This window comes from Choristoneura fumiferana, chromosome 17 (assembly GCF_025370935.1).
Source record: "Choristoneura fumiferana chromosome 17, NRCan_CFum_1, whole genome shotgun sequence".
Taxonomy (NCBI): Eukaryota; Metazoa; Arthropoda; class Insecta; order Lepidoptera; family Tortricidae; genus Choristoneura; species Choristoneura fumiferana.
The window spans coordinates 9,129,508-9,273,686 of NC_133488.1; the positions used below are offsets into that span (position 1 = coordinate 9,129,508).

The following is a 144,179-nucleotide window of genomic DNA, read 5'->3' on the forward strand; positions in this document are numbered from 1 at the left end:
GAGCCCGCGTGGAAACTACGACCCAAACCCTCTCATTCTGAGAGGAGGCCTGTGCCCAGCAGTAGGACGTATAGGCTGGGATGATGAGGATGATGAATTCAACTATTTTTCTTACTCTGCAATAGCCAACACGTATGCGCTGTATAATACATATATGTAGATTTATTTACGACAATAAGGGGCTGTTTCCCCATCTATGGATTATCTGTTCTATGGATTAGTGTTAGCTGACTGGTGATGCCGTCTCTATTTGTTTTGTTCGAATAGACGAAGACGGCATCACATCTAACCGTCAGTTAACACTAATCCATAGATGGTGAAACAGCCCCTAAGACTACGAATACAACAGGTAGATTTTACGTATGTATTTAATACGGAACCATTAGTCATTGACAAATCTATCACAAGTACCTAACGCAGGCAGAGGTACTACAAATACGGGACGTCGGAACAATAGAAGCAAAAACCCTAACGAGAAAAACAACAGTAACAGATGAGGAGAAAACATGTAGAAATATTTGAAATACGTCTGTGTATTTGAAATAAAGCTCATGTAGGCAAGCGGAATGGCAACCCGTTGTTCTAAACCATACTTATACACACTCTCGGTCTTACTGGTAGAGTTTAACATCGTTTGGAGCAACACAAGAACAATCGTTTCTTTTCAGTCTACCATAACTTCATTTACACAATGCGTGAACTTGATAAAGTTTTCTGTTTGAGCAATAGGAAGCTTAGGAATTTCATGATGATAGAGAAAAGGCTTCTTAATTAAGGGATTATTCCGTATGGCATTATTCGTACCTTCCTACTACAACACAAGGACATTATTCAAGGGTATTTTGTCTATAAATCTAAACATGAGTTAATTATGCCGAATGCCGAATTATGCCGAAGGTACGTCATGTCGCTAGGTATATAATGTAATAAAAGCATACGTTTTATTTAAAGTGAGTAAATCCTTACTATTGGTCACTTACCAATGGTCATTGATAATATTATAAATGCGAAAGTAACTCTGTTTGATTTAGATAAAATTAAGTATGAAGTTAGTTCCAGGCCCGCATAAGGACATAGCATAGTCTCTACGCAGGAACATAGCAAAGTCACCGCGGGATAAACGACAAACGCGAGCGATAAACGAGAATTCTTCACAACCGGAGTCTCGTGCAAAAAAGCTATATGAAAGTACGATCGAGATTCGTTTATTGGATGAGGCGTCTACTTCTCGAAGCATTTAAAAAGTTTGATAGCTTCGTGACAGGTAATTTGATGGTAGCAGTGACAGCTACTAAGTTATATATGATAGCTTAGCTGTACCTAACCCATTTATCGGAAATTTTATCCTTCACTTGCACTAACGAAAACATAAAGTAACTTGAGTACATATCAAAAGTTTATTACGAAAATTATTATAAAAATAAACGTAGATGGTTTAAGACCTTCCACCATTTACGTAATAAGTTGTGTTACGCTGATGGAATTTTTTTTTGTTTGAGTAATGTTGACTGCATCGAAACTTTTTGAATTATTGGCGTGAGTTTATTTTTTAACCTAATATGATTATGAACTTATAATATAGGGCCACGAACTTTCTAATAAGTGTTCTCGGCTCTTAAGTCAGCAGCGAAACAAAGATTGATAGCTTGGGGTCCAGCTTGAAGGTTGGGATCACTTTGGCCTCCGATGCATATCAAATAGCTGCTGCCGCAAGAAAAATGTCAACCTCAGAACAAATTATAGATGTAGGTGAATTATACATTAGGTAATCTTGGAAAACAACAACTACAAACGAATTGTCAATGCATGGTATAATTATAATGGTATTTTACGTATTCCAAATTTGCCATTTCCTACCTTTAAATTATAAATAGCTTTTTAATTATTATAGTTATTAAATTATTTAGTAATGTAATGTGCAGCGAAGAAAAAAATATTCGATTGAAAATTACAACCTCAGTCATTTTTTTGTGTTTTTTTATCTATCTCTTATAAAACACTTTGCTCTATGCAGTCAGTAGGAATGGCGCTACTTACGTGTGGCGTCAGACTCGAGTATTTCTTTCTCCGTCTAATCTTGAATTTCAAATATTTATAACTCTGTAATAATTATTTTGCCGTTCGATGACACGCATTATCCCTTAATAGGTAGAGGCGATTTAGTGACCACTTGCATTGAGTTGGAAACTGAACCTTATTAGTTTCAAAATACGTCACAATTTCCATTGTAATTATTAAAAATACGACTAGCTTTAAAAATATTCTTTGTCAGGTATGTATTCGATAGCTGCTTTTGATTCTGTGGTAGTTATGCTCCAATAAATGGGGCCTTATTAAGGGTTATCAGGATTCGATTTATAAAATACTAACCTTTGTCCGCGACTCCATCTACGATGTATTCGTTTATCGCACGACAACGCCATTTTCCGGTATAAGAAAAATACTGTCCTATATCCTTTTCGACCTACTGCATAAGTTAATGTAATAAATTATTGACATCTTTGTATCCATTAGGTAATAAGAAACGTTATTAATCAATACCAAATTTTAAAGCTCACAAATAAACGAGTGTTTTTAAATAGATAGGCACCTAGTCAACTAAAAGTTACCTTTTAGATAAATTTGTAAAATGTAAGTTTGCATCCCATTCTCTTGGCTTCCTTGGTGTTCTTGGAGAAGCTGAAACTATAGCTATTTATAGCACAGGATAATTTAATTGCATTCCGTAACGTATGGCTGAAATGATGGCCATGTCTCGTAATCCGTATACGAAATCCCCACTTAAAAAGGTCCAAGAAAATGAACAAAATAGTCCGTAGGGCAGTACTGAGTATGGTACTATTCAATGGAAAAAATCAATTGTGTAAACAAATGTGGTGACTGACATTGACACTTGACTGACGACTGGCTGACTGACTGACTGACGTTGGCTATAGTGATGTGAAAGCTCTTTAAGATACTTCAATCAGCAGTAAATAATTATTTTGAATTTACTCATATTTCATTATTTAATGTAATCCCTAAGTTTAATTTTTAAAAATGCCGAATCATCTCTTAGTCCTGTTCAAGAGTCATTCACAATGTTTCCATGTCCCTTTTAACTTAAAATGTTTAATAGCATTTTCAAGAAGTTTTTAGAATTATATCTTCAAATATGTATACCTAAACTTTCTTCCATACAAACTTACACTTCATGTTCAAAACTTACACTCCCCTTTATACCCCTTTAAGGGTAGAATTTTTAAAATGGTGAAACATGTATATCCACTTATATTTTTGACGTATATTTTCCCCAAGGTTTATGATGGAGTATTTTTAGAATTGAAAGGGTCAGTTAAATATGGATTAATTAAGAATTTTTTGCTGCTTAAGTAGCGTAGTAGAAAAAGGCAACTGAGATGTGTGCATAGGAGAAATTTGTATCTGACTCCGTCCAACGGTGGTGTAGGGGTTATAGTACGCAGTACGGATTGCTGAGGACCTAGGTTCGATTCCCAGCGCTGGTCTCTTTTTCTGGTTTTTCTGTGCATCCATGTCTCAGTTTGTATTTTCGATATAATTTAGAAAGAGGCATTTTTAATTTACATAAGACAGGGAAATAAGAGTAGACACGGGAATGATTCAAAATGATTTTTGGTCCAACAAATGGATCCACAGTAAATATGATACTAGTAAATAGAAATCTACATAATTTCTACTAAAATACTATTTGTGTTTACCCGCGGCTTCGCACACGTAAATCATTAGGTCCAGCAGCTGAAATACCGGGATTTTTAAAAATTGCCGTGGAATTCCCGAAAATTAAATCGTTGTTTTCATTGACATTACATAAAACGATCATGGTCAAATTTCATGATTCTAAGCCCAGCGGTTATTAGTTCGAAATTTTATCCCTATCTCGTGGGAATATCGAAATAAAATACTTTTTATTTCATTCCAGAGGCTATGTTTTATTCCAGATGTCAAACTATCTACATACCAATTTTCATGACTCTAAGCTGAGCGGTTGTTATTTCAAGACTTTATCCTATCCCATGGAATATCGGGATAAAAAGTATCCTATGTTGTAATCCAGGTTATCTTCTTTTCGCCAAAATTTCATCCAAATCCGTCCAGCCGTTTCAGCGTGAAGAAGTAACAAACATATTCACTCACTCACTCACAAACTTTCACATTTATAATATTAGTAGGATTAGTAGGATATAGTAGGAAGTAGGATAGGATTGGAAACCTTTATAAACCTTCATTAAATAGTGTACCTAACTAACACAAATAATTATTATCTACGAATAAATTAATTTGCAGAGCCAGCCATAATTATCGATAGGTAAGGTTGGTTCAGTCAAATAATTAATTTTGTTGGTACAGCACTAAATTTCCAGAGACTAGACCGACCATAGACCAACTTCGGTGAGGAAAAATTATCATGTAATTGACAAATATAACGGATTTTCGTCTTCCAATAATTTCTATAAAATAAACATATTTACAGATTATTTAATGATAAAATGATTTTGTTAAAAACAGTGGTGAGCTCATTGAGATGTGAATATGATCGGGATTGGCGTTCAAATGTAAGTAACTAGGTACGGAGTAATCGTGAAAAATTGCTTTGTTTACACAATTGATTTTTTCCATTGAATAGTACTTAGGGTTGACCGCTGAAGGAACGCATTTTATTAACTTTCACGGTGTGTTAACACGAATTTATTTAAACTAATTTGTCTAATGTTGCCTACATCAACGTTAATTTTATTATACTTATGTACTTACTTCAGAGTCGAGGCTGTTGAATAAGTACCTAATTATTATACTTCTTACATATTTCTTAACATTTTTAATGAAGTTTTAATTAACATAATGTGCCATTAGCACTTGATATTTTGCCGTGCATATTAAAATGGGATAAGTCCGCCTTTGTACAAGTATCTCAAAGTTTGTCAATTGTGTTTTGTTTATTTTCTTTTGTACAATAAAGAGTTTACATACATACATACATACATATTAATTCACTTAAAGCTTCGTCTTTTCGGTCCCTTCAGTATTCGTTTCGTTTAGTATAGTCTGCGTGGGAACTTCTTCCCAAGTCTTCTCATTCTGAGAGGAGGCCTGTGCTCAGCAGTGAAACGATGGGTATAATTCAAGTTGGTCTCGAGCAGAGAATCATGAGTTCAAATCCGCGGAATCACATCTGCATGAATTTTTCAAAAAACATGTGAGAAATTGCATTTGAAATTTACCATGAGCTTTACGGTGAAGGAAAACATCATGAGGAAACCTGCCAGTAATTCAATAGTGTGTGTAAATTTCCTATTCCGCACCGGGCCCGCGTGGGAACTACGGCTCAAGCCGTCTCATTCAGAGAGGTGGCCTGTGCCCTGCAGTGGGACAGATTGTGGTGGTTTGAATTCTATATAGGGAAATCTTGACTTATCGGTGATAGGTACTGTTCAGCAGATGTACTTAATGGGTAGGTACCGTCTGCCCACTAGTCGGAGTCGGCTGACATATGACAGGTTAGGCACAGTTGAGTCTGGATAACTGCAGATTAGGGTCGCAGATCTCTAAAGCCTGCCTGTCGATCTGTTGCGGGCAGCAAGTTTTATGACGCAACTCGCAATCGGCTATCTTTCCACCCTTACTTACCACCTTAACCTTTGACAGTGTGTGTGTACATAAGTTTTTCCAGGGGCGAACAGTGAGTTTGTGGTGCCCCCTGTGCTAATATTACTTGGCGGGGTCTACCTAACTAATCAACAAATTGCGATTTTGTAAAAAAACTCTGTTCTATAATGATAATAACAGGTCTCCAGTAGGGGGTGGGGCCCTTTACATCCAAGGGGCCCTGGACTGCAGCCCAAAAAGTCTTTATGTAGATCCGCCCCTGAGCAGCTCGGTTTCGTAAATTTTGTGTCATGCGTGGTAAAACTTTGTAATTATCTTGCAGCGCCAATATATCCGGACCGATACTACTTGGAACATTTAATTTCTATAGATCAGATGACACGCCTGCTATGTCGTTTTCGGGCGAATATGCTTTCCTGGTATTTATAAAAAAACAGAGAAGCCAACTGGATCAGTACCTAGTTGATCGCTATCAATTATAAGTTTCCGCCTTGATTTACCCATAAAACTTACCTACACTAAGGGGCTGTTTCACCATCCATTGATTAGTGTTAACTGGCGGTTAGGTGTGATGCCGTCTCTATTTGTTTTGTTCGAGTAGACGGAGACGGCATCACATTTAACCGTCGGTTAACGCTAATCAATGGATGGTGAAACCGCCCCTAAGAGGTAAGTTTTATGCCACAATTAACGTATTGAATACACTCGCGTTAAATGATACTTTGTGAGAACAGTTTGTGGCCGTTATTACGTAAAACGAATAGAAGGTATATTTGAAACAAAAAAACTAAAAGAGAAACCTGTCTCTTAAAGATAAGGGTTTTAGTGGTATACTCGCATTCCACTTTTCCGCAAAAAGTAGTTGTAGTGACATAACTTCAATAGTTGGACATATGGTAACGCAAAGTTTTTTGTAGATATTGATATATTCTTTAATATTGTACAACATATTTTTGTTCTATCATCAATATTTTCCGCAGCGCATGCGATGAAAGATGTTTTATGGCAACTTTTTTTACACTTTGTGTTACATTATTGAAGTTTTAGTACGGAACCCTAACTTTTTCTGGTAATAAATATAGCCTATGGCAATTCGGAATAATTTAGCATTCTAATAATGAAAGAATTTGTAAAATCGGTCTAGTAGTTTTTGACTTAATTCGTTACAAACATCCAAATCTTTCCTGTTATAATATTAGTACTTACTAGTACTTACCTATAGAAGTATAGATGGATAATTTTTATGAATCTTAAATGCCATGCCGTGTCATTTTAACTTGTCACATAATTTGATCGCTTCTTTTTCACGACTGAAATGAAATGTAAATAAAGTTAATTAAATTAAAACAAGCTTTGAGGTGCGATGTCCGTGGAAATAATCCGAGTATATGAGAACATAAAAGTATAAATTAAATATGCGTTCCATTTAAAACTGATAATAAAAAAGCCAACATGACGTTGTTACTTTGCTTATTCACATTGATGCTTTATGCTACGTAAATAAATTATAAATATAAACAATTATAAAAATATGTGTACCCTGCTGACTTACTTAAGTAAGTACCTAATTAGTAATAGACTAATAGTTACGTAAAATGAAATCAATTTAATATGGTCATTAAGTTTTCGGGATGTGAGCCACTATGCCACAATGGATTGTTCCTCTATAATTTGAATTTTCTAAGCAATCTTACGAGTATGTCTTGTTTTTATTTTTAGAAGCTTTTATTTAGTTTCACCTGTACCGATGTTTATTATCCACTTCCCGGTTACCGTTTGAGCTGAAATTTTGCATACATGTGTAAATCGCTTTACAATACAATACAATAATCTGGCAGTGACATCCTGGTAGTCCGGGCAGGATCGTCTCCGTAGGACGGAACTCCTCAGCGGTTAATGGCATCGACTTGAAATTTGGTATGCAAATGTAGTTTGGGTGACAGTGCCAGTACAGACAACAAAAATTACAGTCAGCAAAAAAGTTTGTATTAAAAATGAAATTTTTACCAAAAACTTATTTTGCTTTCATCTCAGAAAACCATGTGAAAGTTAAAGTAAGATGTAATTAAATCGAAATAATACAATTTAAGAGTTATGTTTACAAGTCACTAAACTAAGTGCTTTGGTTTCTCCAATAACATTAACTTCGGAGGCTATTGGTCTTACATTTTTATATTCATCCACACCCTAAAAAAGTATACAAAAAAATCCATATTATTATGTAATTTCTCCACAAAATTTCATGAAAATCGCTTTAAAAATGCGACCTGAAACAAATTCAATAGTAGAGTTCACTGCGCCTCTGTGCATGTCGTACACAGGTTATACATACACATACCTTAATTTTAAACAATCCAATTTTTTTTGATTTAATACAGATTAAAGCTAAAATTTTACAAGTTTTGGTACAGTCAAGGGCAAAGATATCGACACAGCCAAAGTTGCAATAATATGTATACACGACTATATGCACTTAACATTAAGGCCGTGTATACATATTTTTGCAACTTTGGCCGTGTCGATATCTTTGCCCTTGACTGTACAAACCCTCTTACAACAGCAGATGTCTATCGAAATCAATTGATGTCATTTACTCCGAAGAAAATTTTATTTTGATTTCGACCCGGGCCTTTTATTTGGAGAGCTCTTAGGGTAGTAAGTAACTGAAAGTAAATCAATTTAGAAAAAAGGAAACTTATTTACCATTTACAAATTGAATAAAGTTTCCGGGAAAAATTAAAGTGAGAGGACTAGGTGTAGTAAGTTACCCATCTTAGAATTGTTGTGATATTCAAACTACGTTACAGTTGGTGGGTACCGTAAAACCGTAAAACATTGCACTTTGCACATAGCTTTGCCCTGACCGTCACTTTTGAACATAATCAAAATAAAACGAAAACGGGTAAACGCACACTTTTGTTAAAATTTGTAGTGGAAATTTAAATATATTGCTGGCAACACCGGGTAACAACAGGCCAGTGTTGCCAGACACCCAGCTTTTCTGCTTTTTACCCCGCGTTTTTGCCACTGGCCCCGCTATCCGCGTTAAGCTAACGCGGATCCGCTTTTTTTAAATATACACGAACAACTTTTAAATGTTACCACTTGCTCGTGGAAAAAGGTGATAAATTCAAAACATCGAACGAACGAAACAGCCGAACGCTTACGGCGCAGCGGAAGCACTAGTTGTACTATGATTTTTCTTCGGCTTTTCAACGTGCCAAAAAAATCTAAGTATAATCGTATTCCACAAATCCGCATTTTCATTTAAAAAACCGCGTTTTGAAAGCGCAGCTCCCGCTTTTTGTATGATCTGACAACACTGCGACAGGCCCGTATCATTCAGGCGTCTTCAAAGACGGGTTTATTTTTCAGTGGGCGAAAAAGGTCGCCAAAACTTCAGACGTAAATTGTACCTATGTGTTTTTAACTGTTATAACTTTTTAGCTAGAAACCGTGAATTACAAATGCTTATCTCAATATCTCAATTCAATTCAGATATCTTTGGGTCCATAATAATAATATCGGCATGGGGGATACTTTTTCAATTTTTTTTTAGTTATAGTTTAGTTGTTAGTTTGTTTTACTTTTATTAATATTTTTAAATTAGTCCAATTTTATTTTATTATTGTGTTCTATTATTTCATTAATAAAATTAAACAAATTATTCAGATTTATGACGATAGACAATGTCATATCCCAAGTTGGGAAGCATTGTTCACGACTTTGCCCAGCATAATATTACCTTTAGGGTTGTCACTCCAGACATGTTAACAGAGAAGCATGCATGTCTGATTTGCAGCGTCTGCGTTAAATCTTTTTACCTCTGTCTAGGGTTATACAAGGTGTTAATGAAATAACTTAAAACCTTTTTCAAGATTTTTTAATTTTTTATCGTAAAAGAACAGTATTGTTGACTATATAAGTAAATCATTATTTCCGAATTCTAGAAAACAAAAACTTATTTTTCAATCTCCTTACCAACAGTTTGCACGATTGTATAACTCTAAGATAACTAGATTTTATGATTTCACAATTAATGAATAAAAAGTAATTATGAATTAGCCTATTATTCACAAAAAATAAAAAATACCTTTATCGTATTGCTACATTTTTCTGAATTTTTCAAATGCGATTTTTGCAATTTTTTTTTGTCCCTTTTGTTTATAAGTAGCGATATGATACGTTCATTTTCTAAAGGTTTTAAAAACATTAAGTATTTTCCTTTAGGCCTCGTCAAAGTTAGACATAAACCAAAATTGACAACCCTAGCTAAATATAGTTTTTGTGAATTCTTTGTATAGACGACTCAAAAAAAATTGGTCACTTTGCCCACTAGTGTTTGGTAAGAAATGCTAAGTCAAAAACGACTAAAAGTTGTATCCGATGAGATCATAGGTACTTATTCTATATTAAGTTACATAATAATGAAGTCAAAAATGCCAAAGTTATTAGGGTTTTTACAAAACTGGGCAATGTCGCGAAAAAAACTTTTTATGGCCAGCCATTACGACAGACATTTTCACCAACAAATAAACGTATTTTGGCTGTAGTTCCTTAACACACCAAGAACAGTAGGGAAAGCTGTAAACGTGAAAAATCATGCAATGCTTGCAAAAAGCGGGCAAAGTGGCCTGGTTTTACGATAGGTAAGTAAGTAAGTGATCCGAAACCGGTTACATTTTCTTTCTTTCGTTTAGAAAGTCGACGAATATATATGAGATTAAATAATAACAATTTTAATTAAAGCATACCGACCTTACGTATTTAGTTTATTTAATACCATCATTATGTAAAAATTTCTTCCATGAAATTCGGAGGTATCCAATACGTATTTATTTCAAACAAATAATATCAAAAGCTAAGCCGAAGCCCTTCGAGAAAATGTATGATAATGTGCTAGTTATTTTTGTCTCTTAACGCCAAGAATGGAATATATTACGTTACATATAGATATCTAATAAATCAATTTGAAAATCCCAAATACTTTGGTAAGTTAACTATATTAAGTAGGGTCATGTGTACAACAATGAAACTCAGGTACACAGTGAAACATTGCGATATTTCTAAAGTGCCACCCTGCCAGATCGTGCACTATATCGCGTAAGGATACCCTTGAGAACCCCCCACTGTACCCCAGTTTGCACTGGCGTCACGTGGATGAACACGTGTTCTGGGAGCTTTTTAAGTATTATTGACACAAAAGTAAGTAATAAATTCAATATATTTGATACTTTTTTATATTAAACGTATTTCGTAGATTATTGTGGACCAGATCGCGTGTTAAAATGGCACAATTTAGTAGGCTAAAATTTGAGGTTGATAAAAAATACCTTAGGTAATCAACAATGAAACATTTACGCATGGGACACACCTAATAAGATTGATTAAAGTTAAAGTAATTAAAACTGTTTGACCATATTCGTGCGTTTCTTTATTAACCTGTTACATAAATACGTCCCAAAATTATGAAATAGATTGTATTTGTTTTCACGTTTGATTGTTAAATATGTAGTGTTTCATTCTGTACACCACTGTGGACACAGTGAAAATTTTCCCATTTTTACTTTTTATTTTTTTCATGACCAACTACACATTCTTAAAGAATACTGTATATGTCACGTGATACCCAATAAAATTACCTAAGTTCAGTAAAAAAATCAGACTTCTATCTGTCAAAACAAAAGATTTATGAATTTTATGTTTCATTGCTGGACACTTGGCCCTACACAGTGCATTTAATCTTTAGGTAGATACAATACATGTGTCTTGCTGCACATTGAATGGCGCCGCTCTCACTGGCATTGGTAACAAAAAGATGCATTTTTTAAATCTGTCATTCGCAAACTATGCTGACCAAGGAATTAAGAAAATTGACAGATTTTGAATCAGTAGATATAACGAAGTGTAACTAAGAATAAGTAACTATAATGTACAGAGAACTATGACTAGTTCGATTTAATTTTATACAGTGTGGACTCCGCTCAGGGTGAAAATATAATATCGTCACTACTTTTAAAAAAGCTCGTATCTCAAAATCGAAAAATTTTCTGAGTGAAGTTTATTAACGTTATTTCAAGGGCCACTTTTGTTAACGTATGGATTTGAGAAACGAGATTTTTTCAAATTAGTGACGATATTGTTCTAAAAATACCAGTAGCTACTCCCTCCTACTCTCGTAAACACTACTTTTTCCGCCGAATCCAAGTTTTGTTTTCCAAAACCGAAAACGAATACAAACATCAGTATATTCAGTATAATGTGCGCGTGTGCATGTTTGCGTGTGTAAATACGTGTGCGTGCGTGTGTATGTTTGTTACTTCTTCACGCCGAAACGACGGATTTGCATGAAATTCTGCCATTGGTGATCCTGATCGTCCCACCATGTGTGCACTCATGTTTGTGGGTGCTGACATCCGGGCCCTATCCCATTTAAAGCTGTTTGTCGCTTTGCATGTATAAATTAAAACAAAACCTAACTATGTTTTATGCTAGGCGGCAATCCTTTAACAAAACACACGTCAAAAGTTATAATATTATTGTGCGTTGTGCTTACGCCAGCGTTTACCTTTTAAATGTCCGTTCCAGTCTCTCTAAGGAACTTTTAGGGCTCAACCACTCATTCTACCGTTGCATCGGACAAGTGCACAGAGGTACATGCACTACCAGTTCGCTCTGCTGCACACAGTTTTCCCTGACAACTATTATAAAGGTCTGAACTAACCCAGAGACTTAACTAGCAATGCAAGTAATGCAACTCGATGCAACTAATTTTTATGAAAGTTTTACTCGTTAAGTTCTGCTTTGCAAATATAAAAATATTCACGTGGTGAATATTCAATACCTACCAAACTTTTTTCTGACGGTACTTTCTGTTGGCTGTACGTACTAACATTATTGACATCCACCAATATTATAATAATACATACCCATTCATCAATGCATACCCACCAAATTTAAAGTCAATCCGACCAGTATAGACTTCATCTAAAGTACAATACAACTTTGCTAAAACTGGACTAGGTATTGTGGTAAACAGACTATTTAGTCTGCCAGATGTAGTAAATAGTATATTCACCTAGACGCACCTCAATAAATATGTCAGCTAAGATCGCATTGAAAAAAAAAAGAAAAAAAACGGCAGATGCTTAGACGAGAACACTTTCGACACTCCGCTACCTTCTAATAAGGCTCGCGGCTCCCTTAAAATTTATTTGTGCAACACTTTAATTTGTCTGTGACGATGGTATGAAGATCATTAGACTACAAAACTGCGACAAAACTATAAGGTAGCGCTAGTCCAATATATAAAATAATTGTACTTCGCACTACTTGCGTATGCAAAACAGGTCATCAAAAGAGCCCCACAGGGACATGTGATGTTTCAGTGTGAAGGATAATTCAATTGGTTACCGTTTGACTCGCTTACTGGCCGATCCTTTCTTCTCACGTGACGGGATCGTTCGCGGAACGTACGGAATACGTAAGCAGAATTTGGCGCGCTAAATTAAAATAACCTAACCAACTTACAAAAGTTGAAACCTCCATGCTCCATTGTCATTTCAAACTTCAATATCCTAAAAACGGCTAAACCTGTTTTTTATCAAACATAGTTGAAAACCACCGCAAAGAAACTGGCTTTTCACGTAAAGAAAACTGCATTGAAATCAATCCATCCGTTTGAGAACTACAATGCCAGAGATAGACAGACAGACTTGAGACAGACAAAGAATCTCAGTAGAAATAACGACAAACTCTGTCAGTCAGTCAGTGACATAAAGTGTCAAACTTAAACAGTTATTCACTGCAGGGCTACTACGAAACTCGAAATTCGAAGTTCGTGTCGTGCGGTTCCTCTCGCTCTCGTATTAAATAGTGTAAGTGTCAGAGGGACAGCACGACACGAACTTCGAGTTTCGAGTTTCGTAGTAGCCCAGCTGGCTATTCAATGAGGGTCTTCTTTCACAGAGGCACAGAATACATATACAGAGGCGAAATATCGCTAGATGGTGTTAGTATCGTGAGATCCGTTTAACGTTTGCTCTTGATTCGTTAAATAACTAACTGAGCCAATCGCAAGCAAACTTTTCCAACTGAATTCAAAGAAGGAGCCGTAATGTAAATGTAGCGTAATTTTACGGTTACCTAATGATTTGCCGACAATTTTTACGCAGATTATTGATTGGCAGACCACGTTTCGCCGAGTAACGGTAGATTAGATTAGATTAGATGCATTTACTACCTTTTGAAAAATACATTATAAACACATGTCAGTTAATTACAAGAAATTCACAAAAGGATCGTCAAATGTATACGAAAAAATAAATCTTATTACAACAAATTGTCAGCCAGAATAAAAAATAAAAAATTAAATATAGAATGTCAAATTAGAATTCAATTCAATAATAATAATTAAAAGCAAAACAAGAATATACTTAAATCCGCCGATGAATTTGTACGCACATGTATTGTTTCGCAGACTAACGTTTCGTAACTCAACCTTTAGTAGACTATTCAGTTGGCTTGCAAGTCAATAAGCCGAACAACTATTAACAGAAATTCGTTTAGCTGAATAATCACTACACATTTTCAACGTTTGCTCGAACAACTTTTCGCTTTTGAATTTGTGTTTATTTTTATTGAAGTCAAAACAAACTAAGTCGCGACGCCAGCAGTTCGGTTCTAGTTGTTGGCCACAATTCTATCTACTTAACAATCCTCCTCGCTAGCGCTCGTCGTCGCACCTAACCACACATTTTGACGTCATGCGATAACTCTGCTTATCGTGTTTCGGCGAACAGTTGTTCGATCAACTGAAACAATTACGAAACAAACAATCGACTAAAAGTAATCTGCATATCGCTATTCATCCTACCAACTACTCGGCTAAACGAATAATAGGCGTAACGAAATTATACCAAACGTTGCTCGGCCAAAAGAAAAATCTGCCAATAGTTGTCTGCGAAACGAAAATCTGCGTAATTAAACTCGGCGAAACGACAGGTCACCTAATTTTACTCAACCTTGGACTACGTTAGCACTATTGCTAATTAAGTAGGCCACAAAGTTTAAATGACCACCACCTGGGGCGAAAGAATTTAAGGGCTGCTATGGAGGCACCAAACTCGTGGTTTTGTTTAGGCAACATTTATAATCGTATTATGTTATCGTATCGTATTACGTTATAATCCCACTGGGGCACAATACACATTCAAATAATTTGCATCATCAGCCTTTCTTTTATACATAAAAGTCAACGGCGGTATCTAGGTACATCTACTATCTACATTATATACCAATACTGGAACAAAATGATACTTACATTTATTGAATCAGACGTTAGTTGCAGAGGTCCATATCAAGAAGTCAATGCTGAGCTGAAACAATTGGGAGCTACTACGTCTTAAGAACACACTACTTACACTCTACACTGACGCGTTGCGAACTCAATCAGAGCTCATCTTCAGAGCAACACAACCGTTCACCATGCTGCCAGAATGTTAGACTCAAAGTAAAAAAAAAGGACTTAATAACGTATAGCGCTTTGGTCTAATCCAAAGTTTTCATATATGGGGCAAGAACTTAGAGCAACACGGGCTTCCTACTCCCAAGTAAGGCTACTCCCAGGGCAAGAAAGACCGCATCCATCGAGGTGGTGTTAATTAATGATGTTACTACCTATGTAAAAAAATCATGGAATGGAATGGTTAGTAAGGTTTGTAAGGTTAGTAATGTTTAAAGTTTACTTTATGTATAAACTAAACTTATAAAAACACAGGACTCCGAATCTATGTACTTATGTAGTCACAATATTTACGCTGTTGCAAGGACCATTAAATGCAACATTGAGAGACTGAGTTTTTGTGAAGAAACAAATTTTTACCGTTGAATCGTATCTGCCATCGATAAAAACGTCAAATAAATAATTTATTTGGTAGACTAATAGACTGAAATAAAGCTCAGTTGGACAAAAACGAGTATTTCACGACATATAAAATCCGTGAATTGAATTTCTAACGACCGCGGTCGTTCCGTCGCGCGTTCCGCCGCCCAAATATCCTATAAAGTCATTTATAACAAGGCGTCCATAGACTCGTAATAATAATGAAATGGGTGAAGAACGATTCAATATACATCATTTAAATACTTGATTAGTACCAACCAATAGAACAAACTGTATGACTGCAACTCGCTTTTAGCAGGTATACGTGTGTGTGTGTGTGTGTGTGTGTGTGTGTGTGCATAGGCTACACGCACAACACATATTATAGTAGGTATTTTAGCACGTATACGTGTGTGTGTGTGTGTGTGTGTAGGCTACACGCACAACACACACTATAGTAGGTACCTACCTACTTCAATATGTCTCTTCAAATACCTACTTAACATACCTTGATGATATCTAATAATAGGTTATGCACGCCAGAAATGCTGGGCTGACATCTCATCATCTTCGGTGTAGACAATTTTAAATCCTTTCAGTATTAGCATACCTACCTACATACGACTACATTAAATACCTCCTACCTACTATTAAGGCTTAGCGGAGCGGAGCGGAGACGAGACCTAATGGACCATTAACATCATGTGATTAGCCGATTCTGCACGTCTGCTCCATTCCATGATCCATCCCGCTCCGCCCACAGGCGCGACCATATTAAAGGTCACAGCTTATTACAGCTACCCGGCACCCGACCAGCACCGCCTCGCCTCGAGCGATTAGTATTCTTCATACGGATTTGTATGGTACCTATGCGCTCACTACATCATCTCCGTAGCGTGCGTCACCGGATCGCCTCACTTATGAGGCGAGGTGTCCACGCGTTTACGGCGAGTGGACCACTCGGTGACAGGACAGCCTGCTGCTCGTCGCCATAGTGACTACTACGAAATTGGTGGACCACGCGAGTTCACACGTTGTCAATGCGGCGTCCACTCGTGGACCACCTGTCGACAACGAGTGGACGCCGAAAGTCGAGGCGGTGCTGGTCGGGTGCCGAGTGGCTCTAATGAGCTGTGACCTTTATGGTACAAAATTTGAGTCGCCGACGGCTTATCATTAAACTCAGGTCATGGGGTCACCATAGCTGAACTAAAGCCAACGCACCACCTGACTTCCTTTGCCAATTTACAAGACGCTCGACAGGAAAAGTGGACACATGTAGGTAAGTAGGCACTTAACGAATTAGTGAACGTACAGTCACCATCAAAAGTAGCAGCACACTTTCGTACTTTGTCGTTTTACAGCCACGTCCTAACACCATGTAAGATTGCCAATGCGTCAATGCGACAGAGTAAAAAATTGATCCGCTACTCTTGATGCTGACTGTACCGACGTAGTTATAGTTCCTAAGTTCCGACAGAGGTGAACTCCGTATTGGGCTCTCACGACATCTCTGCTGACATAGTCGCAGGCAAGACGATAAAATTAAATTAAATTAATTTAATAAATAGGAATGAATTTAATAATTAATTAAATAGGAACTTACTACTTGCATTTTTGAAATGATCGATTATATTGCAATCTCTACCTCACTAAGGGGCTGTTTCACCATCCATTGATTAGCGTTAACCGACGGTTAAATGTGATGCCGTCTCCGTCTATTCAAACAAAACAAATAGAGACGGTATCACATCTAACCGCCAGTTAACACTAATCAATGAAACAGCCCTTAAAAGTCGAAACAAACCTCAACAAGCTTGCTTGCTAGTTAACCAAACTTGAAAAACTCCATAGCTCATAACCCTAAATTATGTAAATGTCATAGGACATAGCGTGACTCATATATCGCTATCTCTTTCTTTCTTATGTAATCTGCGTACCTCACTAGCGCTATATCAACGTCAACGTTTTTAAACAACACTTTTTAAATTTTACGGCTTATAGCAAATGGCATCGCGTGAAAATGACAGACGAGTTGCTCAAAGTGAAACCTTTTTTTAATTTTAATTAAGTAAATTCTCTAATTATAAGCTTAGTCCGTGTGCTTTTTAATGGTATAAGGGTCTACAAACGTTTGTCAAGTGTAATTTTCATAAAGTTTGTACAAAATAATAACCAAAACATCCAAGTATCAGATGTTCCATTGTATATCAAGAGTTGTTATCAATAGCAGTTTTATGTATTTTTGTTAGATTGCGTGATAAAGTTTGTTAATAAAAAATGACGGACATCAAAGCCCAAATAATGGCACCTGGAAATGGTCTAGTAGACAAGTCCAAAGAGCTTCAGAAGGAAATTCTTATGGAAAAACTAAGATCTAAAACATCACAGTACAAAAACTTATCTGAGACGTCGAAAGCCGTTCGCATGGCCCTTCTGGTAAGTGCTTAAAAAAAATCTTAAACCTTATTTATGTTGCTTGTGTGTAGTTTTAATGCAAAACTTTTTTATAGGACAAGCGATGGGCAGTGGACAGTCAAGACCGAATGATCCTTCAGAAGTGCTTGGATAGTCTGCAACATTGCATCAAAATCAGCTCTTTACAGAGTCTCATTGAAAGGCTAGAATGTCTTTCAAGACAACTCGGGTCAGTAAAAACACATTAACATAAAAATTATGTACTTGGATACTACCAATCCACTTGTAGTAATTTAATTTTTAATTTTCAGGCTCAAGTTTGTTGTGGGCACTTCAGGGGTAAACCTATTTATATCTTCAGACATGTTCTATCTAGAAATACTTGTAGAATCCTCAGGTTCCGTCAAAGATGTCAAAATTCATCATGAAGGAAAGGTATGGATATTTGTAAGAAAAGTTGTAATATTTTTTTTTATTTGACTGGATGGTAAACAAGCAAGTGGGTCTCCTGTTGGTTAGAGATCACCACCTCCCATAAAGATCTGCAACACCAGGGGTATTGCAGATGCATTGCCAACCTAGAGGCCTAAGATGGGATACCTCAAGTGCCAGTAATTTTGCCGGCTGTCTTACTCTCCACGCCGAAACACAACAGTGCCAACACTTCTGCTTGGGGCTGGATTAGTGAGCAAAATGGTGGTAGCAATCCGGGCGGACCTTGCACAAGGTCCTACCACCTGCAATATGCCATATAATTTTTCCATGATCATTTATTTATGATAAATAGACCCCAGGTTTTTTGTCACAATGACATCACATAAGGGTAGATTGGGGAGTAAATGGAATGGTTTTAATTATTATGGCTATGTAAATGATGATGATGATGATGTGTTTGTGAGAATGGTCCCAAAGACCATCTCACCGTCAAAAAACATCTACGTTCAAAAAAACACCAACAACAAGCGAGTGGACACTAAAACCAAAACTGGTTTAACTTAAACCTAAAGAAATTTTTAATTTGTTATAATTACTAAACTTGTAATATATTTTTTATATAGGTATTAAATTTTAATTTAAAGAAAGAAAATCATTTATTCATTACAACATGGGAAGATGGGTAAAATACTAATAAAAACAAAATACAATAAACATCACATGGTCCCAAATCAACAATCTGCCGGTCTTTCTTTAGGACCATCTTCACACGCATCATCACCATCATCATCATTTACATAGCCGTATTAACGAAAACCGTTCCATTTACTCCCCAAACTACCCTATTGTGACGTCATTGCGACAAAAATCCGGGGTCTAATGATAAATTTATTAGTTTGATCTTAAAATAACCTGAGGTCAAAGTACACAAACAATATCTTGGGAGACAAAGAAACTGCAATAATATTTACTTTGAAATAGGTATTACTAAACTATGTAGTGTGGCCCAGTTATTTTTTTATTTCAATCAAATTTCAGTCACAAGCTAAAAGTATCTGAAAAATGTTTCTGTTGTGGATTGCCTTTGTTGCAAAGAGGAAATTAATGTCTTCACTTCAAGATACTAGATAGTGCTGCGTGTATTAACCATTAAAATTATAAAAAGTCTTAAACACCAGGTAGGGCATATATGTCACTGCTATGACTATGACACATTAATTAAGTGTACAAAAAAGTATGCCTGTGTGTAAGTGTGCCTCTATCATTAACTGACTCACCTAATACATATAAAATTACTATAGAAATTACAGTAAATGAGCATATTAGTTAGTATGGCATGTAATTAAGAATTTGAAGTATAGCTCCTAAAGGTATAGGTATCATTAATTTACTTCTGAATCATTGTTTTATACTGTACATTTTCTTGTAGTGACAAGACAGCAAAACCCCTTTGTTATAGAAGAAAACCTAGGACTTTGAACTATATTGTTTGATGTACATGATATCTCATTCATGATATAACATTTGACAGTAAAAAAATGATAACAGCAAATGTAATTCCAAGTGTTTTAAACTATATTGGCTTCAGGTCAGAGACATTATTACACTAGAAATGACTCTTACCATTGTGAGTGCTCTCATCCATACTACTATTGTAAATGCCAAAGTAACTGTCTGTTCTGTTACCATTTCATGCCTAACCTGCTTAACCGATTTAGATAGCTTGATATTGTGGAAAGGAAAGATTTAGCCCTCATTAATATCATGAATTTTTTTACATCCTCACAGACTAAGGCTCAGGCAACAATTAGTACTTTATCAAGAACAATTTCTACAATAACAAAACTGGTGACTTCTAGGATTTAAGTACTGAATCTGTAAAAAAAAGTTATTATTGAGGTCAAGAAGTTAAAATAACATATTAAAGCTTTGTATTTTATTGTTTTAGATTGAGCAACAAAGCTGTGAAGAGCTTGTAGCATGTATATCCCGAGGAGACTTTGCAGACTTCACAGCTCAATTGGAAGGCCTTACTGCTGTATACCAACTGAATGCAGAGAAAAAAGTAAGCCTTTGTTTACGTAGCAAACAACATTTTCTCAAAAATGTCCATAAAAGTTGCCATTATTCTTTACATATCAGAAAGTTAAGTGCATAGTTTATGGCCAGCGAAAAATTAAATAGTTAAAAAGATTGCAGGCGCGCTAGCCCGACAATAATAAATTAGCGCGCCTGTAATCAGTCACAACTTTTTTTAAAAGTTAAAAAGGCCATGGAAATGTTGGCACAAGTTGTATACAGCCAAATCTAATGGGCGGTATCAGATATTTTGTTGGAACTTCGGACTTTTTTTATTGGGTCTGAAACAGCTTGTGGTGTTTTCGGTGGAAAAATACAGCTGCAGTTTATTTTTAATGAAAAAAGGCGGGAAAGCATAAGAAAAATAATTGGAATAAAATTAAATGTTATGATATATTTTGAGAAAAAGTTTAGTCTATTTCAGAATTATTCATCACTTTTGAGAAAAGCTTTATATTAGTCTCGGCTGGAACAGCAATTGCTCAAAAATTCTCTGTAATCGGCCCCAACTATTGAACATTAAGTTATTAAATAGTTCTAGACTTGCTTTTTCTTTTTAGTTTTCATTAAGTTTTATGAAGGCAGTGAGGTTTTGGTTTTCTAAGTTCATTTTGTACTATTATTATTTTTAAAATTTTGTAAAATCCAATATTTTCAAATTAATTACATACAGTCGCCTTATAATATATATTTTTTACTGTTTATAGGTAAAGTGTAAAGCCTTCAGCGCACTTCAGAGCTTAGAAGAGGACATGTGTACTCTTCGGCAACTACAGAGCTTCATCAAAGATCCATGGGCGCAGGTGCATAAGAGCCCTATTGGCTTCCTACAGAAACGCCGGGGAGGTCAGTTCCAACATATCTCTTTATATTTCAACAGAATATAACCTCTATACCTTAGCATTTAGCATTTACAGTTCTGTAGCACAGTGCACTAGCTAGCTACATTTCCTGATTACAGTCAAAGAAACTGAATCGCGTAGCAGGATGGAACCTTTGTGCCACTGATGCCATACTGGCTGACCTTCCATGCATCTGCCAAAGATATCATACCGAAATTGATTATGCAAAAGTCCCACCCTGGTATGCCATTCAGTTTCCTGGACTGTACCATTTTGACTTAGTGTTCTTAAGGATCCTTTTTTTACAAGTTTTTTTTTTCATATTTGTTAATTTAATTATCTTGCTATTGGTTTGCTTGCTATTAATTCCTTATTACTTAACTTACTTGCTTGTTGCTTAGTGGTCACGAAGTAGGGAGATTTTAGTTCATAATCTTCTCAATTCGAAATCAGTTGATGGCTGGGTGGTTCTGGCCAAGATCCTTTTATAATTTTATCTCTCATATTTTCAGGACACGCAATGCGCCTCACCTACTTCGTATCACCTTACGAACTCCTGGACAAAGACAAAGGACTTCAACCACTGACAGTTGAGCTGCTTACTCTAGGGAAGCCGTCGGGCTCAAGCGGCCTCGCTTCACTGGTTGCTCCGTCCCATACACTGATAGGCCATTCAGCTACTGTCCTTCTGGAAAGTTCTTCAGCTAACAAATTGCAGTTGGCACCAATTATTTCGAATGGCCAGAGATCAGGGAAAGGGTAAGCCATAATAATTTTATTTAATCTATTTTTATGTAATTTTCAATTTTTATTTAAGATTAATGAAGCAACATGTCAATTTTGGTATTGCAAATTATTTCTAATTTTTGCGAGAAAATAAAAGATAGCTTTTACGACAGTAATCTATATGATATAACATGAATGAAGAAAAAACCTACTTATACTATATGGTGTACATTGTTTTGAACGTTAAAGAGACCAAAAACATAACTTTTGCGTTAAAACATTCTGTAAATCTGCCCCATTTCGCACATAAATTAATAAAACTGAAATCAGTGTGAGCCTGGATTCATCTATCTACTTAGTGACAGGCCGTAGGTCAAACCCACGTAAATCCAAATAAATAAGAATGCGTACATACTATGTCTGGAAAAGGGCTAACCCAGTGGTCGGCAACGCCCGCGTGCGGACCGAGACCTATCTCCTTGCGGCCCGCGAATGTTTTGTATTATAACTTATAGTAAGTACCTAACTACAATAGATAGGATAGGATACCTGCCAAGAGCGCAGCACAAGGTATCGCCAATATTTGGAAGAATTATATTTTTTCTTTTTGAAATAAAACTTTTACTCGCAAATGTGATGAAAAACATTGTATGTCGCACGGGCGGTACTAGAATTACGAACATCGACTCATTAAAGCTCTCATTCTTCGACTTCGGGCTTCTAATAGACTTTCGTTCGTAATTCCTTATTACACAAAGTACTATTCAGGTCAAGCGGCCCCGTGTACGCACAGTTGGTACCCCAGAACAGTGCGATGCTGCCCGCGAGCTTCACTCTCAAGCTCTCACAGCCGATGCCACTCTGCACCGGTCTGGCCAAACAGATCCATGCCACTACTGAGGTATACATAGACTTACCATTCTGATTGTGAATTCACTAACTACGCGCAAACTTTAACAACCCTGTTCCCGGCCACCGGGAATTTAGATACACTACAACAAAATGAATCATAGTTTTATATTGTTTGCCTATGGGGGATTCATTTTATAACTAATAATATTTGTAACTATTTCAATTGATTTTGTCCCATATTATAAATTTAGCAAGGTCGCTCATTTATGTATACATATATGTAGCCGCTCTAATGCAATATGAAACACCTCACTCGAATGTTACAAGTTGACTAGATTAGCATTCAGATTTTATAGTATTGATTCAAATATGAAATTCAAATTAATTAGCTAGCCGGAAGTGCTTGACTCGATTGTAAATACAATTAACCTAAAACTGAGATCGTCTTTTGTATGTGTGACTTTAGCATTTTTCGAAGCAACTTCAACTGTACTTCCAATCTTCTTTCAGTACCAGATAGCTAGGTGTAGGTTAAAAAGTTACTAAATGGTGGTTTTTCAGGTGGAAATCGCTGGTGACTGGACGGACACAAAGCCTTTGCTGGGGCTAGTGGCTCAGCAAGCTTACGGTTATATAAGCTTCTACTAGCACATGTGTGTTTTTATTTTCAGACTTTTTTTGCGTATTCTGGAAGATCGCTTATTGGTGGCTATGACGGATCCATGGTTCTCCAAGATTTAATTTTTATTTATTTATTTTTTGGACTGCCTCACCTACTTTATCACTAGGTTCATTTTGTCATAGTTGTCTCTTACTCAGTGAAGCCGTCTGGCTCAAAGGCCTCGCTTCAGTAGCTCCTACACGGCCATTCAGCTACTGTCCTTCTGGATCCTTCAAAGCAAACACCATTTATTGCGTAGGGAAAAATTGCGTTATAATTTGGACTTTTCTTCTGGATTTAACAAATGTCCAATTTCTGAGGGTCTATTTTTTCAAGTTTGGTTTTTATTTAGAATGAAGCACATGACTTGTTTGTCATGGTATAGCATTAATCTAATTGCATATGTAGTGTGACATGTTTCACATTAGGAGACCAAAAATAACACGTGTTAAAACATTCTAATGTGACATATTATGTCTGGAAGTAGGGACCATCTATCTCTTCCCCGCGAATGTTTTGTATTATCCTTATATTAGGATAGGATAAGACCCACAATAGCAATATCGGAAGAATTCTATTTTTTTTTGAAATGAAAATTTTATCGTAGGCTAGGTACGACTCATTAAAGCCCTCATTTGGCGCTTCATATTTCGTTTGTAATTCCTTATTACACAAAGTACTATTCAGGCAGCGGCCCGTGTACGAACAGTTGGTACCCCAAAATGCTTTAAAGCTTAGAGATGTTCAGTCAAGGTTACACATTTACCAAAACTGCTGAGCTTAGGCGCATTCGGTGCCACTACTGAGTTACATTTTTGCCTTTCTGTTTGCATATATATTATATTAATAATATTGTTCCATTTTGAATTTTATAAATTTGAATACCTTATACTAATGCAAATGCATTATAACATAATATTTACAACTATTTAAATTGATTTTATAGTATATTATTTATCAAATTCAAATTAATTAGCTAGCCGGAAGTGCTTACTGATTGAAACAATTCCTCTGAAGATCGTCTTTTGTATGTTGACTTTAGCATTTTTCGTTACCTGATCTTTGAAAAGTTACTAAATGTGTTTTTTGGTCGCGACTGGACGGACTTTCAGGTTTTCACGCGGGTAAATATAGAGCTGAATCTGAGCAAAGGACTGTTTGTGGTAAGCACTTGCTGTGTGTTTTTATTTTAAAAACAGACTTGTTTTTGCGTGTTCTGATTATTGAAGACTGGCTCTTGCCCGCGTCTTCGCTCGCGTTAAATTTGGGGTAACAATAAATTTAGAACCTTTAACATTAAGAGTTAGGCCATTGGTGTCTTGGAGAAATTAACTTCATTTGACCTATTGAAAGTTGAATGTTCTCTTAAGATTAACGGAAAGCAATGTATGGGTAGTTCTACGAGCATTTCAACCGCCATCAGTTTCCTGTCGCATACATTGAAGAAATGAGAGACTGTAAAGCTCCGTTCCTACCAATAATGTGCGAGGATGTGTTGCGAGGAATGTCTTTCATGAAATCTGTTTCCCCCTGAGCTAGCGATCTGAGCTGTGCGGGGCAAGGTAAATGAAGCGTTTGATGAAAAACACATTCCTCGCAACACATTATTGGTAGAAACGCAGCATAAGCAAGAAATTTTAATGAATTTCGTACCGCATGCACTTCCATTCTACCCGACTCGTTTCTTCACTATAAGCGATAGGCAACTGATAGCGGTTGAGACGCATGTAGAACTACCCATATATAGATTTGGTAACTGTCCACAGAGCCTGCCGGAGCAGACGCAGTGCTACTTCATATGCGAGTCGGGAGCGCTGGCGGGGCGGGTCGTGAAGAGCGTGCCGTTCACCCACCCGTCGCACGTGCCGGCCCTGTTGGCGGCGCTGCGACAACAGGCGCTGTTCAATGCGCTGCTGGCGAGCTGCGTGCGCCCGCAGCCGCGACACGGTGAGAGATGACGTCACTACGTACAGACAAACATTTGGGTCAATCCACTTTTTAGTCTAACTTGTTACCATGGTAACGAGCCTTGAATTACTTTTTTAAAATATGAGTTTATCCTCCTGCCTACCAAAGGTACTTTTTTGGAATAATTTTTTGAAACTTACAAATTATATTGCTTAGAGCTTATGATGTTCAGGAAAAATAGAGGAAAAGAACTAGTTTTTCACTATGTACTTTACAAAGGCCATCAGTGTCCAATTATAAGTATTTCTTATGTCATTCCCAGAGGAAGGATGTAGGTACGACGATAAGGGGTAGAAATCAAGTAAAAGTTAGTTGTGACATTTTTAAGGCAATTCCTTAATGGTTCATCTCCTAATCATACTAATGGTATGAATTTAAACATTTTTCTAACAAAGTGTATCACTGATGTCTTCTGACTCAGGAGTCCTGACTGTCCTGAGTGACGGGACAGAATAACGTACACTAAATAGTTGATTGACCCGCGTCTGTCTGTCTATTTGTGACATCGTAGGTCTCAAACTGATGGACCGATTTCGATGCAGTTTTTTTTTCATGTGAAAACGTGTTCCCTTGCGGTGGTTCTTAGCTATGTTTCATTAAAATCGGTTTAGCCGTTTTTGAGATATGGAACTTTAAAATGACAATGTCGGGGTTTTTTAATTTTATTAAGTTAGGTTAATCTAACTGTAACTGACTTGCCTTGTTATTCCCAGCACTGGACCTAGAGAACGTAATAATGTTCGAAGTGAGCGCCCTGACGTGGCAGCACATCTCCATATCCCTGGAGCACCCGATTGAGGAGAGCCTGGCGACGGTGGAACTGGAGTTGTCCGACGCGGCCGCGCCCCGCGCCTCAGTCTATACCCTGGGCGTGCCGGCTAGGGAACACGTCGATGATTACATCAGCAGGGTGCTGCAGAAGACTCACTCTATACCTATCACGCTTAGGTGAGTTGCGTTGTCAAAAACCATATAATTATGTCATGTCATCTTAGTCGATATCTTCGCTTACTATCAGGCGTGATTGTGGTCAAACGCAAGCCTATTTTTGTGTAAAAAAAAATGTCCGGCCTATGCACAAGTGTAGTGCGTCTTATAGTGCGTAATGGTTTTCCATCGATTTTTTATCGGAATAGTTCGTATTTACTCATATCATGCCGTCTCAATGAGGGCTATCGCGTGTGAATTCGCCGCTAGAGGCGCTAGTGTAGCGTGAGGTCACCGAAATGTCAAATCTCATAGTTTTTGGGTTGAGCTACGCGGGTTTATTTATAATTAGAATAATTTTGAGAATATTTTGCATTACCTTAAATTAATGATGGCAATTATGCGTTACGGAGCAATGAATGTCTGTGTTTTGAGACAGTTTTGTCTTTCGGAAACTTTTGTCCTCCCTTTTTTTCCGAACAAAACGGGACTACGCAACACTGTGGTTGCTCGATATTTTTATGGTACGGTTTTAAGGTGTATTAAATATGATTTTAATCTAAACTTTGTTTTTACGCCCGTAATAACAGACTTTGAATGCCACACTTAAAAACCTCACGCAACAGTGGCGCCATCTAGAAAGACAAAAAACGATAGCCCTCATTAGGTTCAGTATCTAGGATAAGTACTATCCGTACATTTTTCATTTTGAGATTAGACACTAAATGATCCATGTTAATTTAATACTTCGGGCGTCGTCGTATTCCGAAGAGACACCAGCTCCAATATCTGACACAACAACGTGTGCATGAATATCTGATAACTCTGATAAGACTCTATTTCTAGGGCCGGTACGTAGGAGGTGTCAAATATTTTTGCACGCTCCACTGTGGCAAATATCAATGCAGACGACTGTACAGTCAACTACAAAGCTGATCGATGCGGCCAAAATTACAAACATATGTATACGCGACTTTATCGTCTAAACATTAAGGTCGTATATACATATTTTAACTTTGGACCTGTCAATATCTTTGTAGATAACTCTATAAACCGGGACCTATGAGATTTCCTTTTTTTCTATTCAGTGCTTTAAGTGGACCACCAGACCTTGACAAGACGCCCAAGTTTCCATGCCGAAGTCAGGCGAAGAAGACACGCTACGTGAACCAAAACGTCAGTTTTGTCTTTCTGGCCTGAGGTCTTATTGTTTAACGCACTTGGCATCACAATCGTTTCCACCATTTCTTTCCGTCACATGGTGTAGGATGAAAGCAGAAAGAGATGGTGAATGCGATCGCGAACATCAGCACGTTAAATAATACGGCCTCTGGATTGCCTTGAAACTAACCTGTTTCAATCTTAACAGGTCACTGACGAAGATCTGGGAGCGGGAAGCTGCGACGAAGCATATGAACGGCGGTTACTCTGCGTTGGACTCAAATTTTAGCTGCGGCCTGGGGGGCCTCGATCCCGGGGGCGACCATGTCAAGCGCGAGCCCGGCTCGCGGGCGCTCTACCCCACCAGTGTCAACCATCCGCACCAGGGAGGTCAGTCTTCAGGCACCTTACAATTAGCCACGGGGGCGGGACTCAAACTATCTGTATTCCGAATTTTATCTAAATCGGTTCAGCGGTTTCGACGTAATGAAGTAACAAACAAACCAACAAACAAACAGACTTACAAACTTTCGCATTTATAATATTAGTAGGATAGTGGGATGTTGACTTTAGAAAAAATATGAATATTTCGGAAGGTGATTGAGTTAGTTTGACTGAACACAACTGTAAATGTTTATCAGGACTTTTAATTATGGTTCACAAAATGTGTCTATACATTGGTCCATATTCATAGTGTACGGCGTCAAAAGCGTGACAGTTGTTTAAAGAGTTCAGTAAAACTAGCCCAGCCGTCGTCTTTATGAAATAAAAGATGAATTACACGAATAACTTGCATCTCCCTTCCAGGTGCATACCTTTCGGACCAACAGCAGCACCATCTCTCCATGATGTGTCAGGATGACAAAAGCCAAGCGGACGATCGGAAGTCAAAGAAACGGAAATCAGACTCCGACCCCTGGCACACGGGGCCCAAGAAAGGCAAGCCTGGCAACATGGGGGAAATGCAGGACTCAGATAGCGAAAGCGAGAATTCCGAATACGTGAACGAGGATGATAATACTATGAATAGTAATTCCACTAACGACGAGGAAGAGCAGTCGTCGGTGTCCCAGACTGGGTTCGCGTCGGATGTGGAGATGTCGGGCATTGATGCAACTGACGCGTTGGGCGCGGCGGATCTTAGGCCGTCGTCTGATCAGGACAACTCGAATGATGGCGACGTTGAGGATATTATCAGGTTTGTTCTATTGGTTAATAGTCGGATGTTATGATATTGTGTCGTGAACTTTGAACATGGTATTAATTTATAGTACTTAGTAGTTGTCTTTTCAAAAACTGACTCTCAGTTGTAGAAAATAGTGCCTGAAAAAATATTGAGCTGTAAAATTGTTGTAACACTTCGGTTTTTATTTTCAGGAATTCTTTTCACAAGTCTGAGCACAAACGGCAAAAGTTGAAAAGCAAAGAGGAGAATCGGAGCCGGAGTGCGTCGTCTCTCCTCCTCGATCTGACGGAAGGCAAGTCCTACATGCCGTCCTCCGTTAGTATCACCCCTATAGGTGCCGCCCCCGCGCCCGCCGCGCCCGCTAGCCTGTCGTCCATGCTGTGCCTCGACCGCCGCCCGGGCATAGAGATCATACCCATCACCGCCGCGCCGCCTGCCGCTCTACCCAGCTCTATAACAATCACACCCATCACCTCCTCACAACTCAAGACTCTCGACATACGATCTGACAAGAAATCCAGTAGATCTGAGGAACGCAGCAAGGATAAGAAGAAGAAACGCCGACGCGATGACTCTATGGGACCGCCGGAGAAAGTTCCACCCAAGCAGGATCCACTCACCAAACCGGTGTCGGTCAGTATCAAGCCGACAGACGGATCCCCCATGCGCCCTACTTCCCCAAACTCGCTGCTCCGAAAATTTAGCCCGAGTCCCACCCACGGTAGGTCAGTCTCTATAACTAAGTCGCCCAGCCCCAGCACCGTGAAAAGCATGGGTAAACCATCGGGAACTTCGAGCCATCACAGCAGCCCGAGGCACTCGCCCGTCCAGAATAGCCCAAAACACTTGTCTGGATATTCGAGTCCAAAAAACCACAGCATCTCCTCCCCTAAGCACAGCTCATCGGGGTCGGGAAAACCGAGCATGTCAGCGCTCAAGTCTGCTACGAGTGGTTCCCCTTCGGGAAAATCTGGGACTACGGGTTACGATCTGTCCAAGAAAATCTCAAAAGACAACTACGGCTCCGGATCGTCGACTTCTAGGGACAAGGAGAAGAAACATTCCGGTCTGTCTTTTTCTAGCTCCGGTAGAAGTAGTCCTAAGTTAAAAAACCCTATGAAACTCAAAGCACTTGAGATAACCCCAATTACCTGTGATACTCCCTTGAATGAGCCTCTGATATCCCCACCGAACATCGAAGTGAATAAGTCAAACGCTCCTAGCCAAGCTCGCAATAGAAAAGGCTCCCTCAGTGCCGTGATAGACAAACTAAAATCCGCTCAGCATTGCGGCACGGAATCCGAATTAGGTGGTAGCAAATCTAGCTCCTCTAGTAGTTCTAGTAAATTCTCAGAATCTAAAAGCAGTTCAAGTAGCAGTAGTAAAACCAGCGAAAATAAAAATCAGGAGTACATGGTCAAACCTAGTCTAGACGGAATGAAAATCACCATAAACAAAACGCGTACGAAAGACTCTTCGAGCAGTAGCTCCAAGTTGAGCTACAGCAGCTCTAGCTCGACCAAACAGTCGTCCCCGCAACTCACACCTCCGAGTCAAGGTTCCCCTAAAACTCACACCGGACTTAAACCCGGAGTCTTGAGCGGCCCAGCATCCAAGAAAACACAAGTGATGCAATCATCCAAGTCTGGCAACGTGACGCCAGGCTCGACCCCGCCCAAAGCCAGCACAAGCCCTTCCGAATCCTCGAACAGCGCCGGCGGCGTGCCCAAAGTGCCTTATTCTAAGTCTTCCAGCTCTAGTGCTGGCATGAATTTATCAAAATCAGCTTCTAAAACTAGTTCAGGTTCCCCTAAAAGCGGCAACACTGATATCGCCAAGATTATCAGAGACCGCGAGCGGGAGAAAGCTCGAACGAAACTCGTGAGCAACTCCGACAAGTCGATTTTTTCAGCCAAATCTGAACGTCACTCTAGCCCGAGCAGTTCTAGAGACGATGTCGACGGAGATAGGTTTAAAGCTTCCGCTAAAGATACTAACTTTTTAGTGGAAGGTTTGATAAAACCTCTCGACACCAGTAAATTCCAAATACCAAAACTAAAAAACCAGAGCACCCCAGATAAGAACAGTCCGGTTTCACAATATGACAATCGCTCCTTAGTTAACGATTTCGCTCGTACTTTAGACCAAAATAAGTATCCATTTCCCCACTACGACAATCCTAACGCCAGGACCCCTGAGGCTATGCAAAAGTCGGCTTATCCACTAAATGTTCCCAAGCCACTACTAAACATGGGCTCTTTAAGTCCCAAAACTGTTACCCCCGGTAAAATGGACCAATCCGAAAGACCTATAGAATATTCTAAAGCTGTATCCGATAGTATATCAAAAGGAGAGAGCCCGCAGCGCATTAAAGACGAATCGAAAGATTACGCGGGGTCCTTTCCGTTGTTGCCGTTGGATTTTAAAACTGATATTGCTAAGGGGTTTGCAGCCCCGAAAGGTAGTTTAGAAGATAGGAAGGGGGCGGATTCTTGTATGAAGCCGCCGGCAAGCGGGGCCATAGCGAGAAGTGGAGCGACGACGCCGCAGGAAGCTGCAGAAATGTTATTAGATTTCTCGTCGTCATCTGGTAGTAAAGTGTCGGGAATGGTGGCGGTCCGGCCCGTTTACCCCGCTTCACCTGCTCTGGCACTTCAACTGGCCAAAAGCCCAGCTCCGTCTCCTCTTGTGGCTCCTTCACCCCACTCTAATTCCCCTTGTATCACCGACGATGAACTAATGGACGAAGCGCTCGTCGGTCCCGGAAAATGAACGCTTTCAATGTAAAGTCGAAGCCTCCATGCGAATTTTATCTTATGACTGTTGATTTTGAGGTATGACTGAATACTTGCAGCAGTTTAGCAAAAATGATACAGTGCCCATTTTAACAAAAAAAAATAGAGAATTCAGTAAACAACCAAGTCTATGTTGCCATAAGTTAACTAAATATACCTTAATAAATTTCACAAATATAACCATTTTGCTAAACTGCTTTTACTCAGCAAAAATGTTACTTTTAAGATTTTAATAAATCAATTATTGTTTTTCTTTGTAATTTATGATAAAATGAGGTTATATTTATTTAATAAAAAAATTCATGAAATGAGATTGTATGCTTCTCTTGATGAAAGTTAGGTTTATTATGTGTTTTAATGTCGTAGGAACCATACCAAGACATTTTTTGTGATTCGCGTATGTAGATTAAGTACATATTTTTTATTCATAAATTAACTTAATTTGCTGTTTCATGCATTTTTATCAATGAATTTGTGACTGTCCCATGTGAATGTCAATACAAAAGAACCACTTAATGATACTGAAACACAACTAGTGTAGGTTCATCATTTTCTAAAGTAAGGGTCGTTATAGCGAGCAAATTAAGTTAGCGTTCTGTGTACATACTTTATAAACCAATTATAATATATTACGATGTAATAATTAATAATTATACGGTATTGGATGCTTATAAAATGGAAAAGATTTTTAGAAATAAAACTCAATAATTTACTGTTTTTCGTTTTTGTGCACGCCTCATCCAGAAAATAAGGACTATTCCCAGTTTTTCGTACCCCTTTGCTGTCGCTACGAACTACAGGAATGTTTTTCCAACTTGTTCGCACTACGGACAAGTGGAAAAAAGTCCTAGTTGTTCGCTGTGCGACAACCCGAATGCAATGGAAAATGGAAATTTTCTATTGGGTACATAGCACAATCAAAAGTATTCTTTATTAAAGTAAATCTTCATGGCATTGACTTCATTTTGGTATTTGCCATTAGGGATTGGTTAACTTTTATCGATAAAACGTGTTAAAATCGTGTTCGTTTTGAAACAAATATTTACTTACATGTTTTAGGTACGAGTATGAGTTTAGTTGGTAATAAAACCAATATAACGGTAAAAATATTTTTATTTCTCATAATTTACATAATATTTAATAAATTAATGAATAAGAATCATTTATTTTCTATTCACAAAAACACATGACATTATTATGGCAAGAATAAACTTATAAAAAATAACTAATAAAATATCGGTCTGGGGTAATAGTAGGTATGGTACGGGTAGAAATAGAATCGCCTATACGGGTTTCTTATAAAATGGCGCGGAGTCGAAAACCGCCTTCGCGCCTTTTGCCTGTGTCTCTTAAAGAGAGGAACGGGAGCAAAACTTGCTGCCATGGCCATCATTTCATCTCTATAGCTGGCTGGCACGTTACTCCTGAAGAAGTCATCTTTTTCTGGCACTGAATAAGCGAAATCTGTGTTATAAATTTTCGAAGGTCCAAAAAATTTCGTACTCACTGGATTATCTGCTAAATCCTCAGAGTTTTCTTCAATCGCAATACTGACTTCGCTCACTTTGTCATCGTCAAACAGTTCTTTATCAACAATTGAATCAGCGTCCACACCCTTTTGTTCCGATACATTGTTTAACGTTTTTTCAGTTTCTTCATTATGTTTGGTTTCTGAATCACTATGCGATGTTTTGTTATTGCTGTCTGTTTGTTTTGGAATGGCATTTGCGTACGCACCGACGAGCCCCAGTGATAACAGTAAAATTACTAGGTTTCTCATTTTTTCTGTAAAAATAAAAATTACTTGATGATTGCTGCGATTGTAAAATGAATGTGAAAACGTTTTGTGCCTGATAGTTCTTTTATTGCCTAGGATTTGGGTCGAAGAAAGGCGACCGTTACTACCGACACAGATTTAATGTTTGGGAAAATTATCAAGTCCTTGAATTTAGTAGAAAGTGATGCTTTTGTAGGAAACTAGTAAATATGACTAATCTCACTGTTAACAGTAGACCGGCTGCGAGTGATAGTCGTGACACAAGTTAACAATAGGATAATCTATAGATAATAATTATTATAGGGACTAGAAAATTTTTTATATACTTTCGAAATTAATCTACTATTTAGCTACTGTCGCTGGATTTAGGGTGACGGCACCAATCATGGACATGTTAAGCACAGTAGTGGATACTAAGGATTTAATGCCTTATAGCTCACCATTCATGAACTTAACCAGTTATGATAATCAGTTATCTTCACAAAAGTGTTATTAGTTTTAGAAAAAGTAGCGTCCGTTTCTTAATATTGATAGCGGAAAAAATATTCCATTATTGGTTCCTGTCCATGACTGGTGCCCTCTAGGATTTTTAGATTTCGCTGAATATTCACGTGTACTTATAGATAAGTAGCTACTGCATCTATTTGACTCGAATCAACGAAATTGATATGTGTCTAAAAACTAAGATAAGAAAACAGAAATCGTGAATTTGATACCTATTTAAAGATTAGAAAAATGAAAACTATGTGTTACCTACATATACCAAACGTACTTTAACTTACCCCATAGTATCTATACTGCGGGCAGGGTCTCCGCTGCAATTCTCGAGCCTGGGCATTCCTCCTTTGCGCCCGCGCCTGTTGACGCCGTTCTTTCAGCAACTTCATCGTAAACCGCGGCAGGAACGGGTTCTGAGCAGCGGCGGTTTCCATCATTTCCTCCTCTGGTTTCACTTGTACTCCCTTCGACTCATCAGTAGGCTTTGCTTGAGCAAATGCGATAAAAACAGCGATTAGGATGAAGAGGAATACTTTGTAAGCCATTTTTAAATCGTAGTCTTTGAGCTCGGGTTCTATTGGTGGCGACGGCTAATCCCGATGTAACCCGGCCGGAGGCCGTGACCATGTTTTATAGGGAGCGTGTGTTTGCGTGTTCGGGTGACACACATTGGATGCATCTGTTCACCGTAAAGTTGTAGGAAGCGTAACGGGTCATACGGTGGTCATTCGGCCATTTCCAATTAACACGTCCACGAAACGGTATGTATAGGCCAGACTTCAGTTTTTACAAAACTTTTTTACTTATTTATTTCTAAAGCTCCTTTACTACATCTTTCTTATTCATTAACTAAATTATTAATTAAATTGTTCAGTACATATTATGTACATACATGTTAAACTCTGGCCAGCGAAAGCTGTCCACTCATTTTTTACGAAACTTTAATCTGGGCCCACAAATTACAAGCTAATAGTATTAGCGATATTGTATTGAAATTCACTAATACTATTTATTTGCTTGTAATTTGTTATGCAATTGGGCCCTGGTATCATTTTCAAAATTGTCACATTGTCATTCTAGCCCGGCTTAGATAATGACAAATCAAATATGATGGGGTGACATAAAAATGAGCGAGTGCGGGTAAGTGTACTTAGTTCGTAATACGAGTACCGGGTACTATTTGTGATCAAGTGCGGGTAGTTCGAAGGACTCGCGCTGCTAGGCAGACTTGACACCCCACACTTCAGTCTACTCGTGACCACGGCCACTGTAATGTTGCCGAAACGTCGAGGTAAATATTACTCGTGTGTGTTAGCGTGATAAGTCCCGTTCGTGGTATTTTGACTACGGCTTAGATAATTGTGATACTTCTGCTATAAGAAATAAATAAATTATTTTTTATTTTAATTCAACCTCCTTATTTACCATCCTCAAAATGCAAATGTTATAAGATTATGTTAGAATTAAAATGTTAGAAGATATTCCTTATCAATGCCAATCTGCTCAAAATGGTCCATAAATTGATGCGTCTGGACGATACGTAAATGGGCACTGACAAAGGTCTTACCAAGGGACTCCTAAAGTGCATTTTATTTAATGATATAATTACACAGCATAACAGACAAGCCAAAGCACTGTGAAATTCATAAAATTTTAACAAGCACAACACATGACACATGGCACAAAAGATAACAGAATTAACATTTACAAACAATTTAGTGAAGACGGACGGTCATCCTTCGCCTCACAGAACCTCATACACTCGCTACATAAATTCTTCCAGCTACTAGCAAAGATATCACAATCTGGCGCCGATGCGAGAAGCGTATTAAGATTCGATAGAGCTCGAATAAGAGGTGAGTTCTTGTGTGACACTGTGCGAGCTTTGGGAACTGCCAGCAGGTCACGGTTGCGAGGGCGAAAATTGAACCGGGATTGGGACACTGGGGGCGCGAGTAGGCGCACTAGTTGCGTTACCAACTCGGGGCAGTCAGAATCTCCACGCAATATTCGACACGCGCTGGTCATGAGCCCGTAATTACGTCTCACCTCCAGAGAACTAAGACCTAAGGTGCCAAGAAGGAACTTTGTACATGAATTTAGATGCAGCTTGATTGAAGAGACCCGAGTATAATTAATATCTGGAAAATTTAAATAATATCTAAGTATCAACATCGTTTAATCAGTGTACAGCTAGACAAGTGTTGTCAGCCTCATTTTTTAGGGTTCCGTAGTCAACTAGGAACCCTTATAGTTTCACCATGTCTGTCCGTCTGTCTGTGTCTGTCCGCTGCTATGCTCAGAGACCGTTAGTACTAGAAAGCTGTAATTTGGCATGAATATACATATCAGTCACGCCGACAAAGTGGTAAAACAAAAAAACTTAAAAAACATTTTTTAAGGTACCTCCCATAGACGTAAAGTGGGGATGATTTTTCTTCTCGACTAACACTTTAGTGTTGTGTATCGTTGGATAGGTCTTTTTAAAACCATTACGGGGTGGCTAAGACGATTTTTGTATTCAGTGATCTGTTTGCGAAATATTCAACTTTAAAGTGCAAATTTTCATAAAAATCGAGCGTCCCCCCCCCTCCGCACCTCTAAAATCTTAACTGTGGGTGGAAAAAATTCGGATTGGTTGTAAATATATCAAATTTACAAGGAAAGTTATAGCAGCTAAGATTGCTTGAGAATTATTAGTAGTTTAAGAGTAAATTGCAGCCTAAGGTATAAAACATACCTATGTTTTTTTTTCTCGTGGGCAGCTTTCGCTGGCCGGAGTCGACCTACTATTAAGGCAGAATTACTTATGTCACATTTTTTAAGGGACAAGAAATGTAAAGAAAAGAGAAGCAAAGTGATCACCGCTCCTTGTTCAAGGAGTAAGACGGTGGGTGACGGTGGTTAGAAATTCGGATAGTCCTTGCACATAGTGCAAAATTATAGGCGAATTGTTCTCGTCGCTTCACTTTGTTTCGGTAAGTTTATTTAACATTTTCATGAAATAATAACTTAATAACTCTCCTTTACAGCGGTACGCTTTCAAATATCTGTTTGCAGAATATTCACAAAGAAGTTGTAAAATAAATGCCTCTTAAACGTACTACTAAAATTATAATATTGTGTTCGGGTTGATTAAGTAAATAAACTAATATATTCCAGATCTTGCAATTGACTTGAGTATATTTTAAAGTCCATAGTTACAGACCTAGTTGTGTAAGTATCTCTTTACTGTGTCTCCCAGTCCCAATACTGTTACTCGTACCAAAAAATATAGTACCTACCTACTAACATGAAAAGCAAGACTGGACTATGAAACAATCCCCGTGACAATAAATATAGCTCGCATATTTACAGTGTCAAGGCTCTGATAAACATGATTCATTTCAGTTTCTTAATGTCAATAATTACCTATTATAAACAGTAATAAACTGGTACCTAAACAAAGACAGACTTCCTCGAATAACTGAGTAAAAATTTCAGAGTGACTCTATGTAATAAAAAGATTTACTTAACTATTAAATCATACGTTAATTATTCTATGGCTGGTATGGAATTTGTATCTTAACTAAAATGAGGTTGAAATTGACCTCTGTACTGTACGGAGGAAGTGGAGTTGTATGGAGAGTAGCTTCTGCCCGCGACTTCGTCCGTGTTGAATTAATTTTCTTGTGAAACTATAATTTCCAACATAAACATAGCGTCTGTCCTTTTTATCGAAATCAGAAATAGGTACCTACTTAGACAGATAAATAGTAATATTTTATTTCGAAAAATCTCTTCTTATTCTTCTTTGTGCATGAATCTCTATGACCCTCAAGAAATATGTCTGCTGTTTATCAAATCTCTTTATAAGATGTGCAAAGCGGAGAAAATAGTAGGTACAGTCGAGTGCAAAAATATGGAATTGATTACCATTTAATACACACCATAAATTTATTCTGAAGTGTAAAATAACTCTGTCGGTTCATAGATAAATGCTCTTTTCATCCACTCAAAGGTTGACTGGTACAGATTCCTTAAAGGGATAATTTCGCCTTTATGTATATATTAACGCTTGTAAATTTTGTTTCTCTCTTTTTTTTGCAGTTTATTACTAAAGAGTTTACATGCAAATGCATACATAAACAGAATTCATATACATAGATCAATATGAAAAACTAACCTATATTTGTTTGTTGGGTTGCATTTAAAATATTATTTACTTATTATATATTTACGAACACTTTCGAATTTTCTTTTGCTTCCGATTAGTGGAATTTATTGATTCTGTTATCATGTTTTGACATATCAAAAATAAATGCGTGAGCAAGATTCATAAAGGTAATTAAAGGTACGCATTTTTTGTGTCCGACGAATACTTTTTACAATAATGATTTGAATCGTAGCTCTCATCATCAATCAGTACCTGGGCGACCGAGCTTTGCTCGGACTATAACTCGTTAATAAGCGTTTTCACAGAGATAAGTCCAAGCTAGACCGATTTTTCATCCCCGGAAACCCCTACATACCAAATTTCATCGAAATCGTTGGAGCCGTTTTCGAGATCCCCGAAATATATACATATATACCAGAATTGCTCGTTTAAAGGTTTAGATTTCACGATTTAGTGTTTGACAGGTTACCGTTAGGTTACCGTTAGTCAGGTTCCGTAGTCAACTACGAACCCTTATAGTTTCGCCATGTCTGTCCGTCTGTCTGTCCGCGTCTACACTCAGAGACCGTTAGTACTAGAAAGCTGTAATTTGGCATGAATATACATGTGTTTGCGAAATATTCAACTTTAATTTCATTAAAATCGATTTGATTATTTGATGGTAAAGCCGTAAACCAAACACTGGAACTCCAAGACAGAACAACGTAGCCTGGCCGTTTTTGAGCTTGTTAGAATAGTCTTAGGTGCACTTTGACCAATGTATCCAGGGTCGGATAATGGAGTAGTCATTCAGATTTACCATCAGAGCGTGTTAATAGTTTTTTAAGTAAGTATTATAATTTTTCGTATAGTTTCTCTATGACCGTCCGTTCGTACGCACACGGCTTAGATAATAGAAATTATTACAGAGAAGGAAACTTCATATTTGCTAACTACGTGAACGAAGTTGTCGGAAAAAACTAGTTCGTTCATACGTAAATCATAAAATCTATACGCTGTGCGAACACGCCTATTTATTACGTAACGTAGGTACAGTCAGTAGCCGAAGTAGGTAGATGAGCGGTTATGGTGCTCAATATGATCTAAACACTATTATTACCTTGGCAGTAGAGTCGTAGATCATTTTCCGCACCGAAACCGCTCATCCACTTCTGCTGCTGACTGTACCTTTAAGTTAAGATAATGTACTAAAAGATGAGCAAAAATAGCGTCATGCCTGACTGCTTTCATTAAAGATAACACACGAATTCTGTTGGACGCCAATCAAGCGTATCACTTCATTGTATTATTGTGCCTTTAAGTTAGAGCATGAACCTTGATGACAATTTAAATAAAATGTCCTTGTACCAAAGAGTTATTTGCCTAACTGATCTTTTGCAATTTATGTCAAGATTAGCTCAAACGTCCATACCCTAGTTTTACATGTTGTGCAAATATATTTCAGTTAAAATCATCTCGCCTCGTGTTGATAGTCGTGTTAGTGTATAAAGCATTACATAGATTACAGCTATTTTATTTTGTATAAATTTAGATAGCTGATACGTCTATGGATACCTGTGAAACATTATTTAATTAAAGGTCAAAATCAGTATGACTTTTCATAATAAATCTAATAACTTTAAACGAGCAATTCTTATATAGGTACCTAATTCGTATACGAGTATTTCGGAGATCTCGAAAATTTAATACGAGGGATCTCTTATTCCAGAATACCGTCATACAAGCAAACAAGTTTTTTCGAGCTGTTACAAAGAAAGTCCTAACAAGGAATGAACCTGAAACCTTGAATTAAGTTGCTTATCTGACTATAAGTAATAACAAATTAATGCAACGCAGATGGAGTGGCGAGCAACAGCTACTTGGCAATAATAACCCTCCTTCGGGCAGTTGGGTTAAAAATAAATAAATGCCCGAAATTCGTATAATAAAATAGCGTGTTTATTTTTTTAACTTTTAGTTGGTTTGATTCCCGGGTGATGCAAGCGAATTTTAGAAGATCTTAATGCAGTTTTGTTTCATTTAAAAATAAAGGAATTTAAAAGTTTAATTAGCTAACTAAAGGATTTGTGGTAGTTGCCCTTCATGGCCGATAGATTTTTTCCTTCCTTTTTTTGAAAATAAGGTGAAGCGCGCAGTGAAAATTAAAATATAATTATTTTCATAAAATATGTATTCGTTTGAATGTTTGGCCAACTATTAATAAACTTTGCTCGGACGTTCGATACAGCACACTATTTTTACGACTGCAAAATAATCTTTGCAAATGTCTCAGTGCTCCACTTGCGTTTGAAGGTGAATTAGGTCGTTAGGAGAAAGAAAAATAGCATTTATTGCTTTGTGTCTGCTTTGTGTACTTTGAGTTCATGCACCTTTGCTCACGGAGCTGGAGGTAAAAATTGTTTAAAAAAAAATAGAGTCAAGAGCATACCACAGAATCAAAAGCAGCTATCGGAATACATACCTGACTGAGGATATTTTTCAAGCTAGCAGTATTTTCAATAATTACAATGGATACTGTAACTTATAAATAAAACAATAAGGTTTAATTTCCAAGTCAATGCATGTGGTCGCTAAATCGCCTCTACCTTTTTATGGGTTAATTAACACCTACAACCTTTTTTTAGGCACCTACAGTAGTTGCTTGAATTGTCATCCAAACTTAATATCCGTTCCAAATGTCAAGCCAATCAAATCACTAAAATTGAATGAAATTTGACTTACAATCCAATTTATATACAAACATACATATTGCAAGATAAAAGCTTGTAATAGGATAGTTACGCAAAATGTTAATAAGCATGACTAGCAATAGCAAGCAACTAATCAAAATGCAGAAAATTATACATATAAGTAGTGATAGATAATTATAACTTGAGAAAACAGGGCCACTTTAAAAAAAAACATTTATAAACCTACACATATTCGTAGCCTAAACAGCAGAGCGTGCAAAAACATCTCACAGGTTCCGCCGGCCCTAGAAATAAAATTGTAGGTATCGTAGGTATCACATATTGATGCACGCTTTGTTGGTCAGACATTGATGCTGGTGACTTGTACAACTAGAATGTTTTCATCACACTTGCTGGTCAATAATGTTATTACATGCCTGTATACCTACTAAAGGACAATGGCCTAAATTGTTCCCACGGGAATAATGGATTTACGTATAGTTTTCCTACCCAAGGAAGAAAAGCTTAGTTTTAAAACAAGTTAGTACGTAAAAAGTAAAAGCGGTTCCAAGTCAGCCAACTTTTTACTTATATCTTTAAAACTTTAGCTATGACACACGATTATTTACACGATGGATGGCCTGATCAATTTGGTCACTTTGATTGGGTCACTGTTAATGGCTATTTTGATGTTTCCCTATATTTAGTGATCTTGACTGCTACGTACTATATGACATTGACTGTACCTACCAAGATCTTAATACGTGCGCATAGTCCAAACCTATTGAAAGCATGTTCCTCGGGAGATGCAAAATAATATATCTGTCTCTTCTCGTTATCTATCGATAAAACACGGCAGTTTTAGTCGTATAACAATGTGCGATATTCAATGACTAATCAAATCAATGAAATCAATCAGTGTGTTAGATAATTAACTAGAACGTGTGTACCTACTGGACAAGTGGTATATTCCGGACTCCGGAATAACTTAGGTTGCCTAGGTTTTTACATTTTGCTGCTTATTAAGTAGTTAGCCAGTGTCATAGTCCGTAAAAGGACACTTCTAAAGCGTTTCTCCTAATTTTTTTTTTTTTAGTTTTGATAGGTACTATTTAACTAAGGCGGCGATTTGCTTAGCCATACTTGCTCACACTTAAAAACATCATGGACACTGCAGGTAATCGTATTTTTTAACAATAATATTTTTGTACCTACATATGAGTACGTAAATGATTTATCCAGACGATACTTTGCGGAGGTCCATAAGTCCATATCAATAAACTAGGTACTAATTTACAAAAGCGCGGAGGTTTTTGTAGCGAAGTAAAAAGGTAGATTAGTGTAGTTCATTGTACCTAGGAGTGTCACGGTAATTTGTAGCTAAAGTTGTTTGATGAATTTCGAGCTGAAAAAAAGAAAATTGCTATTTTAAACTAATCGACCAAGTACTTCGGTGTACTATACATATGCAGAAACATCCTAGCAGCTTGTTTCCCCATTGACATCTATGTGTCGGCGGCCGATCGTAAAATCCGCCAGATCACGAAATTCCTAGGCATATCGTGAAACGCCGCCATTTCATGATATGCCTAAACGTTGGCCAGGCATATCACGATGTGCCTGAGAAATAATACGGCAGATCGATTAGAGCAACGCATTCGACGATATTCCTAGCTCTATACCGGGCACATCGTAAAATAGTTTCTTTTTTGGCCACTGGTGGCGCTGTGTATGTGTCGGCGGCCGATCGTAAAATCCGCCAGATCACGAAATTCCTAGGTATCGTGAAATGCCGCCATTTCATGAATTGGCTCATCCGTCATATCGTTCATAACTCACCGTTTAGCGATTTGCCTAGTGACGTTTAGCAGATCATGATTCCTGGCATATCATGAAGCGCCGCCATTTCATGATTTCAGTTTAGGCAGATCATGAAATTCCTAGGCATATCATGAAATATCGGTTCTGGCACTTCGCCGGCCGCTGCCGCGGCACGCTCGCTTCGCTCGCTCGGCTTGTGCGTCGTGAATACTAACCACTCCTCGCTTCGCTCGTCGTACCATTTTCTATATAAATAAATAACAACTAGTGAATACTTTATTTACCAACAAAATTCTAACCTTAAATACGGGCAGACGTCCATGGTTTTTTCACATTGTGCACAGAATCCGTTGATTCACATAAAAGAACGGAGCTGATGTTCAAAGCTTCTTTGCACTTCTATTTTGAATTCAATCACTATTTTCAGTTTAAAGATCATTTTGTTGCGACGCCGACATTTTTCACGCGCTAAACAAACACGGGCGGTCAGCTGTCACGGCCGCCATTGCATACGTAGCGCCACCAGTGGCCAAATAAGAAACTATTTTACGATGTGCCCTATAGAGCTAGAATATCGACGAATGCGTTGCTCTAATCGATCTGCCGTATTATTTCTCAGGCACATCGTGATATGCCTAAACGTTAGGCATATCATGAAATGGCGGCGTTTCACGATATGCCTAGGAATTTCGTGATCTGGCGGATTTTACGGCCGCCGACATATGCAATGGCGGCCGTGACCAGCCGACCGGTTGTGTTTGTTTAGCGCGTGAAAAATGTCGGCGTCGCAACAAAATGATCCTTAAACCGAAACTAGTGATTGAATTCAAAATAGAAGTGCAAAAGAAGCTTTTGAACATCAGCTCCGTTCTTTTTATGTGAATCAAACGGATTCTGTGCACAATATGAAAAAACCATGGACGTCTGCCCGTATTTTAGAGGTTAGTATTTTGTTGATAAATAAAGTATTCACTAGTTGTTATTTATTTATATAGAAAAATTTAGGTACGACGAGCGAAGCGAGGAGTGGTCAGTATTAATTGTGATCACGACGCACGAGCCGAGCGAGCGAAGCGAGCGTGCCGCGGCAGCGGCCGGCGAAGTGCCAGAACCGATATGGCGGCGTTTCATGATATGCCTAGGAATTTCATGATCTGCCTAAACTGGCCAAATCATGAAATGGCGGCGCTTCATGATATGCCTAGGAATTTCATGATCTGCCTAAACGTCACTAGGCAAATCGCTAAACGGTGAGTTTTGAACGATATGGCGGATGTCCCTTAGCCAATTCATGAAATGGCGGCATTTCACGATATGCCTAGGAATTTCGTGACCTGGCGGATTTTACGATCGGCCGCCGACATATAGAAAAATTTAGGTACGACGAGCGAAGCGAGGAGTGGTTAGTATTAATTGTGATCACGACGCACGAGCCGAGCGAGCTAAGCGAGCGTGCCGCGGCAGCGGCCGGCGAAGTTCCAGAACCGATATGGCGGCGTTTCATGATATGCCTAGAAATTTCATGATCTGCCTAAACTGGCCAAATCATGAAATGGCGGCGCTTCATGATATGCCTAGGAATTTCATGATCTGCCTAAACGTCACTAGGCAAATCGCTAAACGGTGAGTTTTGAACGATATGGCGGATGTCCCTTAGCCAATTCATGAAATGGCGGCATTTCACGATATGCCTAGGAATTTCGTGATCTGGCGGATTTTACGATCGGCCGCCGACATATGTACTGGCGACGTCATAAATACATATAATAAGTGAGCACTTTTGTCCCTTGTCATTTTAACGTCATGTTTGAAAAGCCATATGAAATTACCGACTGAAAGCGACAAGGTACAAAAGTGATCACTTATTTATAACGTTGTTGTTTGGAACAAAACGCGCGGCGCGTCAATCATCAATAGGTATTGCCTACTTATTGAGACATCCCCGTCACGGACTTCAACAAACTAATTGCACAAGAATTGCACTAAGGGCACTCATTTTGTGCGCCGTTTTAATGTAAGAAACATGCAATCAGTACATAGTGATGTCGATCTGTTTCCTTATATGACAAGGAAGTCTTATAAAGTATGTACAGTCCAGTTCATAAACTTGTGAGCATGCCGTTAACAATAGAGTCGTGTTCAAATATTTTTGATAAAATTTTTGCTCATAAGTTTATGAACTCGACTGTACCTACAGTCAAGGAAACTGAATCACGTGCCAGGGTGGAACCTTTGAACCTACCTACTACTAATGTCATGTTGACATCGCATATACATCTGCCAAAGAAATCATAGCTAAATTGGTTATGAAAAGGTTCCACCCTGGTACGTGATTCAGTTTCCTTAACTGTACCTAATAAAAATTGATACTGTTTTAATGTAACAGGATGATAGACAAAGGTAGGTATAGTCGGTATACCGAGTGATTTATCATTATCGTTTTTTTTCAACATAGTTATATTATTATTTATGTCAACCAAGTGCTTTACTATTTTTAAAAGCTTTTATTTAATTTTAACAGTTCCTACATTCAAATAAAACAATAATTTCCCTAAAGATAAAGCAGATTGACTTTATACGTGAAAATAGTCTTTTCATCTCTCCTGTTCGAAAAGTTTAATTTTAATGGGTAAATAGTCGGGTGGAAAATTGCGTTTTCATCTCTAGGGTGGAAAGTATTTTCTTTTAGCCACGGAGTCGGAGATAATTCCATTTCTTTCTTTAGTTACGTTAAGAAAGAGATGGAAGTCATTCGTGAAATGTGAAAGAAAAAGATGGAATATATAAATAAGTAATAAATGTCAAACTTCTTCGTTCGGCGTTCAACTTCCAGTTTTGTATATACTCGTAAGCTCCTTGGTCGTGACCAACTCTATTTTCTTTATAGTCGGCCGTGGCAAGTGGCCAGGTCAGCCACACACAAACAAAGAAGTTCCTACATATTTTTTAAAATAATTTATATTTTGTTTGAAACTAAAACTCAATCAAAATAGATCAATAAAACTACAAATGTATAATTAGGTATAATAGTAATGCGTGAACAATAAAAAGTGAACAATTGTTTTGCCTGTTGCTATTTCATTTCTTTGCCATCGAAGTATAAAACTCGAGCATTAAACTCATTTTCCCCTCGACGTTCTATCCACACTCGCCGTACCGGGTCGGGTGGCTATATGAACGTCTTGGGTAAAATGGCTCGTTTTATGCTCTTGTTGTACAATCTACTATTTTTAACGATAAATTATTTATGAGATGAGAACTAACCAATAAAGGACAACATTGATGATGAAACAATACTACGCTGTGTCATGAGGAACCCGTGGAACCATATCAAACGTTAATCTAGCCAAATATAAATTTACAGTTCAAGGTCATGTTTCGCTGATTGAATGGCATGATGCGTGTGACGTCACACGCGGTACAGCCGGCAGCCGCGACGCTCAATCGCACTCGCACGGCGCTGGGGTGTCCAACCGGCCAACTACAATCTAAGCTCGCTCAGTCGACTTTCTTCAGCTGGTGCCACGGACGTGCCGGCACGGCGCCCTATCGATCGCCAGGCAGTGTTTCTAAACCGCGATGTCAGTTCTACACACGCATGAATTATAAAATCTCAGAACTACGTAAATAGTGAAAGTTTTGTTGTTTCTAGAACAGTTCTCAGTTAAAACTTTTACGGTTAACATTCCGCGGATATGAAGGATAAAAAGCTGGGGTAAGTGGTCTTGGAATTTTAGTCGGACGTTGCCATTGATTGATTGTCAGAAATGGAAGTCGACGATACGCTTCATACCTACTATTGCTGGTAATTCTGGGAATACGAAGGTAGCGATTTTTTTTAAAGTAAAAGGCTCCACTAAATTAACGATTAAAGTGTCAAGTAACTTCAGTACTGTGGGAAAAGACAAACGAACGATAGAATACTACATGTTACCCGAGTAGTGGAACCGGCACTGTGCCAACCAATAGAATACACAATGCACATGCGTGTTGATAATGTCACATTGCAATTGTTATCAATGAACGCGAATCTGTTTACAATTTGATCTTGACACACTGCACGACACGCATTATACGTCAACGACAGTATTGGTGAAAAAATTTGTGGAGAATTATTAATACCAACCAGTTAAATATTCAGACTTATCTAATTTGCTATAAATAGCTGGGTTTCGTTGATAAGCAACCTTTAAGCCGAATTAGTATAAAGTAGCTCCCGTGTACAACATATGCCTATATTATACCTAATCCATAATTGTTCCGCGTAAGTAGGTATATCTTTTTGGATAAAAGCAATCTATCAATGACCCGCTTGCTCGTTTTCCTCCCTCTTACAATAAAAAAAATCTAATAATTTTTACTTGACCTACCTACTAGGTACATTAAATAATTGTACCTATATATATATAAAAGCAAACTAGGTAGGTAGGTACATACTATGGTACATATCTTCTCAAAACATAGTGATCAGTTTACATTATTTTTAATTTCATTACAAACAACTAGTATAGATAACTAGTATTGTCACATTCACATCGTATTTATCATTTGTAAACGGGCCCACCATATTGACTCATAAATTTCTTATTTCTATTTTTTATTTTACTACCGATCTGTGTTCAATAATCACTCTTCATAATTTTTTCCCTCATACTTTTTTTGTTCATACATTTTTATTACTAACATCGGAACTCATAACAGACACTGTTCATTTTTTTTAAGTACTCATATCATAATATCATTACTAAGAAAATAACATATCTCAACTCATAATGTTGTTTTTAAAAAAAAACCCTCATAACAGACAATTATCTTGATTTTCTTTTTAATAATGGCATTCATCATCATCATCATCAGCCGGAAGACGTCCACTGCTGGACAAAGGCCTCCCCCTTAGAACGCCACAATGAACGACAACTCGCCACTTGCATCCACCGGTTTCCCGCTACTCTCACGATGTCGTCAGTCCACCTGTTGTGAGGCCTGCCAACGCTTCGTCTTCCGGTTCGCGGTCGCCACTCGAGGATTATTCTCCCCCAACGGTTTTCTGTTCTTCGAGCGATGTGGCCTGCCCATTGCCACTTCAATTTGCATAGTTTTCGAGCTATGTCAGTGACTTTAGTTCTTCGATGAATTTCCGTATTCCGGATTCTATCGCGCAAAGAAACTCCAAGCATAGCTCTCTCCATAGCTCGTTGCGTGACAATAATGGCAGTAATAAGTAAATATTTGAACTCATAATATTGTTTTTCATAACGGTAACTACCTATTCAAAATAAGATTTACTCAGCTCGCGCGCTGTAGGGTCGCAATTCTACCTAACACCTCCTCGCATCGCTCGTCGTCGTACCAAATGGAATCCTTCCTTAATTATATACATCGCTTGCCTAAAGCTGTATTCTACTCTTGAGTTGGCGGAAGGCAAACGGAAGCATGGCGGACAGCACCTGCGCTTTAAGGATGTGCTCAAACGGCATCTGAATGCCTGCGCTATCGATCCTGAGTGTTGGGAGGAACTTGCAGCAGGGCGGTCGTCTTGGCGATCTACCATCTCGAAGGGCATCGAATTGTTTCAGGAGGGGCGTCTTACGGCGTTAGACGTAAAACGCCAATTACGTAAAGAAAGACCCAAGTCCTCCTACACGTATACATACAACTCAGCTGGGCAACTGTACTGTCACACGTGTAAGAGAGTATTTAAAAGTAAATTCAGCCTAGCCAGCCATATTAGATCCCACAATAGGCGTCTTAATTCATAGAGGATAGTTTTGTGGAGTCGCCGTCATCGAAACCGATGAGGAGGACTATATATATGTATATCAGTAATGATTAAGAAATTATATGAAAACAAATATTAGTATTAAAATATTTATGAATATTGGCGTTATGAATAAGAATGATTAGGAGTTTCGATCGTTAGTACTTATTTAAAAAAAATATGAAGTGATCATTATGATGTAAAATGGTATGAGAAAAAAATTCGGACTTCCGATAATAGAACTTAAAAAGTTATGTGAAAAAATGCGCACTCTTTGTAAACTAACACGCTATTGCCCGTGACTCCGTGTAAGAAGAATTTGTTTATCGCTGTCCCGCACCCGCAGGAACTACAATACAATGAGGGTTTTCACTTCACAGAGGCGAAATAATCGCTAGATAGCTTTAGTATCGTGACGTGAGGTCCGTTTGACATTTGCTTGCGATTGGCTCATTTAATTATTTAACCAATCACGAGCAAACGTCAAACGGACCTCTCGATACTAACGCCATCTAGCGATATTTAGCCTCTGTGAAAACCCTCATTGAACACCAAAACATAGTACCTAAGCAGGGTATTATTCAGCGTTTTTGCGGCGGTTTTTTCTTCATTACCGTTTCAGCAAGTATTAAAAGAAAATATGATGCTCAGGGTTACCTTTTTATGAAAAGTAAACACAATTAAATATCGATACTAAGGGGCTGTTTCACCATCCATTGATTTGTGTTAACCGACGGTTAAATGTGATGCCGTCTCCGTCTATTCGAACAAACAAATAGAGACGGCATCACACCTGACCGCCAGTTAACGCGTATGGATGATGAAACAGCCCCTAAGATTTGCTCTCACAACGATTCCATGAAGCCCAAACACGGCTTAGTTCCGTTGTTTTATAACAGAGTTCCGTTGCCTACCTTCCGGCTTCAGCATCAGATCAGTTCGAAAAAATCATTAACTTAAAGCTCCTTCTTACTTCGACTACGCTATAACGTATATTAATAATGATCGTTTATAGACGAGCGAGCATTACTTAGCTTTGATGAGTTCCATTGGTCATCTACGGTCTTCTTCATCAGGTCCAGGTTATTAAATGATACTTTCTGAATGTAAATGCTCATCTTAATGCTAAAAATGCCAAAATCGCCATAGGTGTGCCTATAAAATTTGAGGTTTGCCCTCGATTTCCCTAGGATCCCATCATCAGATCTTGAATTGGTGATGGGACCACCTCAGAAGAGTACCCTTTCGAACAAAAAAGGAATTTTGAAAATCGGTCCACAATTGACTGAGTAATCGGCGAACATACATTAAAAAAAAAAAAAAAATACAAACATTGGAACATAGAACCTCCTCCTTTTTTGAAGTCGGTTAAAAATAGTTTACATCCTATTCTCAGACTACCGAACATACACAAAAAAATTCATAAAAATCGAAGGAGTTTCGAAGGCGTTTGGTCACAAACATTTTTAACCCCCAACGCAAAGAGGGGTGTTATAAGTTTGACCGCTGTGTGTCTGTCTGTCTGTCTGTGTGTGTGTCTGTCTGTCTGTGGCACCGTAGCTCTTAAACGGGTACTTAGACCGATGTAAATGCGGTTTTTTTTATTTGTAAGCAGGTTTTTATTTGTAATTACTGCCACTTGATCTTAGGCCTCTAGGTTGGCAACGCATCTGCAATACCCCTGGTGATGCAGATGTTTATGGGCGGTAGTGATATCTTACCATCAGGCGACCCACTTGCTCGTTTGCCATCCAGTCGAATAAAAAAAATAAAAAAAAAAGTTTTATAGCGATGGTTCTTAGACATGTTTTTTTTTTCAAAATCGGTTCAGCCGTGTTTGAGTTATTGATCTTTGAAGTGAAAAGTTTGGGGGTTTTCCAACTTTTTGTTGGTTATTGACCCGTGAATTTTATATATTAGGATAAATATTAACTAGTATGGATGGGACACATTTTATTTTTAACCGACTTCAAAAAAAAATTTTTTTTTTTCAATATGTGTGTGTATGTGTATTCCGTCATATGAACCGATTTGAAAATTTGCGTTCGTCTAGGAATGTCTTTAATTAGGTCCCATAAGCACCAAATCAGGATCTGATGATTGGATCTTAAGGAAAGCGAGGGAACTCTTCAAATGTTTTGAAATGAAATGAAATGAAATTGTTTATTGCATGACCACAGGTATATAAATAAGATCCTCGTGTTTTGGTGTGTCCCTTTATGATCTACCATTTTCTTGGTGTACAATATAAAAAAAAAAAAAAATTGAACAAAATTAAAAATCAAATCAATGAAATTAAATTAAATAGTAATACATTAAATGAAGTTAAAAATAAAAATAAACAAAACATAATCAATTAAAATACATTAGCTAGTCAAAAAAATAATAAAAATACAATAAAGTTAAATCACAATCACTCAACAAAAAATAAAAAAAATAAAAAAAATCATATACGCTACAATGTCAAAATTTCAAAACCATACATTAATAACCATAAATGTCAGTACTCAACTGATTAGTTAATTTATATTCCAGATATTCTTTAACTGTATAAAAACAGTTAGTCAAAAGCCATTTCTTCAATTTGGTTTTGAACACTTGTCCATTCAAAACCTTTAATTCGTCTGGAAGACTGTTAAACAGCTTTATTGACATGTTATAAGCGTTACGTTTATAAATATCTGAACGACAACGAGGCTGGTATATCAGGTTTTTATATTGTGTTCTCTGCTGTCTAGGGAATACGTTCGATCTCTTTTCAAAATACTCCGGATGACACTTAACAAAAAGACAAACCTTAAGTATATACATGCATGCCAGTGGTAATATTTTAAGTTTCTTAAAAAGAGGCCTGCAGCTGTCAGAAAGATAAGCAGCTAGCATTGCCCGCACACATTTTTTCTGTACTTTAAAAACTCTTTCAACGTCGACAGAATTTCCCCACAGTATCAATCCATAATTGAGTACAGACGATACATGTCCATGATAAGCGGTTAATGCTGCCTCGGTAGAGACTGTTCTTTTGAGCTTCCTTAAGGCAAAAACAAATCTATCCAATCTGCAGCATACAGAGTGAACATGGTCTTTCCAGTTCAAATGCTGGTCAATATTTAAGCCTAAGAATGTTGTGCAACAAGTCTGTTCCAAAGAGTTTCCGTTATAGTTAACATTTAGCGTTACCGGATCTGTCCTGTATGAATGAAATTGCATGTACTTTGCCTTTGACAAATTAATATCAAGTCCATTATCAATTATCCAACTATTTAAGTTAGCTAGACTTAGATTTATATGAGTTTCATACATGCTACGTTCATCACCCTTAACTAGAATGGTGGTGTCATCTGCAAAGAGTACGCATTTTTGTGTAGTAGCACGTGACAGATCATTGACATAAAGCAGGAATAACAGGGGTCCTAGGTTGCTTCCCTGAGGCACCCCAGACTTTTTTTGCCGAAACTCGGATTTATAAACTTTTTATACACTTTGTTGTCTTTATCAACATTATGTGTGATTTCTGTACATTGCCTTCTGTCCTGTAAATAGCTCATTAACCACTCCATGGCACGCCCCCTAATCCCATAGGATTCCAATTTTGATACCAAAATTGCATGGTCAACGTAGTCGAACGCCTTACTCATGTCTAGGAACATGGACATAACAGGTGTTTTAATATTAATAGACTCTGATACAAACTTGACAAACTCAAAGCAGGCCAGCTCCGTAGAACGACCCTTACGGAAACCATACTGTTCCGGACCCAGTATGCTGTGCTTTTTTAGGAAAGCATCTAACCTAGCGCACATTGCCTTCTCAAAAATCTTAGATGGGATAGGAACAATTGTTATGGGTCTATGGCTACTAGGTTCCATACGGTCACCTTTCTTGTACAGAGGCTTAACGATAGACAATTTTAGTTGTTCTGGAAAAATACCCTCACTAAAAGAAAGATTTATCAAGTGCGCAAAAGGGCGGCACAGACATGATACATTTGCTTTTAATATTTTTGTTGATATGTCATCAATGCCGCAAGTATTACTATTATTTAGTGACATAATCAACTTAAATACTTCTTTGTCCTCTACTGGAGTCAGAAATATGGTATATGGGTTGAGGTCTATCCCCCTTTTTAGTGGTACTCCACTGGAAGCAGTCGCCCTAATCATGTCAATGAAATAGTTATTAAACTCATTACAAATGTCTTGTGGTTTATCATAGGTCACGCCATTTACTTTAATTGTATGAATGTCATTTTTATCTGCATAATTAGAAGTTTTTTCAGATATAATATTCCAAGTCGCCTTACATTTATTTTTATTTTCTATGATATACTTGTTATTACTATTCATCTGTGATTTATGAATGCATTTTTTTAAAATTTTACTATATTTCTTTAAATTATAATTATTTGTCTTTTTGTGTTTACTGGAATTAATAGCTTTCATATACAACATGCGTTTGACTCTACATGATTTTCGTATGCCTTTTGTAAGCCACCTGGTTTCCCTCTGGTAACTACTTCTCTTAACTAGAATAACAGGGAAGCATAAATTATAGAACAGACATAACAACTCATAGAATTCATCAAAAGCCTGTTTAAAATTGTTTGAATTCAAGATTTCAGTGAATGACAATGCTGACAGACACTTTTAGGGACACCTATAGTAAATTGGATATATTTAGTAGTGACTCGTGCACTTGCTCTTGAAAATCATCATTTGGTAAAGTGGTACTGATGATGAAGACCACAGTTGATCATCGGAGTTACTAATTAATTAATAACAAGTATTTCACGGGTTGAATTTTAATTACTTTTGACACAGTTGCTAAGCAATCTAAGCTCCTCGTAATGCATATGGTAAAACGGGTGGTGAAGCACCAGGACTCCTCAATAATGAACGTCTCTGCATCAGAAAAAACAATCATTCGTAAAAGGTGACGAGCAGTTGGTATTAAACTATTGTATCTTAGATGATTTACACTAAAAAGCGTGAAAAAAAAATTATAACACAAAATTGAACCGACTATAAAAAACCATAAAAATAATTTTCTACCAGTCTGAAGGCGGTCGGTGCCTCAGCACGACCCAACAGGAGTGATTGAGTCGGTGCGTAGGTGAGGTAGATGACTATAGGTCCACTCCTGCTGGCTCGTGCTGAGGCACCGACCGACATACAATACAATACAATACAATACAAAGACTCTTTATTGTACACCAGACATAGTAAGCGATACAGAAAACAGATACACAGAAAAAAATATTACAAGGTGAGCAATAGGCGGCCTTATCGCTTAAGAGCGATCTCTTCCAGGCAACCTTTTTTACAGAAAGAAGTAAGGACTAGTTTACAACAGGTGGTGCATCAAAAGTAGATAAGAAAATTTAAACGTAACAGCAACACATCAGCAGACATCAGGCTGGTAGAAAAATATTTTTAGGGTTTTTGTAGTCGGTTCAATTTTTTTTGTATTAAGTACATCGTATTATTCAATCACTTTAAATATAATATACCAGTTTAAAAACCATAAAAAACTTAAATTTAAAATTTAAAATAAGCCCCGACACCAAAAAACGCCAGCAAAAATTAAAAAACGCCCTAAAAAAACGCCGACAAAAAAGACAACTAAAAAGTAAATAATAATTATGCACTACCTAGCTGTTGCCCGCGACTTCATCTGCGAAGAATTCGTTTATCCCTATCCCGCGGGGACTGCTGATTTCCCGCAAAATTAGCCTAAGTTAATTTAGTATAAGTACCTAGTAATATTTTTTTTATCTAAGCGTCGTCGGTGTCGGGGGACCGCTAAGGTTAATACTTTAATAACGCGTGCAGTGTGTACAAATCACGTACGGACGTTTGAAAAACCGATAATGTTAAAATGACATCAGCAGTTTTAGTTTTAGTCATACATAAACATAATTGAGTAAAAATTCTTGCGCAATAATTATACAGATAACCAGTTGGAACTTGTCACTTCAAAGTTCAATATTTCAAAAACGGTTGAACCGATTTTGATAAAACATGTCTAAGAACCACGCTAGAAAACCCGCTTAAAAAAAACCGCATTCAAATTGGTCCACCCGTTTAAGAGCTACGGTGCCACAGACAGACAGACATAGCGGTCAAAATTATAAAACATGTCTAAGAACCATCGCTAGAAAACCCGCTTAAAAAAAACCGCATTCAAATCGGTCCCCCGTTTAAGAGCTACGGTGCCACAGACAGACAGACATACATAGCGGTCAAACTTATAACACCTTTTTGCGTCGGGGGTTAAAAATAGACAACAAAATTAATAAACCGGCCAAGTGCGAGTCGGACACGCGCATCGAAGTACCTGTCCAACGTTCGCAAAATACATCCGTAAACAATACGGATTTTGGGATCCCTTTTTTTTGTTTTCGTTCAGATCGGAAAAGTAATAAATATAAATATACCTACCTACTCCATAACCAAAATTATGTTTGTAGATAATCTTACCGAAATAGGAAAGAAATAGACCAACATTCGCAAAGATTACGAAGTTAAGGTCATTCTCAGAATAAAAAAAAAAAAACAAAAGTAGTCTTTCCTATGTGCATAACGGTTAAAACTTGAGAGTTATGTTTTCATTCAATGTGCTAAAAGTCGGGCAACAAGACTTTTGTCCTACTTTTAGCACATTAATGCAGTACGGCTTCTAGCACATAAATAAGATAATAATAAAAATTAACAAATAGTAGTGATGAACACAATTCTGTGTAGGACCCTTAACAACCTAATTGTAAGATGTCTATCGATATACCTAGTGCCATCCACGAAGACGCGTGATTTTGTCAAAATTAGCCATTAATGACATTGTAATAAGAACCACAGCACGCGTCATCGTGAATGACTCTACCTATAAATAGATAAGATAGCGGAGGTTCATAAAATTCCTCTGAATCTTTTATAAGTAGTTTTATATGCTGTATAAACAAACTCTTTATGGGATCTCTACCAGTTAACCTTTGAGTGGATAAGAGGAGTATCAGTTAGGGACCGACAAAATTTTTGCTGAAACTAGGTATATGCTAGTATACAAAGTAAAGATACACACCCTTGACATATTATTGGCGCAGTGCTTAAGTAACACAAGAAGCTTTTTTTTATTTATGAGAATAATTTTGAAAAAAAAAACTTTCATCAAAAAACATCATGCTAAGTCCAAATGTTAATTTTAGTTCAATTAAGTTAATTCCTATTTTAGGTACTTACCTATAACTAGGAAATACTTAAATAGGTAAGGAAGCAAAATTCTATTCTACCTACTCCTACTAATATTTTTGTAAGAAGTGTGTGAAGACGTTTGGATGTTTGTGTTACTTAATCACGCGGTAACGGCTGGATGAGTTTATGTAAATGAAACTTGCTTACATATAGACAAAGATCTGGATTGACACTAAGTTACTTAATATCCCTGGAATACTTAAGGCAGTGCTTCATAAAATAATCCACGTTTAAGCGCAACATAAATGACAAAGTATCGATTTCTAGATGAGTTCAAGGAATTCCCGATAAGTAATCTGAATGAATCACGTTATCGTATTAATAGGTACCTAATATATAAGTAGCACTAGAAAGAACACAGTTACATTTGAAATTTACCACGAGCTTTGCGGTGAAGGAAAACATCGTGAGGAAACCTGCACAAACCTGCGAAGCAATTCAATGGTGCGTGTGAAGTTCCCAATCCGCACTGGGCCCGCGTGGGAACTATAGCCCAAGCCCTCTTGTTCTGAGAGGAGGCCTGTGCCCAGCAGTGGGACGTATATAGGCTGGGATGATGATGATGACTAGAAAGTAATTATAACTAGAATCACCTCTCAGTTAACCGTCCATTTATCGTCGCTAATAAAAGTTATCAGGGCTAAAAGGTTGAGGTAACAGCGTAGATCCAATAGAAAACAAATAGTTACTATACCACTATAGCTACTAACTAGTATTGATTTTATCTTGATCGAGAACAAATTCGTACAAACTTTGGTCAATTCGATCGAAGCATACAAGATTTAACTTTAACTTTCCTCATTCATTTATCATTACTTAAGTAAGTATACGTACACATAATAATATATTCTTATATTTTGTCTGTAGTATACGTATAAGTGTGTATATGTGTGCATTTTCTGTTATACGGTTTGATTAATTTTTGGTTTCAGCTCTGTTAACTTTTCATGGCGTGTCTACTTTTCTTTCTGTTGTCCTGTTAATCGTACAAAGGCCACAAATCTATTCAAAGTCAAAGTCAAAGTCAAAGTCAAAATATCTTTATTCAATTTAGGCTATAACAAGCACTTATGAATGTCAAGAAAAATCTACCACCGGTTCGGAAAAACCTCTGCTGAGAAGAATCCGGCAAGAAACTCAACGAGGTATATATATTTTTTTTTTAAAACAGATTTACAATATTATTAAATGATATGTATACATCACAAGTATTTAACACAACTTTATTTTTAACACAGTAGGTTCGCTATTTGAAGGGATCGCTAATGCGGATCGGAATTATTTCCAAATATCCCTGTCCATGATATAATCATTAACTTTATAATACGCCTTTGATATTAATGTCTTCTTGACAATAGATCTGAATTTGTATCCGTTTCATTTGTAATATTTTTGGAATTTTATTATAAAAACGTATGCAATTTCCCAGAAAAGACTTTTTGGTTTTAGCCAGTCTGTAAGATGGAACTTTAAGCTTCCCTGTGTTTATTGAATAATGTTTTGCGATCGTATATTGTCGGATAAGTTCGTATTTATCTTGCTTCCTCAGTTAGCTTTAGTAAACTTCAGTTAGCTAGTTGAGAAAGAAAAATAAATACGTACTTTTCCCACAAAATACGATCGCAAAACATTATTTACGACATCTGTAACTGAAAGAGATACTTTTTTGTGACCTTTGTACCTACATCGGTCTCTCAATGTAAACTATTATTTTAATGAGTTTTATGTATAAAAAAAAGTTATGCAATACATTACATTCATGGATCATTTGTCCGCTCTAACCAACACGATCAAACTAGGGCATCAACTATGTCTTCGACATTGAGCCAAGACTGTGTCCTTTTAAAGGTCAGGGAACATCGGACCATAATTTTAATATCCGAGAAATTACCAATCGATTCAATGGTAATTTAAACTAAAGCTATGTGGGGTAAGTTATGCCGAGTACCTAAGTACAGTCACCTCCATTAATATCTGCCACAGCGGAGCGTGCAAAAATATCTGACACGTCCTACCGGCCCTAGAAATAGAGTCGTATCGGATATTTATGGACGCTTTGCTGTGTCAGATATTGGTGCTGGGGCTGGGTACTTAAAACTAGCACTTGCCTAGTTTTTTACTGTCTAGCCGATTGCCCAACTGTATTTCAACACTGCTATTTTAATACTTGACAGTAAAACAGATATAACGTTGACCCTGAGTTAAATCAACTCTACATTGCTATTGCCCAACTTGGGCAAATTCAATTCAATCTTTCTTTCGTCCTTAAAACATACACTTTAGTGCTCTAAAAACAATAAAATATTTGAGAAACCAATTGGCATTTGTGCTTTTTGATTAATAATTATAACAATACATGCTAAGTAGGTACTTACTTAACTTCCTATAATTTTTACCAAGATGAATTAATAAAAATGTATACTTAGTAAAACTCCAAAAAACCATGACTTTTCGGACAAATCGATTAATTTCTTTTTAACATTTTTTTCATACATACATACCAAGTTCACAGTCATTGTTAAAGGTCAAATTCAAAAATTCAAAATTTGACGAATGAAATGACGTGACACATAAAAACCTTATTACTTACTTTTTTTTAACCTTCCTTTGCTAAATAAATATGTATGAATTAAAAACATTTTAGTTAGGTACAGATGTTAAAATCCCTACTAATATTATAAATGCGAAAGTAACTCTGTCTGTCTGTCTGTCTGTCTGTCTGTCTGTCTGTTACGCTTTCACGTCGAAACCGCTGAACCAATTTTGATGAAATTTGGTATAGAGATAGCTTAAGCACCAAGGATCAACATAGGATACTTTTTATTCCGGTAGAGGGCGCCACCGCGCGATAACCTAGGTCCGCGCCGACGAAGTTGCGGGCATAAGCTAGTGTGTTATAAAATTAAGAAACTACATTGTTTTACTGCGCATAATTAGTTATCTCAATTCTTGATTATCTTTTAAATTTAAACAATAAGAGATTGGTGTCTTAAACAAATTAACTTCATTTAAGCTGTTCAAGATTTGCTTAAAGTTAACGGATTTTAAAATAACACCTTGTATAGAATAACATTATCTATATCTATTAGTACCTATACCTACTTAATATTTTTTACAAAAAGACTTCACTCTAAATAAGGTTTCTCCATTTAATTTATGGAACTGTTGTAGTTCCTGTCCAATTATCGCACAATCAGCAAAAGAAGTTGCTATATTATGTACTTAATCTGATTCTATAGCCTAGCAGCTAGGCTATAATATATATAATTGCTCTAGCTAGCTAGCTATAAGCATAAGTTATAGAGGAGCAATTAACCTGCAGCCAGCCAAGCACTGTGAGTGAGCCCCACCCAGCATAAAAATAATATTGATTATCAATCATTTTCATTTTGAACGCTGCTCATTCATAATCGTAATCGTTTTGCGGCCAGCTGCACCATTGTATGTAACAACACATTGGTGGTCCATACCAAAAAAAAACTGCCAAGAACGTCTCGGCCCACGCGCAGTATAGGATTCCGTAATATGCGACAAATATTCATTAATAAGTGTTGAACGACGTGAACGACTATTCCTTATAATTTCCTTTTAAATTCCTTATATAAACTACTATCATGATTTTCTTTAGATTTTTAAACCAACGATTTAACTTGTGAAAGAAATGGGACACTTGCCTCTAACAAAAATTTGTACTTTAAAGCCTAATGTTTCGCAATGGGATCCCTAAATCGAAAAATGGTTTTAGCAAACTTATACAGTTTATAAAGACCTATTCAACAATAGATACCTACCTCACATAAAGAAGGCAACCAAAATATTTTATTTTACCACTTTGTTAGCGGCGTATTTGACATAAAGTATACCGGGTGTGGCCTGTAACACCAATGTAACACGAGCAAATAATTAAAACATAGATCGTAGGTACTCGTCAAACTGAACAACATTAGTTCAGCGACTTTTAAAAATAATTAGTTTTATTTTTATTACACTTTAAAGTTTATTCGACGAGCAATGTAAATGATATTTGTAGCGTGACAGGTGCCAGGCGACGTCAGTTGAGTTCTACGATGGCGTACATTGATAACAGTTTTTTTTTTTTGTTTGACGAGTTCGTACGATCTATGCTCGTATTACAGGCCACATCCAGGACTTATGAAAAATTACAGCCCTATTTTGTAGCACTATTTAAAAGTCTCTCAGCTAAGCCGCAGACGGACAGACATGACAAAACTATAAAGGTTCATTGTACTACAATCTACGGAACCCTAAAACGTGTTGAGACTGGCTGACGAAAGTCTAAACGCTACTCCATTTTGAAGAACGTACGTAATAAGAACATCTAATTAACACTTCATTCCAAATTATGACATATTATTATGACTGTGACTTCATGACAAGGGTTATCTACCTACATCCCAGAGTTTTGACGCGACAATTATCAAAAGATAGTTTTGTTAAACTACACACGCACTGAATAACCATGGCGTGTTTCTCATTCATGTCATGACGTAAGTAGGGACGAGTTGTATACGAAAGACATACTCTAATTAGGTAGTTATTGAAAAAAAATAGTTTAATTAAAAAATATTTATATGGCTTTGTCCATTGGAGCAGGGCTTTAAATACCGTTAAAAAGTGGTAACGTTACCAACTGTCAAACCGATTTAACGTTAAATGATAATTAACGTTAAACGATGTACCGTTACTTATACAACTTTTTACCGGTATAAATAATGGTAGCTATTCATTAAATTAACGTTAATTCAAAAGTATCGTTAAATCTAACGGTATTATATTACTATTTACCGGTAAGTTTGGTAACGAAAAGATTATACTCATTTATCGAGCGAGTATGCACGGCTAAATTGGCAACACTCTGTAGCATATTAAAATTACCGATAGTTTTACTTCGGTATCATAATGTGAATTGGGTAACGTTAACAATACAATGTAAAGTAAATTTACCAGTAAAAATAACGGTAATTATGTTACGTTAGATAATGTTAAGTTATATTAACGAAAGAATAACTAGGTAATGGTTATTTAATTAAAAAATGGCTTTGTCCATTGGAGGCATAGATTGGAGGACAATCTTGCCAGTGTAAGTAGTGAGTTTTGCCGATGTACGGTAAAAAAATCTAGAAAACGAAATATGAGAGGTAGTGTAGGATGAACGATGACCATTATTGATGTAACTTACCAGTTAGTTGTACCTAACTAACCCTCAAGTCGAAGTCAGTCTCATTTTATTTGTGGCAAGTGCTCTCTAAGCCGTATCATTGTTTATTGGCATCGAGATCTCGCTGCTTCTGCTGGTACAGCGACACAAATAAAAAAAAAGTCAAAAGGGCTTTTTGTGAAAAAAAAAATTAAATGCTATTTAAAATACGATTATTGCATTTTTTTGTGGCACTTTTGTATACCTAGGTATAAGCAGCAATCTATGTAAATCAATAGTATATAATTAATATCATTCCTTAACGCATTGTGGTCACGAGTTAGAAACTCTTGCGCAATATATGTTTATTGGTTTTAAATAAAATATTATTGACTTGCAAAGAATCTATTGAACTTTCTGCAGATACTGAGCGTCAAAATTGCATCACGTTTGTAAATAGCTTTGATTACGTTTTGCTGTTTTATTTTTCATAGATCGAAAATCAACTTCAGGTAGGTAATGTCCGCGAGTTATTGAAACTGTTTATTAAATTACTTTGCAAATTATCCTTACTTACAAGACGTCGCGTGGTTTCTTGCTGTATTCGTCATAATGCATCGATTGGTCTTAAAATATTTCAAATAAAAATATAATGTAGAAGTAGAGCCCCATAGCTCAGGATCAATTTGTTCTGAAACACTTACTTTCAGAAAGCTTTCCACCAAAAAAATATTACAAACAAATGAATAATAAGTCATTAACACAAACAAAATTAAAAATTACAAATCGCTTAAAAAAGACTAACGGGTATAGATCCAATTCAATATTATTCCCGAAGAAAAAAGTACCTAACGGCACAAAATTACTTTCTAAAATAAGATATGAATTTTCAGTTTCCCCTATTTTGAAAAATATCTAATCTATAGCAGAATTTGCAAGAACTTATTAAGTACAGTACAGTTAATTCCATGACGAGGAAATTACAAAATTATAATACGTAGGTAAGGTAGGTACTTAACTATTTAAAATGGTATGGTGGCGATAACTGGAAATAAACGCATGACGCAAGATCCATAACTAGTGACTCTGGCGATGACTCTGCAAAAGTTTAACAGCTTGTATGTACCATTACCAACCTATTATAAGCCTGTCCATCTGCAAACAGATTAGAGCTCTGTTATCAATTGCAAATTCTTGTGTAACCTTCTTGATTTACCCTTGAATATTATTTAAATTGAGTCAGAAACGCTGTAAAAAGGGAAAGACTATATTTCTGCTAGTTCTTTAAACACTAGGCCAGTGATCGGACGTTATTTAGAAACATTTTCAGTTACACGGCAATTATAGCTACTTTACGTATTCTTACGTATTATACTCACAATCACACTAAAGTGAAAGATGCAGCATTACGGGTATGTAAACTAAATAATAATATACTTAGTTATTGTTTACTACTTTTACCGACTTACTTAAACTTACTCTTACACCAGTGATAGTCACCGACAATAATATCGGATAAGACAAACACTCAAAAATATGTAATACCTGTGCTGTAATATATGAATAAAGTTGCATTCGATATTTTCAACGTAACAGCGTAACAATTTAGATAAACACATTAAAGTAACGAGCAAGCTAAAGACGAGCTCAGAAGCGGACTAGCAGTCTTGGCTGCACTAGGGGTGTGTGGCAACAGACGCCCCCCCCCCTGATCCTTTATGATCCTAAAACGGAAATGACTCATAATCAGCTGGAAGCCATACAGTGATCAACAAAGGTCTCCCCATTAGAATGCCACAATGACTACCACCGTTGCCCGCAATTCCCACGATGTCTTCGCCATGAGTAGCCGCTCTTGATATCTGGCCGCTCTTAAGCTAAGTTTACACGATACATCAGTGTATACATACACGATGTATCTGTGTGTGAACGCGGTTGATTCGCGCGAATAGACACACTTAGCCAGCACCAATATCTGACACAACAAAGCATGCATAAATATCTATTTCTAGAGCGCCGGTAAGCTTGTCAGATATTTTTGCATGCTTCGCTGCGGGAGATATTAATGAATGCAGGCGACCGTACTATAATTATGAAGTGTCTGAGCACGGGCCTACACTGCGTACTTATAGGGAAATCGATAATTTTTCGAGTGAACTTAATAAACGTTATTTCGAGGGTTAATTATGTTGGCACATTGATTTGAGATACGAGATTTTTCAGAGTAGTGACGTAATGCCTAGGCCATGCACGTGCCCATTGATACGCTTAGAATATCAACGCAGACATTGTACCTAGATTTTGCGTAATATTTTGAGCATTATCTCGTTTAGTGTTATTGCCAAGTAATCACTCAGAACAGGGTTAACAAGGGTAACGGGACTCGCTGATAGTGCCATTTGTGCCAATATTACAACTCAGTACGCGTTTGCCTCAGGACCGTTCAGGACGAAGGGCTTTCTATAAGTCGCTATAACTCTACATTTTTGATTAAAATTATAAAATAATGGCAAAATCACTTTGTGGCTACTTCGTTCATTTTAAAGGGAAGCGGTTTAGGATTGTTAAAGAACAAAGGTAAGTCGAACATTAACATTACTGGGACTGATTAATCTTAGTAGATGTTTTTAAATAACTATGATTGATGTTAAAGAACGTAAAATGTTTAAAGTTGATTTAGTAAACATGTTGTTTATAAACATATTCACTAAACATATAGCAAAAGAGCAACACACAAAATAAATGCATACAGAATGATGTAAGTAAATATAAAGAAACATGTAGGATTGTTGATTCTTGCATATACGACGTCAAAAGCCGATGCCTTTTATACATATACAATAGTCACAAAGCGTTAATGCTAGACGAAACGAGCAAATTTTTGTCTATAACCATTATCTAGAGAAGCAGTTCACTCTACATTATGAACAGCAGTTCCATTACCTTATGGGTACACAGGGCCTTCGGCCCTACGCGGCGCCATGTCTGATAATTCGAAAATTATAATCAATTATAATAAAAAAGACAGTTTTATGTCGGTAGGTATTCTAATTTTCTTTTCATGTACTTAAGTAAGTACATACATACAGGGAGGTACAATATCACTAGCGGTGTGTAATAGTACATTACGCTAGTCTAACGTAACCAGTAGTCACCTTTTAGATAGGTAAACCTAGATAAGATATCTTCTTTACATAGTTTCAATATAAGTTTCTTTGCTGACTGTGCTTTTTGTTGACTGTGCTGTTTTTTTTTCTCTCGTCCAGACCCAAGTATGGGTTATCGTTGGATAGGTCTTTCAAAAATATCATAAGTTGCTATGACTATTTTTGGATTTAAGGATCTATGTATTTGCAAAATATTAGGCTTTAAAGTGTTAATTTGAAGGTAAACCTAGGGGTTTAAAAATACGAAAAAAAACTGGTACTATGTAACATAATTAATTTAAAAATAAAGTATCACAGCTTCGTAGGCTTTACGAGTTGACGAGTAAGTACCTAATGGTCGATAAGTTACCTAATATTGATTATTGCCGCATGTTAGTACGGAACCTGCGCTGCGCGTGGCCCTACACGCACTGACTGTTTTTTTTTTAGTTACATATTCGTGCAAAGCCGGAGCGAGTCGCTAGTAATTCATATATAGTCACGGTGCATCTAACAACGAGCATATTCCAGAAAAATACTGCGTAGGATTCCCCATTTGGTTTCCTTATGAAAAAAACTTGGCAGGGTTTTAACACAGCTCAGAGAAGTTTTTGTTGCCAATTAACGCTTTTGGCCAGTTTGACATATGATGAAATTAGCAAACGAGTTGGTACCTGCTTTCTATTGCATAAAATTATTTAACCCTTTTTCTATCAGTAATTACCTACTGTTTTTTTTTGCATTTTATTATGAATAGTATTGAACAATTCATTATTTATTCCAAGGTTTATTCGCATAAAGTTATAAGGAGCGAATACACGTAACTAACTACGTGTCTTAGGTAGTCGAATAATATCTGATTAGCATTGGCGCTAAGCTTAGGCAACGTGGGCCTGCGGCCTCGCGGCCTAAGGGGCCTCGCGGCCTAAGGGGCCTCGCGTCTCGAAAGAGTCTTGTTTTTTTTTTGCTCATTTAAAACTCCGTCATGCCATCAATCCCATCATAGAGCCTCGCAAAATTTATCTTCCTCACGCCAACTTGGATCTTGTGCCCACTGCTGATCAGAACAGGATTCTCAAGGCGACGTATACTTTAGCTTTATCTTTTTTTATTATTTCTATTTCATTACCTTCCTTAGTGCTAGCCTGCTAGGCTAAGTGGAGGTCTTTAATCGCCAAAGGACCAATCATTTTGCTCCGTATCTACGTCTTTGGTACTAGAGTACAAAGTTAATAAAGAACTTCTTGCGCAAAGCGGTTTGCTGAACGAGGATATTTGAACAAGAATCATGTTCAAGGTCTACCGAGGAAAATCGTTCTGCGAACTTTTTAAGGAAAACGAATAGTAAATTCAAAGTTACAAATTAATTTAGTACCTATACATACATGTATAGCTAAAAAGATGAAAATAAAATAAAATAATAAAAAAGGTTTTCAAAAACAAGCTATAACACTATTACTTATTCTGTGCTATAATTTAAGTTTGCTGTAAAAAACGAAAATAAACATTAAATACCAAACCTATCAACACATTACGCAACATAATAATTTATCTATAGATAATTAACCTTACTAAACCGCACCATGACTGACTGACTGACAGACAACGCGTAGCCTAAACTATACTGGTGCTAGATACTTGAAATTTGGGATACATGTACCTAAAGTATTATGGGGGTGCACTAAGGAAAGATTTTTAGAAAAGTCCATGGGATAGGAAATATCTAAACTTTGTTTTTTTCTTTGTGTATTGTAGGTAATCTTTGAAACTACTGAGCTGACTTAAATATTATTTCTTTTACATATATAAAGCTACACTATCTCTGATTGATACAAAACTACTTTTCTTCGGCAAAATGCAATATATCCGCGCAATAAAAATAAGTGAATTCAATTTCGGGGCAGATTTTCAAAATTCTTTCAATAATAGAAAGCTACAACAACAGTAATTAATGTCCCGCGGGAACTTTACAATTTCTCGGGATAAAGGTAGATTATTGTCAATCAAAAACTATAGCTTTCTATAAGTGAAAGATTTCTATCTCGAGGGAATTTAGAATTTTCCGGAGGAAAAGTAGGTAGCCAATGTTAGTCAAGAGTCAAGACTGTAGCTTTCTAGTACTTAGTGAAAGTTTTATTTTTAAACGCGCCGCGGGCAAAAGCTAGTCCTTAATAAGTTCTGTTATTATTGCAATTCTTAATTTATAATTTCTTTCCAGCGATGGCGCCCATCAAGCGATGCTCGGCGGCGAGAAAAAACCCAAAGTTACCACCAAAGAGACAGATAGAGCTGACGAATACGAGGCGCTCCAGAGCTTCCTTCGCAGCATCAGTTCCACCGCCACACTCCCGCCATATGTTAAGGGAGAAACCTTTTCCTCGTTCCGAGGAGTTTTTAATCAGGTGGGTGTTATTTTATAACATTAATAACCCCCTGTTTCACCATACATTGATTTTTATTTAATGGATAAATGTGATGCCATCTCTGTTTGTCTTATTCGAATAGATATTAGACGGAGACGGCATCACATTTATCCGTCAAATAAAATTAATGATTGGGTGGTAAAACAGCCTCTAAAGTGAGTGACAAACGTACGAGCAAGTACGCGTACTTATGTCTCGACGACCTTTTTCACTTGTGTGTCACTGTAAGTACGCGTACTTTAAAACCGTCGGCGATCCAACCGGTTTGAAATCTTGCTCGTGGCTCGCAAACTTAATGAAGTCGGTTAAAAACCGCGTACTATAAATTCAAAATCATATCTGTGAAAATACAATTCGAAAATGGTATACTGAAACTAAAATATGTCAAGAGTAGTAGAAAATTGAAGTTCTGGGTAATTTATAATGTCAGGTAACAGAAAATTTAAATTGGAATGTAAAAACTCAAATTTTTACCGCTCTCGAGTACTTAGTAGATATTTTCATGAATATGATTTGAAAATTTTGTCAGCTCCTTGAAATCTGATAAGGTATAGTTTATGGAAGTTTTAACGAGCGTCCTTCATAATAAAGCAGTATTCCTCCCCATAAATCTCTGAATTCAGATGAGACGAAATCAATAATAATGACTGTAGGTCGTCTTAAAAAGTCGAAGGTAAACTATCGCTGGACTTTTATGACATAACATAAACTAAGTAAACTAAGCCAAGTCTGAATACAAAACGTTTGAAGCACCGACAATATGCAGCTGAGACATTTAAGTTAGATATTCGCTAATGGGGTAATCTGTGATTTTACTCGACTACGACAATAAGTTGTTGCAAGTTTCAGTTTTAACTCCCTAATACGATAAAGTTGTAGTACTGTACTTGTTTGAGAAAAAACCGGCCAAGAGCATGTCGGACACGCCCGAAATAGGGTTCCGTAGCCATTAGGAAAAAATTAAGTAATATTTCTTATTTTGTACGGAATATTCCAAGTTTAAGTATATTTTATACCTTAGGCTGCTATTTACTCTGGAACTACAGGAACTACTAATAATTCTCAAGAAAACTTAACCGATATAGTTTTCCTTGTAAGTTTGATATACTTACTACCATCCTGATTTTTTTCAAATTTTTCCTTCCACCGGTTTAGATTTTAGAGAGGGGGGGACGCTCGATTTTAATGAAAATTTGCACTTTAAAGTTGAATATTTTGCAAACATATCACTTAATCGAAGAATCGTTTTAGCAACCCCCTAATGGTTTTAAAAGACCTATCCAATGATACCCTACACTACAAGGTTGGATGAGAAAAAAAAATCACCTCCACTTTGCGTATATGGGAGGTAAAAAATATTTTATTGTACCATTTTGTCAGCATACTTTACATTTATATTCGTGCAAAACTGCAAAATTACAGCTTTGATAGCCCCTGAGCAAAGCCGCGAACGGACAGACAGACAGACAGACAGACATGGCGAAAGTTATAAGGGTTCCGTTTTTGCCATTTTGGCTACGGAACCCTAAAAAAGGACTAACCTACCGCAAAACGAGGCTACTTTGCTCCAATTTATGCTCCAAATTGCGTAATCTTTGTTTTATTTTAAAAATTATTATGCTGTGGTATGTTCATATATGTATTTATGTAACCCCTACTATCATGCTGGCTTGCTTAAACTATGTCATAATGTTGTTTAAATATATATATTAAAACTTTAATTTAGGAGCAATGTTACCCGGCGTTTGGGTAACTATGCTACTGAATTTAATTTAATTCATAATTCATACTAGGAGGCGTTTGGTGTATTTTTACCCCATCATTATCAACTTCAACTTCAACTTTTTTGTTTTTGGCAACCGGTCGCTTTAGGTTAGCAACCACTACTGCCAATGAATCATTATCATTGCACTCTGTCTTATCACTGTACGGCGTCTGTCAGGAAAAGAAAAGACAAAAATCAAAGCCATAAAGTACTTAACGTATGCATACCTACCTAACAATCCTCTATTTCAATTGCAATTATCAGAAGCGATAAATCAATTTGCTCCTAACCCGTTATCGTTTTGTTTACAAACAATCTATAAACGTCTCGAATCATGCGATTTAATCTGCGCTCGTGCCAGTACCCTTAGTGTAAGATTTCGGTTACAAAATACGTCTCGATGGCGTTCGCGTTAAAATCTCTATTTGTATGGAAACACGAACATCGCAAACGTTTCGCTAGAGGCGCTGTTCGTGTTTCCATACACATTGAGATTTTAACGCGAACGCGATTGATACGTATTTTGTAATAGAAAACTTACACTAAGGGTACAGAATAGTTTTGTCGCGACAAATACTCAGTGATTGGGGTGATTGGGATATTGAATAAGTTTGATGAAATAAATATGAATATATCAAATTAATGATCGGTACATTAGGTAGGCACCTACATCTCTAGTTGCCTGCAGAGGATATATACACGTATGACCCTTGTCGGAGCCCAGTGGCGTAGCTAGGTAACCTAGGGCCCTGGGGCAAATAAAAAAATGGGGCCCACTGCTATCAAAACTGGTAAGGTTTTTGAAGTAAAATCATTATATATATATATACAAATACTTTAAAAATGCTAAGCAACTTTATCATCAGCTATAAAGCAGAATTTCGAGGGCCCCCCTGAGCTTGAGGGCCCCGGGGCACTGCCCCGCCTAGCCCCTTGGTAGCTACGCCACTGTCGGAGCCTTAGTAAATGGTATACTCGTAGAGCTATACATATAGGTAAGTAGGTAGAGGTCTCTATAGCTCAGCGCACCGGACAGATTAATTTATTTGACCTTAAGTAACTTTTTATATCGGCAAGACAAATGTGAGTTAACCTTAAATTCCCGCTCTAAATCTTTTCAGTAGGTGCTTACACTTACAAAGAAAACGATTAAATCCTACTTCCTACTAATATTATAAATGTGAAAGTTTGTGAGTGAGTATGTTTGTTACTTCTTCACGCTTAAACGGCTGGACGGATTTGGATGAAATTTGGCGGAAAGTTAGTTTATAACCTGGATTAAAACACAGGATACTTTTTATCTCGATATTCCCACGGGATAGGGATAAAATCTCGAAATAACAACCGCTAGGCTTAGAGTCATGAAATTTGGTATGTAGGTAGTTGGACGTCTGGAATAATACATAGGCGACTTTTTGACCCGATATTCCCACGGGATACCTAGGGATAAAATCTTGAAATAACAACCGCTGGGCTTTGAGCCATGAAATTTAGTAAGTAGGTAGCTGGACCTCTGGAATAACACATAGGTTACTTTTTATTCCGATATTCCCACGGGATAGGGATAAAATCTCGAAGTAATAACCGCTGGGCTTAGAGTCATGAAATTTGGTATGTAGGTAACTGGACATCTGGAATAACACTTAAGTGACTTTTTAACCCGATATTCCCACGGGATAACTAGGGATAAAATCTCGAAATAACAACCACTGGGCTTAGAGCCATGAAATTTGGTATGTAGGTAGCTGGACCTCTGGAATAACACATAGGCTACTTTTTATTCCGATGTTCCCACGGGATAGGGATAAAATCTCGAAATAATAACCGCTGGGATTAGAGGCATGAAATTTGCGGACGTCTGAAATAACAGATACGCTACTTTTTATTTCGATATTTCCACGTTTCATTTCCTATGTTTTAATCCAGGTTATAAACTAACTTTCCGCCAAATTTCATCCAAATCCGTCCAGCCGTTTAAGCGTGAAGAAGTAACAAAAATACTCACTCACTCACTCACTCACAAACTTTCACATTTATAATATTAGTAGGATTATTTTATTTTGAAAAATGATTTTCTGCCAAGCTTCTTGCGGCGCATTCTTCTTGGCAATGATGGTCTTTCCGAAAGCGCTGGTATTTTAAAAAATGACGTGTAAAAGTGCCCATTGCGGCCTATTTACTGAATAAATGATTTTAATTTGAATTTGGATAGGGAAAATTTTTGAAATTTTAGCACTGGGTTAAGAGTCTTGAATTTTGTACAGTTATTCACAACACAACCTCAATGAAGACCACGATATAAATTTTGTAAATTTCCAGGGGAATTTTGTAAAATCCTGAAAATTTCAATTGCAACTACCAGACCGAATAGTTTACGCGTGCGAAGCCGCGGGTAAAAGCTAGTACTATATATATTTATAGATATTTGAATTTAATTGAAGGAAACGATTAAATACGAAGAAAAATCTACATTCATAGAAAACTACACTAAGTACGTATGCCAGATTGAAATAAGTACATACTTATACTATTTTTCACTTCGGGAATGTGTCGTTTTTAAAATATTTACCTAAATTGTACTTGTCCTGAAGTCTTACATTGTAAGACTTACAATATATTAACTCCGTCCGCGTAGAATTTATTTATCGCTATCCCGTGGGAACTGCGATTTCGGGATAAAAGCTGTCTTGTGTCCTTCCCCGGGACTCGAAATACCTGAATAGTACCTATACCCGAATTACATCTAACTCGGTTTCGGGGTCGGTTTTGAGATGAAGAGGTAACAAACAAAAAACAAACAGACTTACAAAGTTTCGCATTTATAATATTAGTGGGATAGTTAATTAAAGCCTCAAACACATTACATGATCTAAATCTAAAAAAAATATGTCAACTTAACAAGTCAACTTCACACCCCTTGCTTTCAGCCTTGGCTTTTCTTTGCTCACTGAGCTAAGTGGAAAGAAATTTCCTCTGTCAATTTAAGCCTTGATAATGGACAATGCTAAACACACGCGGACAGACGACACGAACGAACGTCATTTGATCCCAATTACATAGATTGCTTCCTCGTGCTGCCAACAAACACTTATGAGCAACTTATACCTACCGTACTTCTACACACGTGTTATTATCTGCAGGAAAGACAATTATTTCCCTGATTTGATAAACTGAGACTTTACCTTGCAAATTGCATAAAAATAATAATTATATATTTATATTCTAACCAAAGCTGGTGGTTTGACCTATCGCCTCTCAAACAGAGGGTCGTGGGTTCAAACCCCGGCTCGCACCTCTGAGTTTTTCGAAATTCATGTGCGGAATTACATTTGAAATTTACCACGAGCTTTGCGGTGAAGGAAACATCGTGAGGAAACCTGCACAAACTGCGATGAAATTCAATGGTGCGTGTGAAGTTCCAATCCGCACTGGCCGCGTGGAACTATGGCCCAAGCCCTCTTGTTCTGAGAGGAGGCCTGTGCCCAGCAGTGGGACGTATATAGGCTGGGATGATGATGAACCAAAGCTGAATATAAAACAAGCAGTTATGTTTTAACTCATGTAAAAGATTAAATCGTTAGTTAGTTAAGAAAGATGGGCCTTGTGGTCCATCAGGAATTCGGACCCATCCGGACCTATCGCTACCACTGTTTATTTCGTTACTAAATTACTGACTAATACTTTAAATTTAAAGTACTTAATTAAGAGAAGTCTCTTCGTTCCATTCTCCATACAAACGTAGTCCCGTCTCATTTGAAAACTAGGCAACAGAAATAGAAAAATTTTGTAAGTATGGACTAGACGTAATTATCTATGCCTGTGGTTTTTCAGATTCTCATATAAATGTATAATATCAGAATTACAGGAGCTCAAAAGTCGTCAAAAAAAAGATAGAACAGACTAATAAAGCATTTTTACAAAAATCGAAAAAACCACAGGCATAGAAAATATAATGAATATCTTGATTGTAAATATCATTGATTTCTGTGCTATACTTTTCGTATAATATGAGTTCAACGAAACCCAAAATTCAACCGCCCAAATCTTGAAAAGCCTACAGCTATCTCGATATAAATTACGGACGTCGTTGCGAAAGGCATGGGGGAGCATGGGGGGGACGGCTGCGAGCGCTTATGTCACGAGCGATAAAGACAGCAATATCCCAAACGAATACTTAACGCGGCCGCGCGGCCGGCAGGGAAACCTCTTAAGACGTCAAGAGAAATAACTGGTACAGTAATACAATCAATCCGTCAATCAATTTCAATTGTTCAAAGGTTAACTGGAAGAGATCTGGGATGAGTTCGCCTTTGTACATCTCTTTCTCTTGTTAACTGTAATTTTCATATGTTTTATGTACAACTAGCTTTTGCCCGCGACTTCGTCCGCGTGGAATAGTAATTTTGGGAAGTATTTAATTTATATAGGATACCTATTCTGCCAATAATAGTACATAGAAACTTCTACGGTTTCCCAACAATAAACTATTTTAATACATTGCTACAAATATAAACTATTTTTTTTTGTTCTTCCATACATCCATCCATCCGATGTTCTTTGGTAAAACATAAATATTTTGCGGGTAGCCATATTTTAGCAATACGACGTGTATTCTACCCAGCCAACACAAAAGGACTAATTCTTCATACTGAACTATTGACACCTTACGTCCTTTATTGTAAGTCAAGGCATTTTTACTTAAGAACTTTCATCCTCATATTTTCAAGTAAATAGGTCGAAATTTGAAAAGCGCCAGAGCAAATGTTTTTTAGGGTTCCGTACCTAAAAAGAAAAAAATTGAACCCTTGTAGGATTACTTTGCTGTCCGTCCATCCGTCTGTCTGTCAAGACCCTTTATCTCGTAAACGCGCGGAGTAAGGTATCGAGTTGAAATTAAAACCCTAAACCCGGGTCAATAGTCCCGAAAGCTGTAAAAAAAGCAAATTTCTAAGTCAAGGCAATCAAAAGCTACAGTCGTTAAAAAGGTGTTTCCATACAAATTGCATCAACAGAAAAAGTTATAGGGTAGGTACTTCCAGCTGTAAGAATTTTTAAAAACGCGGGAACAAATATGTATTTATCTCTTATCACGTGCCAAGTTTCATAAAGAACCATCGATTTATCTTCCATACAAACTTTCATCCCTATTTCACCCCCTCACACGAAGAATTAAAAAAAAAACGTGCGAACAGATATCTATTTATCTCTTTTCACGTGCCGAAATGGCAAGTTTAATAAAGATTCATCTATTTATATTCGATAATGACGACCTTGCATACAAACTTTCATCCCCTATTTCATCCCCTCACAGGTCAAATTTTCAAAAACCTCAAACAAATATAGAATTATTTCTTATTAAGTGCCTAAATGCCAAGTTTCATGGTTTTATCTTCGACACCAACGAACTTCCACCATATAAACTTTCATCCCCTATTTCAACCCCTTAAAGCCTCTTTTTCGCGATAAAAGATAGCCTATGTTCTTTCCCAGGGTCTATTTTATCTCTGTACCAAATTTCATCAAAATCGGTTCAGCGGTTTAGGCGTGAAAGCGTAACAGATAGACAGACAGACAGACAGACAGACAGAGTTACTTTCGCATTTATAATATTAGTATGGATTTCTTATTAAGTGCCTAAATGCCCAGTTTCATGGTTTTATCTTCGACACCAACGAACTTCCACCATATAAACTTTCATCCCTATTTCAACCCCTTAAAGCCTTTTTCGCGATAAAAGATAGCCTATGTTCTTTCCCAGGGTCTATTTTATCTCTGTACCAAATTTCATCAAAATCGGTTCAGCGGTTTAGGCGTGAAAGCGTAACAGACAGACAGACAGACAGACAGACAGACAGACAGACAGACAGAGTTACTTTCGCATTTATAATATTAGTATGGATAAAGAGTTAGGGACAATGCCCCGCGCTGCGCTGCCTTTGGAAGAGGAAGCCAGTTTTAGTTAATTTTATGTGTTTTTATTTTTTTATTTTTATGTAAAAATCATAAAGAGTTACAATACAATACAAGAAGACCCCATATAAGAACCACTTCTAAATTTGAAATAACTCGAATAACTTACATTTATATTTTACGAATAAAAGAGTAACGTGAATGACTTACGGACAACCCACAGGCTAACTAAATCATTCGAAATTTCGTAGACATATTCTTTAAGAATCGTAGACAAAGGCAGAAATAAAGGATTGCCATCCCACCGGGATGATGATCCAACACACAAATAGACAGGATATGGTTATAAGTACTTAATCTTAAGTACCTACCTCCTCCCAAGATAAAAAGCAGGATTGGAAGCAAAATGCAGAAGAAAAAGGCGATATACGAATTCTACGAAGATGAAATCGCGGACAATGCTTACTAATAACTAGGTAATAAACTTATACGAAAATAAAACTTTGTTAAAAAAATAGTCATTAAGTGTAACCTATAACTACCTACCAAATTTTAAGCCAATTCGATCACTACAAATGGGTGGAATTCGACTTGCAAGATCAAACAAAGAAACCTTACAACTTAAATAGACTTGTAAAAAAATCATCTCATTGAGACGCCTTGATTCTACCTTGATAACACAATAATCTCTATAATTTTTGTTGAACGTTGAGATCCTCATGGAAGACTGCCTAGCAAACAAAAATATTAGACACCAGACGTGATTTATAACTCAAAATAAGTAACTCTATTTTTTTAGAGTGGTCACATACCATTCACAAACCGATAAGTGTTAGTCCTACTACCTAACATTATTTTTAAACTTAATTGTATACTTAATGACATTGTATTGCACAACCTTTAGAAATTATTCAGGAGGCAACTTACAGAGGTCAAAACAAGCTATGAGGAGAAATAGCAGACTATTCTATGACAGCTGTGACAATATTGTTTGTCTGACTCGTCTGACTTAAGATCACTAACCTGATTAAGTCGATACAGACATATCGAATGTAATCCTACTGAATCTACTTCACCACCGTCATATGTGATCTTTCCAGGTCAACCTTACCTACTAGGATAGTTATTGTACCTAATAAATATCCTGTTTGATGCAATACGGTCAGCTATATTATATCTCAAGGTAGACCTGTAGTTGTGAAAGTTAATATTGTGCTGCATGGGGACCAGTCAACTATATTGTGATTCAAGGCAGACCTATAGTATGATTTTATTGAAAGTTCCCAAATCTGATACCTATTAAGCTGTCCAACCCCGTGTCCGCAAATTAGACTTATGTTGTTACATGTGCTAAGAGCAAAAATAATAATACTGTAGGTATTTTTGTTAATTCACTATTGTTCTGAACTTTTATTGTTATTATGTGGTGTAAAATAAAGAGTTATTTATTGTATTGTACTTACTCGTATTATACTTTTGAACCAACTAAACGGTGACCCATTGCATCTTTTCGCAAAAAATGACAAGTATTGCCTGACCATGAAAATCACTTTGACACTGTGATATGATAACGTTCTACAATGGTTCAGTAACCAAATGTTCCAACTCGGCGTAGTCGTATACCTACTAAAGGAACTACAGGACCAAATCAGCTTCATTGCATGATTTTATCACAATAGTTCAAACGCAACCTTGCAAGTTGCACAATCACATCTCTACAGTGAATTTCGTCCCGCCACCGTCCGCCCCTACCTGACCGCTACGCAAGGCCTAGATATCCATCGGGCAATAAAACAAAAGGGTAATCTCCTGGTATGTTCCAGTGCCTCATCACATGTGCCGTCCTGGTGCTGGCCGCGGGGGCCGGCCACCCCATCGGGTTCTCCGCGGTGGCTCTGCCGCAGCTCATGGTTGAGAACTCATCTATGAAGATAGACGAAGAAATGGGCTCGTGGATAGGTAAATACATACTTTAATCTTAATATCCGTGCCACCTATACAAGAATAAAGTGATTTACTGACTAAAACGCTTGCCTGTAACCTAACCTAACCAAAAAACCGACCAAGAGCGTGTTGTACACGCCCAGGAGAGGGTTCCGTAGCCATTACGAAATCATCTGTTTGCGAAATATTCAACTTTAAAGTGCAAATATTCATTGAAATCGAGCGTCGTCGTACGAAAGTAATGGCGAGCGCGCGAGCTTTTCGCTGTTCATTGCGCGGACAAGACCCTCACCTCACAATGGTTACCTGGGTGCACGCAAAATGGATACTATGATTATTTACGCTCACCGCTATGGCAATCACGTGTATAACTATTCGTAGCCGAGCAGGCCATTAAACTATAATATTGTGCTCTTTTTGCTGTAGGTACATATTTAAATTGAAATCCTTATGATTACTTATTTAGCGCTAAGAATATTAGTACAAAGTCCAAAGATCACATAAGGATAGTAAATAAAAAACATCACATTAGCATAAAAGTGATATAAGGTATACATAATTATGGCATGTTTTATTGCTAAGTTAATGAGATGTGTGTGACAGCACTTTTGTCAAAGAGCCTTGGGCTTGTAACAAAATTTGCACAAAAACAGGCAGCGTTTTGTCACCGCAAGATGATATGGCAAAACGTCAACGATAGTCACGTACGTGCTTCTTACCCTGAGAATATGTACCGGCCCCTGTTTGTTAAACATAGCAGGTGCTTAATACAGAAGAGTTACTAGTTACAAAGAAACAATTGTCAGTTGTGCACATTATCGCATTCTCACGCTTAGAATAACTCATATTCAGTAGTCAATCTAAACAGGCGTGGTAGCCTAGTGGTTTTAGATAGCAATAGCCTCTTAAGTCATGGGTTCAATCTCGGGCTTGCACCTCTCAGTATTTCGGAATTTATGCGCGAAATTTTACATGAAATTTAAGTACTTAGCATGAGCTTTTCCGATGAAAGAAACCTTGTGAGTGACCTACGTACATATGCGAAGCAATTCACTGGTCTGTGTGAAGTTCCCAAACCGCACTGGGTCCATGTGGGAAGTACCCAAGCCCTCTCAATCTAAGAGGGGCCCTGTGCTGGAGAGATGATGAGCAGTTAATCTTAGGAAATATTGTGCAATAGCAAAAAACTAATCAATAAATCGATAAACATATTTTATTAATCTAAGAGTTAACGAAGATATGTAAAAGAATTTACGAGAACCTACTTCATAGGCTCATAAACACGAGTGAGCCTCGTGACTCCAAAGAATTAGTTCGTGGTAGTCATTAGCAAACAAACCCTCCGGCTATACTTAATATATATGGCATGGCATTAGGTAGACACAAAAACAACTCAACAAGGTACGGCTTCTATGGTATTATCCTCTCTCAGAGGCATTTTTCTTCTAAAGCAAAGACACTTTGAAGAACCTTGTTGACATGTCTCGCTATGTTGCTGTTGCCATCCTATTTTTATTTGTAGCAACAGGAAACCAACTAAGTAGCACTAGTGACATCTAACCCGTCGCGCGACAGACTTGTTTTTTGATTAATTTTGGACAAGTATCCTTGGTTAAAAAGTGGTTAAAAATAGTAAGTAACAAAAAATAGCAAATCAAGAACAGTTGGTGGAACAGTGGTGCGCGGGGCGTCCCATGGACGGGCTAGAATTAGCAATGAGCTGGGCTATATATAGTCATAGTCCATCAACAGAACTTACATGTAATTAGTAGGAAGTTAAGGCTGTCTCCCGCAATTTTACAAGCTTATATTTTGTTCGTTGTACTGGTTACCTAGTTGTCGTATGTTTGGGTAGAATCACGCAAGTTGAATTTCACCCATCGGATTGATATAAAATAAGTATGAAAATGAAGTTCAGATGACAATAGTAGTACAGTCGACTCAAAAAACTTGTGATAAAATAATATTTTTGAAAAAAAAAACTTGCTTCATATTTATTTTTCGTTCATTCTTCGTACCCAGATTAATTTTATCAATCTTTACCAGCTGTGGGAAGCCTACCATACTAATTTTTTAGCATAGTTCGCCATAGACAAGACACACAAATAGTAGGTAAGCGACACAGATACAAGATACATAGGTGGGGGTGATTTTTAGGGTTCCGTAATGAACTAGGAACTCTTATAATTTCATGTATGTCCGTCTGTCTGTCTGTGTCTAAGCTCAGAGAGTACTAGAAAGCTATAATTTGGCATGAATATACATATCAGTCACGCCGACAAAGTGATAATATAAAACAATATAAAAAAAATCAGGGTACCTTCCATAGACGTAGTGGGGATGATTTTTTTTTCTCGACTAACCCTAATAATGTGCGGGGTATCGTTGGATAGGTCTTATAATACCATTGGGGGATAATTTTTTATTTTTTTGACTTAGTGACCTGTTTGCGAAATATTCAACTATAAAGTGAAATTTTTTATATTAAAATCGAGGGGGACGCCCCCCCCCCTCTAAAATTTAACTGTTGGGTGTAAAAAAATCAGGATAATAAGTATATCAAATTTACAAGGAAAATTATAACAGCTAAGACTGCTTGAGAATTATTAGTTTAAAAGAGTAAATAGCCTAAGGTGTAAAATTAAGGTATACACTTGGAAGATTCTATACAAAATACAAAATCCTTAGAAAAATATTACTTTCCCTATCATGGGCCTCTCAGACACGCTCTTGTCCGTTTTTTAATTGTATTTTTGCGGTTTTCCTGTTAGAAATTCATTCAAAGACAAGTAACACTATACCTAGACAGCGCTAGTTTTTTTCAACATTTTCTAAGCTTTCCAGGACACCAAGATACAGGCTCAGCCTTGTTTGGAATCCACCAAGCATCTCTTTTATGTATACCTACTTGATTTATTGAATCAGGCGTTACTTTGCGGAGGTCCATATCAATGAACTAAAAAAAAATCCTTGCTCACCCGCGCGCAGTTCTGTTACTCTGAAGATGAGCTCTGGTTGAGTTCGAAACGCGCCAGTGTGGTGTGGTGTGGTGGTGGTGATAGATGGGTTTGTGGGATTTGTGTGTGTTCTTACAGTGTGCAGGTGGAGGAACTGCATGAACGCGCATATTTTGCATAAGCTTAGCTATCGTAAGGCCGCCGGTGAGCAAGGAAATTCTTTTAGTTCATTGTATACCTACTTGCTTTATTTAAGGTTTTTTTTAAAGCTCTGATTGTTACCTTCTTCGCAGCCAGCATACACTCGGCAGCGACGCCGCTCGGCTCCATGCTGTCGGGACCAATCATGGAAGCCATCGGGCGCCGGCGCACCCTGCAGTGCACCACGCTACCGCTAATCATCGGCTGGATCGTGATCGCCACGTCCGTACACAACGGGGTGCTGCTCTTTGGCAGGGTGCTCTGCGGCTTTGCTGTCGGCGTAATGGCTGCTCCTTCACAGGTAATTAATCCTACTTCCGAGTGCGGTTGCCGTAGTACCTTTTTTTGTCGACCTGGAGTGAACGACTATAATGCACGACCGAGTATAGTTCAAACTCTTTCTCTACCACGCGGGTGTTTGCGATTTCATTCAGCATCTCTTTCTACCCTCATCTTACACCGTGTATGTATGGTTTTGAAATTTGATATTGTAGCGTAATTGAATTTTTTGTTGTTGAGTGATTTTGATTTAACTTTATTGTATTTTTTTGACTAGCTAATGTATTTTAATTGATTACTTTTGTTTAACTTCATTTAATGTATTCTATTTAATTTAATTTTTAATTTTGTTCAATTTTTTATATTGTAACACCATGAAAATGGTAGATCATAAAAGGACACACCAAAACACGAAGATCTTATTTATATACCTGTGGTCATGCAATAAACGATTTCATTTTAATTTTTTTTTGTGACAAAAAGAAGTGATCAAAATGATTGTGATTCCGAGTGCGTTAGACAATTATCTAAGGCTTCTGAGGCCGTATTCTATCTAACGCGCTGACGTACGCGTTCGCATTCACCATCTCTTTTTACTGTTGTCTTATACCGTGTAACAGAAAGAAGCGGTGAAAACGATCGTGATTCCAAGTGTATAGACATAGACAATACGGCCAGAGGCCGCATTGCCTAACGTTTCTGATTCGCATACAACAACTGTCATCATCGCGAGCGTCAGAAAAGTTAGGCATTACGGCCTCAGGTCGTACTTAAACCTTTGAATTAAAGCAAGTAGGGAGTGGGTTAATAATATTAAAACTATGGTTACTTCCTAGTAATAATATTATAAATGCGAAAGTTTGTATATTGTGTGTTTGTTTAAATAACTCCACACTGCGTACATTTTGCTTAGGAACAGGGCTCTGCTAACACTGGTTTTTGGTTTTAAATACCTATAAATTAGTACAGAACTCTGACTCGCACTTGGCAGGTTTTATACTTTGTCGCATCAACAGATTTGACGATCTTGAACGGCTTTATGTATGTGGCTATAAAACGATAAGGTGCAAGTGTGCAGCCAATTTTTATGGTACCATCAGCCAAATAAGTGGTCTATCAATTTTTAAACAAGTTGCTATCAAATGAATATGTCGCTAAAGTTGAACTTTCAAGTTGACAGACACGTCTGTTGGCTTTATTGTTTTGTGACATGCAAAAGACTATCAACGTTAGGGTGGTAGACGACATATTTAGCTGATGGTACCTGATCATACTTACTTATACTTAGCCCAATGACTTCCGCAGTAAATCCACCGAGCCGCGTCCAGCGGCCTTAACCAAGCCTTTCCATAGTACAAAAGGTCAACTTGCAGTACTTGCACGAGTTTTCCTGAATCGAGGATCGTGAGGGGATATAAATAAATACCTAGTATCCGGCTCCGGCTACAATATAACGTTAATTGTCATGAAGCGAGAATAAATTATGATAAAATCTAATACGTTTAATCTGTCATCTCCCAGGATAACAGGATCAAAGGAATTTGGGCACAAATTTGTGCCTCTGGGAGAGGACAGGTTAAACGAGCAATTCTTGTATTTAATCAGAATCTCGGAAACTAGTTACTATAAGTGCATCAATTGATTGGTGGTATTGGTATTATCGACCTCGCTTTCGAATCTAAATAATCGATTTTAATTGTTCCCAGGTCTACTTAGGCGAGATAGCCGAACCAAGACTGAGAGGGCTACTAATCGGCACCCCTTTCGTCGCTTACTCAATGGGGGTGCTATACGTGTACGCTCTAGGAGGAGTCTTTTCGTGGCGGCACGTAGCTCTACTCTCCATGGTGCTCCCAGGACTGGCGTTCGTCGCACTATGCTTCTCCCCTGAGAGCCCCACTTGGCTAGCCCGAAGGGGGCGATTCCATGACGCAATGGCAGCCATGGCTCGCCTCAGAGGAGACCCAGACATTGTAAGTGTTTCATAAAATTCTAATGACACAGCACATTAACGTAACGTCGGCCGATCGATGCCAAAACAAGGTCACTTGACCTTTGAGTTCATTAGCTAACGGTATAAACATATGGTTTTAACATGCGTCAAAAGACAATAATGGCTTCGATTTATACTGTGAAACACAATATAAAAAAACCTATATAAAACTAGGTTAGTCTAACCTGCCAGGTGGTCAGTTTTACCACCTGCCAGCGGTATACAGCCTAGTTCCGTGGGGACTGTAACTAGGTAAGAGCTTAGGTACTGGGGATCAACGCGCGTGACTTTAAACTTAGTTCAAAATAAACAACTTCTTCAATCATTTGGATTTATTTCAGAGCTTAAAAATACATTTACATAGCATAGCACCAGCCGCTTAGGCTATCGGGAGCAATCTGCGCTCCGGCATGTATACCGCTGTCAATCTGTTTTAAAGTTATATTCTAGAAACACAATATAAAAAAACCTATATAAAACTAGGTTAGTCTAACCTGCCAGGTGGTCAGTTTTACCACCTGCAAGCGGTATACAGCCTAGTTCCTACAGTACCTAACAAGCGTCTGAAAATGCGGTTAAGTCTTCACATGCAGTTAAAAATCCTATTTTTAAACAATGAATTATTGTTAACAAATTCTTTAGGTTGAATTTTCGAGTATGTAACACGGTAATGTTTTTATAGACTTTGCTGCCTTATTATAACAACTTGTTTGGGTTACCTAATTATGCCGCACAACTTATTCAAACTATTTCAACCAGCTATTCTGGCTAAAAATACCTCTCATTCACACTCTAACGTGCATAACTAAGGTGCAACTGTAAAAAAACCAGCGAAGTGCGAGTCGGACTCGCGCACGAAGGGTTCCGTACCATTATCTATACAATATTAGACATTAGAAAAAAAACGGCAAAAAAATCACGTTTGTTGTATGGGAGCCCCCCTCAAGTTTTTGATTTATTTTTTTAAAGTTAATATAAAACTAAATATTCTATGAATATTTCAAGAGTCTACCTGTTGCCGTTATTAATATTGAGCAAAAAAAACTGCAAAAAATCACGTCTGTAGTATGGGAGCCCCTTAAATATTTATTTTATTCTGTTTTTAGTATTTGTTGTTATAGCGGCAACAGAAATAGCTAAATAAATTTCAACTGTCTAGCTATCACGGTTCATGAGATACAGCCCGGTGACAAACAGACGGACAGTGGAGTGATTAGAGTGGAGATAGGGTCCCGTTTTTACCCTTTGGGTACAAAACCCAAAAAATCTCCGTTGACCATATATTCCCGCAAGACGGCCTTAGTGTTTACGATACAATAGGTAAGTACAATGACTATTGTTGTACCTCTACACCAAAACCCATCTCAGGGCATATACCTTATAGTTAGTGGCATAAAGGTTTAGGTACATAGATATTTTTGGCGTCTTGGTAACGTACATATTTATGCCCTTGACTGTAAATTAGGGTATAAAAGTCATAAAGTAAGCAAAAAGCGGGCATAAGCCCGATAACTAACTTGATCTGCTTATTAAACGTAGGTAAATAAGAGATGATTTTACATATTAACTAGACTAGCTTTTGCCCGCGGCTTCGCCCGCGTGGAATCCGGCTATCGCGCGCTGTTCTCTCGGGAACTCTGCATTTTCCGGGATAAAAGTAGCCTATGTCAATCTCTGGCCCATAAACTATCTCTATGCCAAAAATCACGTCGATCCGTCGCTCCGTTTCGAGGTGAAAGACGGACAAACATACAAACACACACTTTTGCATTTATAATTAGTATGAATGTATGCCCACGACTCCGTCCGCGTATAGAAGTATGAATAATATTTACGTCCTATTCTCAGACCTACCGAATATGCACAAAAAATCATAACAATCGGTCAAGCCGTTTCAGAGGAGTTTGGTCACAAACATTGTGACACGAGAATTTTATTTATTAGATTGTCATTTTTATTATACCTAAATCCATACTGTCTCTCTTGATCGACTTTGGGTACATACATGTTTTTACGTCACTCGGATTGGGTTATTATTCTAATTAATACTCTCTGGGTGGTTGATAAAATCCATGACAAAAGTTACGGACCCGCAAAACTACGCGCGACCAATACTCGTCGCCTAGAGGCAACTCGGAAGAAATTCGAAAATCGACTCTACCTACTCTCTCTACTCTCGCTCATTCTCGTATTAAATACTATTAATGGGAGCGGGACGGCACAATACGAAGTTAAAATGTTGAGCTCGTAGCGTAATATAAGGCCAGGTCAGGCCAGCACAGACCTGCCACGCAATGAACAGAGAAAATGCGTACCCCCCCAGCGATCGCCTTTATCCTGTTGAAGGGTCTGAAATGTATGGCCGGACTTGCCCTGGACTCTTACCTTGCCCTTAGATCTTGAATATTTTTTTAATTAATTAATTTTGATAACAAAAGACCGCTCTAGGGCACATAATTGCTGCATGCATCATCACCGCAACTTTACGATTGGTTCAATAAATTCTTCAATAAAATAAAATATTTCTATGTTGTATACAACGGGTGTTCCCATAACGATAATGTTCCATTGTTTGTCACGGGACACATTCGATCAATCAGAATAAATGATCTTTTAATCAGCTCAATAACATGAGAGCACAATTGATGTTTCGTTTCTCGAACATACTGATATTGCTGCAACGTGGGGACCAGACAACGAAGCGTTGTCATTTGATCACTACTTATTACTGAGACTCGTTGATTGTCAACTGTTTATCAACAGTAATGAACGATATTACCTACTGTAAGAGGGTAAGTAAAGCAGAATCAGTTGCATCGCTGATTTTGTCGCAAACAATGGAACCTTTTATCAATCATAAGTGAGATTGATCTACGATGTGCGTACACACTCGTAGTAGGATATGTTGCATCCAGTCCCATGGACGTACATGGCCAGTCCATACTTTCCGGAAAAACAAAAATTCTACCGTCATCATCAGTCATTACGTTTGCCTCGAAGTAACGCACGTTTTCACATAATAGATTTTAATTTTTCGTATTGTTCTGTTATTTCGCGGTAGCACGTGACGTGACTTACCTACGTATCCGTTTACCAACTTGACATTTGTTAAGATCTATTCATCATTCAACGCTATGGACAAATAGATGACCTACGGCTATCATGACCGGCGTACTTGTTTATCGCTCCAAAAATGTATATTCTACAGCTAAAACTTAACAGCAGACTACTTAAAAACTAATGTTTACGCACTTAGCAGCAAAGATTTAACCTTGCTGCTGGTGAGAATACCATAATGTTCCATCTGCGTCATCTGCAATTAAGTTTGCCCTACTAATTGTACTTGCAGTAATCGTAACTTATGGGATATTTTCACGTTTTTGCAAAAATGACATCTCAAAATTTACCTACTGCGTTAGATATTGTGTATAATTTAGTCAATTTAGGTATCCACGAATATCTAACGTAGTAAATTTTGTACAAAATTACTGCGTTTTTTCTAAACTGCCATTTTGCTAGTACCTACTGCGTTTGCAATAAGCAGGACAGAAGTACTGCGACACAGACTGCGATTAGGTACTTTAATTAAGACAAGTATGATAGCGCATGTTCAACTAGCGTTGCTAGTGCTAAACTTGAATCCAAAATATTCCGTAAGGATCAGGCCCTATACTACGAAGTGCAAAATTCGAACCTCGTATTTTGCCGTCCCGCTGACGCTAATATTATTTACCTAATACGAGAGAGGGACGGTACGATACGAACTTCGATTTTCGAATTTCTTAGCAGCCTCAGCGACTACTACGGTTTCATCCACAGGCCCAGCGGGAGCTCCACGAACTAGTAAATGCTCGGGAGAAAGAAAAGGCCCGAGGGGAGCACAGCATCAAGTTCCTCGCGACGGTGACACGCGCGCCCGTGCTCAAGCCGCTGCTCCTCATCAATCTATTCAACATGCTCCAGATCCTGTCGGGAAGCTACGTCGTTATATTTTACGCTGTGGGCATCTTCGAAGAATCCGGGGGCTCGCTTGATCCTCACGTGAGTTCATTTTTAGTTTACCGCGGCTACATTCGTAAATCTTTATATCCGCAGTTGAATCCGAACTCCGGGATTTTAATAAATTCCTGTGAAAATTCTCAAAAATTACATAGCAGAGCAGTCATCATTTAACGTTGTTGGAAACGACCACTCTAGAAAATTATGATTCCAAACTTAGCTACTAGCGAAAATGTAATCCCGTGTGAATATCGGGATAAAAAGTGGGTGACCTTCTCTCCCGGCCCGGATAATACCGACATGGAAATTCCGACCCTGTTTTTTGTGTAAACGCCCATAGAAACTGACATGAGCTTTGAGCCTTGCTTGTGTTTTGTGTTATTCCAAAGATCCAGTTATTTGCATACCAAATTCAGTTTAGCGTTATAAGAGTAACAATCACTATATTTATATTATTGAATGAATAATATCTCCGAACGTTAAAGAGTATGCGTGAAAAATTGTTTCGATACATCGAATAGTTTCTGAAACATAATTTTAAAATAAGTTGTTAGCTTCCAGCGACTGCGTTCACCGACCGTGCACTATGACGTCCAGTTATAACAATGTACTCTGTGATGACGTCTTAGTACGTTCGCTCTGTCTGTCACGCACTGCAAGCACTCGGATACATTGATATATATGTATGAGAGTGCGTGACAAATAAGAGATACTTATACATACCGGGTGTGGCCTGTAATATGAGCAAATAATTAAAACATAGATCATACTCCTCAAACTGAAGAACATTAGTTCAGACTTAACAATAATTAGTTTTTTAATTTTTATTACACTTTTAAGTTTATGCAAAGAAGCAATGTAAAGCAAAATACTTGTTGTTTGTAGCAGGCGATGTCAGTTGTATTATAGGATGGCGTCTATTGATAACAGTATTTACAACAATACAATACAAAGACTCTTTATTGTACAATTTGTACACCAGACATAGTAAGCGATACAGAAAACAGATACACAGAGAAAAAAATACAAGGTGAGCAATAGGCGGCCTTATCGCTTAAGAGCGATCTCTTCCAGGCAACCTTTTTCACAGAAAGAAGGAATTATTTAAAAAGGAATTATTTTTAAGGATTTATTTAATTTATATGAAAAAGGGAAAATCTAAAGACTCCATTATTTTTAAAAGTCGCTGAACTATTGTTCAGCTGAGCTGTTGTTCAGTTTGACGAGTACGATTTACGTTTTAATTTTTTGCTCGTATTACAAGCCACACCCGGTATTATGTATACTGGAAAATCACGTGCCCGAAGTTTTTTTTTCTTTAAAATTAAATGAGTGTCCAAACCTACGTACGCTGGGGACTAGTGAGAGCCAACGGAGAGTTCCAAAACGATGTCGCATCGTAGACCTGCTAACGCGACTATACATATATTATGATAAGCTTTATTGTAAAAAAGTTTCAAGCGACAATCCATACCTATTCTATTATAGATTATTGTTAGATGGTAATTCAGTAATCGTCCTAATTTCGTATCTAATTTCCGGCATTCCACATGAATGGCACTGATACTGATAGCCGCTTATACTACTTATATTTATTTAGTACCTATACATTCGTACCGTCACGCGAAATATGTAGGTATGGACATTTTTACAGAAATACCGCCGCTTTTTATACACTTAGCTGCTGTTTCTGCGATAAGCTAGGCACATTTCTGCACACAATCACGTGGATTGCGATTTTATGGGTAAACATTTGAACTTCATGAAGTAAGGAAGGAACGCTCGAAGGCTGGCCTGTAGGGTTTATTAACAAAGTGTATTTTATAAGCGCTGACGATGTGCACATACCTTTAGGACTTCAAACGAGATTCAGTCACTTTTGGTACTAATTAGCTTTTTGATAATTTTCGGGGCCGTGAACGCGCGTCGTGTGCGCCTGTAATATACAGGATGATCAATCCAAATGGGTCAGTAGGGAGAAATCAGAAACTATGAGAGATAGCGAAATCTGTTTTTAGGAATCATGGCTTCGATTTTAGATTAAATAAAAATGGCATTCAAATTTTTTGATTTAACTCTCACACATAACCGGGAATTGAACCTGGTCAAAATTTCTGTAAACTATGTTTATAAATTCTGCACATTTTTTCGTTGTTATTTTTGATTCACAATCGTTGTAAATTTGGATCATAAGTGAAAATATACTCAACGTTACAAAAATTACCGATTCTGCATACATTTGAGGGCCAGATTTTTTGCCGCTTAGTATATTTTGTCCATGTGTCCAACTCCTCATGCTTTCTTATCAATACCACCCTCAAAGGTGGATGAACTAAATTTCATCTTCATCACCAAAACCCATTTTAAGAACGACGTACACAAACTTTACGTCTATCCTTATACTTAGTGGTAACAGGTGATGTTAATAATCTTTTTCATCTTTTTACAGGTGGCAGCCAATGCAAGCGCACTAGTCCGTCTCTGTGTGACGGTGATCGCGTGCATATTGCTGCTCCGGCTGACGCGGCGAGGACTCGTCATGATATCCGGCGTAGGCACGGCCGTTTGCACCCTATCTCTCGCCTACATCCTATTCCAAGGCAAAGTCGAAGGCCTCGCCCCGCCCGTCTTCATATTGGGTTACGTAGCTTTCAACACTCTAGGTTTCTTCCTCCTCCCGGGCCTAATGATCGGAGAACTCCTGCCTACCAAAGTTAGAGGCCTCTGCGGCGGATACATCTTCTGCCTTTTCAACGCTGTTCTATTCGGCTTCACAAAACTATTCCCCATCATGAAAGCTAAACTGGGTATGGCCGGAGTGTTCGGCCTTTTCGGCGCCTCGTCGTCACTAGCCACAGTCGTTCTCTTCCTTCTCTTACCAGAGACGAAAGGCAAATCTCTGTTACAAATAGAACAGTATTATCAAAAACCCAATATTTTGTGGGTGACGCGAAAAAAGGCTTCCAACAATCAGGAAGTTTAAGTTAACAACTAGACAAATATGTAGGTAAAGATTGTGTGACTATAATGTACTTAAGTAACTAAAAAAATGTTGGAGGACCAGTGGAAAACTTGACAAATATACTTAATAAATGTAGTTGGTTATTGATTATATAACATATATTAATACCATACAAGCACTTTGCTGTATTATTTACCGAAGCAATGCACGAAGTTTTATACAAAAGGGCATAGATATTCCTATATATGAACTACTGATCTCTAAATCACGTGAAATTTCGAGTATCGCTTGGTGAATACCGTACGTAAAAGTTAAGTGAAATAATATTTGTAAACCAGCATTTACAATATATAGTTTAAGAGACGAATATTTTGATATCAATATTGCAAACTATTAGTTGTATACAGCTTGTGATCTTTTTGAGGACAAACTATAGCAAGAGAGTTGTTGATTGGTTTCTTTGTAGTTCAATAGGTACAGTACAGAGGGGTGTACTGCCGTTTCGGCAAAATATTTATCGCCAAATTTCACTTCCCAAAAAACTTAGCGCAGTAGCTTCATTTCCCAAACGAATATTTAGCATATTTACATTTCGCATTTTATTCATTTGGTCAAATTATCATTTGGCATAAATTTTACTTTGTCAAATTTTATTACAACAAACGTTTATTAAGCAAACGTTTTCTTTTGTATTCCAAAAAAATAATTGTTGAAAATGACATTTCGCACAAACCACCACAGAAACCAACTGCTAACAGAAAAGTAGGTTAGATTAGGTTAGACCTGCGTCTTCCACAGAAACGAACTGCTATCAGAAAAGTAGATGAGGTTAGACTGCGTCCCCACAAAAACGAACTGCTACCAGAAAAGTAGGTTAGGTTAGGTTAAAACTGCGTTCTCCGCAAAAACGAACTGCTATCAGAAAAGTAGGTTTAGGTTAGGTTAGAACTGCGCCCCCCCACGAAAACGAACTGCTCCCAGAAAAGTAGGTTATTATACTCGTATCATGCGATATTTTGGGAAGAGTACGTTATGCCAAACGATACATTTGACTAAATAATACTTGGTAATATGAAACATGACTTTGCACAGGGACTATCAAAGCTAGAAAGCTGTAACTATGTCGACAAAATGGTACAACAAAAAATTAAAAAAAAATTTTAGAGGATCTCCCATAGACGTAAAGTGGAGTTGTTTTTGTTTCTCATCCAACCTTGTAGTGTGGGGTATCGTTGGATAGAACTTTAGGGGGCTTCTAAAACTATTTTTCGATTCAGTGATTTGTTTGCAAAATATTCAACTATAAAGTGCAAGTTTTCATTAAAATCGAGCGTCCCCCCCCCCCTCTAAAATCTAAAAAAAGGGTGGAAATATTTTAAAAATTTCAGGATTACTACAAGGAAAACTATAACGGTTCAGTTTTCTTGAGAATTATTAGTAGTTTAAGAGTAATTACATAGCAGCCTAAGGTATAAAATATACCTAAATTTGGAATATTCCGTACAAAATACGAAATCCTTAGAAAAATATTACTTAATTTTTTCGTAATAGCTACGGAACCCTATTTCGGGCGTGTCCGACACGCTCTTGGCCGGTTTTTTACATGATTTTCTTGCTCTAGTTTCTACTCGTAGCAGGGACGTTACAAGCTTACAAGGGATAAAATTGCCTTGAATGTAGTAAATAAATAAGGGTGAAGCCAGACGAGAGTTATTTTTTGAATCGTGAGCCGCGTATTTTCGGTCGCGTAATTTCCGCTTCATTCGGTTAAAAAGTCCAGTTGTGTGACTCGGAATGCAGCAGAAATTACGCGACCGAAAATACGCGGTTCACGACCACGACTCAAAACATTACGCTCGTCTGGCTTCACCCTAAAGCTCGAATATTTAATGAAAAATATGCTGCTTTGTGATACGTATCGAACTTAAAATTGTATATGTCTTGAAAAAACCGTGTAAAATTAAGTATGCGCAAGACGACTGGGTGAATTCTTGTATCCCTACAAATAAACAATAAGTCAGGAAGCGAACTAGGAAAAAATTCCACACAAAAAGTGGCCATACTTCAAACCAAAACGGCTTATGATTCAAATACCAATCATTTTCGAGGTTGCAAATAGACGTGCTTTTTGATTGGTTAAAATTCAGAAACGAAGCAGGGATTTGGTTTGCGCGCATGATGTAATGTCAGATGACGCGCAATACACGATTTCTAAGCCCCGCCTACTAAGAACACGTAAGGCCATTTTTCTAGCGCAGATACAAACCCTGACTTATTATTTATTCGTAGTGTAATACTTGCCACACAAGAAATGGCCGTGTGCGTGATGATACCGCATTGTGAGATTTTTTATCTGTGATTTATCTGAATACTTGTTGTTTATTAATAAATATTAAAGAATCAAAGACGCCTTTTAATTGAATTACATTCTTGCAGTAGAAAGCAATCTTTAATGTTAGTTGAATAGAGAAACATATAATATACGTACTTAATTGTTTGCAAAACTTTCTTAGTTTTCAAAAGAAAGATGGAACTAAATGTGATAATAAATGACATAATGAAATGTTATTTCCTTTTTTATTACTTTACCTTTTTTCTTAACTTAAGGCTTAATTGGTACTTAGTTACTTTTACATTCAAATAAGATTTTCTTACCCCGGAACTAATGATAAGTGAAAGCTAAATGCCACGCAACCTAAATACACGAGGAAAGTCATATATTTATGTTTACAGTTCAGTTAGTAACAAATCTTTAAAAACTTTATTTAATGAAATAGGTATTCTAACCCTGCCGTCGTTTTACGTACCTAATTAAAATAATTATGTACCTATGTAAGAAAAAAAGATACCTACGCAATTTCCCCACTAACGTCGATACACAAAATAAGGCCTCTAGAAACAAAGGAAACCTTAAAATTCCACCTTGCAGACTGGCTAACATCAAAAAGTCGCGTCTGATAAATTGGATACTTTGGTTCCTTTTCTAAAATAATGACTGTTATATTTCCTTTCAGTAAATTTTCCAAACCTTCAACATTTAGACTACTTTCCTTCGAAGTGGCGATGAAATTTTTGACTCTGTAAATTATGCCACGGCCCACGTGGTTAATCTTGTATTTTTGAGCTATTGTTGTACATTTATTTATTTATTTCGGGGATCTCGGAAACGGCTCTAACGATTTCGATGAAATTTGGTGTGCAAGGGTTTTCGGGGATGAACAATCAATCTAGCTTGGTCTTATCTCTGGGAAAACGGGTGTCTTCAAGTTTTAGTGTCGCCCAGGTACAGTAGGTACAGTTCATTGAAACGCAGAATAAGTTGTAGCGAAACGTACTGTGGTGTAGAGTGAAGTGACGTGAAAGCCCAACAGTCACAAATAGCGCGCGGGCCGAGCGGCAACGGGCAGTGTTTGTATCGCACCGCCTTGCCGGCTCTCTGTGTGAATACAATAGAGCGCACGGCTCACGCGTCGGAAACGACCCGGCCCGCACCCGTCGTCTGTGTGTTGCGCTTAAGAAGTGTCGGGCAGCCGCTGGTAGAGGTGCGGGCGCGCCGCGCAGCCGGGGCACACGTGCAGCGTGGACGACACCAGCCCCGCGCACTGCCAGCAGTAGTGCTCGCGGCAGCGCCCGCAGCGGTGCAGCTGACGACAACAATCACTATCACAGCCCGCGGTTGCGCAGTGTAGAACGTACATTTATTTTCATCTCTCCTGTTCGGAAAGTTTAATTTTCATGGGTAGATAGCCGGGTGGAAAATTGCGTTTTCATCTCTAGGGAGGAAAGTATATATTTTTTTTTTTTAATTTTTCGATTAGCCACGGACTCGAAGTTTTTTTCACGTTTCGGCATGGCCATCTAGATGCACGTCGTGACCAAGCAGCTTATATACAACACTGGAGGTTGAACGTCGAACATCCGAATAATTTTGATCTTTATTACGTCACGAACATATTCCATCTCTTTCTTTAGTTAGGTCAAAGAAAAGAAATTGAAGTCATTCGTGAAATATGAAAGAAAGAGATGGAATATATAAATAAGTAATAAAGGTCAAACTTCTTCTTTCGGCGGTCAACCTCCAGTTTTGTATATAAGCTCCTTGGTCGTGACCAATTCGATTTTTTTTATAGTCGGCTATGACAAGTGGCCAGGTCGAAAAGGTACCGTTGGAGGTTGGATATAAGTAAATTCAATTTATTATTATTCTCATTTTTTTGTAGTATTTTACTTTCCTCACGGTCGGGTGAAATTACCCATTTCCCCTCGAACTATTGACGCTCTCACTTCGTTCGACCGCCAGAAATATTTCGATGAAATCGGTCACTTTCCACCCTCGGTTATCAATCTACTATTATTTATCTACACCCATATCATAAGTCATTATAGATTTTATCGTTCAAAAACCGTTGACAATGACCAGCATTAAGCAACCGATTTTACTATGACAACTTTCTTATATGTGGTAGTGGGTATCAGCAGTACGTAATGTTCATTAGAGTATCAAACAGCGCTCTACTGAGTGAGTACTGTAATGAGTTTCAAATTTGGAACAGCTGTTAAAATCAACACAATTTAAATGGGCCTCTATTCTGGTATCCAACACACACACATCACAGTACAGTACACAACATTTTCTCGATACAAAATTTCACTTTGGTATGTTTTTACAAGATGTCATTCCGGAAATCAAGACACGAGGATGAACTAGACCGCCGCATCAACATGACATGGAAGAAGTATTGGAGCTTTAAAGAGATTATGAAAGCGAAACTTCCACTTAAGCTTAAAAAGAAGGTGATAGATTCGTGCTTGCTCCCTTGCCTATCATACGGAGCGCAAACCTGGATTTTCCAAAATAAAACAAAAATTAAAATACGCTCTTGTCAACGCGCCATAGAGCGAAGCATTTTAGGCATTGCAGACAGACGAAGGAGCGATGACATCAGGAGGAAAACCCAAATAATAGACGCAGGACAGCACGCACAATACCTGAAATGGAGATGGGCTGGACACCTTGCCCGAATAACAGACAGAAGATGGACTAAACGAGTCACAGAATGGATGGGCCCCCGAGGCAAGAGGAAAAAAGGGCGACCTAAGGATAGATGGGCAGATGAAATACAAAAAATTGCCGGAAATGACTGGATACGACAAGCGCAAAACAGAAAAGCATGGAAACAGTTGGAGGAGGCCTTTACCCAGAATGTGGACATGTCTTAAATTGTTATACCTGTTTGGTTAATTAAATTGTATTTTTGTATTTTTTTAAGTGCATGGAAATAAAGAGGCTTTATTATTATTATTATTATTATTATTATTATGTTTTTAAATATAAATCGCACGCAATTTAATCTCGAGCGACATAAGAATAAGGACTTTACAGTTTTGTCTGTGATTTGAAAAAAAAAACCATTCGTGACAGAGATTTGTCTTACCGCCATTACTGTTGTCATTTTGTTTGTTGTTTGTTTAAAGTTTATGAAAAATAATACCTTTATCTGTTTTATTTTATTAATGGTACATGGTTTTGTTTAACGCCTTTGGATATGTTACTCGTAGAACAAGTCAGTAATGCAGTGCAGGTCATTTGTCACCGGTTTCTGAATCCATCTTAGAGTACTTATAATATATGTGTGGATAAAATACTGTATGCTACTGCACGTATTTGGGCATTATTGTCGTTCCAATCGTTTATTTAACTTTTGGCAGCTCGAGTACTAATTAAAATAGTGATGCCCTGATGCGTTACCTACTGATTAGATTTCTTTTAACAATCGATTTTATTCATGAAGAAGTTTTAATCGATTTAACACATTCATATTTTATTTTTGCTCAACATTTTGCATTGTTTTATAAACATTCACAGGTGTTTATGTTACTTTATCTTACATATTAAAATAAACCATTTATGTTAAGTTAATATGTTTATCACTTCCGACGGTAAATTAGTAATTTTGTCAATTATGAAGCGGCAAAACTGGACGCGGCAGCGACGCCAGTTTGTTGTTACTCACAACGAGACGCCCGTGGTAGGTATAATTAAAAATAGTATTACAGTGCCTATTTTAGTTGTTTTAACTTTTTAATCCCTAAAGGCATATTAATGTATTTATTATTTTTAAATTATTTTGATATAAAATATATTCACAATAATTTTAAATGTATGTTTTATTTATAAAATCGATTTACTTCAAAACGGTTTTTATAGTCTATAGTCTATGGTCATTCATTACGAATGGGAAATCACGTGGGCGGTACCCGTCCATGAAGTACGGTATTCTCATATTCATATTTATTCATTCAAATTCATGCTCATTACATTATTAGATGGTGGTTTTACAAGACGGTAGGTACATGACACCCTGTAAGGGTATAGAATGTCTATGTATTAAAATATTTACTTAAGTATAATTATTTATGACACATTTTATATAATTCTTATTTTTCTCTTCTTATCTTAAGTTATTCATTATAATGTCAATACAATTTATGTTAAAATTTAATTTCTTTAAATTATTATAATTATATTTATCGCTTTATTTGGTAGGTACATGAGATTTTATACAACATAATTCGCCCCTCTAAGCCCTGCTAGGGCGATATTTAAAGTAATATTGGAATTATTCTCAAATTGATACATAGAACACATACATAGATCTCTGTAGTACATTGTACCGAAAATTATTGTAAAACTTCACGTGCGTGATCTGTCAAAAGTTAAATAAACGATTGGAACGACAATAAAACACTCGTGTGATAAGGACCCCTATTACGTAAGAGTTGCATAAACTACTATTATCTCACTAATTCTCATTCTCACTAATATTATAGATGCGAAAGTTTGTAAGTCTGTTTGTTTGTTATCCAACCATTTCTTGTTGTTAATGTTGTTGTGTTGTTGTTATTCTGTCCCGTCAGTGAGGGAACAAAAGTAGTACAGTTTAATAGAAGAAAAGTTATGTCACATTCTACTAACATGCTTATTAGATGACCAATTATAGAAGGGGCTTAAAACTACCACAAAAATGCATGTTTGGCAAATTTTAATCCTATAAACTTCGTTTAACGAGTGACCCAGGAGACCGTAACTATAGCAACGAGTGACAAGAAAAAGTTGATCGACCCAATTAGAGGTTTTTGAAAGCCATCTTCGTCGCTACCCTAATAAAATGAAGGAACACAACACCACCTGGCCAGAAGTCGGAGCGCAGGAACATCTGCTGGTGCTTGGAGATGAACGGAAAGGGACATTCATGAATGACGTTGCACATTTGATGGGGGAAGGGGTCAGGCGGTTGGTGACACAGGAAGGGGGGCTAAAAATATTCAAAATTGGTGTGACGTACTTTATGGATTCCCCCTAAGTGTGAGTACGTAGCAGTGATCCTTATAGCCAGTACAGATTCCGCATTAGGGCCATTCATAAATAACGTCACTCCAATTTGGGTCTTTTTAACCAAAAAATATAAATACAGACACAGTCAATTTATAATAACTTACTTCTTTATCCAGATCATTGAAGAGCCTTAAACACCCAAAACAGTACTGGGCTTGACCTTCGTTTGGCACTTCTTCGTAAGGATCCACGGGAAATAAGTGATGGTATGATCTATAAAAGACAAAATTAATTCGCAATTATCAATTCGTGGAATATCTGAACTGTTTTGTTTTTGACGGCAGTAAAAGTCAGTTTCGAGTACCAAATAATCTTTTTCGACCCCACTTCCTTGTTAAGAGGAAACACTAAGAGCAAGAGAATTGAAATCTATTGCTGACACGCAGTGCCGGAACAACCGCGAGCGGAGCGCGATAGAGACAACTGCAGCTTGGACCGAAATACTTATTAAAAGTACACAAAATCAACGTTTCGTAGTCCCCTGGTTAAATAATAAATAAAATACGAAATCCTCAGAAAAATATTACTTAATTTTTTCGTAATGGCTACGGAACCCTATTTTGGGCGTGTCCGACACGCTCTTGGCCGGTTTTTTGTACCAACTACATGTATATGTACATGTTTATTGTTTTGTTTAGCTGTATTATTGTACTCGTAGTTGTTCATCTATTCTATTGTATGATGATACCTGGCGAGATGTGGCGCGGAGGCCAGCGTGAGCCCGCAGGTGCGGCACTGCGCGGGCAGCGAGCAGTACTTGGTGCGGCACTGCGGACACAGGTGCCCCTCCGTGCCCACGCCCTCGCCTTCCTCCAGGTGGCTAAACAAAACGACTTTTTTATGGACACCAGTGACGGCCACTGGTGGCTGGATGCGGCCACCACTAGCTGCCACTTGCGGCTAGAATACGCAACTGTGGTCGTGTGTGCGCTCGAGTCGTACGACAAGACGCGGCCGCCGGCATAATTTCCTGTACAGTTATCATACATTTTATACGCGAAGATTTGTAGCATGTGGCGACCACTGGCGTCAACCGTGTGCGGCGAGTCCATATAAAATAATGTACGAAAACTACAGGAAATATGCCGGTTTAACTACACCCATATAGTAAATCCTCAATTATGCGTTCAAAAACTACGCCTCGTTTCATACACCCACACTCGTGTTTACGATACAGTTGCATAAAATACTATTATCATTTGCATGGCGTTACGTACGTGGCTAAAAAGCGACAAAGCACAAAGTGTGCAGCTACTTCTGACGCTGACCGTACTAAGATGGTGTTACATTTTCTAAATCAATTTGTGATTGTTACATTATATTTATAATACTTATTGCATGCAAACATAGGCATGCAATATCGGATAATTCTGAACAATTTATATATTTTATACATATCACTGCTCCAGATTGATAGTGACACGAGCCAAAATAAATTTTAAAATTTAACTTTGATTGAAAAGTGACATATTTTAAAATGTAATGCCCTAGAATCTTACGCTGTGTCACCATCAAATCAAAGCAGCGACATCAGATATCAGCGAATAAAAAGACTATTTCAATAACCAAACCTGACAAGCTTAAAAAATATTACCATTGTTAACGTTAGAACTTATGCTTACTTTTGTTGACAAGAAGGAGTCAAAAACGACTAAAATTATGCTTAATTACGTAATACCTGAATAACTCCTAATTTTTAGAACTGTTTGAACTTAACCTTTTAAAGCCGGAATTTAAAAAAACCTGCGCTGTAGACTCGTTTGTTTCAAAGAAAAACAATAACGCGGATTTAGATAAAAATAGAAATAGAAGAACAGTCGTAAACTTTGGACTGATCCAGGTCAAAGCATATGAAAGGTGAACTGACCACATGCACTGTGTAATAGGCGGGTCAGCATTATTGTCAGGCTGCGCGGAGAGCGGCGCGCAGTGCGGGAAGCCCATCTTTATGAGGCCGGCGTCGAGCGCGCGCGCCCGCGGCGGCGGCGCGGTGCACTCTAGCAGCAGCGAGCGGTAGTGGACGTCGTCTAGTATCACCTGTGAATAAAAGCATCTTTGAGTGTGTCACTTTTTTGGGCAATTTTTGATTCATCATCATCATCCCAGCCTATATACGTCCCACTGCTGGGCACAGGCCTCCTCTCAGAACAAGAGGGCTTGGGCCATAGTTCCCACGCGGGCCCAGTGCGGATCGGGAACTTCACACGCACCATTGAATTGCTTCGCAGGTTTAAGCAGGTATCCTCACGATGTTTTCCTTCACCGCAAAGCTCGTGGTAAATTTCAAATGTAATTCCGCACATGAATCTCTGCTTGAGAGGCGATAGGTCAAACCACTAGGCCACCTTTTTTTTTTTTTTATTAGTACCCTATAATTTACTGAATCAGGCGTTACTGCTACGCGTAGGCGTTAGATGTTAGTAGGTACCCTATCTTCGAAAAACTTATTATTCTAAATAATAGAATGGTCTTGCGACGTGACTCCAGTTATTTATTACTAACAGATAAGTACATGTTAGTTTGCGATGGCGGGCGAGAGACTACTGAGGCTATAAACTGTATAGCTAGTGCGTGTTAGCCATATCGCAAGCTAAGCAATCCTGTGTGCTACAAGGTGATCGAAACTAAACAGTAACAAAAATCGGCAACTCAACATTTTTTCCCTCTCTTTCATCTCTCATTGTAGAGCATAGTAGTCATTTTTATTCAAATTCAAATCATTTATTCAGTAAATAAGCCGCAATGGGCACTTTTACACGTCATTTTTTAAACTACCAGCGCTTTCGGAAAGACCATCATTGCCAAGAAGAATGCGCCCCAAGAAACTTGGCAGAACGTCATTTTTTCAAAATAAAATAATTACAAATAAAATACTTAAAATCTAGAGTATACAATTAAAGAAAAAATACTAAATAATAATAGTAATAATACAGGGATGTATGGAGTCCCTTAGTTACAAAACCATACCTACGGTTAACTAACCATATCTATGTTCAGTGGAAGTGTAGAATTTTGAAATATACATTTCAGGTCAAGTAACCATTAAGCTTCGTCTGCCGCCCCCAAAGTTAGCTACTCGTGTCATGCTCTGAAATATTTGTTGTCCCAAACCGCCGAAATGCTAGATACTACCTTGACTCCTCCTCACAATGTCTTCACTTGTTGCCTCTCTAACTGTGTGTGTCTTTGACATATATTTAGAGACCAACAGTACAATTACAATTTATTCGAGTAATAAATTAAAGTTTTTTTTGTCTCTGGCACCTATAGCAAGACTAGTGCCTCTGAAATTTAAATTTAACAAGGACAGATTGACAGGGTGTACACTTTATTTAACATTATAATTTTGTAGTTAGTTATACAAACCCCATACTCTCCTCCAGTGTCTTGGCACAATTTCTTGCAGATCCTTACTTCAGCAGCTAACCCAATCACGCTACACCTTATCCCATCAGTTTTTAAAGCCTGCAAGACACAGTTCATTACATTTACATTTAGAACATTATAAACTTTTGACGGACACTACACCTGTGGCCATTGGTCTTAGAAAAATTAATACAACAGTAAAGTACTCCTCTCGAAGTTAAAATATTAACTTGTAAAAATTAAAAAATATTTTCCGTACTAAGTAGTGTCGTGTTTTAAGTTGTAAGTTGTGTCGTGTAGTAGTATGTTGTAGTGTCGTGGCAGTTTTCTTTTACTTTTATATTGTTGTAGTGTCGTGGCAGTTTTCTTTTACTTTTATATTGTCTCAAAGTAAGGTTCATAAACTAAATTTCTAGTTTTTGGACCCCCCACACGCACACTACGCCCATAGGCGTCGCTAGAACTACTAGTGTTGTACGTATTACCTTGCTATGTGACACTACGCCTTTAGGCTAAATATGAAATTTTCTAATGTCACAGCACAAACAAAACACAAAATAAAAAAGTTTTCTTTACCGCCAAATTACGACAGTCCGGTCGGTTACGGGTTGTTCCATAGTCCAAAATAAAAAACATTAAAAAAGAATTTATGTGTCTTTGACTCAATCGTTTTGATATGTGACACTCTTTACCGAGCCGAATAATACTGACATGGAAATACCGACCCTGTTTTTCATGTACACACCCATAGAAACTGACATGAGCTTCTATGCCGGTAAAGTGTCACCTGTCAAAACGATACGAGTCAAAGACACAAATTCTTTTTTAATGTTTTTTCCTCTGGACTATGGAACAACCCGTAATCGACCGGACTGTCGTAATTTGGCGGTAAAAATTCTTATTCTCATTTTCATTTTTATTCTCATACTCATTCTCATTCTTAAGTAATATCACCTGTATATTAGTGTTGATATCTCCAGGGTCACATGTGGTGAGTGAAGCAAATAACACCAGCAGCTCTCTAGAGGCGTGCCCTGGGAGGGGCTTCAGAACTCGGCCTGCATACTCTAAGGCATTCTGCAGTGAAGGCTCCCCTGTTAGATTCATGTTTGTTAGGCTGTTGACAACAAACAAGATACATGTTAATATTGAAATGTTTTAGCTCTGTATAAAAACGACTTATCAATCAACACAACACGCACATAGTGATACTTCAAGTAGCTTTAAGATCTTTTGTACTAACCTATGTTGAACGAATAAATGAATTATTATTAATTATTCATTCATTGGTGTCACATGACAGCTGTCAGTGTTTTTGCATCTTATCTTGTTATTCAACATCCTTCCGTTTCTTGCACCAGTCTTGCACGCTGACTCTCGCATTGTCGTCCTAATCTAAATCTACTTAAATATAAATCTGCTATCTGCCAAAACAAGCACTCACTAAAATTTCTGTCACTGCTCTTTAAAAAGTCGTATCTAGTTAGTAATTTCATACTGAAATACGAGCTTTGTTGTACGTAGGTGTTTGGTACTTAGTGACTTTTGCTTGTCACCCGATGATATACTGTAAAGTTATAATTTAATTAACTACAAGTTCATCTATTGATCTTCATGATTTTATTTGCTGCCGCTACATCTTCTTTCGTTCCTGGATCCACACACTTTTGTAATAGTTAAATCATTATTTTTTTAAGCAGTTTTACCTGTAATACCTGAATGATGCAGGGGGAGAGTTTTAGGCTAGTTTTCGTGACAAAGCATTGACATTTATTGAGTAGGCCTGTTGTTAACATATTATTCGTAACTAATTCATTATTACCAAAGGTCACCAGGCCCATTACATTTCAAGAATTATCATAATTAGACCATGGATTTTTGTTGCAATGATGTCACAATAGGGTAGTTTGGGGAGTAAATGGAACGGTTTTAATTAATATGGCTGTGTTCTCCCCAAACTACCCTATTGTGACGTCATTGCAACAGAAATCCAGGGTCTAATCATAATATGTAATTATTATTTATTAATCATGATATGATAAAGATGTTTGTATAGTCTGTCAAAAAAGAGAAGCAATTAAAAAGTGGCAACACTGTAGTGTCCTCCCTTTTTGGTTTGACAGGGTTTGAAAGGGATACACTACAGTGTTGCCACTTTTTAATTTCTTCTCTTTTTTAACAGACTATATGATGTTACTCAATCATAAAACAATTTAGATGAAATTTATTTGGTATGGAGCTAGTTCAAGTCCTATAGAAGGACATAGGATAGTTTTTATCCTGGAAATTTGTATATCAATAAACTAGGTAGCAATAAACAAATTATTCACAGACATAGTTAAGGGCAACAGCTAGTTGATTATAATTTATGCAGAATTTTGAACTCACCCTTGCACAGCCTTTATGTGTTTTCTTACATTTCCACACATATCTGTTAGTTTTTCTGCTCTCTTGTTCTTTAAAAGCACCAGACCCAGTTGGCTTAAGGGGTTTTGATCAAAGAACTCTTCAATAAATCTTTCTAATAACTGAAAATAGCACAGATAAAGAGAGAAAACTTTATTTGATTTTCCACCACCAGATAATAGTAAACGGCATGAAATTAGAAACCAAAATCAACTTACTCTCTTGCTCACATATTTGTCTCAAACAAGTGAGAGGGAAATATGATTTTTAGGTTCTACTTCCATGCTGTCTATTATACAATGGCATTAAAAAATAATTGTATTATGTTTCTATTAAAGCCAAGATAGAAGGAATTTCTCATAATGGGAAAAAAACTTTCATTTTCATTAAACTTTTCTGTAAGTGGGCAAAGTTTTTGGGTGAGCTAATCATCATCCCAGCCTATATACGTCCCACTGCTGGGCACAGGCCTCCTCTCAGCACAAGAGGGCTTGGGCCATAGTTCCCACGCGGGCCCAGTGCGGATTGGGAACTTCGCACGCACCATTGAATCGCTTCGCTGTTTGTGCAGGTTTCCTCACGATGTTTTCCTTCACCGCAAAGCTCGTGGTAAATTTCAAATGTAATTCGGCACATGAATTTGAAAACTTAGAGGTGCGAGCCAGGGTTCGAACCCACAACCCTCTGCTTGAGAGGCGATAGGTCAAACCATTAGGCCACCACGGCTTCTGCGTTTGGGTGAGCTACGCGGGTTTATTTATAATTAGAATTTTGTGAATATTTGCAATATCTGAAATAATTATGGCAAATATGCGTTCCAGGCAATGAATGTCTGTGTTTTGAGACAGTTTTGTCTTTCAGAAACCTTTGTCCTCCCATTTTTGCGAACAAAACAGGGACTATGCAACATGTGGCATGCTCGATATTTTTATGGTACGGTTTTAAGGTGTATTAAATATGATTTTAATCTAAACTTTGTTTTCACGCCCGTAATAACAGACTTTGAAAGCCATACTTAAAAACCTCACGCAACAGTGCGCCATCTAGTGAGACAAAAAACGATAGCCCTCATTATAAATGTATTGTGATACAATCTAGTTGGGAAAAAAAATACCTTTAGTGTACACAGAAACCGAGTAGGTTTTATATCTTGGCAATTCATAGCCTCAGAACAATCAATAGCAAGCAGCAAGTGTCTCATCATGCCGAGCCTCACAGGGCCCCGACGAGGCGCCGCAGCCTTGCGAGCGGCCTTCTGGGCAAATTCGGCTACAAGTCCTTCTACCAAACCAGCCTCGTCTTCTTTGATTGCCTCCCTGTACCGAATCAAGCAATAAATACCGGTAAAATAAAATTTGAGGTTATGTTTACAAAACAATAAGTATGTAAGTTATACAGGATAATATGGTTACTGACCATGTTTTCTCGTAGCCTGTCTCCCAGCGATATTCCTTCGGATCTACTTCGTCGTCTGCCATTTGTATTTATTTAATTGGCCCAAGCGTCAAAAACTAAATATCTGATGTTTCGATGGGGACATTGGGTTAACTTTAGCCTAGCTATAGCACTACTATTTCACCAAGTAAAGTTCTCAGTCTAATATCACTGAAATTGCAGAACAAACAATCACCCCAACACACATAAAACTAAAGGGTGTAGTTATTGTACGACCTGGACAATGCTCGACCGATTTTGTACGACCTGATAATTCAATCCCATGTCACTTGGAACACGGGTCGAGCTTTATCACCCTGTACCGATAATGTTCAAGGTGCTATTGGACAACCTGATTTTGTACGACCTAATAATCGGAGCACACTTTTGACAGCAAGCAATCGATTCGCACGATTGATCATGTTTTTCGTGTACACCGAATATTAATAAATTTAGTAGAAAATAACTTAATTTGGTCCTGGCGCTTCACCGGCCGCTGCCGCGGCACGCTCGCTACGCTCGCTCGGCTCGCGCGTTGTGGTCACAATTGGACCTAACACAACCTAACACAAATCTATGGTCATTCGATTGGATTCCGATTATAACGACGTACAATAACAGGTCGAGTATTAACAGGCCGAGCAAAAATTTGGACACCCTAATAATGCACGACTTAATATTGTACGACTTGATAATTCTAATCCAAAATGAGTTCGTATTATCAGGTCGTACAGTGATGGCTGAGCAGTATAGGGTCGAGCATTACTGTCCCCAAACTAAACTACACGTAAATTATAATATTAGCAAAATACCAAACTCATAGAACTCTACCATAGTTTCTAGTCGTTACGTTAACAAAAGCCAGAGGGGCTACTACGAAACTCGCCAATCGAAGTTCTTATCGCACCGTCCCTTTCACTTGCGTATAAAATGACATAAGCGTCGGCGGGACGAAATCAAACGAAGTTCGAGTTTTGCACTTCGTGGTAGCCCATCTAAGAACTGACGTTGTCAATGTCAAGTTTTTTCTTTCTTTTAGTTACGGTAAAAGAAACTAAGTTTATACACCAACGTGTGACGTAAATGTGTACTTGTACTTTTGCTGTGATAGAAGTGTATTTGAGTTATTGAGAAATTTTAATAAAATTTAGAAAGTTATACCACACTATCTTGATACCTTTGTCATCAGATTATCCAATCCGATATTGCTATCGGACGCCGTACGATATCGGGGCAAGTAAAATGTATGAAATATGATCTGATATCGGATCGGATAATCTGAAAGCGCTTTATACGTAATGCTAAAAATCTTATTTAATAACCTTATGCGTAATGTGAATAAAACTTGCTTTCCACTCGTAAACTCTAAGGAAACTCTACAGTGCTTTAATATATACTTCCTTTTAATTTATAACAAGGTTTGAACACAGGGTCAAATTGTAACACACGTTTCTCGGTATTTCGAAAACAAAATGGACTAAAAATACCTATATTTAATAGCGGTATTTATTATGTTTTTATTATAGAAGTTAACACAGTTTTAAATAGTTTGGTTGCATTTAAAAACGTGGTTAAAATAAAATAAATGGAGTTATAATTCACGAGAAGCAGCCGGCGGCGTTTTAGGGTAAAAATCTCGTAACGGTTGAGAAACTCAAAATATTGCAGAACTTCCGCATTATGAGGAAGCGGACGAGGAATCCTCAGCAACCCTAGCTCGCTGTCACGTTGCAATTTTTCGTAACATTAAATAAAATACTTACACAATAATCTTTAGTCAAATAGAAAACTATATCAAAATAAGGCATTAGTAAATCCGCAAAACCACAAATACATTAAATTAGTTTAATGTTCTTACTAAAATAAAATTAGTTCAAATGTGAAAGTAGTGTCTGTCTGTCTGTTCAAGCTTAAACCGCTGAACTGTTAAAGATGAAATTTGGTATGGAGATAGTTTGAGATTCTGGGAAGGAGATAGATTTTAATCCGGAAAAATGCTTAGTTACCGCGGGTAACCGCAACAGCTGGTAATAAACTAATGTCACCTACTATCGGGCCCAGCAGGGCTACTACGAAATTCGAAGTTCGTGTTGTTCAGTCCCTCTGAGGGTCTACTCCGAAATTCGTATCGTACCGTCCCTCTCACTCTCGTATAAATAGTATAAGCGTTAGAGGGATGGAACGACACGAACTTCGATTTTCGAATTTAATTCCGTAGTAGCCCCGCTGACACTAATACTATTTGATATGAGAGCGAGGGACGGATTTTCGAACTTCGGAGTAGGCCCTCTGAAAATCACGTTATTCGCGTAGTGGTTTAACTCCAGCCAGTCCTTTCCGTTACTGCAAAAAAAATAATAACAGTGTGTGCGAAGAACTTAAGAAAAACAACAATAGTTTTACAAATCTTTATTGTTCGATAAGACGGACATAAGATACAAAAATAGTTTAAAATAATGACGCAGATTCTTATAGCAAATAATATTTCGCAAAACGTGTACACAGGATGTTTACTTAATAGCACATATTACATGTTTTTGTGGAACCAATACTGCCACTAATGCTGACAAAAACTAATAAATTAAAGTAATCCTTATGTTATTATTAATTCTAATGTTAACAAATAATCGCCAGGGTTTGTTTATGGACCGTAAGTAATAATTATTTTATTTTACAATTTATTTCAGTTATAACTATAACCTACAGGCTGTAGAGTGATAAACACACAGTGGCCTCTCCAGCCCGACTAAGTAATCAGTTGATTTAATAATTACCATTATTACAGTTAGGTTTTAAGATGAGAAAGATCCCCACTGATTTGAAAACTTGATAATAATCCTATTTAAGTAAATTACAAGTTGTCATTTGACAGTCAGGAGTCTTTTGCAATATTTTACAACATTAATACTTGAGATAGTTATAATTGAATGCACAAGACTCATGTCTCCCAATGTATAAAAACATGTATCAGAGTCGAGCAGAGCATTATGAGAAGCTCTGGGTTCATGTATACCCAATATAATAGTGTTCTTTACCAATTCTTTTGTGGAATGCATTTTGCTGCAACAGACAAGACAACACAGCTGCAACTGTAGAATGTGCCTAAACATGTGTTTCTTTAAACTTCTAAAAGTTGTTTCTCTTATCTAATGTTTCAACTTCCATACGCTTTGGGAAAGAGATAATGTGATATTCTCACAATAAGCACAAATGCCCGTTTTATCATCTTCTACTTCAACAAACTGGTTCCCAATTCATCAGTAAGTCGCATCTTGAAAATCAAACCGTCATTAAACAAAATAATTTATCTCTCAAAAATGACACAGAAGCATTTTAACACATAGTTTAATTTCACGAGTTGACATATTATGTTTAGTGACGGTTTGATTCTCAAGGTGCGAAGTATTTGCCACATTTAACAGTTGCATCTGAATGCGAGGTGAAAGTAGTTGAAGCTTATGGAACATCCCAGACTGTAGTATATTCACTCGGTAGCAGCCATGGCGCGAGCTTGCGCGCGAACTCTCTTGTCGTATTCTAGCCGGTTTTGACTGCAAACAAAAAAAACAAGGTTAGATATTAGAAATACATGTCATGTTAAATGATGAGTTTACAGCTCTACAACAGAAGGGATATACACCCAGTTTCATTAGTAAAATGAAAATATGAACTTACTAGTAGTATGTGAAACTTGAAAAAAAAAAACTTTGTAACATTCCTTGCCTAAAATTGGCTTTTTTAATACTACATAACGTCGGGTGACAAGCTAGTCACTAATTACCACCTTAAGTCAAGAGGGATAATCATACTTTTGCATAGCATCGTAAGGATAATATTCCACAAAAAAAAATTACAGTTAATAATTAAGTTGATTATACAAAAGCTTTGCTCTCTGCTCACTACTGTGAAATGTTAGTCAAACAATACTATTTTAAAAACATTATCTATATCTATACTATAATAATAATATTATAAAGAGGAAAGCTTTGGATTTTTGGATGTTTGTTACGAATTAACTCAAAAACTAATGGACCGATTTTAAAAATTCTTTCACTATTAGAATGCTAAATTATTCAAAGTGCCATAGGCTATTTTTTTTTCTGGCTCGCGCGGTTTGCGCATCCGCCACAGACGCGTAAAGATAAGGAAACGAAATCAATAGAAAATATGGGATTTTGGAATACGAAATACGGAATTCAACAGAAGGGATGGGATTAAAGCGAAAGAAATAAAGATATTTTACATAAAGTACAATTCAATAGAATCTGTCAATTTTCTACATATTTAAGACACCCTATCGTGGGCACACTTGATTATATATGTCCCTGTTGTTGCAATTATCATCTAAAAGAAATCAAAAAAGAATAATAGTCACATCACAAAGCCTTAGGCAGCCCGGTGTTTATATTAGTAGGCTGGAAGTGTCTACAGGATTGTCAGATTCTATTGAATTGGAGTTTAGGTACACATGATAAATTAAATATAGTGTAGTACATATTTAAATTTTAATATCATTATTAGTTATAAATATGTTCAATAAGTTATATATAGTTATGTCATTAGAGGCTAAAAGGACAGAGATGGACGTAGGTAATGGGACTTTGTAGAATATAAATAAGCTGTTCATAAAGGAAGGTGTTGTCATGGAGAGGACATGAGAGAAATATATGATGTCTGCAATGCCCAAGCCACACTCACAAACATCGGCCTGACCAGTTTAAATTTAGCTAGGTTGGCGGCCATAGGCTATATTTATTAACAGAAAAAAATAGGGTTCCGTACTAAAACTACAATAATGTAACTCAAAGTGTAAAAAAAGTTGCCATAAAAGATCTTACATCGCATGCGCTGTAGAAACTATTGATTATAGAACAAAAAAATGTTTACGATATTAAAGAATAGGTACATCAAGATCTACAAAAAACTTCCCGATACCATATGTCCAACCATTGTAGTTATGTCACTATAACTACTTTTTTACATTTTAAAAGTTGACAGAAATGACGAATAAAATCATACCATGTTATCCATACCTTTGTATTAATCCTTATCCAAATAAATAATTTTATATTCAAGATGGTTTCAATACCTGTAGATAACTTTTTGAATTATTCAAATCGGACATTCCATTCAAAAGATATTACGAAATTAAAGATATTAATCTAACCAAAAAATGCATTTACTCTACGTTGACGCGCCCTGGCTTCGTGCGTGTTCGGGTGGAGTTTTTGGGAAATTGAGCTGAAAAATGTGTGTGAAGTGCCTTTTTAGAGTTCTGTGCCCAAAGGGTAATAAAACCACCTTATTACTAAGACTCCACTGTCCGTCTGTCTGTCCGTCACTAGGCAGTATCTCATGAATCATGAAACTTTCACAGATGATGTATGTCTATTGCCGCTATAACAACAAATACTAAAAGCAAAACAAAATAAATGTTTAAGGGGGCTCCCATACAACAAGTGTTTTTTTTTCTCGATATTAATAACGGCAACAGGCAGGTACCTATTTATTTGTATAAATGTACTTTAAAAAGAAAAAATAAAATTAAAATAAAATAAATATTTAAGGTAGGCTCCCATACAGAAAACGTGTTTTTTTTTTGCCGTTTTATGCTAATGTCTAATGTTGTATAGGTACGGAACCCTTCGTACGAGAGTCCAACTCACACTTGGCTGTTTTTTTTACTTTGCCCGTGCGAAGCCGGGGCGGGTCGCTAATAATAAATAAAACAATTAGACATACCAAATTGTAAAAAATATAAGAAAAAGAAAAGTAGGCTGTGTAACTATAAAACTTGTTTGTTTCATAATTCATAATAAACTTCAAATCTATATAAATAAAAACGAATCGTAAAATGTGTTGCTAAGCGCAAAACTCGGGAACGGCTGGACTGATTTCGCTAATTCATTTTTTGTTGCGTTTGTTATTATCAAGAGGTTTTTATGAAACAAAAATTACAACAGGGGGGGAAGCCGCGGGCAACAGCTAGTAAGTATTAAAAAGACAATCTTCTTCATAAACCATGGTCAATCTATCTCTTATTAAGGGGATCCCATATCCCAATGACCTTCGATCTGAATACGGTATTTGACTATTTTGTATATGTTTTATAAATTAAAACTACACAATGCTTGTTATCGAATAGAGAAACAATTTTTAAGCTACCTTTACAAATAACAAAGTTATGAGGGTTTGAAATTTAAGATTAGACAGACAAAGACTTACTGGCATGTGACGTCACACGCCAGTACCGCCATACTTGCTGCATAGAGAAAGAGACAGGTATATAGATTTTTCAATTTAAGTTTTCTCTTTGCTAAACATTGTCTGTATATCTATATTTTCATAATAATATTAAGATATGGCACATTCAGGAGTTGTCAAATACCGTATTCCTTAGTTTTCTAATGATTTTTGTAGCTTATTATATTAACAACAACGGCTTTAAGCAATATACTATCCCATATTTACTAGTTCCGAGATATTTGCCAAAAACAATTTTGGCCAAATAACTTTAGTGTTAATTAGTTTCAAATGAAAATCCTCAACCAGTTTTTAGAGACATCAAAGACAAACCCAAATATGTAGATTTCGTATATGTTAGATCTTTTACGTCAATAGAGATACGAAATAAGTGTTTTTTTTTCAGACAATGTTTAAAAAAATCATACAAAATGAAGTATTCATTTTTTTCAAAATCCGGTAGACAAAAATGGTGATAAAAGATTGGAGAACCGATAGCCGTTTGGCTTATAATTCTATCTGTAGTGCAAAAGTAGGATATACATTATACAATTCAAAACTTGTCAAAAATCAATGAAAACCTCGGGTAGTGGCTCTGTGCACGACATCAGCGCCACCTAGCGTCCGCAACTTTTTTGACTCTGATGCTCTGACGTTATGAAATTTCATCGCGACATTGTGACAAAAATCAAACCTATAACGTATTAATTTATATTACAAAATTACCGTGATTTGGGTGGACAAATGGTTGTAAATGAATTTTTGGTCATTAAAATTAAATGAGGTAAGTAAAATTTAATTCAAGTGTTTTATTTTCGTTATGTCAGGGTTTGTTTACTTCATGTTTAGTTGTACTTTTACTATAAAACAAAAAGATAAAGCTATCTTATTGGTTTCTTTGAATAATAGTAAAATTATATAATTGTTCTTATATTGCTTGTAATAAATTAAATATTGTTTTCAGATCTAAATGAGTATCATTTTGAAGACCGGTTTTGTGAGTATCACTCAATATAAAATTTCAACCACAAACTGTTTCTTATAAGGTCTAAAATTGTTTTTGCTAGACGGGACATGTCCATAAGAGACATGTATGTAGGAATTAAGAACAAAACAGGGACAGTGTTCAATAATTCAAGCTTGCATCATAACACAAACATCTATTACTAAAATTAGGTAGTTAAAGTCTATACAAATTGCTTTGTTAATGACAGATTCATATGAGTATTGTCATACTCATATGAATCGATGACAGAACCTAGATTATTTCTTCTTTTGGCCACTATGAGCACTGCAATAGATTTCATTACCCCCACCTAGTACTTCGCACCCTCCCAATAGCACAATTTATTGCACAATGTCCTTGGCATACAGATAGGAAGTGATAACTGCTGTGCTCAAGCTAAAAAGCAGCCAAGTCACAAAATCAAGTTTTGAGATGGGGTTGAAAAACAGACTAAATTCTAGTTGATATCTATTACATATTGCTTGCCATATTGTATCAATCTATAATAATGACTGCATTTTCAACTCCATCTCAAAACTTGATTTTGTCACTTAGCCACCTTTTAGCTTAAGCATAGCAGATTAGAATTGACCACATATTGTATAAACAGATCATGATTTTACAGGAAAAACTTGTCCAAGGAACAGAAAGAAGATGATGCTTTATGATAAACTTTATTAGTACTAACCAGTAGATAGTATATGCTTCAGCTTGGGCGGGATCCTTCACGTTGGGTTCATTCAGTAGATCTTGGATGCCAAGAAGGATCTGTTTGATTGTGATGGCGGGGCGCCAATCTTTCTCCTCGTCCAGGAGTGAAAGACACACTGTACCAGAAGGATACACATTGGGGTGGAACAGTGGAGGCTCAAATTTGCACTTTGGAGGACTAGATGGGTAGTCATCTTTGAAAATCATACGCAGCTTGTATAGACCGCCTTCCCATGGTGTCTAAAAAATCAAAACAATGTGGTAATTTTTGAAAACAACAACCCCTTTTCCATTGTAAAATAAAAACTTTCCAGAAGTGAAATTTGAAAAGGTATTTTATGCAGAAATATAATAACAATTTGATTTATGCAAATAATCATTATCATAAAACAAAACATGGTGTAAAACTAAAGAACAAAATTGAATAATCTAGAACTGTATTGTAATGTTACTAACCCCCTTCTTTCCGGGAATCGCGCATTCCCAGGTCATTAGATTGAGCGATCCGTCGGGGTTTTTCATGGGCCTCGCAACAAAACCCTGAAACAATACAATCCAGTATTTACAAAGCAAGTACCGTTAGAAAAAAACATGGTAATAGAATTTCTACATACGAAAGGATGATCTCTGCGCCAAGCTTTTCTCTCTTCGGCTAAACGTGCACTCGCTATACCCGACATCTGGAATACTAATCAAATGTTATATTAAAAGTTTATTTCAAATCCACCAAGAAACATTTTTATGAACACTTTTTCATGAATCCGATGTACTCACTTTACAATTTAAATTAAATAAAAATTACTCGGCGCGAATAAAAGCGTCCCACGATGCGTCAAGCAGACAATCAAATACATTTTTTTATTTAGTCATGTTCGAAAAATATTTAAACTCCAATCCTAGGCAGGCTACCATTCTGTCATTGGCCAAACTGTACAAACACATTAAAATTGACCAATCAAATTAAAGTAGTCGAACAGGACGTGAAAGAAACAGAGGGAACAAACAATTGCTACCAGGCGATAGTGATGTCCTAATGTATCGTCATCTACTAGTGTTGTTTTCGAAAATTCGTCTTTATTTTCCAGTATGTCGATATATTGATTACCTACGGGCTACAATGTTGGAAATCCATAATATGTCGATTATCAATGCTGTGATCAAGCAAAAGAGTGAAAAGTTTATATATTCATTCAAATCAAATCTTATCTCAACCCTAATAAAGTATGTGTTAAGAAATAATATTTTAAAAACATTCCAAGCCATCTTCCGACTTAAAAATCATCTAATTCAAATCAATATCTCTTGATTTAAAATGAAATATTGGAATGAAGTATAGCGAATTATATTTCTAGGACTTCCAAATTTATTTTTCAATTTATATTTGTATATTTTCTTAGCTACTTTGGAATTTAAACGTTCAGACTATGTCTTACGTCCACTTGCAGTGTAGGCTTTTTAATCTAGGTTTAAGTGGTCTTAAGTCCTGTCAGAGCCATACAAAAACTGTCAGTTTAAGCCTTAAATCGAGATTAAAAAAAGCCTACAAGACGTCCTTAAGCACAGTTTAATTTATTTGTCAAACAAGATAAAGATAAACATCTTTTTATTTGTATTCGATATATGAAAATGGACATTACATTATTTCGGTCCAAGATGTCGGCTAACTACGATGTCGGCAAAAGTATACGTTAACAAAATGACGGCAAGTCTGTTATAGTTTGTAAAAAAAATACGAATGCGGGATTGGTTGTCTTTCTTGAAAATCTTCGTTGCTATTGGCCAATTTCGTTTTGTAAGTGCAATGAAAACGTATTTTGTCGGTCATCGCAAGAGGGCGCTTTGTGTGTGTCGACAGACGCTGTTTTTTTCCTCATAAAATATTTGATTCTTGCAGTAATTTGTTCCGTTTTGCGTGAGTCGTGTGAAAGGTATCTTTTTTAGAAAAAAATAATTAATAGGCCATTGTTTTGGTGGGTGTTTAAATTGATAATGTGATAATGATTCAATTTTGAATGAAAAGTTGTGCTAAGCATCGTGGTGATTTCTAATTTTATCTTGGTATGGTAATCAACGCCAATGAGCGTCGATATGCTTTAGTATCGTACGGCTGGCTTTAAAATTTTGTCTCCGTATTATGTTAAATTACTAAGATTTTATTAATTTCTGTGATATTTATACGTAAAAGAGCTGGGGTAATATAAAATTGTCATAAATTGTGGATTTTTTAACTATTGAGTTGTTGACATAATTCATACCTTACCTTGAGTTGGCGGGAAGCCGCCGGTCTAGATTTTAAAAGGTTATAAATTGTAACATTTTTTAGGAATACTTTCTCTGGAGCATTAAATTCAACGTCGTTTTTATTATACGTGGAAAAAAAATCCACAGGTCTAGAGTTACGATGACATCTTTAGAAGAAGGAGAGACGCCAGCGTCTGAAGATATGCTTTCAGGGAATCCAGAAGAATTGGCTAAAAATCCGGCCGCTTTAAAAGGTTTGTTTTATTTTCAGTATTATAAATTGATACATAGCAACAACTTCGGGCTCCTCAGTTTGTTGACAAATTCAGTTCAGTAGCCTATCACTAACAAATTATCCTCTTTACTCTTCCTTTTATTAGTGCTTGGCTGGAAATTACGAGTGGTTTGTACTGATAGATCGAAGATGTTTCTGTCCTACTCGGCTGCTTGGTGAATAGGAAAAGCCGCATTCACAGTTATCTGTTGTGTTGTGTATGATGCATCAGAACGGTATCTTTTTCATATTTTATTGGTTGCATTCACATTTATCTGATGCAGTATGTTGTGACGGCTTGTGCAGTGTCGCATCTAAGCTATAGAGAGAGAGAGAGGGACAGAGAGTGTCACAACACAACACAACAGCTAAATGTGAATGCAGCTTAATTAATAAAGTGTATAAATGATTGTGATAGAGCCCAGTAAATGAAGAATTTGTTTGAAAAGGCATGTTCCCTATGATTTGTCACCCTGCTGCTCCTCAACTTAGATTGCCGTTAAGAAGACTCCCTTTACTGATGGCATGAGGAGCAGACAGGACATAACTAGGACAGACCAAGATAACTATTACTGATGTAACATGACTACATGACTTCTAATAAACAGTGGGACTTCATAAATAAAACTTAGATTCAGCGATAAATGAAAAAAAAAACTTTGAATTGCAACTATTCTATCATTAAATTATGAATCATTAGCAAGTACATTGTTAGTTATATGATTTCTACTACTAAATACCTAAAATATTCTTCAACTTAGTTCTTTAGCAGTGTGAGGTCCAATTTCAGACTCTATTTTAGATCTACTATGGTGGGTGTGAGTGAACAATCATAAAAGACCAGTATTTATCATAAAGAATTAAGAAGATGCCCATAGTAGCTCCATTTTAGAGACATTTTTTTTTTCAGAAGCACATGAGCAGATGGCAACTTTGGATGTCCTCGTCTGTGGCCAGTGCCATTCAGCATTCCATTTTCTAGAGGAGTTCAATGACCATAAGACTGCCAACAACTGCAGTATAAAATCTCCAGTAAGAGATAGTGTAAGTATAAATCATTTTTTTTAACTAAGTAATGCATTCTTATGAAAATCATAAAGCTTAATCTCTTTTAATTAGTGGCATATTGGTACCTACAACTACTGGTAGGCCATTTTTCATTATAAATAGTTTCGGTGCTCTTTTCATCTGTCTTTAGGAAACTTATTATACTACTAAATAGTAGTATGTGATAAAATTATCACACATATTTCAAAATCTAATTCCATGACCTGACAGATCACAAACTGATAAGTTAATTTTTTTAATTCAAAATAAATACAAAAACATCTATGGGAGAATGGTATGCAGATGCATAGCTCTTAGTTAAATTATAATATTTTAAACAATTTACGTTTATGAAAAGTACCTACCACATCCAGAATTTAATTTATTCATGATGAGAAAATGTTGGTTAAAAAAATTACCTTCATGTTTCAACCACATTACAGCATGGCATTGTGGTCACAAGTAGATAGTTACTACTTGTCTATCATAATCCAGATATTATCATAATTGGATTGTTAAATTGCTCCTCTGATAAGTCCTAAGAGCCTACACTAGCTGGCGGGCGCGGCTGAACGGAGCGGACGCACGCCTGCGGGTTAGTGTATAGGTAAAGTCCTTTGCACGCTTGCATTTAGTGCTACTCATACTATTTTTCAATAAATGTCCACCCACTTCAGCAAACCGCGTCAGCTAGCATAGGCCCTGAAGCTATGGCGTGCATTGAATTGAGTTGGCAGCAAGGTAGGCAGCGCTAGTGCTGGTGGCGCGCTGCTGCGGCGCAAAGTAACAACTGCCTACCCTGGATTCGACCCAATGCACGCCAACGTGAAGATGACAATACTTTCATTCATGAACAGAATGAAAGCAAAGCGCAAGTGTGGGCGTTCCTGCTGTGGAAATGTTCGTCGGCGCGGGACGGCAGCAACATCAGCGCAGACAACAGCTGGAAGCTGTACCAGCAATGGTGCCGCATGCCCGAGGCGCAGCGCACGGCCTGGATCACGGCCGGCTCCAACGTGCAGGCGCTCTCCAAGTTTGCGCACGCTAAAGTCGTGAGTACTATTTATATATAAGTTTTAACCCTTTTCCAGGCATAATGCATACAGCGACGAATTTACAATATGGTACAAAATCAATTGAAGTCGTTAAAAATAATTATTCCGTTTTTAAATGAATCCTTCATAGGTTAACAATGTAAAACTGGGGTTCATTTTGTAGATTCCTATGCATAATTAGTTCAGTTAGATTTAATAAAAATTATAGCTGTATAGCCGATTATAGTTCCATGCGATGTCAATTCATTCATTTTTTGTTTGACTGGCAGAAGAAAAATTATGTGCCTGATATTACTGATGGACAAAAATTAAGTATTAAGTAAGTGATTGCCATTTCCTAGGAATGATGCTCATAGCACCTACAGTACACACTCTTTATTTATTAGTCAACTAAAGTGCTATATGAGCATCATTCCTAGGAAATGGCAATCGCTTGGAGTGGAGTACAAATTTTTCAATGAAATATGAACCTTAAATTTAAGAAAGTTATTTTCAAAATCACAAAACTTTAAATTCTCGCCTCGGTTTGTAGAACTATGTATGATAAAAAAAGTCTGGACTTACGAGGATATACTCAATTGTAGGCTTTAGGAAAAAGAAAAACTGATTCCTTATGCTTTGGGTAAATCTGTTTTGCATTTATGCTGCAAAAAGAATCTTTAGTCCAAATTTTTGGTTTCATAGACCAGTCAGCCAGGGGAAATTCTATGAAATTGTGGATTGTCTTTTCAAAAGTTGTTGCTTCCATTTTGTTGTTAAAATTTGCACTTATGCATATGTTTTTTTTTATCACTAGATGGAGCTGAAGACAGATGACCAACTAGTACCAGTTCAAGCTGTACAAGTACAAGAAGTTAAGAAACGCGGCCGCCCGCGAAAGATAGTAAAGGTAAGAACCAGGAATACTTCTGATCCATCCTCATCAATACATCTGGTAGCACAGAATGACTGGATATTGGTAATGCACTTTGAGATACTAAGCAAAAAATTCATGCACATCCACTAACACTTATGTAGTCATTTCCAGTTTAATCCTACAAATTTCTGATTGTAGGAGGATTCCGAGACTCAGCCCTCGGGCGAAGAAAGCGATGGCATTAAAGCCAGTCCTGCACACAAGGCTGTGTTCAACAAAACACCAACAGCCAGTGCAATAAAGGCCAAGGTACAAATTCCATCATTGTACAGCCAGCAGCCGATGCATCGCCAGTTAAATACAACACGTGATCGGATAAACCATGCACACACTATTTGAGTGGTTGATTCATATTTCTGTGTGAATTATTCGGAATGTTGTCTCGCTGTTGCTTGTAGCTGGCGACTTTACACAGCCAATACCAATGAACTCAAAAAATTGAATATTTATTTTTCAAAGATCTTGAGTACTTAGATATTTCTGTGTTTTAAATCTGCTGCTGACAGTATGTATTAATGTACTAAATCCCTGGCCAAAGACGTAAACCTGCTAAATTTGTGCAAAAAGTTGCAACTAACCCTCATTAAATCACTCGGAATGTAACAGGTTTACATATTTAGCCTTACTGTAAATTAGTAATTATAGTCTTCTTTCTATTAGCGCCGTATCTCATCATACATAGCTTAATTCTTACACGTAACACTACTACAATATTTTATATCCTCAGGAGATGAACGACAAAGAATCAGTCCGCAATGCACAAGAGAGAGTGCCTCCGGAAGACAGGATAGCTCGCAGAACTGAGAGGGAAGGGGATCCAGCTGATGCTGGTGAATATGTGGTAGAGAAGATCCTGGCGAAGCGATTCAACCCTCGACGCAAGCAGTACGAATACTTGCTCAAGTGGGAGGGATATCCACAGTAAGTCTACAATAAGATTGTTATTATAAAAAAAATATATAGCCAAACAGGATGCAAATTGTACATGACACATTTCACTCATAACAAGTGGATTGTACTTACAAAGTTATAATCCTTTAATTTATTTAAAATGTACTTGTCTGTAGTGAACAAAACACATGGGAGCCTATTGAGAACATGGAGACCTGCAAGCATTTACTAGAAGCGTTCGAGAAGCAACTCGCCCGGCAGAAGGAGCTTAAAGCGTTGCGGGCGCAGCAACAACAACAGCACCCTGTGCAGGTTACATTAATTTTTCACGCATTGATTTAGTCGTCAGTCCTTTTTTTTTTAACAGACTTCAAAAAAAGGAGGAGTTTATTTAAGTGACCAGTTTGGGAAATGAGACTGTAATTCATAGCTGTTCCTGATTTGAAAAAAAAAATGTGTTTATAGGTCAAGCAGATCAGCACACCACTCCCACAAGTTTTGAAGCAGATAGTCAAGAAAACAGATACCCCTGCCTTAACTCCTACTGGGTAAGTAAATAATTTAATTTTTTGTCAATGAATATCAGGAACCCTGCAATATATTAGTTGCTATAGTATAGTACAGAATATTTAGATACACAAGTACTTGTTAACATGTACAACGCAAAGCTAGGAGATTCTACTACGTCATAATCAGTCCAATAAGTAGCTTTAGCTCTGACACGGCGTTCTAGTTCTTTCGTTAAAAGATCTGTTAATACTTGTTTACTTGTTGCCACATTTACCAGTCCAGTTGTGATGAGATGACAAAGTGTTGTATAGATATTAATTCACATGGTTTTGCAGACGTCTGCAGCGGTCCAGCAAAGTGCGGGCGCTGGATCAAGTGAAGGCGTGGTGTGGCGCCGAGGACGAGCCTGCCGCCAAGAAGGTCAAGCGCGAGGCTTCGAGCGACGACGATGACTACTCTGATGGAGAGGGAAAAGGTAACGACAACACACCGAACATGTAGATATCAAATGGGCTAATTATTGGATTTTAATTGATACTTGTATTGTTACAATTGAAAAAAAAAGGAATCTCTCCCCTCCATATTTGTATGTCACTTCGACAGTTTTGTCGAATCTAATGATAACTATGATATGTTGAAAACCGTCCAGCCTGTTAGACTATAGAGGACCAAAGAAATGGACATACTTACGTACGCTCGAGAAACAATCCTCTTTCGGGTAGTCATTTCAAAATACGATTCGCTTTTAACCTCTTCACCGCCAAAGTCATCCAGTCGTGACAGCCAAAGGAATGCCCCACACGCCACAGTCATCTATAGATATGACCAACATTCAAATCCTTTTGCAATGGAATAAAAAAATCAAGTTCTCTCGCTGGTTTTTCTGTGGCGAACAGAGCACGTTACTTCGTTTATTTTGTGGCAGGTTAACTATTTTTTGAAAGATAACAATAAACTATGATTAATTTTATAGATGCGTGTCTAATGGGGGGGCTGAAAAGCGTTAACACATTAAATCCTCTCTACTCGTACCTACACCAACTAATCATTAGAGATGAGAGGCCAAATAATAAAACTGTTGTTTGCTGTCTGTACTTTTAATATGAAATTTTATAAACTTGAAACCAGAGATAATAAGTCAGAGATAATATTTGATACTGACTGCTATTTCTTATAAGTATAATGAAAAATATTCCTATGATTTTGAGTTTGTCTAATCCATTACAATATTAAATCTTGTTACGCCTAAGAACTGATGTGATTGCTTTAATCATTCTCGTCACTCCCCTATATTTTTATTACCCTATCTGAAAGGTAATAAAAATTTCAGTTGACAAGAAATCTCTAAACGGACAGTCGTCTCCAAAAGGTAACGTGGACCCAGAGCTCGTGAAGTCGCTCGGCCTCGGTGGCAAGGGCATGCCGAATATCAAGGGCGTGATCAAAGTCGATCCTAAACACATGCCCAATCTTAGCACGGGTGAGTCATTATCTTTAGCTTGCCTGCCTTATTGTGCTAAAGCATAGTGCTACGGTTGAAATGCATAATAATAACATTCATTTGTTTTTAAACTTTTGTAGCACTTCCAGTTTCAGTTTGTGCAAGAAACAATAGATTTTTTTTTTGAGTTACAATTGTTTATTTTATTACGTATTTTAAAGTTATTGCACGGAATTGCAGTATATGATAGTACAAAATACAGCCGGTATAAATATAAATATATATATCAATATAATATTTATGTAGTCGCTTTGAAATATTTATTGAGCTAAAAACAACAAAAAATCTAAATCATGCCCTTTTCGTGTATGTACCCTGTCACTTATCAGCTTATTGACCTAGCCATTGTTTTTAATTAAATCTCCCTCTGTATATTGCTACGCCTGTTATCTCACGTTTGCATATGGGTTGTTCCACACATAGACATACAATCCTCGTAAACAAAAAAGCCTCGCAAACCGCTTCTAAAGCGCCACCTCGCATACGGCAAGTCGAGTTACAAGTTACAAGTAATTCAAATGTAAAAAAATAAGTGAGCTCAATTGCGTGAACGGACGGTTCTGAAACCTTTGGGCAGTCAAATTAAGTTCATTCCTATTATCTCTATACTATGTTTATTGTTCATACATACTGCTCTATAGTCTAAAACCTGAAGGAGAGTGGGTTGTCGCTTATGAAGTTATGATATGATTGCTTTGTTTTGCTATTTATAGCCAATAGTCTTTAAAGTTTATGTCTGATTGTCTGCAGGTGTTTACATAATGTCAAAGAGCTCAGGAATTATGAAGATTGACTCACCCGGAAAATTGGGTCCGGGTCTGAACATAGATCAGGAGGTGATCAGGAAACAAATATTAGCTGCCAAGCAGGTAAAGATCACTATTGTAAATGTCATACTTATTTCAACAATCATCAACCATCATGCCAGCATATCAGGAAACTCCTCCATAAGAGACCGTAGTAGGATTTCTTTACGCACTTTTCGAAGTAATGGATGCTACATGCGAAAACTCGATATTGAGTTTACTTATCTCTATACCGTTATAGTGCAGAGTTGAGACCATTTTCTAACGAACTGACGTTTGCGATCGCATTCACCATCTCTTTCTACCCTCGTCTTAAACCGTGTGACAGAAAGAAGTGATGAAAACGATCGTGAGCCAAGTGTGTTAGACAATAATAAGGCCTCTGTTCAAAAACATGATTGAATCTTGTTGCCTCCACTCATATGTACGCTTGTTACAGAAAAAACAAGAGGAAAAGAAGGGCACTCCAGTTTCATCGCAGGTAATTTATTAAGGCATTAGCAGGCTTTTTACATCACGCATTTTTTTTTGAACAAAAAAGTATCAGAAACACTCAACAAATGTGTCTTTGCTTTGTTAGATCAAGAAGACAATTAGTTCTGGAGGACAGCAAGTAACAGAAAAGACAATAATCACGCCGTCGGGTCAGAAAATCATTCAGCGCACGATACACCGGCCGGTCGGCCAGTCGCCAGAAGGAAAATCGCCCGTTACCATTCTTAACAAGAAACTTGCGCAGGTTAGTCGTTTTACACGTGGTATAGTTCGAGCCCTGATTATCAATTACTATACAGGAAGGAATATGTATATCTCATTATTACAAATAAATGTGATTAAATTTGGTATCGTTTAATTTTGCTTTGATCTTAGTATAATCCGACTAAGGTACCGATTTTTAAAATCACATCACTTGAATAATCAAGATACGAGAGAATAAAGTTCGCATTCCATCCCTTTCTACAAGAATGATCTCTTTTTAGTATGGCCCGTATATGGTCGTGGTGGAGAGATCCGACATGTGTCTCTCTGTTTAACTGTAAATTTAGATTTTGTCGTGTTTTTTGATAATATTTAAAAAATGTTCAACTCGGGTCTGTCGAACAATAAATGAAATATTGCTTGCATATTCCCTGTTTTCATCGGTGTTATTCCTAGATTATTTATGAGACATGGCTTAATGTATTACTGTTGTTTAGGGCGACAGTCTGCTGCGTCGCGGCGGGTCGGCGCGCGGGCGCGGGCGCGGCGGCGCGCACGTGGCCACGGCGGCCGGGAACATCATCCGCATCCGCGACAAGACCGCCGGCTCCATACCCTTCGACTTTGACCAGGTACGGAGCCAGTAGTGACGCAAACCCACTATAAAATTCCTACCGTACGTGACGTCAGTGATTTCAACTATGACTGCCGTGGTAGATTTTTATTTTTGACAGTCATAATCATAAGTGCTTGTTGTTATAGTCTAAATTGAATAAAGATGTCTTGACTTTGACTTATGACAAAAGTTTTGCACTCGAAGACAAGACATAACTAATGCCTAGATGCGATTAATGTATGATTGAACGGCAGCGGCAACATTGTACGACGTTATATCTGGGGGCACGGAAGTACCCCCGCCGAGACGAAAAAAAAATACAAAATTACACGATGGCTTAAATTGTCAGGTAGTACATTATTGGCAGATGTCCAGCTATCTACATACCAATCCAAATCCGCCCACCCGTTTTAGCGTGAAGGAGTAACAAAAATAAACATATAATATGAGATATGTATGTATGTTAACTCTTTATTGCACATAAAAATACAAATACACAGAGAGGAGAACAAAGGGGAGCTTATCCCTAAAAAGGGATCTCTTCCAGCTAACCTAGATGTATATACATACATACATATAGGGTTAGTAGGATTTGTCAACATTGGTACCCCTAAACGTTATTATGAACTGTGCAGTCTGACGTGTCGTCGGAGACGTCAGACGGCGTGACGGACCCGTTCCCGACGGAGCTGGGCCCGCTGCCGTCGCCGAGCCCCGAGCGCGAGCTGACGCTGTGCCCGCTGACGGGGCGCCGCCTGGCGCGTGCCGAGGGCGAGCCCACGCCGCCGCCCACGCCCTCGCCCCCACCCACGCCGCCCACGCCGCCCACGCCACCGCCCGCGCCCCAGCAGATGCTCATGAAGGTATTGACTCAGTCAACTTTTAACACACTATCGATGCATAGCCATTGATCATGCCAATTGATCAATTCATTTAAAAGTAATAAGTACTACTCACTATTTTTTGGATTTATAATATTATGTAATATGATAGCTTCTTTTCATAATTGACACTAACATACTGCTCAGAATATTTGACTGAGGTAAGTAGAGGTATATTTATCACCGCGCCACAATTTGAAAGTCCACCATCACGCTTCCAAGACTGCTTAGACGACTTCCACATTAGGGCGCTAGCAGCGCAGCTGTGCTTAGACGATCTAAGTAAGGACAGTGACTTTAATCTGAAAGTTAATTTTGTGCATAATATTTGTGTAATGAAAGAGACGTATGCGGAGTTTTAAAATATATGTGCACGACAAATGGCAACTTCCTTGTGATCTACAATTAATATTTCTAGACATGCCAGTTCGCAGTCTGCTCTATATCAGGCCCACGAGAAAACGATGCATTTTTACCAGCTTATCATTGCCCCTGTTAAAAAACGACTACTAACTTTTGTCTATTTCCATCAGGTGGAGATGTCACCGGGCGGCACGACTGGTATGCTGGTACAAGGTGACGGTGCGCAGCCCTCTTTACCTGTACTGACGGACGAAGATGGCGTAAGTATTCTGTACAAATAATTTTGAATACATTTCAATCAGGGTATGGCCTGATATGCTTTCAACTGGGCCATTCTCTTAAAAGTTGTACTCAAACTTATTTTCTGGGATTTTGAAATTTTGTTAGGTAGTCTACTCGGATTCAGAAGTACTATCGATTTTAATAGGTGAAAAAAAGTGTCCCAAAATTTGCATATATTTTTTGTAATTCCGTTCCGTTAGTCTCATTACAAGTGTATATGGGAAAGGTAACACAATGGAATCAAAATGTTTGGACACTTTTTTTCACCTATTACAATCGATAGTACTCCTGATTCCGAGTAGATATAACATAAAAATTTCAAAATCCCAGAAAAAAAGTTTGGGTACAATGCATGCTTCGTACGGTAAGTTTGTACGGACAACAGACAAATTATACAATTGCTACATAAGATAACGTTTTAATTTCTTAGTTTTAGTATTGCCAGCTGCATAATTTTTAGTAAGTCACATCCAAATGCAACTTGAGTAAAATCCCTTTGCTAAAACCGTTGTTTTTTCGCAGACGGAAGTGAAGGTGGAAGCTCGCGCGGTGAAGCAGCTCCTTGAAGACGGAGTGGGAGACGAGGGCGAAGAAGTGAGCTTGCTGCACGCCGGACACCCGCCCATCATGATCCGCGGCGAGGATGGCGTTCTCTATCAGGTAAGAGTTAGAATTAACAGTAACTAAGAACATACAATGCCGACTTTTATTAGCAGTCACAAGACGCAGCTACAAGATTTTTACTGGTGAATGTTGTATAAACAAGACCAGCAACTCACAATTCTAAATTTTATAACCAATGTGAAGCCCACTTTTAGACTGAACACTTAAAGTCGGCAATGTATTTAATCTCTATCCTATCAAAAACATTACAAACATGTAAAAAGCTGCAAGTGTCGCAGTGCAGTTCTTTATTGCTAAAAAGTTTTGAGATGCTATGGCAAGGGGGTGTCCATTGAATTCGATTTCTAAGAGTAAGCAAAATTTATTTAATACACATACTGACTTAGCCTATGTTTAATAGATGTGTTGATCTCCATTCCTATGTCTTATTAGTTGCTGTGTTTGTTAGGTTGCGGGCGAGAACGAGGCGGGTCAAACGCTGCTGGTGGCGGCGGAGGGGGTTGAAGGCGTGGAGGGCGCGGAGGGCGAGCCCGGCGCCGACGACGGCGTCATGTACGTCACGCGCGAGGACGGACAGGTAACTTCACTTGCATACTCCAAGCACCTGGCACCTAAATCCTGCACTTCACTTAGCATTGCGTGCTCTAGTTAGTAGTTATGCACACACACAGTCACATTTTTTAAAGTCTGATTACTTGCGCTTGCTTTGTCATACACATTTGGGGCTTTTTTTTTTATTCGACTGGATGGCAAACGAGCAGGTGGGTCTCCTGATGGTAAGAGATACTACCGCCCATAAACATCTGCAACACCAGGGGTATTGCAGACGCGTTGCCAACCTAGAGGCCTAAGATGGGATACCTCACGTGCCAGTAATTTCACCGGCTGTCTTACTCTCCACGCCGAAACACAACAGTGCAAGCACTGCTGCTTCACGGCAGGATTAGCGAGCAAGATGGTGGTAGCAATCCGGGCGGACCTTGCACAAGGTTCTACTACCTGCTTGCGAGGTTTTTCAAAAGTTAACGCATAATACTTATTGTAAAACATACAGTTTCAAGGGGTGGGTGACAGTGGCCTTCCCCTGCTTCCCACCCACCTGGGTACGCTCAGCTGCTTAAACTAATGAATGATGTGTCAGGTTATAATCTGGCAGGGTGTGATTGACATAATGAAAGTGTTAATTCCATGATTGAATGGTTATTGTTTGTGTGCAGGACGTCCTGGCGATAGACCCGGCGCAGCTGGCGCACCTGATCCCGGGCGGCGAGTCGGCCGCGCTGCAGCAGGTGGCCGTGCAGGTGGAGGGGGAGCCCGGCGAGGACGCCACGCAGGTCATCGCGCAGCTCGTGCAGGCCGACCTGCCCTCGCCAGGTAACACCGTTAATGTTAATAACTGGCTCAACCAACTATTTAGGGGCTGTTTCACCATCCATTGATTAGCGTTAACCGACGGTTAAATTAGATGCCGTCTCCGTCTATTCGAACAAAACAAGTAGAGACAGCATCACATTTAACCGCCAGTTAACACTAATCAATGGATGGTGAAACAGCCCCTTAATGTATGTTGTTCTGTCCTCTAGCTTATGTCACATCAGTGATACACTGTTAGATAAATGTTTGCAATGTATACTAGGTCTATTAGCATGCTTAGAAGTTGAGCTATGAAGGAATTGCCTCAAAACTGTCACAAATCCTAACTTTCAGAGAATTGGACACCATAAAATCATACTTTTAAGAAGTGACCGGGGAGACATTACCATCCACGTTATCACCACGAACATCGTATAAGCGTACGTGACGTAACCAGCTACACTAAAAAGTTGATTGACCAAAAATCTAACGAATGGTATAAAAATGTCACATGGGCAATTTTCGACTTTCGCGGCATTGTTGTATAAGCGACGATACGTGACCGTGCACACTGTTGAGAATTCTGTAACTGAAGCTAGTGTAATCGTTCTTACGGCTTGTTTGGTGTTATGCCTTGTCGGTCAAGTTTGGTTTGGATGAATGAATGATGGGCTTGGCTTGCGTTAGTCACCGCTGCGGTCCCGGGTTCGATCCTCGGTCAGGGCATATATTATGTTTGAATAAAAATTAGATTATGGTTCTGTTTGACGTTGCATTAAAAACAGCCGTGCAAATTTTTATGAGCTTAAGCACAGTGTTTGTGATCGCGAGACTTCCATTCCTCACCCGTGGGAACATTGCGATAAAATCTAGCCTATGTGTTATTCCAGTTTTAGAGTCAAAGAATAAAAAATAAACGCATATAGAGAGCGACAAACTCACAAACTTTCGCATTTATAACATTAGTAGGCTGCACATGACATGACTGACTGATTGACCTGAATGCAAAAAAATAGTTATGCAAATGGCTCACACACGCAAATTTGCAGGCGGCACGCGGCGCGTAGTGCTCCTCCTACCAGACGGCAGCTTCACAATGACGGAGCTCGACAAAGAACAGTACGAGTCCATCACGGAAGCCAGCAGAGCGCAGGAGTGAACACACCCGCGCTCACCCCGAGACTGATCACACCACTGCAGAGGGCGAGGATCGCATGCGACGCCGGTCGGCAAACGCTGCGTCACACATTATTTAACCTTCTGACCTTACATCCAAAAGCATTTCAGTTTGGTATGGTTAAAGGGTTAAATAAATTTAAAAAACAGCTGTAATACTCGCAGATTACATCTCAATAACATATTGTTTAAATATGATGCGTTTATAGCTGCGTGGCTGCAAATATGGAGTGTCTTGTGTAAATAGAGGTATGATTGGCTATTTGTACAGATTGTACATGATTGAATGGATTGGTTAGCGTAATTAGTTTATCTAGGTATTGTATATTTGACTTCTATTAATAAAATATCACGGTTCTTCTCATAATTTATTTTAAGGCGATTTAATGATGCCTTGAAATAATGTACTAGTTAAACTAATAAAATTCCTTTTATTTGCTCTAACGGTTTTATGAATAAGTAAGACTTGAAGTAAGTGAAATGCATGTATTGACTTAATTTTTACATGAGCTGCGATTATTTAACAGGTTATTTTACAAAAGTTAATCAGATCAACAGTTGCGTAGTCCTAACTAAATTCTTTATATTCCATAGGTAGTTAATGTTAAGACTGAAAGACAACTGAATTCAGAACTATGAACCGCAAATGACCACAATGACATAGAATTATTATTATTTTACTTCATTTTTTACATTTTACAAAATTGCTTGATTGGGGCTCTGAAATGGGTCAAAATTAATTTGGAAGGTTTATAAGAATTTAATGAAAGTATGTAAAACTATCATCAATGACAACTTTAACTTAACGAGTTAAGGTGCGACCAAACCGCTGCTTAAAAAACGGTGACAGCTCGGAATCGCAGTGACGCACCGTATGCGCGCCGTTTTTTTGCATGCTTTCCACACCGCTGCTCAAAATACGCAAACGGTGCGGAATCGCAGTGACGGACCGTAAACGACAAGACTTTTGTTCGGTAAAGTCCTGACGTTTACGGCACGTCACTGCGATTCCGTATTTTTAAGCAGCGGTGAGGAAAGCATGCAAAAAAAAAAACGGTGCACATACGGTGCGTCACTGCGATTCCGTGCCGTCACCGTTTTTTAAGCAACGGTTTGGTCGCCGCACACTTGATTCGGCTTTAGCCAATGAAAAAATGTTTTATGTCCACGCAAAAAGGGCGAAGAAGACATTTTCCCGTCGACACACGTATTTTAGCGTCAGTCGAGCCGATCGACGTCTTTTTCACTCTTATTGCGTGGATATAAGGCGGTTTTTGATCAGGTAAAGTTGATTCTGCGTCGATAGATGTAGGGAAACCCTAAGTGTACAGTAGCCAAAACTTGTATCTTATCTGACCATTCGTGCACCTTCTATTGTTGTAATAAAGTTCACAACTAGTGAGCAAGAGTATTGGCGACTGTTCATCGTTAGACCATAATTTATTTGAATCGTCGCCGTCCGAAAGATAATTCAGCAAGTATTTTTTGTCTGCTTTGCATTCAAAGATTTATAAAAGTTAAAGTTGCCGTTGTAGAAAGTGGTAAAATAAATTAAATGAAATAAACTTGAGTTGGCCTGACAAAGTGACCAACTCAAAGCCCAGCATACAGGCTGCTGCTTATGGGGTCACTGTCAATAATGAGTTTATGAATACAGGTCTGATTATTTATTATGCATTATTAGCCCTGCATGTACACACATCGATTGGCAGTGGGCACTGGAAGCAGAGCCCCTCATGTCGAACTTTGAGTGGGACAATTGAAAGGAACAACACTACTTCAAGTCAAAGTGATGGAATATAATATAATAACATAATAGCCGCCGCCTTCTCGTCTCGGCCTATCCAACCGTACTCTATGGCATGTGGTAATACTACTGGATCAGTCAGGTGTCGACCTACAACGACGTAGTAACCAAATTAAATTATAAATTAATATTTTCGTAAAAAATCCTTTGTTTACTTGATCGGGGCAGGGACATACATGTAGGAATCTTAGACTATAAGAGACTGACGACTATCAATCGCCTAAGAAACACGATGAAGTTTTATCATAAAATGGAAGACTCTGGAAGTTTTCGGTATGTTTTCACTTGTCGGGACCCTCAATTTAAACTGCGTCCTTAGGCACTGCAAACTGGGGAAAAATCGCACTATTTTGCATTTTAACGTTGAGTACGCACTTGAGGAGATTTATTTGTTGAACTGGGAAAATTATTCCCGTTAGTAGAGCTGTCAAAACTGTGAGGACAAGTGGAAATAGTCCCAAGTTTTCTAGTAGATATTTTGAATTTATTTTCCCAGTTACTGGTTAATATTAGATTTTATGAAGATCCGTTCGTATGTGTTCGAGGCTCATCTGAGTAATTGCCATTATTTGGTCTCATAGATTTTAATCCCATTTTATTGTTAATAAGCCGCCCGCCCCGGCACCGCACGGGTACATTAATGACGAAAATGAGACTAACTAAATCTAAACTAAACCAATTACTTTGCTCACCTGCGACCTTACGATAGCTGCTACGTTTATGCAAGAAATGTGTGTTCATACAATACCTCCACACAGCAAGAACACACAAATCACGCAAACCCATCTATCACCACCACCACACAACACTGACGCGTTTCTAACTCAACCAGAGCTCATCTTCAGAGCAACAACCGTTCACCATGCTACCAGATGTGACTAAATCCTATACTGCAAGCATGTTCTGTCCCTCGTTCACTTTTTGTATGGAGATTTTTATTGTCTACTGACAGTTACAGTTACACACACAAACAAAAAACAAATGCATTTCGCGTGAACATCTTTCTTTCTGCCAGTTTTTCGAAAGTAGAGCGTGATAAGTCATCTTTTCACCTTACGTTAATTAGAACTCTGGAATGTTGAAATAAGTATTGGACCAAATATTAAAATTCCTGTATCAAGCGACGCGCGACGGGAGTAACTATGACTTAAGAATTTATAAGAATAAGATAATAGAAAAATTTAAAAAATAAAATTATAGTAATGACCATTGTCCAGGAACAGGACAGCCAGTTTCTAATTACATTTTAAGTCTGTTTCTGCTTTATTTCTAGTAACAATGCCGCCAAAGATTGACCAAGGTACTATTATTGTACTTGACATCGGAAGAAATGTAACATCTTCCGAGGAAAAGAACGGGAACAGCTTTGCCAAGGAATGCACTGCTCGCATATTAGAGCGGAAAGTTATGACCCAGGCAAAGAATTATAATTATTATTATTTATTTCCGAGAGCCGTGGCGGCCTAGTGGTTTGACCTATCGCCTCTCAAACAGAGGGTCGTAGGTTCAAACCCCGGCTCGCACCTCTTTTTCGTTATTCGTTCGAGTTTTTCGAAATTCATTTGCGGAATTACATTTGAAATTTACCACGAGCTTTGCGGTGCAGGAAAACATCGTGAGGAAACCTGCACAAACCTGCGAAGCAATTCAACGGTGCGTGTGAAGTTCCCAATCCGCACTGGGCCCGCGTGGGAACTATGGCCCAAGCCCTCTTGTTCTGAGAGGAGGCCTGTGCCCAGCAGTGGGACGTATATAGGCTGGGATGATGATGATTATTTATTTCAAAGAAACTTACACAGTATAACAGTTAAACACTAAGGCACTGCGCAAGACAAACACTGAGAAGAGAGAAAGACATTGAATGACAATACAACAATTCATAATTTTCTTACACATAAATAAAAGGTAAATTATGTGGGAGTAATCTTACTGAGATCAAAATAATAGTATGGCAGATCAATACACAGCAGAATACACTTCGAAAGCAACAGAAAACACAACTAGCACGTAGGCTCACCCGATCAAAACTCATCCTCTTTCACTCATTCGCTCGCTCATTCATTCCACAGAAGTCTTCGGTCATACGGTCGCTAGTTTACATCAATCATTCGTACAAAAATCCACCCTCATTCCCACATAATTTATTTTTGAAAATTGAAGTTTTTATTTGTTGATTCATTTAATAAACACAATCATTACCTAAGCTTTGCCGAAGGCTTCGAAATGAATTAGACTGAGAGTTGGCAGGATTTTTTAAAACGATCATGGAAACGGTTATATTAATTTTTATGGGTTGTAGAGTGGTTTATTGTCTTAAGTTTGTTAAACAGACCTTACGTTACTAGCGTCAACTAGCCTCGTCACAGTAACCCTCATTCGCGAGCGAGTTTTACGGGAATCTGAACAGAAAACAAATTTTAGCAGGATTTTCGTTAATTTGTTGGCACAATAATTTTAGTTATCTGACTGACATAATGGTTAACGGATCTTTGTAAAATCTGATCTTAATGTACTAAATGTGTAAAATAATTTGTAAAGTATTTTTGGTTTTACTGTAACTATTTTAAATAAATATTATTTGCTGCAGTTGTTTTTGTTTTGCTATAAGTACCTCGTTGCTCAATTTTTCACCATTCCTTTCTAAACTGAATTAACCCTACTAATATTATAAATGTGAATGTTTGTGAGTGAGTGAGTATATGTTTGTTACTCTTCACGCTGAAATGGCTGGACGGATTTAGATGAAATTTGGCAAAAAGTTAGTTTATACCCTGGATTAAAACATACGCTACTTTTTATCCTGATATTCCCACGGGATAGGGACAAAATCTTGAAATAACAACCGCTGGGCTTAGAGTAATAAAATTTGATATGTAGGTTGCTGGACGTCTGGAATAACACATAGGCTACTTTTTATCCCGATATTCCTACGGGATAGGGATAAAATCTCGAAATAACCGCTGAGCTTAGAGTCATGAAATATGGCATGGTTGTTATAATATAACATCAATGAAAACCACGATGTAATTTTAGGGAATTTCCACGAGAATATAATAAAATCCCGGAATTTCAATTCAACTGCTGTATCTAATGATTTACGCGTGCGAAGCCGCGGGTGAACGCTAGTTTATGATAAAGGTATGTTACGTTACGGCATACACTATGGTATCCTTGGTACCTATAATAAAAGACTGCAATATTTTTATTTACCTACTTTTTTGTGCCCCCCGGCAATAAGAATCTCAAGTTTAAAAAGTCGGTAGAAAGTTTAATGTACATATTATATGGCTACTACACTATGTAAATCGCGTCGAATGAAGCTGCTCACATAATTGTGATCTAACTTCACTTGGTAAGTTCGTTTGATCATTAATTTTTTAGCTAAGTTTCGTCAAAATCGGTTCAACTTTTCATGAAATGCAACACCTGCATGTGAAAAATTCGGAGTTTTTATCGACTGTCGAAACTAAAATAAATACATACACATTGCATGCATGTATGTATGTAAATTAAAGGTCTCTATCCACGACACTATTATGCCATGACCGTAATGGGAACGTGTGCTGTTCGACGCGGCGACTTTACTTGACGCTACTTTTTCACTCAAAATCGCCTCCAAAATGGGGTCACGTGACCAGATTTATCGCTGCAATCGAGCGACCGCATCTGGCCGCACCTTTAGCTAGCACTGACATTGACAATTGACATACGTCAAAGTTCGAAATAGTTTCGAAATTTTCGAATTTTAGTTGGTAATATTTTTAGATTTATTTAAGTAGGTACTCTTTACTGTGCGGAATGCGGCTAATTATATTAAACAAATGTCACTCTCACGATTCATTTAATGTTGAGCTCTGCTTTTTCACATTACATTACAGATAACTTCAAAATTCAAGTACTTAGTGTTGATTAGGAGTACAGAAATAAATTAAGTAGGTAACTGTTTTGTTTGAGTATTTGTAAGCTGAATATCAAGTCTCTCATTTAATTACACAATTGATATAATTTAATTACAGAAAGTGCCGCTTTGCTTTTGAAAATGAAGAGTTTTGATGAGTGTGTTTTTTATTTTGAAAATTGTAAGATGAATCGTAAGAAACTTTTTGAAGAAGCTATTGCCTGTTCCAGACTTGGAAAAGTCCTTTATATTATGAAGGAGGAACTGAATGAACTGCCTGAATTATCCCAAGATTTGAGTTCTGTGGACCGACATTATATGAAAATGATAAGTTTCTTATATGCTAGAAGTTTGGAATCTTTAATTGAAAGTATTGCAACTTTGCCTAATTGGCAAAATGTACCTTCAACTATAATCTTAGAGGATTTGGGTCTTTATTGTGAAAGTGATAAAATACAAAATGCTTGTGGTGTAGTTGCATTTTTGATGGACACTGTGAGAGTTTGTGAAATGTCTTTGAAAGTACCTTGCAGATTATTTATATCAGTTACAAAGGCTTCAGTTGGAGATGCCTACTGTAATGCTTTAAAAGAATTGTATTGTTTAAAGCTTTAATGTGTTGCTCATGTTCTGTTTTATAAATAAAAAAAAATGAAATGAATATTGTTTTTTGCCTATAAAACTTGCTATATCTTTATTTCTTTAGAAGTACTGGAGATTATCCTATTATTGGAGATAGAGCTACAATAGCATGTACAGTCAGGGGCATAATTATCTATACAGCCATAGCCTCAAATATATGTATACATCGACCTTGTGTTTAGTGTAGGGTTGCCAGATACAGGCATTTCATTTCCGGGACAATTCAAGGGTTACGAATTGGGTAGGTAGGTAATTAGGAATACAAGCACAAAACCACTATTTTCTTCAAATTGGTAAAATCATTAGAATTGGTTGTTTTAATAAAGTGAGCCCAGATTTTCTCATTTGACAAGTCTTTTGGAAGGGCAGGACCTCAAAAACAGTTCTCAGGCATGTGAGATCTGAATACAGGCCGTCAATGTTAACCGCAGCTTAATATAGAAGGAAATACTACTCTCTTAACTTAATAAAAAAACTAGTATTATAGTTAGTAGTCGAAATCCGGGACATTAAAGTGTAATTCCTGAACACTGAACAAGACACATAATTTCGGGACAATCCCGGATGTCCCGGCTATCTGGCAATCCTAGTTTAGTGGCATAAAGGTGTAAAGATATTTTTTACATCTTAGTAACATATACATTTATGCCCTTGACTGTACCTCCTAATTAACTTTTTGTGGGTATAGTGGAATGTGCATTATTGTGCATCCATAATGAAGTCTCATGTTTTATTTTATTTTCACATAATTTTGTAGAACAATTATATTGATCATTTATTGCTCAACACATTCCCTTTGATCCATCAATCTAATTAATACATACATTCCCATTCATTGTATGAATTTTTTGAGACATTCAATGCCTTGGCACTAAGCAATAAAGCCACTTCAGCGGTCACATCAAAGGTTGAGATTTAGAGGTAAATTAAGTTACTAAAAGGAAGTTAATTTAAGTACTATCATTACATTGGAAATTATTTTTATTTACACAATATTTTTGTTTTTGCCTTAGTATATAAATATGTGGATTCAACAAGGTAGACTATAATAAGTAGTCATATTTTATAACAGATCACCTGAATTTCAGAACAATATAAAGTACGAAGAAAACAAAAATAGAAAAAAGGAATAGATAGAAAATATAGTAGTTGTGGTTGCCTTTTCCTAGTCTCATTACTCTTCCCATTGTCTTTCCGAGAAAGCCTGAACTTCTGTCGACGTCATCATCGAGTCCACGTAAAATCTTGTCTTGATATCGAACCTCGTTACCTATTTCGATGGACATATGTTTAAGGGTGCTGATTTTACTGCCAAGTTCCTCAGCCATTTGGTCATTTTCATGTGCGATTGCATCGTCTGTCGCAACTCTAGGAATTGGTTGGTACTGGTACCCATCTCGAGCTCGTCTCATACTGCTTCTTCCCGCCGTTTTGCTGAGTTATTCTTACTACGAAGTGAAATCGAATTAGATTACGGGCTCAAAGTACCAATCGACTATGAAATTCCGTAAAGCGCAGTACACCCTGCTTCACAGATTTTGCACACTTCACAAATTTAAATAGGTTGGTTCTTCTTTTGATACTGTTTAAAAAACAGATTGGAATGGAAGTCTAGCTGTATTGTATGATTTAACAACAATTTATTTTATGAAAATACATGGGCTTGAATAACATGACAGTTTCTTGACAAATCAGCAGCTGCGTTTTGTTATGTACTTTTTGTATCATAGTTAAAATATTTTTATAATGTTCTGCGAAAATAAATCATAAATATTTTCACTCTATTGTTGAAAAATATAAATTCCTTAGCTGTGAGTAAATATTGTTTTTATTTTAAAGCAAAACTAAAACTTTTGTCGCCGTCTTTTCATGCGATTGATTTTGATTTGTTGATGAACTAAACAGTAAATGACATCTGACGTTCGTTTAAAAACGTAGCATCTCGCTCGTAGCGCTGTTGATTTACGATATTATCTGACCTTAAATTTTTGTCTTGTGATGAGATGGCGATTCTTTCCAGAAAAGATCGATTCTCGAATCGATCTGAATCGAAGTCAAGATGATCGATTCTTTAAAAATTGATCTTTTCTTGAGTTGCTTTTCTGGCTCGTATTTTCAATATGTAAATCCAGTTATGGAAGAAATGACCTTAGTAATCGAAATCCACAATTCGTATCGTATCTCTTACTTTCCTATCAAATACTATTAGCGTAAGTGGGGCGGCACGATAAGATCTAATTACGCATTTCGACAAAAAAATTGTTAAAACTGAATCTCCATTATTATAGATAGATCGGTTTAGTACTCTGAATCGATGTTAAAAATCGATACTACTACTTACTTATGGATCACTTTGTGTGATGACGTCTTGTCTTGTCAACCTTGCGTATGCGTTGTCGTCAATCGTCAACACAACAATCATAATTTTGAATTGAATTGTTTTATTTACCTGCTAGCGGCCTGACTGCTTTTGCTCAGCGTGAACAGAATTGAGTAATTTAATGAAATCGAACATATTTATAACGACACCGAATCTAGAAACTGCGAGAAAGCACTGAAGAGAAGGCTGAGTAAATTCAACATCAATCATCATAGGACTTGTTTGTAAAACAAAATGCTAGAGGTAACATGCAACGATCGTCTTGGAAAGAAAGTGAGAGTGAAATGTAACCCAGATGACACAGTAGGGGACCTCAAGAAACTCATAGCAGCGCAGACCGGTACGCGGTACGACAAAATCGTCCTCAAGAAATGGTATACTGTGTTCAAAGATCACATCAAATTATCAGACTATGAAATTCACGATGGAATGAACCTAGAGTTATATTATCAATAAGTTATATTTCCATATAAACTTTAAAACTATGTGATCTTTTTTTTCAACACCAGGTCATAAGGAAATGCGCAATTAGATAAATACTCAAAGGCAATACATGAATGAATACCTTGCATACTTTTTAAAGAAAAGATTAACCCTAAGAATAACGGCCGAATGTAGTGTTCATTGAGTAAAGCCTTACTTAGTAAAGCATTTTAAATTATATTGAAATAACATCCAAATGTCAAAAATGGTTCACATCTAGGTCTTGTACAATATTGAGAGATTACCAAAACATTATTCACTGCATAAATACAAACGCAACACAAATCAAAAACTTATGCTTTTTTTTGTGTTGCCTCTGTATTTAAGCAATAATTTGCTTAGCAGTGGAATTTTAAAGTACATCCATACTTACTAATATTATAAATGCGAGTGTGTGTTTGTTTGTCCGTCTTTCATGTTGAAACTGAGCAATGGATCAATGTGATTTTGGCATAGAGATAGTTTATGGACCAGAGTCACATAGGCTACTTTTTATCCCCGAAAAATGTGCAGTTCCCGAGGGAACAGAGCGTGATAACCGAATTCAACACAAGCGAAGCCGCAGGTAAAAGCTAGTATTTGTTAAATCCCTTTTTTCTACTATCAGTTAGGTTACATGTTACAAGCGTTTGTACTGATCTAGGCTTTATAAGTAATCTCATTGGATACCAATTCAAAATAGCACTGATAATGGCATCACAAGACGTCCCGATTTTGAAATCAATTAAAATGTTCCGCCCGGGACAGGTTCAGTCCCGCTTTGCATAGGCAACAGAAATCAGATAGTTATTGTTACAGTAACATATTTTCATTAAAATAAATGTTCCATGCCTATTTTATTTAAAAGCTTTTATTTAACTTGCAATGTATGTTTTATATGTAAAATCTTGCAAGTTGAATTTGACCCACTTCCAGTAGTCGGATTGACTTGAAATTTGGCATACTTATGTAAATCTGCTGACAATACAATAATCTGACAGTGACATCCTGGTGGTCCAGCCAGGATTGTCTCTGCAGGATGGAACTCCTCATTGGTAAATGACATTGACATGAAATTTGGTATGAAAAGGTAGTATGACAAGACAATGCAAATTCAGTCAAAATATATGTTTTTTTACTATGTCCCGTTTTGATGAAAGAATCCCTCTTTCCAAAAAAAGTCAGGCAATGCTGATTGACAACTTATAATGGAGTATTTTTTTTTACTTACTATTTCTAGGCTCATTGTTACCAAGATAATTTTGAAAGCAGATGAAACTGATTTACCCACTTTGTTACATTTTTGTAAATGTTGTAAACTTCTTAGTCTGTAATTATACTTTTTTTCTAAATTGTAGGATAAAAAATATATACAAATTACATTCAATTGGACTGTTTTATTTCATTGCTTAGGTATACAACATTAAATGTCAATATAACTTACATTTGGTTACATGTTTGATTGATGACAATTTGGTGATGTGCATAAGATATTAATTGGATGTCTTCCAAGCATCTTTCAAGACTTAAATTATGATACAATAGACTCCTTAGAGCCTCGTCTTGACTAGCCATAATGCCGTTCTTTGTTTGTATGGTAGATTAAAAATGGAGTGTATGTACTCTCATCAGTTCTTATATGATGAGTTGATACTATAAAAGCAGATAAAAAATAAAACTAATAACATATTAGTCTTTGAATAGATCTGATTTTGGTTCCTTGTAGTGCATGCAATTGTACCAGCACTCTACCATAATACATCATGCAAACGGTCAAAAAGACCATTTACAGAAGAGCTAGCTGCTTATACCACCACTGTAATGAATGTGCCATAACCCCCATAATCAAGGAAATTATGTGAATACTTTACAATTAATTTGCCTTACAAAGTTACAAAAACCTTTCATACATTTTCGATTTTGAACATTATTAACATAAAACCCTACTAGGATTATATCTTTCAAAGCATTTTGGGGAATGTATTGCACCATTGATTTGCTACCATGCGCTTGTTGGAAAAACAGCTAACTTGGTAAATTGCTAAGGGTAAAGGGACTATCGGGAATTTTCCCGTGAGTGCTCTTAAGTACGATTCACATTGAGCGGCCGGACGGCGTCCTAGCGCTCTTTATAACATGCCAAAGGAATTTAAAAGGTCTGTGCAGTACTAACATCACATATATATATTTAATAGAATTTACACAGCTTGCGGCCGGTCGGCTCCTCGCGCATTCAGACAGCTGCATTCGGCTGCCGTGGAGGCCGGTCAGCTGCGTTCGACTGCCGTCGCGTTCGATCAACTCCGTCCGGTTGGAGGACGCCAGTCGGCTGCCTCAGCGTGCTCGAGGAGCCGGTGGAACGCGGCGGCAGCCGATTCCGTCCGGTCCGGTCAATGTGAATTGTACTTTATGGGGAACTCGAATGATGACTCGGTTGTCTTCTCGCATGTTCGCACTAAAACTGGGTAAAACTAGTTTTGTCTCTGTGCGTCCCTTATAACTAACAGTTGGAAAGAGGCGCATTATGCAAGAAAATGGCATGCGTGATAGCCATTGTAGACATCTTCAAATATAATAATTAATTATATTATAGTCCTCATCATCCTCAACGTTGAACTGCCACTGGCGTCTATGGCACAACTAACGTTTAACTGTTTACATCTATATCACATAAAAGCAAATATAAACTGTTAAAAGTACTTAAAAGACCCCAAAACATACAGTATTTGTACTAAACAAAGAAAAGACTATTCGCAAACTTTAATACACATTATGTACAGTACTAATCCACAAATCAGTCCATTAATAAAATACAACAATACAATACGACAACATAGTCTTATAATATAGGCAACAGTAATACAAACAGACAAACATAATGATTCAATGTCACAATAAGTAATGTTTCAGAAGTAACAATTAGTTCAACGGTGTCTTGCCTCAAGCATTTCCGTCCCTATTTTATGTTTTAAAGTATTTTAAGAATATATTTACAACAATTGACATCGGTTTTATAAATATTACATTACTAGTGTCAATAAGTATCCTGGCTGAAATCAAAGAATTATAGGTATTAGACCAGACACACTCCTTCCTCTGTGTACTAGTCTTGGATTAGCTTCTAAACAGAATTCTATGATCTAACTTTCTAAGTATGTATATTTTTATTACAATACTTATCATATCGTAGAAGAAACAGCTTCAACCAAGTAAAAAAAAAGAAAATAGATTCACATAACACCATTTTAAATCACCGTCATAATAGTAATAGCTGGCACATTACATAGCTTTTTGACTGATTACGTTATTTATTGGATGAATGGTTGGTTTTTCTTTCTCTACGGCTATTTACTGGTCATTTGCCAGTAATTTAATTAGTCATTGAACTGTCATTTAAACATATGACAGTCTACAAATTTGTTTAGTTTAGACAGTTCCTGCCCTGAAATATTTTTTTTTGTATCACTTACATATGTTCAAAAAAAAAAAGGGAGATTCATCCATTAGTACTTCAAATTTTTTTATCTTGATCTTTTGATTGAAAAAAAAAAAGGTCATGAGTCGAACTCGCACATCGCGGGCTCACAAACTAAAGACACAAGTAATTTGACCTACTGCCTAACCCTGTCTAATACAAGCCTTCTAATATGTAATATTTTCGTTCGTGACCAAACGAAATACCTACGCAGGTAGAAAAAAAAGTTACGTAGAAAAATGGTTATTCTCTACGGCCCAGCTAAGAATACTTTAAACAGAAATTTTATTCGTATTAAATAATTAAATATAATCCATGCCCTAAATTCCTTAAATGTTAACTAATCCAACGCGGCTAAAACAGATAATTAAGACGACATATGTACAATATTTATACCGCTACGCACGATATCACAACAACTGCGCTCGAACAAAAGCGAAGCGATATCAGTCTGAATATATTAGCTCCATTTAGTCAGTTTCCGAATCTCGCTCTCAAGTCTTGTTCTCACTTAGCTAAAATTCTACAAACTCGCGGGATTACGAGCTGAGCTATTCCCCTTTGGAGTATCGCAGTATTTTTAGCTATACTGACGACACTAGGGATAAAATACGGATGGCTCTAAGCGCGAGTTTCTGGCGACAACCGCGGCCGTCGCCGCTTGGTTCTGTTACGTCATATATGTACAGAACGTGTAATAACAGCGCATCGCGCCGAGGGAACTCTAGAGCGCACATTTCGCATTTGAATGGCCGCCTTCGTGGTGGTGGACGCGGTTAAAGGTGAGGAAGGGGTGAAGGCGCGGGGGTGATTGTGAGAGGGCGCGGGGAAGGCTCGGGTGACGGGGAGGGAGGGGTCGGCGAGCGCAGTCGGATCGCCCAGGTCGTCGGCGGGGTGCCGCGGGGACGGCCCGGACCTGTGAATAATAAACACTCATTGGTATCGGTATCCTGGTCATTGTCAAATTATATGCGTGTAAATTGGTTCCTGCCTATATATATCGTATCTGGTAACATTATTTCATAATAGTTAACAAGCTAATCTGTTCAATATAGGAATGGACAGAAGGAAAATAGGCTCTTTATAGTGCACGCTTTAAGAAGTCATTTAATAAATTGCTTTTTTTAATGTACGGTCCAAACTTAATTCTAATTAAAATATTGAAGACATCAATATTAGTTTCATTATTCATTAACTAGCTGTTTCCCGCGATTTCGTTTATCGCTATTCCGCGGTAACTATGCAATTTTTCAGTATAAAAACTATTTATGTCCTTCTCCGGGACTTGCACTATCTGTATACCAAATTTTATGTAAATCGGTTCAGCAGTTAAGGCGTGCAGAGTTAGGTAACAAACATACAGACTAACAAACTTTCGCATTTATAATAAATTATGCCCGCGACTTCGCGCGGATTCTAGGTTATCGCGTTCTAAACAAAAGTATCCTATGTTTCCTTGGGTTAAACTACCTATATACCCAATTCATCAAATTTCAGTGTTCGACGTAAAGGGTAACAGACAGACAGACAGACAGACAGAGTACTTCGCATTTATAATATTAGTAGGGATTACTTTTGTCCGTTATAAAAAAAACATCTATTTTGCTAAAAACAAAACGTCTTTCTATAAATAACCTCACGAGCGGAGGTACAACATTTTGCAAGAAACGGAACTTTATAATATTGTTAACTCGAGAAATATTCTGTACCTACAATATATAGTTTTTTAATCGCCGGTTTGGATCTAAATGTGATGACCTTTAATCATATACCAATAATTAACTTTTCACAACTAAAGCAATGCACCAAATTTGATGAAATTTGGAATGGAAAAAGCTTGAACTTATTTTTTTTATTGGACTGAATGGCAACGAGCAAGTACACCAGGGGTATTGCAGACGCGTTGCCATAACCTAGAGGCAAGGCCTTGAACTTCATAGCAGAACTACAAGTAGAATATTTTAAAACAGGGATTAAGAGTGGATGAGTCCACGAAATACAGTTATTAAATCTATAAATATAAATCAAATTAATATTATGTTAATTCTATTTTAAAACCAAAACAACTTATAATTCAAATACGAATCAATTTCAAGGTTACAAATAGACGTGCTTGTTGATTTTATTTTATTAACACTAGTCTAAGTATTGACCTTTATATACTAACACCTATGGATGATGTGTGCCAAATGTACAATAGTCCGAATTAAATATTTTTGAATTGAATTGAATTGATTGGTTAAAATCATAAACAAAGCAGGGATTGGTTAGCTCGCGTGATGCAATGATTCACAAAACTACATAGACAATTGGCGTTCAGACGGATCACTTCTTACATTTAGGGCTATTTCACCATCCATTGATTAGTGTTAACTGACGGTTAAATGTGATGCCGTCTCTATTTGTTTCGTTCTAATAGACGGAGACGGCATCACACCTAACCGCCAGTTAACACTAATCAATGGATGGTAAAACAGCCTCTTAACGTCTCAATGACGTGTCATATATTGATAATGACAGCTTGTTTTTTTAAGCGACATAAAAGAAAAGAGGAGGAGGTTATCAATTCGGTTGTATTTTTCATTGTTAGTTCTTTACCTCAAAAGCATAAATTCCTTGTAGCGATTTACCAAATCGCATTTTACCTCGATCGAACTAACAAAATTTCAATAGAACCTCGTACTTGATGCAATTTTTCGCATAGCTTTTTATAATAGTATAAATATAATAAAATAGTATAATTAATATAGTATAATTTGTAGAATCTCAGTTTTCGTGTAGTATTTTACCTTAGACGCATTCCCGCGATTGATGTTTGCCCGGGCCTCTAATTAATTTAACGCGTTAATTGATGTTTGTACTAAAATACACTAATACACGATCCAGATGAAATGCGACTAAAACTAATAGCAACTAAAAAAAACATGATTGAGTGAGACACAATACGATATTTAATGCACAATCGAGGTGAAATGCAACTAAAAAAATAAACGATTGTGGCTAAACTACACTACAATCAAATACATGATAGAGGTGAAATGCGATTCGGTGAATCGCTGCTCGAAATTTATGCTTTTGAGGTAAAGAACTAACAAATGTATTTATTTTGGCTGTTACCTCAGAACTCCGTCATTCATGAAACGATTTGAAAAAATATATTTTTTGTTTGTCATTGAATACCTCTAATTATGAGTTGATAAGTCCCATGGGCACAAATCAGGATCTGATGATTGGATCCTAAGGAAATCGAGGGAACTCTTCAAATATTGTAGAGCATGCATTTTCAATCATTTCCACACAGTTACTAAGCAATTTATGCTCCTCGTAATGCATATATGGTGAAATGCAACCGGGTGGGAAACACCAGGAGTTTTGAATAATGAACGTCTCTGCATGCGTCTCGTAAAAGGTGACGAGCATTGACATTAACTATGTAATCTTATATATTCACACTAAAATCATTGAAAAAAAAAATTATACAAAAATCAACGAAAAAACTTCAATAATGGTGGTCATTAAACTATTGTATCTTATATTATTCACACTAAAAATCGTGAAAAAATAAAAGACTGTTTGTACCTATTGTTTGGGCGATACAGGAAAGAAGAAAATATGAAGAGGGTGAGGAACCTGTCATTTACATTATGTGAGCCATAGACCACAGACTTGATACTGACCATCTCCAACTGATAATGTATTTGAAATTTTTTGAATATAAATCTAATATGGTATTTGACTATTTTGTATATGTTTTATAAATTAAAACTACACAATGCCTGTTATCGAATAGAAAAACAATTTTTAAGCTACCTTTACAAATAACAAAGTTATAAAGGTTTGAAATTCAAGATTAGAAAGAGAAAGACATACTGGCATGTGACATCACACGCCAGTACCCGCCATACTGGCTGCATAGAGAAAAGCGTTTGAGAAAGAGACAGGTATATAGATTTTTCAAAAAAATCACTATAAATCCAATTTTCAACAGATTTAAATTTTCCCTTCGCTGAACACTATCTGTATATCTATATTTTCATAATAATATTAAGATACGGCAAAATCAGGAGTTGTCAAATACCGTATTTTACGTCTACTTACTAGTGGAAAGTGATCCCTGGACATTTTAATTTTGCATTGTTCCTGCACCACTTCATAACACACGTTGGCAATGATAATTTAGAGCTGTTCACAATCAAAAATACGAAAATTTGTAGTGAAGTGAGCTCACTAAACTGCAAAATAAATGTCAGTCAAAATTAAATGACCGCGCATGCGCACCTTAGCGCAGGACACACTTAGGACACAGTTTCAAGTTTAGTTACAATTCCTGACTTATTATTTTTCGTAGTGTATATTCTGTTTTCTGACTGAGTTTTCATGTGTGTAATTGCGTTTTTTTTATATGTGTGTCTCCGTAATAGTGAATAAATTCTTTCAATTGTTAGATGCCGGGCTGTAACAGAGAACGTTATCTGTTGAGTGAGCTAGTTACCTGCTTAGTCCTTGGTCTGACGGTCTCCTCGGTGTGTATGAGCTTGGGGCGCGGCGCGGGCGCGCGGCGCGGCGGCGCGCGGCGGCGAGGGCGGCGAGGGCGCGGCGCGCGGGGCGACGCCGAGCCGCGCTCCCCACTCGTGCCGGGGGGAATCCGCTTCCGACTTGATTTTCCGCCGACGCTTGTATTTGCGTGGGCCGGTCTGTGCGACGTCAGAGACAATTAGAGGTGCACGCCCACGAGTAAGAAATATTGACTAAATATGCATTAGGACTGGTGGCGTAAAATAAAGGTTTAGGCAACCCGAAAAGCGAGAGTAGCGTGAGTTTGTTGTAATAGATAGTATGTATACTAAAATGTCCGTTCGTTAGATTATTAGAAAAAAGGACACGTATTTTTTATTTTGCCTGTTCAAATTCCGCATGATGTCACCCAGTGGGTCACAAGCACGGCGTGACCTCACCGGCGCATTCCCGAACTTTGACGCGCTTCATTTTTTAATTTTTTTGTCTGATTTACAAAGAAAAAATACATGTTCAATATTTTAAAATAATCCAACTGATGGACTAAACAGAATATTTTTTTTTTCAGTTTCTCATTACTTCTCATGCTCGTAGACTTCCTATTTAAGTCTCTCTTCTCTCTAGTGCATCCAAATCTTCGTAAGGCCAAGGTGAGTGAGATCACAGTGTAAGGTCAAGATAGACAGGTGTCAACAGCCACAAAGAAAAGGTTTCTATATATTTTTAAATAAAACTAAAAACTAAAAGGTACCCAGTAAGTGAACAATTGTTTCCACTGTGCTATTTCATCTACTTGCAATCGAAGTGAAAAGCAGAGTGTAAAACTCGAGCATTAAACCCTTTTCCCCTCGACGTGTCTATTATAAGAACGTCTTGGTAAAATGGCTCGTTTTATTCTCTTGTTGTACGATCTACTATTTTTTCCTAAAAACTAGTCAATCATCAACAATTGAAATTATTTGATATTGTAATAAATAAAACA

General features: G+C 37.4%; 8 protein-coding genes across 16 annotated transcripts; 4 read left to right on the forward strand and 4 right to left on the reverse strand.

Moving 5' to 3' along the window:
• Nucleotides 1-17,525: 17,525 nt before the first annotated feature.
• On the forward strand, nucleotides 17,526-32,271 carry LOC141437310 (mediator of RNA polymerase II transcription subunit 1-like). The gene is made up of 15 exons (XM_074100590.1): nucleotides 17,526-17,947; nucleotides 18,022-18,155; nucleotides 18,238-18,361; nucleotides 20,310-20,426; nucleotides 21,148-21,286; nucleotides 21,795-22,041; nucleotides 22,777-22,909; nucleotides 23,422-23,488; nucleotides 24,270-24,274; nucleotides 24,634-24,684; nucleotides 25,288-25,468; nucleotides 26,203-26,437; nucleotides 27,786-27,967; nucleotides 28,385-28,775; nucleotides 28,955-32,271. Exons 1-15 carry the CDS (start codon nucleotides 17,789-17,791, stop codon nucleotides 31,533-31,535), a joined length of 4,746 nt encoding a protein of 1,581 aa, XP_073956691.1. The 5' UTR covers nucleotides 17,526-17,788; the 3' UTR covers nucleotides 31,536-32,271.
• A 384-nt stretch (nucleotides 32,272-32,655) lies between these two features.
• LOC141436883 (uncharacterized) lies at nucleotides 32,656-33,585 on the reverse strand. Its single transcript, XM_074099981.1, has 2 exons — nucleotides 33,559-33,585; nucleotides 32,656-33,343 (listed from the first exon to the last, which is right to left on the reverse strand). The coding sequence occupies exon 2, from the start codon at nucleotides 33,336-33,338 to the stop codon at nucleotides 32,784-32,786; it is 555 nt and encodes a 184-aa protein (XP_073956082.1). The 5' UTR covers nucleotides 33,339-33,343; nucleotides 33,559-33,585; the 3' UTR covers nucleotides 32,656-32,783.
• Nucleotides 33,586-45,906: 12,321 nt separating this feature from the next.
• Nucleotides 45,907-90,626, forward strand: LOC141437297 (facilitated trehalose transporter Tret1-like). Its single transcript, XM_074100570.1, has 7 exons — nucleotides 45,907-46,194; nucleotides 66,007-66,190; nucleotides 75,710-75,845; nucleotides 79,081-79,289; nucleotides 80,974-81,240; nucleotides 85,080-85,301; nucleotides 87,709-90,626. Exons 1-7 carry the CDS (start codon nucleotides 46,175-46,177, stop codon nucleotides 88,240-88,242), a joined length of 1,572 nt encoding a protein of 523 aa, XP_073956671.1. The 5' UTR covers nucleotides 45,907-46,174; the 3' UTR covers nucleotides 88,243-90,626.
• Nucleotides 90,627-90,779: 153 nt separating this feature from the next.
• Nucleotides 90,780-103,585, reverse strand: Ssl1 (general transcription factor IIH subunit 2 Ssl1). 2 transcript variants are annotated; one of them, XM_074100572.1, is made up of 9 exons: nucleotides 102,806-103,585; nucleotides 102,504-102,705; nucleotides 101,372-101,511; nucleotides 99,938-100,100; nucleotides 98,984-99,082; nucleotides 97,485-97,654; nucleotides 96,306-96,437; nucleotides 95,722-95,830; nucleotides 90,780-91,865 (listed from the first exon to the last, which is right to left on the reverse strand). In XM_074100572.1, exons 1-9 carry the CDS (start codon nucleotides 102,865-102,867, stop codon nucleotides 91,734-91,736), a joined length of 1,209 nt encoding a protein of 402 aa, XP_073956673.1. In that variant the 5' UTR covers nucleotides 102,868-103,585; the 3' UTR covers nucleotides 90,780-91,733. The 2 variants fall into 2 exon arrangements, with proteins under 2 accessions (XP_073956673.1, XP_073956674.1); XM_074100573.1 differs by having other exon boundaries at nucleotides 91,860-91,934.
• Nucleotides 103,586-105,217: 1,632 nt separating this feature from the next.
• lwr (ubiquitin conjugating enzyme lesswright) lies at nucleotides 105,218-111,659 on the reverse strand. The gene is made up of 5 exons (XM_074100586.1): nucleotides 111,558-111,659; nucleotides 111,398-111,471; nucleotides 111,240-111,323; nucleotides 110,761-111,023; nucleotides 105,218-106,374 (listed from the first exon to the last, which is right to left on the reverse strand). The coding sequence occupies exons 2-5, from the start codon at nucleotides 111,461-111,463 to the stop codon at nucleotides 106,308-106,310; spliced, it is 480 nt and encodes a 159-aa protein (XP_073956687.1). The 5' UTR covers nucleotides 111,464-111,471; nucleotides 111,558-111,659; the 3' UTR covers nucleotides 105,218-106,307.
• A 963-nt stretch (nucleotides 111,660-112,622) lies between these two features.
• Nucleotides 112,623-130,411, forward strand: Chro (chromodomain-containing protein chromator). 8 transcript variants are annotated; one of them, XM_074099688.1, is made up of 21 exons: nucleotides 112,623-112,711; nucleotides 113,172-113,278; nucleotides 114,209-114,342; nucleotides 115,203-115,397; nucleotides 116,197-116,289; nucleotides 116,455-116,565; nucleotides 117,044-117,237; nucleotides 117,384-117,519; nucleotides 117,673-117,755; nucleotides 118,053-118,192; nucleotides 119,048-119,197; nucleotides 119,969-120,087; nucleotides 120,464-120,505; nucleotides 120,605-120,763; nucleotides 121,221-121,355; nucleotides 121,975-122,202; nucleotides 122,754-122,843; nucleotides 123,388-123,525; nucleotides 123,938-124,066; nucleotides 124,707-124,863; nucleotides 125,892-130,411. In XM_074099688.1, the coding sequence occupies exons 2-21, from the start codon at nucleotides 113,185-113,187 to the stop codon at nucleotides 125,999-126,001; spliced, it is 2,637 nt and encodes an 878-aa protein (XP_073955789.1). In that variant the 5' UTR covers nucleotides 112,623-112,711; nucleotides 113,172-113,184; the 3' UTR covers nucleotides 126,002-130,411. The 8 variants fall into 8 exon arrangements, with proteins under 8 accessions (XP_073955789.1, XP_073955786.1, XP_073955788.1 ...); XM_074099685.1 differs by having other exon boundaries at nucleotides 112,637-112,711; nucleotides 119,087-119,197; XM_074099681.1 differs by having other exon boundaries at nucleotides 112,677-112,753.
• A 2,917-nt stretch (nucleotides 130,412-133,328) lies between these two features.
• On the reverse strand, nucleotides 133,329-134,072 carry Bet1 (blocked early in transport 1). The gene has a single exon (XM_074099922.1). It carries the CDS (start codon nucleotides 133,775-133,777, stop codon nucleotides 133,439-133,441), a length of 339 nt encoding a protein of 112 aa, XP_073956023.1. The 5' UTR covers nucleotides 133,778-134,072; the 3' UTR covers nucleotides 133,329-133,438.
• A 696-nt stretch (nucleotides 134,073-134,768) lies between these two features.
• LOC141437004 (ubiquitin-like protein 5) lies at nucleotides 134,769-135,230 on the forward strand. Its single transcript, XM_074100172.1, has one exon. The coding sequence runs from the start codon at nucleotides 134,980-134,982 to the stop codon at nucleotides 135,199-135,201; it is 222 nt and encodes a 73-aa protein (XP_073956273.1). The 5' UTR covers nucleotides 134,769-134,979; the 3' UTR covers nucleotides 135,202-135,230.
• Nucleotides 135,231-144,179: the final 8,949 nt, after the last annotated feature.

Bases quoted from the DNA above. Each gene is read 5' to 3' on its own strand.
- LOC141437310 (XM_074100590.1), top strand. From the start codon at position 17,789: ATGACGGACATCAAAGCCCAAATAATGGCACCTGGAAATGGTCTAGTA. The intron at 24,685-25,287 runs GTAAGCACTTGC...AACTGTCCACAG, and splicing joins TGAGCAAAGGACTGTTTGTG to AGCCTGCCGGAGCAGACGCA. The intron at 25,469-26,202 runs GTGAGAGATGAC...TGTTATTCCCAG, and splicing joins GCGCCCGCAGCCGCGACACG to CACTGGACCTAGAGAACGTA.
- LOC141436883 (XM_074099981.1), bottom strand. From the start codon at position 33,338: ATGAGAAACCTAGTAATTTTACTGTTATCACTGGGGCTCGTCGGTGCG.
- LOC141437297 (XM_074100570.1), top strand. From the start codon at position 46,175: ATGAAGGATAAAAAGCTGGG. The intron at 46,195-66,006 runs GTAAGTGGTCTT...ATTTCTTTCCAG, and splicing joins ATGAAGGATAAAAAGCTGGG to CGATGGCGCCCATCAAGCGA. The intron at 75,846-79,080 runs GTAAATACATAC...CCTTCTTCGCAG, and splicing joins AGAAATGGGCTCGTGGATAG to CCAGCATACACTCGGCAGCG.
- Ssl1 (XM_074100572.1), bottom strand. From the start codon at position 102,867: ATGGCAGACGACGAAGTAGATCCGAAGGAATATCGCTGGGAGACAGGC. The intron at 99,083-99,937 runs GTGATATTACTT...TGTGTCTTGCAG, and splicing joins ATATCAACACTAATATACAG to GCTTTAAAAACTGATGGGAT. The intron at 95,831-96,305 runs GTATCATCATAC...TGTCTTTTATAG, and splicing joins TCCGCGCCACATCTCGCCAG to ATCATACCATCACTTATTTC.
- lwr (XM_074100586.1), bottom strand. From the start codon at position 111,463: ATGTCGGGTATAGCGAGTGCACGTTTAGCCGAAGAGAGAAAAGCTTGG. The intron at 111,324-111,397 runs GTATGTAGAAAT...GTATTGTTTCAG, and splicing joins GGCGCAGAGATCATCCTTTC to GGTTTTGTTGCGAGGCCCAT. The intron at 111,024-111,239 runs GTTAGTAACATT...TTGATTTTTTAG, and splicing joins CGATTCCCGGAAAGAAGGGG to ACACCATGGGAAGGCGGTCT.
- Chro (XM_074099688.1), top strand. From the start codon at position 113,185: ATGACATCTTTAGAAGAAGGAGAGACGCCAGCGTCTGAAGATATGCTT. The intron at 120,506-120,604 runs GTAATTTATTAA...TTGCTTTGTTAG, and splicing joins GCACTCCAGTTTCATCGCAG to ATCAAGAAGACAATTAGTTC. The intron at 122,203-122,753 runs GTATTGACTCAG...TATTTCCATCAG, and splicing joins CCCAGCAGATGCTCATGAAG to GTGGAGATGTCACCGGGCGG.
- Bet1 (XM_074099922.1), bottom strand. From the start codon at position 133,777: ATGAGACGAGCTCGAGATGGGTACCAGTACCAACCAATTCCTAGAGTT.
- LOC141437004 (XM_074100172.1), top strand. From the start codon at position 134,980: ATGCTAGAGGTAACATGCAACGATCGTCTTGGAAAGAAAGTGAGAGTG.